The sequence below is a fragment of the Nelumbo lutea genome, chromosome 2, assembly GCF_056320005.1.
Source record: "Nelumbo lutea isolate HS-2025 chromosome 2, American lotus-T2T, whole genome shotgun sequence".
In the NCBI taxonomy this organism is placed as follows: Eukaryota; Viridiplantae; Streptophyta; class Magnoliopsida; order Proteales; family Nelumbonaceae; genus Nelumbo; species Nelumbo lutea.
Window position 1 is genome coordinate 102,680,481 of NC_142685.1, and position 144,179 is coordinate 102,824,659.

The 144,179-nt window shown below is 36.8% G+C and overlaps 3 protein-coding genes and 6 long non-coding RNA genes across 12 annotated transcripts; 6 read left to right on the top strand and 3 right to left on the bottom strand.

Annotated features, from left to right (window-relative positions):
- The first annotated feature begins 15,982 nt into the window (after positions 1-15,982).
- LOC148872399 (uncharacterized) lies at positions 15,983-17,009 on the top strand. Its single transcript, XR_016106542.1, has 2 exons — positions 15,983-16,563; positions 16,694-17,009. It is a non-coding gene; the product is annotated as an uncharacterized LOC148872399 (long non-coding RNA).
- A 36,846-nt stretch (positions 17,010-53,855) lies between these two features.
- LOC148872400 (uncharacterized) lies at positions 53,856-54,896 on the top strand. Its single transcript, XR_016107057.1, has 2 exons — positions 53,856-54,494; positions 54,594-54,896. It is a non-coding gene; the product is annotated as an uncharacterized LOC148872400 (long non-coding RNA).
- Positions 54,897-63,915: 9,019 nt separating this feature from the next.
- Positions 63,916-64,867, top strand: LOC148872401 (uncharacterized). Its single transcript, XR_016107058.1, has 2 exons — positions 63,916-64,037; positions 64,163-64,867. It is a non-coding gene; the product is annotated as an uncharacterized LOC148872401 (long non-coding RNA).
- Positions 64,868-70,012: 5,145 nt separating this feature from the next.
- On the top strand, positions 70,013-70,678 carry LOC148872402 (uncharacterized). The gene is made up of 2 exons (XR_016107059.1): positions 70,013-70,134; positions 70,218-70,678. It is a non-coding gene; the product is annotated as an uncharacterized LOC148872402 (long non-coding RNA).
- A 453-nt stretch (positions 70,679-71,131) lies between these two features.
- LOC148872403 (uncharacterized) lies at positions 71,132-73,908 on the top strand. Its single transcript, XR_016107060.1, has 2 exons — positions 71,132-71,669; positions 72,528-73,908. It is a non-coding gene; the product is annotated as an uncharacterized LOC148872403 (long non-coding RNA).
- A 4,390-nt stretch (positions 73,909-78,298) lies between these two features.
- Positions 78,299-101,797, bottom strand: LOC148872404 (cycloartenol-C-24-methyltransferase-like). 4 transcript variants are annotated; one of them, XM_088968848.1, is made up of 15 exons: positions 101,680-101,797; positions 88,452-89,083; positions 85,614-85,722; positions 85,081-85,147; positions 83,259-83,332; positions 83,048-83,132; positions 82,441-82,496; positions 80,393-80,447; positions 80,006-80,053; positions 79,770-79,853; positions 79,517-79,633; positions 79,341-79,424; positions 79,086-79,211; positions 78,804-78,901; positions 78,299-78,626 (listed from the first exon to the last, which is right to left on the bottom strand). In XM_088968848.1, the coding sequence occupies exons 3-15, from the start codon at positions 85,694-85,696 to the stop codon at positions 78,536-78,538; spliced, it is 1,068 nt and encodes a 355-aa protein (XP_088824974.1). In that variant the 5' UTR covers positions 85,697-85,722; positions 88,452-89,083; positions 101,680-101,797; the 3' UTR covers positions 78,299-78,535. The 4 variants fall into 4 exon arrangements, with proteins under 4 accessions (XP_088824974.1, XP_088824970.1, XP_088824973.1 ...); XM_088968844.1 differs by lacking the exons at positions 88,452-89,083; positions 101,680-101,797 and adding an exon at positions 85,965-86,241; XM_088968847.1 differs by lacking the exons at positions 88,452-89,083; positions 101,680-101,797 and adding an exon at positions 85,965-86,217 and having other exon boundaries at positions 85,614-85,801.
- Positions 90,594-91,776, top strand: LOC148872405 (uncharacterized). Its single transcript, XR_016107061.1, has 2 exons — positions 90,594-91,381; positions 91,489-91,776. It is a non-coding gene; the product is annotated as an uncharacterized LOC148872405 (long non-coding RNA).
- A 66-nt stretch (positions 101,798-101,863) lies between the features above and the next one.
- LOC148872406 (protein TEEBE-like) lies at positions 101,864-104,266 on the bottom strand. Its single transcript, XM_088968843.1, has 3 exons — positions 103,901-104,266; positions 102,771-103,268; positions 101,864-102,628 (listed from the first exon to the last, which is right to left on the bottom strand). Exons 1-3 carry the CDS (start codon positions 103,974-103,976, stop codon positions 102,105-102,107), a joined length of 1,098 nt encoding a protein of 365 aa, XP_088824969.1. The 5' UTR covers positions 103,977-104,266; the 3' UTR covers positions 101,864-102,104.
- Positions 104,267-128,051: 23,785 nt separating this feature from the next.
- Positions 128,052-132,274, bottom strand: LOC148872407 (protein TEEBE-like). The gene is made up of 3 exons (XM_088972554.1): positions 132,146-132,274; positions 130,920-131,417; positions 128,052-128,854 (listed from the first exon to the last, which is right to left on the bottom strand). The coding sequence occupies exons 1-3, from the start codon at positions 132,225-132,227 to the stop codon at positions 128,334-128,336; spliced, it is 1,101 nt and encodes a 366-aa protein (XP_088828680.1). The 5' UTR covers positions 132,228-132,274; the 3' UTR covers positions 128,052-128,333.
- Positions 132,275-144,179: the final 11,905 nt, after the last annotated feature.

The window sequence follows — 144,179 nt, forward strand, 5'->3', positions numbered from 1 at the left end:
CTTATTCTCTCTCCTAAAATATTTTATTTGGAGTAATTTTTCTCAATAAATTCTACAAATTAAATCTATATCCAACATTTTTAATAATTTAAAACCCATGTTCAAAACCAACACGAAAAATAATTAAGTAAACCACCCTTTTGTTTGAGCCGCAAGTAAATATTTCAACCATATCTGTATCAAATGAGTTAACCAATGTTCTCATAGTTAAATAATAAAAATATAAATATTACAAAAATTATAAAAAAATTGTAAACAAAATTAGGCACATTTCTAATATTATCTATTTATCACAATAAACAACAATAAACATGTTAAATAAGAGTATTTTTATTTGGTGGGTAATGAAATAGAAGATTTATAAAAATGACCCAAAACAAAACCATTTTCCTATTCAAGTGGTGGGTTAATGGTTCAACCTTTTAGGTCAAATGGATCAATCCATGGTATAATAAATAAATAATAAAAATTTTAAGAAAAGATAGAGATAAAGGTTTGGGTGCATGTCTAATATTATATATACATCATATTAACTAAAAACAAGTGTGATAGATAAGAGTTATTTTGATTAATGGTAGAAAAGAAGTAAAAAGTAAACTAGCATATAAAGAAAACTATTTTTGCATTCAATTGATTATCAATGGTTCATAAGGAGGAAAGTTTGGTGGGCTTAATTTGAGCTTGAATTGATCCAGCTTGTAATTTTAAACAAGTTAGCTTCGATTTTCGATACTTGACTTGGGCCTAGACCTGGGCTCAAAAGTTTAGGCTTTTTTTATTTTTTACGCCGGGCTCAAGTCTAACCTTTAGGTAGCCAAAGTAATGTCTAATTATGTACATACAAAAATAAATAAAATAAGTATACAACACATATTTGCTTACATGCATGTACATGTGATTATGCACATATTTTATGTCAAATTTTGCTAAGGGGTTAATTGAGAAAACCAAGTCCAAGATTAACCTAAGTGCATCAAATTTCAATGAAAGTTGGGCCATAGTTAGATAAATAAGGCTTGACTTTGGCTAGGGGTGCAAGTTGGGTTGGCCCAAGTTGATAGTTTACACTGTTTTGGGCTTGGGTTTCGGGTTGAGCCTATTGAAAATTTGACAAAATCCCAACCCTACTAGGAAAAGTTGCACCCCTAACTTTGGCTAAAGCCTTATGTCCAATGCATAGGGTTAGGTTTGGGTTAAGATTAAATTTAGCCCAACCTACTTGACTTAACCATAATGGTCCAATCCTTTGAGTAAAAGGATTAACTAATGTTGTCATAATTAAAGAATAAAAACTTAAAAGTAGATAAAAAGATAAAAAATAATAAAAATACATAAAATTTATAGAAATTTTGGGCGTATTTAGATATTATAAACTTATATCAAACAAAAACAAGTGTGATAAACAAGAATTATTTTTAGAATTAATAGTCCATTTGGTTTGCAATTGGAATTGAAATCCTTTGGAATAAGAATCGGAATGGTCTTATTCCCATAGTTTGTTTGGCTTTGATAGGAATGGGAATGGGAATTGGTATTAGTAGGAATGGGATTTCATTCCCAAGGGAGGGGGAGGGAATGGCCATTCCCTCAAATGGGGGAATGCCATTCCCTCAGGAATGAGAACGAGATTCTAATTCCACCCAACCAAACAATTGGAATTGCTTGGAATTGGAATAGCACATTTCAATTCTGATTCCAAACCCCTATTCCCGAAAACCAAACGAGGCCTAATTATGTAAATGGAATAAAAAATTTAAAGTTGTGCAAAAATGAGATTGCTTTTTTTTTTCAAGTCAAATAGGCCAGAATATGATGTCATAATTATATAATAAATTTTTTAAAATAAATTAAAATAAAATATAGAAAACACAAAAATTTGTCTATAAAATTTGTGTACATCTCTAACATTATATTTTTATCATATGAAAGAAAAATAAATATGATAAATAAGAAGTATCTTTATTAATAATGAAATGAAATATAAAATCTAAATCCACTAGCACACCATGCTTTGATTATTTATCATTTTTAAATAGTTCTAATAAGAATATTGAAATTATTAATGTTATTTAAAATTGCCACTTGCATATTTACTAGTAGAGTATTGAACAAGAAGGGAAGCTACATGAGTTGATGAAATTCTAGAGATGTGCATATGCCCAAAGGATTGGTTAAATGTAGAGGATAGACTTCATGATCAAGGAGGATATGATAGTTCAATTGATGGATCACCATATGATGCCAATCAAGGAGATGGAGGTGGAACTTGAAGAAAAGATTGAAGCCAATATGTTTTTTGAATATTCAATAATTATACAATATATTTAATTGTAAATTTTCATTTTTAATTTTATTTGAAAGTTATTTGTGATTTTCTTTTCTAATCCCATGGTAAAATTTTATTTTCAATTTTATAATACTATTTTATTCCAATTCCATTGTAGTTTTTTTAATTTTATTTTATTATTTTATATATGATCAATTGTACACATTAAATTCCAAATGAAATAATTTTTTTGTATTTTTATTTTCAAATTTTGTCTATATCGTGAAGCATTTTTTTTTATTTTTCATTAATTTTCTTTCATTTTTTACTTTGAAGAAAAAAACAGGCCCAATACTAGGCTGGCCTAGCACAAGTCCATGCCTAGCTCCCCTCTTGGCACGAAGCAAGCATAAACTGCTACAGTACTGACAGCCCATAAAAGTGGACCATCATTACAATTGTACCTTCTAAGTTTGAAAATGTGCTTTCTCAAGTGTAAGGATGCCAAGTAGGGGTGGATTCGAGCCTAGCCGAATACTTGGCTATTCAAGCTTAGCTCGTAGGAATAGTATCAGGCTCAAGTTCGATTTGAGCTAGAGACTTGAGTTCGAACTCGAGTATAAGACAATTTTTTTAAATAAAGTTATGTGTAAAATTATTTTCTAGACAAAAAATTAAGAATTATAAAAATTATTTACTATTATACATATATATATATATATATATATATATAATAAAAATGATTTATTTAATATTAGACTCATAAGACTCACAATCCGAGTTTCATTGGGCTCAAATTTCGCTCAATTAGCAAACGAGCCAATATATTGGGCTCAAATTCGGCTCAAAGCTTAGTTTAAACTGAGCTGAACTGGAAATATATACATATATATTATATAATAAAAATGATTTATTTAATACTAGACTCATAAGTCTCACGATACAAGTTTCATTGGGCTCAAATTTGGCTCAATTAGCAAATGAGCCAATATATTGGGTTCAAATTCGGCTCAAAGCTCAGTTTAAACCAAGCTGAACTGAAATATACATATATGTATATATATATAATAAAAATGATTTATTTAAATACTAGACTCATAAGTCTCACGATCCGAGTTTCATTAGACTCAAATTTGACTCAATTAGCAAACAAGCCAATATATTGGGCTCAAATTCGGCTCAAAGCTCAGTTTAAACTGGGCTGAACTGAATTTTTCACAAACTATTAAATGGGCTTCACTAATGCCTAGTGACCAACTGAACTACTAAATCAGTGGCCAAAATGGGCTTCACTAGGGAGTCTGTTTAAAAGCCAATATCTGTTTAAAAGCCCATTTAAACAAATAGGTCCACCCAAGTAGAGCTGTCAATGGGTCAAGTCTCTTTGAAGACAACAGGATGCATGGATCAAAGCCTAAACCTATTATTAATTAGGATAATCAGTCTGACCTAATTATGGTAATAAGAACTTCGAGCTTTATTTATTTTAGTATAAATTTATTAAAGAGGAAATTAAATAGTAAGTTGATATCTCTACACCCAGTTGCAACCTAAATTTTGTCTAATATACCATTTGGCCCTATTTTTAGTGGTGTAATTATTAAAGAAAATAAGGGTGTGTTTGGCAAATAAATGGTTTGACAAATAAGTATTTATTAGTGTTTGGGGGTCCTTTTCTAAGCGACTTACACTTATTTCTTCAACATCAAATCTGAAGATCCAAATTCTATCCTTGTCCCTGTCCATCACTCCATCTCTCTAAATTTCACTACTTGTGTGGATTTTTGCCTGGGTTGTGCACTACTACAGTCCCTGTAGCTGTTCAAGCAAAATGGAAAAGATGACAAAGTTCTATTGTATAATCGATGGAAATTTTGAAATATTATGAGGATAATTTTGTCATACAGAAAAAATACTTATTCAATAAGCACTTAAAATAAGCAGACTTAGGGCTATTTATTTTTTAAGCACTTATTTTGAAAATAAGTATTTATTTTAGGCATTTTTGCCAAACATGAATAAATACTTATTTTCCACTTATTGTGTGATCCCATCATTTATTTTAAGTACTTACTAGTGTCAGGCCCCTGCGAAGATATTTTACCATAACAAGTGAAAAAAAAGTAAATTTTTTCCTAGTTGTAAATTTTAAAGCTTACATCATATAAAAATTTTAAAGAAAATATAAAAAATAAATTGGTGCCAAAAATAATATCTATATAATATAATGTTATTGGAGAGTAAAACCATTTTAAAATACATATTACCTAATAGCTTTATGGATATATGGAGCTTCCATTCAAGTATTCCTACAAACAAATCAACTAAAAATAGTTTATCCAAAATAAAAAATAATAAAACAAAAATGTTATTATCCCTATTATAAACTATTTTGAGCTGGGGAAGATTTTCTTTGAAATGTTAATAAATCCCATTAAATCCCAACTCCCCCTTTCTCTCCTCCTCCCATTCCTCCCTACCCCTCGAATGGTATACACTTGGTAAAATGCCTTATTGCATATCGCATTACGTAATTTCACTTAAATGTATTTTTAAGACTTTATTAATTACTTTAAATTCATTGTAATTGTAAAATTATTGTTTTAAAATTTGATCAATTACTGTAACTTAAGTATTTAATTAGATTAATTAAATTAATAATTAACGAATTTTCCATATTTAATCAATTAAGTTAAATTAACTAATTAAATTACACTAAATTAATTTGTTTCATTTACCTAATTCAAATATCTAAACATTTTTTCAAAGTTATAGTTAGGTAAAATCTATAATACATTTTATGAAAATCGATGGAACATGGATTTTGCCTTGTAAGTATTACAATTAAAATCATATCACTTCTCCATCTCTCTCTCTCTCTTTCAATTTTTGAAATGTCAACTGGCCACACATTTACTCCATTTTATTCTTCCTTGATCAAAAAAGAAAAAAAAATCTAACCATCAGTTGAAATCATGAATTTTTTGTTTTATTTTATTTTATTCAAATATAAGCCAAAAGGAGGAAATTCTAAAAAAATTATTTATTTTTTAAAACAAAGGCATAGGCCTATGCCAAAATTAGGCCTGCAAATTTTTAGTATGAGCTTTGGCCCAATACTTTAAACTTAACCCCTAGTGACCCAAAAATTCCAAGAATGGGATAGGTTTTGTTTTTAGGCCTAGCCCAAGCCTGCAAATTTATAAGTCGTGCTTGGGCCTAATACTTTAGGCCCAGCTCAAGCCCAACCTAACAGATGGAATAGTTGAATTCTTGGAGAGAGAAAGAGAGTGAGAGGAGAGAGAATGGTTTGAAATATTAGTTTTTTTTTTTTTGTTTTATAGAATTCTATTGTGACATTAAAGAGAGGTAGATGCAAAGACTCGGTTTGGCCCAAAAATTTTAGGCTTGGTCCTAAGTTTTGTGTTGAAACTTGGTTGGGTCTAACCCTACATTAGGCCTACAAAGTTTTAGGCCAAGCTTTGGCCCAATACTTTAGCCCAGCCTGAGCTCACATTAAGCTTGCAAATTTCCAAATCAAGCTTGGGCCCAACCAACCCAAGCCTAAACTAACTCAAAAATTCAAGGCTTGGACCTAGGTTTTTTGTTCAAGCATAACCACAAGCTTGAGTGTGCATTAGGCCCACAAGATTACAAGTTGGGTCTGATTCCAATACTTCAATCCCATCTTGGAGCTTGCCTAGATGAAACATATTTAGAAGACTTAATTAATTAATTAATTATATTAAGTAATTGAAAAAATATATTAATAGAATTTTTATCTTCTAAAGAATATTGAAAGGTCATGTGATACTTTAATCCCAACTTGGGGTTTTCCTTGATGAAACATAATTAGAATATTTAATTAATTAAATTGATTATTGAAAAAAATATACTAAAAACATTTATTATCTTGTAAATAATATTAAAAGTTCATAGAGAGAGTAATTGAAGATAAGGTAAATTTATTAAACCATCCTTATGGTTTAGCTAATTGACTAACCCTACCCTTACTATTTACGTATTGTCTAGACTATCCTTAAGTTTTTTGACAATTGAACAAACCCTCCTTATCCGTTAATAGAAAGATGAAAAAGACTAATTTAGCCATTATTCTTCTAAAAATTTTCAACCCTCCGTTTAATGTTTTTCAACAACATCAACTCATTGTAGCTGCCGTCAGTCTCTACTGAAAGGAAACACTACAACATCACTACCTCCGTTCTCTACTGGGTCAACCTTAGATTGCTGTGAAAGTCTTCTTTCCACCACCACCAGAAGATTCTTCTAGAATGAACTTTAACACATTGAACCTCAGTCTTGGACAACGATCTGCACTGTCCAATGATTACATGATGAAGGTGCATTTCTTATCGATATAAGTTCCTACTTCTCTTGGTGACTTGATCCCTAGACCGATGCTTCTCTATTTGGTGACCGAAAATCCCCTATCATCTGAGGTGGAGATTAGGCCATGTTTAGTTCAATTCTCATTCTTTCTCATTCTTATCCAAGATGAAGCTTAAAATGGAAAAGGATGGGTAAAAATAGGCAGAATGAGAAAATATTGCTATGAAGCAAACACTTTTTTCCTAAAATGAATTCTTTTTAGACTAACAAGTGTCCTATCTTGCTTATTTTCATTCTTCAAAAAATAAGAAGTGTGCTATTCATAGCCGGCCTAGGTCTCCAATAGTCAATGTTTACCAATTGGCATAGATGTTTTGTAAACGTACTTTCGTAAAAGTGCTTTTATAAAAGTACTTTCATAAAAATTCTTTTATAAAAGTAATTTCATAATAGTGCTTTTATAAAAGTATTTTCATAAGTGTTTTTATAAAAGTACTTTCGTAAAAGTGCTTTTGTAAAAGTACTTTCATAAAAGTACTTTTGTAAAAGTGCTTTCATAAAAGTACTTTTGTAAAATTGTTTTTATAAAAGTACTTTCGTAAAAGTATTTTCATAAAAGCGCTTTCATATTAAAATACTTTCATAAAAGTTCTTTCATGTAAAAGTGCTTTCGCAAAAGTAAACATCTATGGCAACAATTTTATAGGTAGAGTTTTCTCAAAGAATGAAATGAGCAAGATGGGGCATGGTTATTTTTCATGGTGCATGCTAATCAATTTTTGTGCTATGGAGATGATTTTTCATTCTAAAAAGAATGTGGCTATTGGAAAGAATTTTGTAACCAAACACTCTAATACTATTCATTTTTGCACATTCTTGCCTAAAATGAGCAAGAATTAAGAGAATGAGGCCTAGAGCAGTGAACCAAACATGGCCTAAATTGCTGGAATCTAGCAATTCTACCATCAAGTAGGGGTGCTCATGGTTTGGTTAACCGAACCGTGGGGCATATTTTGTAACTGAACCGGTAGTACCGGTTTTTGGAAAATTGATAACCGAAATTGAACCGAACCATGGGGCATGTTTTGTAACTGAACCGGTAGTACCGGTTTTTGGAAAATTGATAACTGAAACTTAACCGAAACCTATAGGTTAACCGTCAGTTCGGTTCATCGGTTTTTCAGTTTTTTAATTTTTACAATATATTATAAAAATATAAAAAATATTATAAATATATATATATTATACACAAATATATAGAAATATATGTATACCAATCAGTTCGGTTAACTGCTGGTTTTCTATATTGGTTAACCGAAACCGAACCAACCGTTTTTTGGTTCAGTTTTAATCGGTTTTTTCGGTCGGTTTGATTTTTTGGTTTTGTTTTTGCTCACCCCTACCATTAAGTAGCCATCGTTAGTGGGAGTCAAAATTGGCTAGGTGTTAGTCCCCGGCGAGTTACTTAACTCGCCGAGTGGCCATCGTTGGACTCGGTGTGTCTCTCCCGTCGAGTCGCGGTCGTGCTGTCAGGTTGAGCTGTTCATTGAGCTAGGTCACACACACGTGTCCCCGGACTACGAAGTCGGACCAAATCACCCTTCATCATTTATTAATACCCAATGAAGGACAAATTATTCAACTTTTATTCCGTAGAGAATTGCCAAGCCAGTCAAGGCACTTTCTTGTAGTGCAGTTGGAGAAATAGATACAATATCATATAAAGTTGGAGACAACTTAATAGACAGCAGTAGAAAACGACTTCTTTGATGACCTTATTTGCTACATCCAGGTAGATAGCCTTATTTGTTAGATCCAGTTAATTGGATTTGACATGACTCAAAGTATTAAATTATTATTATCATCATCATCATTATTATTAGAAAAAATTATCAATTAGTACCTTGTAATTTTGCGCCTAGTGCCATTTTGGTCTCCAAACTTTAAAATGCGATAATTCGGTACTTGAACTTTCAAAGTGTGATAATCCAGTACTTGCCGTTAATTTATTGTTAACCAGCCGTTAAGTGGTATTTGAAAAATACACAAATGCCTTTTGAGTGTCATCTAATTTTCTTTATCAAACATCCAAACATTGACAAAAAATTAACACTCCCAAATTCTTGCATCTTCTATTCAAGAAAGTTGAGGTTACATTTGATTGGGCATTCTGATGACCCCAACTTTCTTGGATAGAAGAGGCAAGGATTTGGGATTGTTAATTTTTTTTGTCAATATTTGGATGGTTGATAAAGAAAATTAGATGACACTCAAAGGGCATTTGTGTATTTTTCAAATACCACTTAGCAGATGGTTAACAATAAGTTAACGGCAAGTACTGATGGATTGTCACACTTTGAAAGTTTGGGTACCGAATTGTCTCATTTTAAAGTTTGAGGACCAAAATGACACTAGACCTAAAGTACAAGATACTAATTGGGAATTTTCCTTTATTATTATTATTATTGTTGTTATTATTATAGTCTCATGTTTTTAAAATGAGAATGATAATATTATTATTTAACATTTAAAAATATCATTTTTTTTCAACAACCATAGAGAAATGCATGAAGGGGATGTCGAGTGACCAACTAAAAACTATTTGGACATTTTTATTCATTATTATATATCTTGCCAAAATTTGTTGAAGACAACTACATATCCAAGCCAATCCGGCCTAACCCACCCAAATCAATCATGTCTGTTGCAGTCATGACACCCTCTCACCATCGGCCCAAGGCAACCACATCCTCTCATATTAACTCTAGGAAAGTTAGTTTCCTAAGCAATCTAGAATCTAAGGTTTCTTCTTTATTTAAACAAGAGACACTGAGTCGGGCAAAGAATGCCAAAAGAAACATTTCACAAGTTACAAAACACAAAGAGAGAGGATCTTAGGGACCATTTGATATATGACAGCTGAAATTGATTGATAAATGTCTTAATGCCAAGAAAACAATTCAAAGGGCCCCTTAAAAAGGTGCTTTTTTATTGGCTTCAAAGGAACAGAAAAAAAGTACTTTATATTTACTGAAACCAAATAAAATTATTAACAGCCCTATAGATCATGGTAGCTAAGCTAGATACTTATCAAATGGTGTAGATCTTTAAAGAAATTTGTTACATCTTTTAGCCATCTAGGCTGTTGGAAGACTTAGGAAGTGAAAGATAGAAACAGCCCTTGAGCCTAAAGTAATGAACACTTTGGACTAGTCATTTGATTGGGGACTTCTACCAAAAAAAATCGCTTGGTTGGAGTGAGTTGCTTGTCCATTAAAATTTTCATGGAATGGATCTATTGCTCACCTGGTTTCTATATGAACTTCTCTTTGTGAGTGAAGGCAAATTTTCCTCTATTAATTCTATTATTTTACCTCTATTTGCAGCAATGACATTGGTTCAACCAGCTCATTCATCATCATCATCATCAATTATTATTATTATTATTATTATTATTATTATTATTATTATTATTATTATTATTATTATTATTACTGTTGTTGTTATTATTATTTTATTATTATTATTATTGTTGTTGTTGTTGTTGTTGTTGTTAGCAAAGTTTTTAAAATTGACTCGAACAACGAACCAGTAAGGAGTTCAGTTCTTGGGTTGAATGATCAGCCCGTTCTGACAAAAAAAAAATGATCAACCGCCTGGGTCAGCGGTTTGCTGACAAAATCAACGTTTTTTTGGCAAAAATCTGATTTTGGGGAAAAGCAGAACCAGTCACCTAACCAGTTCCTAGTTTTTCTGGTCTGACATTCCGATCCAGTCCGGTTTTGAAAACCATGATAATTAGTAATTAATGGTTGAGGTTTGTGTACAGTTAAGTAGGGGTGTTGGTCTAGACCACTAAACTACACCGAACCAAATCAAAATTGGCAATATGGTCTGGTCTGGCCTGGCCTTAAAAAATGTTTGGTTTCATTTTCTAGAGGTTAGAAATCAGACTATTAAACCAAATTAATAATAATATATCTATTAATGTATATAATATATATAATACATATGTAAACATAAGTATATATATATATATATATGTATATGTATGTAAATTTGTATTCAGTTAATATTTTATATATTGTTGTTGCTTGTTTCAATTTATAACTTATGATTTAATGCGCAAGGAACTGTTTATGTTTGAGAAAGTGGGAATATAATTTATATAATAGTAATAAATTACAGTTGTTAATATTTCAATTTGATATCTGAATTATATTTGTTATTATGTAAATATGTATGTTACTTGAGGTTTCTAAATAGGTTAAATCCGCAAAAATGGTCCAAACGGTGTTACAAACTGGACCAAATTATTCTATAATAAAATGGTTTGATTTGATATAAGAATTTCTCAAATCATAATTTACTGAATTGAATTTTTAGTTTGAGATCTCCAAACCAAACCAAACCAAATTGAACCGTAAATATCCTAAAAGTTCGGTTAAGAATTGGCAAGAAAATGAGAAGGACAATGAATAAAAGGGACAACGTGAATGAAGCTATTTTCTAAAGCCAAAGCATTCGCCGTGAAATTAGAATTGGATCCGCGTAAACCCAAATAGCTCAATGGGTCACTGCTTTACCCGTTTAATTAAATCGGACTCGGACATTCTAAAAAGTAAAAACAGTTCCCCACTTAACGCGTTTGGTACTTGATTAGATCAACTGATTATTAGAAGCTTACAACAATCCGTCTGGAGCATACTAAAAATGGGCTTCCTCAACCCCAACCATTTCTTCATTGCTTTATCTAGGTCTTAGGAAAACTTAGCAATGTTTGTATACATTATTTTCTGCTTTTTAGCTTTTGATTGTGGGAAATTAAAAGGGTAAATTAAAAATACCCCTGTAATATGGGATTAGTGGTAAAGGCACCCCTATGCTTTAATTTGCGACAAAGACCTTTCTAACTTTAGACATGAGACAAAAATCCTCTGTCACTTAATTTGAAAAATTTTCATTCGACTGTTTAAAAACTTTTAAATCCTCGAACTGTCCTTTTCTTATTTATTTGAATGGTGGGAAGACATCACCAACCAAATTACGATGGATTGGAACTACAACAATGAGTAATTGCCAGAAAAGAAAGAAAGAATGAAAAGAGAACACTGAATCTTGAACGAATTCTCGGCCAAGAAAGGATAAAGTTCTTCGTTTTGTTGCTAATAAAGATTAACATTTTCTGGCAAGAGAAGTGAGGGACTAGAAAAGAAATAAAAGAAAATAAAAGAAGACTAAATTATGGATTTATTCATTCAATGGAAATTGATGAGGGCAGATTTGACATTCCACTGACCTAGCGACACATGGCACGATAGGACTGCTACATGACACCTCAACGTTACACGAACAGTCATGGATTCCACTAAGTTAAGGAGGTGCACCTCAAAACCAGTCTGAGCACCTCATACACAACTAAGGCACCTCGGTAGGGCGGCTAACAACACCTCATCTAGGGCCGACCTATGATATCTTGCCATTATTGGTCCAATGGACCTCAGCGTGAGGAGCGGCCTCCTCGGGGACTTACCAACATGTGATACCTTGTCAGCACTGGTCGAAGTGACCTCGGTGTGAGGAGCAACCTCCCTCAAGGACTTGCCCACTTGACTAAGTCTAGGTGGCCCAACCTCCTTTGCATGCATCCTATCACTCCCGATTCTCTCGAAAGTTAGCTCCCACATCGACTGTTCCAGAGGAAACCGAATAAGGCACAAAGGCTGGTCTACGTGCGCCACTACCTCCGAGGACTTTGGACTAGTCAGACACATCTTCCTAGAGATCTCGAGCATGGTGCATGAAGCCCATGTCAAACAACGCCTATATAAGGGCCTCACCTCCAACCTCAAAAGGTACGAACGATTAAGCTCTCTAAGCCCTCTAGTAGCTCTCAACTCTCTCTAAACCTCCACATCTCTAAGTTAAGCATCTGAGCGCCCACACCAGGTATAGTACTCCAGACACTACACACCAAGCAAAGTAGCCAATTCGGCATCCGAGTTGGCCTCCAGCGGGGAGCTGCCAGATCGCATATCATCAATTGGTGCCGTCTGTGGGAACTGTTACACAAAAGCTAAGTTCTCACCCATTCTCTGAGCCTCCTAGTAATGGCATCCTCAAGCAACAACAATAACGCTCGGTTCGAATAAACCTCCTAGGAGGGGCAAAATCAACCCAGACATGTTCCAACAGTCTTGCCTAGAAAGAATCTCCTTGATGAGGCCACCCCAATAGGTCAAGCCCTACATGCTCTTTGTGAGAGTTGACAGCCAACAGATTGTGAGGCCACCCTCGCAAGTCGATCCCTTCATGGTTCCGGTGGGAGTTGATAGCCAACAGACTGTGAGTCCGCCCCACAGGTCGAGCCCTCTATGCAATATGTGGAAGTTGATGGCCAGCAGATTGTGGAGCCGCCCTCGTAGGTCAGGCTTGCCGAGGTGACGAGGTGTTTATGGCCAAGGTGATAAGAGCAAACTGGCTTGTTAAAATTCTGGCGACCTGACTGGGACTCGCTTTGGTGACCTGAATGAGCTGACTTGCGACACATGTAATCAATCTGGATGAGCCTCGTCAACATTGCTCGTGAGGTCACGTGCGTTGGAAAAAAAAACTACTAAGGGGAAGCCAAACCGCTTTTAGCTAAGGCCCCCTATGCCGACCTTGGGATACTTCGGCAGTTCGATAGCTCGACAATGTTTTGACAGCCGAAAATATGAGTAATCGCTTTGGTGGCCTGATCAAACCGGATTCTAAGGGCAGTCAAACCCACTTTCAGCATCGGCAACAAGTAGGTCAACCTATGCAGGTCAGCCCCCATCTATCTAGCTCGTTAGCATTTTGACTTTGCTGCTACTACACTTAATCTCAAAGGACATCAGTATCTCACCGCTGACCTAATAAAAAATAAAAAGAGGAAAGGAAGACTCTAGAGAGGATTTCATACAACCAACGAAATAGAGAGTAGGTCACCTCGGGCCTCATCTTCAAACAAGCTACACCCTTCGCCAAACTGGTCTTGGCTCGAGTGTGGGGGTTAATTGATGATGGTAGATTTGGCCCTCTGCTAACCTAGCAACACGTGGCATGACAAGAACCGCTGCATGACACCTCAGTGTCACATAAACAACTACACATCCCACTAAGTCAAGGAGGCGCATCTTGGAACCAGTCCAAGCACCTCATACACAATTCGGGCACCTTGGCAGGGCGGCTAGCAACCCCTCGTCCAAGGCCAACCTGTGATACCTCATCATTATCGGTCCAAAGGACCCTGATGTGAGGAGAAATCTCCTCGAGGACTTGCCAACTTGTGATACCTCGTCAGCACTAGTCCTCGGCGTGAGGAGCGACCTCCCTCGAGGACTTGTCTACTTGACTAAGTCCAGGTGGCAACCTACGAGACATGCTCGCCGACCTCCTCTACATGCATCCCGTCACTCCTATGTCTCTCAGAAGTCAACTCTTACATCAAATGTTCCGGAGGAAACTGAATAAGGCACAAAGCCTGGTCTACATGTGCCACAACCTTCGAGCATGGTGTGTGAAACCCACAACAAATAACGCCTGTATAAGGGCCTCACCTCCAACCTCAAAAGGTATGCACAGTTAAGCTCTCTAAGCCCTTTACTAGCTCTCAGCTCTCTCTAAACTTCTACATTGCTAACTTAAGCATCAGAGTGCCCACACCGAGTAAAGCACCCTGAACACTCTGACACCCTCTTTGTGTAGGTCGACTAGGCAAACTAGCCAGCTTAGCATCTGAGTTTACCTCCAGTGGGGAGCTGCCAGATCGCTCATCATCAAAAATCAATCGTCATTGTAGTCGATTCTGGTACTTTAATGCATGAACGTAGATCATATTAGAGTTCAAGAAAAAAGGCAATAAAAAGAAAATAAAGAAAGTTTGGATGGATATTTTGGTAATTTATTGCTTGACTTAATGGCTAGGGGATATTTGTCTCACGACTAAAGTTCAGGGGTGTTTATCACAAAGTATAGGGAGTTTTATCACTGACCCCATAGTAGAGGGGGGTGTTTGTAATTTACCCAAATAAAATAAAAGGAGAAAAAAAGTGTTTTTGAGCCTTTGGTAAGAGTTGTTTTCAAAAACCTAATAATGTAAAGCTCAAACATTTCTAAGTCCCAAAGCACAAAACCTAAGAGCCCATTTGATAGGGCTGAGCTGCACATTAGCTAAGCTGGTTAGTTCAGCTGATTTGAAACACTCTAGACAAACCGCTGGTTTGGGCTCTGTGGAGTTTTCAACAATTACAATTTATGGGTTTTCAACATGGAGCGTACTTTGCAAAGCAAGAAGCTGTTGTACTTTGACCATGTCAAACTGACAGTAAAATGAGAGAATGACTGATAACCCCAATGTCAGAATTTGTAAGTTTAAAATACATTTTAGGGTAGGTGTCATCTCGGAATTGGGTGTATAAGATGTATTTTTTTTGGATGTTTTGAATGTCTATAGCTGTGCAGTGAGAATCAGAAATCTGCATTGGATGTATCGTACTTCTCGGCATTAAAATTGAGACTTGTAATTTTGGGCTTTAAAAACACAAATCTTAAAATTGATCTAAACACAATTTTAATTAACTTCTAAATATTCTTTAATAGAATTTTCAACCAATTTATTATGATTATTATTATTATTATTATTATTGTTATTGTTGTTGTTACCTTGATATAAAGATAATCAAGTTTCCTCATTCATCTCTACTCCTTCCAAACATTATTGATAGCTACCAATGATTCAGTAAAAAAAGATTTACTTTTAAGAATTCACACCCGACAAATAATCATCACTTTTTATTGGATTGTTCAATAGCTAGATCAGGCACATGCCTTAGGATGTCAGTGGGTCGATCGGGTTAAGTGATCAGTTTGCATTTGCCTGACCCTATTGGGTTTGAATCCGTTTTGTGGCTTAATAATCACAAAAAAGCAAATAAATAAATAAATATAGTTTTATATGTTAAATTCATCAAAAATCGGTTCTGCCCAAATTACTTGATGCAATACACAGTTTTCTAACGGAAATGCTTGAAGAATTTGATACATGATAAGGATAATTTGGGAAAGAAAAAAAGAAGAAAGGAAATTACTGCTTAGTGAGAAGTCATTTTTGGAAATGTGTTTGGTTAGGCGCTAGCATGGCTTCTCATGGATGGAGGCAGAGCAAGGTGCACGTTAGTCTATGAGAATCTGGATGATGTTATAGGATATGCCGAGGAAACCATATATTTTGCCTCCCCCTAATATGGAAGTTTGTGGAAAAAGCCAATGAGAGCCAAATATCTAGTAATGTTAGGAATTACTTGTGACTTGTAAATGATATCTGAAAGAGCCCCACATCCGATAATGTGTTTATCAGTTTATGTATCCATCAGATTTAGATTTTACAATCTGCATCTAATTAATAATGTGGTCAGATTTAAATTAGATTATTTTACAGAATCTGATTCCATTACAACTCTGGAGGTAATAGAAACTTGTTTGGCATGTATAAAAAATCACCGGATTATGATGTTTTTCTTGTATCAATCAATGGCCTAAATTGGGATAGAGAAGAGAGGATGGGCTATAAATAAGCCATTCACTTCCATCTCCCACTTAAGCCATTGTTTTCATCTCTCTCCCCTTTTCCTTTTTGTCATTCTTACTCTTCTCCTTCATCACCTCTCTTACCTAGTTTCTTTAGTTTCTCTGTCTGGAGAAGAAAAAGAAGAAACAGAAATGGGGAAGTATTTAGAGATGTTAAATGCAGGTGTGAGGATTGTTACAAGATTTCATTCAAACTGCCCCCAAACAGCCCGTAAGTACTATCATCCTCCATCTAATGCTGATGGCAACAACAACAACCATCTCCTCTATCACTCTCATAATGCTACTGTTCAAACAAATCAACAGCCATTGTCTCCATCCAGATGATGACTAAGGTACCAAGGCTGTGAGATTTCATACTTGATTCCCATTTTATATATGTTTATGGACACCCATTTTGTGAAATTGTTTCAGGGAGTTTTATTTCATTGCTCTTATTAATACAAGGTTTTCTGCTCCATACAGGATTACTTTTGGGTCAGTTCAAATTATCAACATTTTGGCTTTAGGAAATAAGAGGAGAAAAAGGGACTCTGTATTCAGAAAATAAATGCATCTTCCACACGTTCCTAACTGAAAAGATTGTTTCTTCCAAGGAATTGACATCTGCAGTTATCATGGTGGTACATGGGATGACAGTTGGTGACCGAACCTAACAAGAGGAAATTGAATACAATGTGATGTTCTGTAGTGTTGTCTGTAGGAGTTTTGAATTGATGAAAGACTGTAGTGTTGTTTGTTGTATTCAATTGAAAAGATTTTGAATCTACTCTTCTTTGAAGCCTTGTACCTTATAAGCAATTGGCATCCTGCTGTCACCAGGGGATGATAGTTAGTGATGGAACATAACAAGATCATGTTATGGTTTTAATTGAAAACGATTGAAAATTGAATACCAAAGGGAGTGTTCGGTAGTTTTGTTTGTATGGGATGTGGCATGTTTGAATCCATTGGGCCCCATTTTGGTGTGGTTAGAATTGCATAATTTAAACCACACCACACTTTATAAGCTGTTCTTTTGAAGACTTGTAACTTATACGTACGGAATTGGCTCTTCTGCTGTCACGACGGTGTTACATGGGAAAATTGGTGACTGAACCTATCAATATCATGTTAGGTTTTGAATTGGAAACGACTGGAAATCGAATACTTGAGGCAATGTTTGGTTTTAGGGAAAAGGAAAGGGGTAGGGAAACCTTTACAAAACTGTAATGTTATTTTTGGTTTGAAGGAAAAGGTAGAGAAAGAACGAAAAGGGAAGGGAAACTTATAGAAGGTTTGTAAAGGTTTTCCTACCTTTTTCTTCTTTTCCTTACTTTTTTTCCTTCAAACCAAACACAACATAAAGGTTTCTCTATTTCTTCCTTCATTTCCCTACTTTTCCTTTAAATTAAACACAGCCTAATGGTCAGAAATAGTGGGATGAGAAGGGATGAGATGAGAAAGGAAGAATTTATTTTCTCATCTTTTGGTCATGTGTTTGTTTGCTGAGACCTACTATCTTGCAGAATACACTTCTAGCATTTGGTTGATGAGATGAATGGATGAAAAAATATTGTAGAACTGGAACAAATCCATGGGGCTAGGAACAAATTTGGAATAAATCCATGGGAAAAACTCTAGATGTGGAGCAAATACATGTCTCTGGCCAGATCTAGAGTGCCGAAGTTAAACAAGAGATCTGAAGACGAAGACAATAACCTGTCCTTACCTTTGCCGGAGAAACACATATCATTGATAAATGAAACCACCAGAAACTTTACCTTCGCCGGAGAAGAAGAAGACAATAACTTGTCCTTGTTGTCTGAGATTTGAAGACAATAACCACCGAAAACAAAGACATAACTTGTCCTTCTTGTCCTTGTTGTCTTCGCCAGAGAAGACATTTTGGTGTGCATTTAAACCATGCCACACTTTATATGGAATTGGCATCTTCTGTCACCATGGTGGTACACTAGTACATTACAGGGTAAATGAACCTAAGAGCATAATGTTATGTTTTGAAGTGAAAATGAGTAGAAATTGAATACTTAAAGGTCAGTTTGGAAGGAATAGAAATGCATACAATATAATACAAAATACAATGTTTTGTACTTTACACATTTGTATTTGTACTTATTCTAAGCTGAGTCTAAGGTTTTGTTTGTTTGTGATAAAAATGCTGAACCGGAATATTTATGTATTTGGTTCGTATTTACAAGCGTTTGTTTAATACGTAAAGAAATAATGATTATGAGAGCACAAACATATTTTCTACACTTCTGTACTAAGAATTTTGTGTTTGGATACAATTTTGTGTTTAACTTTTTGATCAAAGTTAAGACATTGGAGCATAAGATAGTTAGAGCATTTAATGATGGGCCTATACTTTGCACAAATTTCAAAAAAACAAGATGAATGCTAAAACGGGTTAAAATATAAACCGTATTTACAATTATGAATTGAAAAATAAGTAAATATATAATATAAACCGTATTTACATTTGCGTTGTATCCAAACGCAGCCTCAAAAAGTATTTAGTAATGTAATTTTACATGGAATCATGCACAATAGTTCAATTGGTCACTCAACAACCCTCTATTTGACATGGTGCAGGTTCAAATTCGTGGGCCCACACATTCAAGTCTATATGGGTATATGGGTAGGTAACTTATCAAATCAAAGACTGAACACACCAGTGTCCGGATGGGCCCACACATGCATCCTACAACTATAGCCCACTAGCCCAACTAATTAGGTCTTGTTTCATAGCCTTATTTTCCGATTTTTATTGGGGAAGCGTCAAAAGAAGTCTAAAATCTTTTGTCCATTTTCTTCTTTGTCTCGTGACATTTTGTTTTTTCTCTTTTTGAGGAAAGATGAGATTTCTGCAAGATACTTGCAAACCTTTGATGTTACCTTTGCCTAATGATGAAATACGACCAGGCAAAAAAATCAGTGTCTAAGTTGATTTTTGTTTGATATATTTTGTAGATCATAACCACAATTTGAGGGATTCCCTTTGTATTTTCTTTTTAATCCCAAGAAGCCAGATAAAGGGTGTTGTTTCCCTACTACAATGAAATAGTTCGCAGTAATAAGACAGAAAGCATATTTCCTTTTCGTGGCTGCTTCTGTTTTCAAATCAATTAAGCTTTCGTTTTAATGTGAATCCTTTTCATCCATTCTGCTCTGTGTTATATCCGTTGTTAAATTATGAAACTTCAAATCATTTTAACCGATACATTGCCCCTACTTCTTGAACATCCAACTTGTCAGAGATCAATTCTTCTCATTGACAGTGTAGATAGGTAATTAAGCATTTTAATTACCTAAGCCTTGTCACAACTATATGGGGTTCATCAATTTTACCCAACTTCTTTTCAATCTGCCCCAGGGTCTTTTAGCCCCTTTCAACTTGAAATTAATGAAAATTTTCGAACAGGTGTCGTTTGCAAACTATTTGAATATACTTTTTTGCATTTTACCACATTTTGAGTTGGGTTCTCCTGCACATCCCAATTTGCACATTTTTCTCTACATCTTATCATAATGTGTTAGATCAGCATCACAATTAAATTCTTATGACTAGTTAGATCAGCATCACAATTAAATTGTATTGTTTCCTTACTTTTAAATATTAAAATATTAAAAAATTAGAAAATCCTCTTCTTCTTCAAGGGGTTTAACGCCATTTCCTTTTAAGAAGCCAAATCTATGTAAAAATTTTCAGCCCATGTTCTCTGTTTTTGCTGTGAGAAAGCTTTTTTACAAAGAGGAATGGTTGAAAGCGTTAAAAATGGAATGGGCAGAAGGAAATGCTTAGAGTCTACTCAAGACACAGCAACATGATTTAGACAAGTTTGGAAGCTTATCTTCTCCATCGTTTTAGAGAACAGTAAGCATTTTGAAAGATAGCCTTGGCCAAACTGGCCAAAAGTGGAAGAAGAAAATGCTTGTAAAAAATAAAAAACAAAGAAACAGAAGTTCTCCCAACATCCGTTAATCAGTTTGCGCGTGTAAGAGTTTAATAGTATGAGACTGACTTGGCACATTATAATAGGATGTGCAGAAAAATGTGCAAATTGGAATGTGCAGGAAATCCGGACTCTTTCATTTCTATCCTTATCCTCAGTTTTATCACATCCGTTCTTAAGGATTCATATTTCTGTCACTTTTTTTTGACATGTTTTTTAATTATCTAACGCTCTGCTCCATACAATATAGTCTTACAACCATCTTATAAAGTTTTCCTTTTAGTTGAAATGGTATTGGCTTATCAAATAACACTCTGAGATGCACCCCTTCATTATCCCTATCCTGCTCTAACTCTTCACACAACATCTTCCTCAATCTCTCTTCTGTTATGAAATTATTCAACCAAGGTAACATAAGAGGTAACATTATAACCATAAATATTTTATTTTATCACAACTGATTTATTTTAAAATATTAATCTTTCCAATGCATTTTTCCATAAACCTAATTTTGCTTTCACTTAATCCTTTACTAATTTCATCAATTAACACCAAATGCCATGGGACATCCTCTTGAATATAGATGAAATTAGTGGTTCCAATATTATTCCATTTAATTTACAGGTCATTTTTGGAAACATCATATTATGCATAAGTGGCAAGGCCCCTAGAGTGTTCTAACTTCTAAGTGTGGTAATTTGTTATTTTCATTATGTCATATAATTATTTTTCTCTAGAAACAAGAAAATACATTTAAACAGTCAGACATGAAAAGGCAACTGTGCCAAACCACATTCATGCAGAGGTATGGTGTCAAGAAAAATGAGACAATTATTAAGAAGGCACATGAATGTTATAAGTGCCACATTGAGTAAGTTTCATATGACATAAGATTGGGAACTTGATAGTGCACTATCACCAACTGATGGTGGCTCAATTAATAAGATTTTCGCTCTCGATTGCAGATTCCTAACAGCAAAAGAAAACTAGCTACTAACAGCCAATATTATTTCTTTTATCAGACCTCATAGATTGTGAGTTCACATCTCCACCCCATCAGGAGCTGTCTCACAACGCCTCAGATCACATCTCCGTCGTGTATTGTGAACATCTCACTGGTACTACCCAACTAACATATCAGCCCAACTACCACTTAGTTGGCACACCCCGACCCCATTAATATAGTGATTTATTGTATTCCAACCAAAACATGCGCTAATGACCTAGTTTCTCAGACAGTCACTCGATCTAACTCGCACAACTAGAAGAAACTCTCCATGGTAAGGTTAGTAGACCTAATATGCACCTTGCTCTGTCCTCTGTTCTTTCCCCTGAATCCCTTGATAAAGAATAAGGTAAAATACAAAAACCTCCCCTGAAGTTTCTAACAATAATAAAAGCCTCTCCTTTAATTTCATTTTAATAAAAACCACCCCTAAATTTAAAAAAAAAATCAACGAAAAACTCCTTTCTGTCACTGATTAAACAGAAAACGTATAAAATTACAGAACTATCCCTAATTAATCGTCGGGGAATGGGGTTCTTTTGTCGATGATACACTTCTAAACCCAGAAAGAGAAAGAAGAACAAGAGCCAATAAATATCAACAACCATAGTCCATTAAACAAGGAAAAAACTAGGAAATTAAAGAAAATTGACGCAATCTTTGTCTTCAAAAGAGAAATTGTAATCAATAAGCCAAGAAGCAACACCAAGCCAATACAGATGGGGCCTTTCACATTACAGACTAGTGGTGCAATTAAAGAGAGAAAGAGAGAGGAGTCAGGAATGACCCAGTCGATACTCAATAGTGTGTTTATAAAAAGAGCACCTTCGTTACTTTCAGGAAGACAGACAAATGGTAAGGGGCATTTTTTCAACATATCATCTAAAATGCAGCGTTGGTCGGACTCTTCCTCTTTGGCTTTTCAAAACCTCCCAAAGCAAAGCCTATGAGAATAGAGAGCATATGATATATAGCAGGTAGTACTTGGGGATTTTTATCCTTGTATTGAAATGAAAGAGCTTCAGAGTTCAGACACACTGACTGCTTCCGTTTACCAAAACAAAATTCTACCAGCGGCCGACGGACGGAGGGAGATAGAGAGAGCGGGGGAGAGAGAAAGAGATGAGATGATCGAACTCATTCACATTTGCCATAACCATAGCCGCAGCGGTTCATTGACACGATCCTGTTTGCTTTATATTGAAACACCTAGCGATCTGTTTTTTCTTAATCATTTGCGTGTCTTTTTTAAATTTTACCAATTCTTCGTATTCCGAGCAATGGCGCCGCTGCAATTGTTTACTGGTGTTATTTTCTTTTGCTCTGAAAAAGAACGGAAGCCAAATGTGGAAGCGTTGTCACTCAAATGAGGGCAATTTTTGGGATTTTAAAAAATTTTAAATGATGTCGTGCAGATTAGTCAGGGGTAATTTCATAAGTTTATTACGTTTGTGGTCTGGGTAAATGATGGAAGGGAGGTTTTTGTTTAATTTTTTAAAAAATTTAGGCGAGGTTTTTATTAAAATGAAACCAAAGGGGAGGTTTTTATGATAACCAGAAAATTCAGGGGAGTTTTTTGTATTTTACTCTAAGGAATATTATGTAATACAAAAATAAAATGAAAAAAAAAATCTGTTTAAAAAAAATACCTTGATAAAGAATTGAGTTTCAAGAAATAAAATTATGATACAAAGGTTAATCAAACACAAAGAACTCCTGTGGCAAAAATGTGTTTAATATGTTATAGTATTAAAATAATATGGGCTAAAAATTTTGACATATATTAGTTATAAATGTATGCATAATATATTAAGAATATTCATACTTACAGAAAATATTTATATTTTTGTAATATTTTGTATTATAAAAATTTTACAATAAAACATTCCCTTATATTTTTACCCCATATTCTTAAAGCACATATTGTGTTTTTAATGAAAAAAAAAAACCCACATTTGCTATATGTCTTAGTAATTTGGCATCTGATAATTTTTTGTCAAAATTAATAGATACACTTTTTAACATGTATACGATATAATATGCCAATTTAGTAAGCTATGATCTAAACTAATATGCTTGAGCTAAAAAAAACTAATAATAAATGCACACCCAAGAAGAGAAAGGTGTTTTCTTTTTTAATTTATGGGTTCACATGATATAAAAAAAAGGGAGAATGATGGTTCAGCCCAGGGTCAGAATTCATAGGCACAAAGTACATTTGGGGTAGGTGCTAGCTTGGAATTGATGCCAAGGCATTGGTGCATAGGGTGGGGGGTAATTGACCTTTTGAAATCTTGTAGATCTGCAGTGGAAATCAGAATTCTGCAATGGGCTTGTCCATATTTCTCTGATAAAACAATCCTCTTTTTCATGGTGAATATTAATTAAGACCATACTTTCCATGTTTTGAAAATTCTTAAACTTTTAGGTCTCGTTTGCTTTTCGGTAAGTTACTTAACCAGTATCTGAGTAAGTGCATTTATCCATGTTCTTTTATTTTTTAGGTAAGTAAAGGCAATGACCGTTTTATTCATAAAAGTCTATTATTAAAATGGACATTTTTGTCCTATTCAAGTGTTGGCAACTTCCCCCAGGTGTGAAATTTATTTACCCACCTAGGAGATGGGTATACTCAAGAAAATAAATTTTCCCTGATGCCTACATAAATCTGAAAGAAAAACATAAATTTCTTGGTCAATAGGAACCAAAATCTCATTGACCAACTTTTCCTCCTCTCAAAATTCAAAAAAAGAACGCCCCCTTATGGTTACTAGAAGAATATCTGACCAATGCATTAATCGGTGTTAAAAAAGATGCCCACATTACATTCAGTTTCTTAGTTGAATTGGTTGTTGGTTGGCTTAAATACGCCTATATTTAATTTTTTTATTTAAAATTAAATATAACCACCAAAAGTTATATGAGGAGTTTGATGTTGACAACTACACATTAGAATATAGAATAGACATGGGGTGACATGGCTTTTAACATCAATTAGTCAAGATAACCATTCCCTCCGTTCTAGGAGCAAAAAAGTAAACTCAAGGGTAGGGCCCATTTGGGAGAGATGAAATTGTGGTTGAGTTGCTCTCATCAACCTGTTTAAACTTTAAAGAAGTCACTAGAAGAAGCTCCAATGGAAAGCCTTTTCTATGACTGAATGATCGCAGATTTGGGTTTGGATTTTCTACAAAACATTGCTTCTAGGCTTCCCAAGTGTGCCTACTTTGCAATAAATCCAAAGCAGCAATAGAAAGGCCCTAAAGACAAAGCAGTAGGCCTTTCAGTTAGCCACTTCAGTCCCATTATCAAAACAAAAACAAAGGTTAAGGTCAACCTAACTCAGCCCAAGTTGTTGAGCCCCCAACCTAAATCCAACCTGATGGCTTTAGGTTGACCCAAATTTAGGAATGATTTTTGCTGAAACAGATTTATTCCTTAAGGCTCAGTTTGAAAGTACTAGAGTTAAAATTATGTATTTTGTATGTATTTATATTGTATATATTTGTATTTGCACTCCTTAATGCAAAATGTAAGGTTTTGCATTCTATGCATTTGTATTTATACTTTGGAAGAAGTGAATACAGCACAGTCATACAAAAAAATATAATACAATACCTTGTATTTTGTATTTTTAAACATGTATTTGCATTATACATATTTATATTTATACTTTTTCCAAATTGAGCCTAAGAGTCATGATTAGTGTCTGCCAATCCCACTATTTTGGGTTGGGTTTGGATTCACGCGGTCCAAAAAAACTAAATAAAGAGTCTCCCAACCAAATTAAAATTAACTAGTCAAATCTCATGTGGATCATATGAAAGTCCAACTTCTGACTGCATACAATTCCATTTCCATCTAGAAGGGAGAAAATCCATGGGAACCGGAAAAGAGGTACCTTGAGGATCATTTTTTATATTTTAATGAGAAAACACAAAACTTACTAAAAGGAATGTGTCCTGCTTCTAAGAGAAAAGTCTCAAGTCAGGTATACCCTTATACGAAATTAATGAAGTTTTGGGTTAGTTTGTAGTAATACAAGTGAAATTTACCTATTAGAGGTCATATACCTACATATCCTTCCTTATTTTGGCCACATAAAAAGTAAATTTTATCAAAACACATTGGCCACAAAGAGGAATGATATTAAAAGATTAATGAGAAAATTATCAAAAGAAACATAAATGTATTAATAATTATCTATTAGAGCGAGCTTGATAGCCATTGTTGATTTTCTTCATAAAATCTTACTCAATAGAATGTTTGTCTATGAAGATATTCCATCGTCCTTAGTTCAAGCTCGGCTAAGTGGGTTTGAGCTTGGGATGGGCTTCTATGAGAAAACCTGAGCCTAGCCCAAAAAAATGTTGGGCCCAGTATTGGGCTGGCGTCCAAGCTAACGGGCCTAAATTCATGTCAAATCCTGACTTAGAATGGGCTGGGCCCGAACAACCCATCAAGCTACATACCCCTTAACAGGTCTAATCCTAGGTAATTGGAACTAGGTAACCCATGACCACCGCAATTTAACATCCAGCACCACTAGTGACTCTAAAAGTTGCAACATACCCAATAAAATAATGAGATAGATCCTATGACAAAATTGGTTTTCCCTGTTCGTTATACTTAGGAATCCTCTAGTATGTGTTAAAATCCTTTTCACCCCCAAAATGAAACTCAACATTCAAAAAGTTTTAGCTTTAACAATAGATAATTCAATTCTTTCACCAAGAACTTAATAGTCATTATTGATATTCCTAACAAAATCCTACTCAACATAATCTTTATGTATGAAGATTTTCCACTATCCCCAAAAAGTTTGACTAAGTGGGTTGGGGCTCGGGTCGGGTGATTATGAGAAAGCTCAAGCCCGACCTGAAAAAGATGGGCCTAGTATATTGGGCCCGCATTCAAGCTAGCAGGCCTAAATTCATGTCCAAGCCCAGCCTAGAATGGGCCAAACCGGGCCATCCTGTCGGGTTCCAAACCCAATATCTGGTTTAATCCCAGGTAATCGGAACTGGGTAACCCACGACCACAGCAATTTAACCCCCACTAGCACTAGTGTCTCAAGAAGTCGCAACATATTAGATAAAATCCTAAAGTAAAGGCTAGGACAAAATTGGTTTTTTGTATTCATTGTACTAAAAAATCCTCTGATATGTTTTAAAATCCTTTCCTACGCTAAAATGGAACTCAGCATCCGAAAAATTTATATTCAACAATGGATACATCGGTTGTTTCACTAGGACCTTGATAGCCATTGTTGATGTTCTTGACACAATCCTGTTCAATAGAATCTATATCTATGAATATGTTCCACCGTCACCAACCCAAGGTCAGATAAGTGGGCTCGGTTTCGAGTTGAGCGCTTATAAGAAAGTTCGAGCCCAACCTAAAACAAAAGTAAGGCCCGGTATATGGGGTTTGCATCTGAGCTAGCGGGCCTAAATTCATGTTCAATCCCGGCATAGAATAGGCCAGGCCATTCCGTTGGGCTATCCGACCCATTAACGGGTCTAGTCACAGGTAATTGGAACTAGGTAACCCATGACCACCGCAATTTTAACCCCACCAGCACTAGTGTCTCTAAAAGTTGAAACATACCCAATAAAATATTGAGTTAATGTTATGACAAAATTTCTTTTTGCTGTCTGCTATACTTTGAAATCCTCTAGAATGTTGTAAAATCCTTTCTACACCTAGAATCAAACTCAACATTCAAAAAATTTTATCTTCAACAATAGATAATTCAATTCTTTGACGAAAACCTTGATAGTCATTATTGATGTTATTGATAAAATCCTACTCAACAAAATGTTTATCTACGAAGATGCTCCACCATCCCTAAACCAAGCTCGGCTAAGTGGGTTCAGGCTTGGACTATGCAATTCTAAGAAATCCTGAGCCCAACCTGAAAAAGATGGAGTTGGTATATTGGGTCCATGTCCAAGCTAGCGGGCCTAAATTCATGTCCAAGCCTAACTTAGAACTGGCTGGACCGGGTTGGCCCTTCAGGCTCTTGATCCAATAACTGGTTTAATCCCAAGTAATCAAAATCGGGTAAAACCCACGACCACCATAATTTAACCCCCACCAGCACCAATGTCTCTAGAAGTCGCAATATACTAGATGAAATCTCGAAGTAAATGTTGGAACAAATTTGGTTTTCTCTATTCGTTTTACTCAGAAATCCTTTAATATGTTTTAAAATCCTTTCTATGCTAAAATGAAACTTAGCATATGAAAATTTATATTTAACAATGGATACATCAGTTCCTTCACTAGGATCTTAATAGCAATTGTTGATGTTCTTGACACAATCCTGCTCTATAGAATCTATATCTATGAAGATGTTCCATCACCACCAATCCCAGCTCAAATAAGTGCACTCGGTCTCAGGGCAAGCATTTATGAGAAAGCTAGAGACCGGCTTGAAAAAAGTGGGGCCCAGTATATTGTGCCTGCGTCTAAGATAATGGGCCTAAATTCATCTCCAATCCTGACTTAGCATGGACCAGGTCATCGGGCTACCTGACCCGTTAACGAGTCTAATCTAAGGTGATTGAAACTAGGCAACCTACGACCACTGCAATTTTACCCCCACCAGCACTAGCGACTCTATAGGTCACAACGTACCCAATAAAATAATGAGCTATATGCTGGGACAAAATTTGTTTTCCCTGTTCGTTGTACTCAGGAATCCTCCAATATGTCTTAAAATCCTTTCCACCCCTAGAATGAAACTCAAAATTTAAAAAGTTTTAGCATCAACAATAGATAATTCAATTATTTCACGCCAACCAAGATAGCCATTACTAATGTTCCTGATAAAATCCTACTCAACAAAATCTTTATCTATGAAGATGTTCCACCACCCCCAAACCAAGCTTGGTTAAGTGGGTTCGGGCTTGGGCTGGACGTTTATGGGGAAACCCGACCTTGACCTGAAAAAGATGGGCTCGATATATTAGGCCCATGTCTGAGCTAGCAGACCTAAATTCATGTCCAAGCCCAACTTAGAATGGGCCAGACCAGGCCAACCCATCGGGTTTCTGACCCAATAACCGATTTAATTCTAGGTAATCAGAATCGAGTAACCCACGACCATCGCAATTCAGCCCCCACCAACACCAACATCTCCAGAAGTCACAACATACCAAATAAAATCCTGAAGTAAATGTTGGGACAAAATTGCTTCTCTATTCATTCTACTTAGAAATCCTCTAATGTGTTTTAAAATCCTTTCCACCCTAAAATGAAACTCAACATTCAAAAAATTAATATTTAATAATGGATACATCAGTTCTTTCACTAGGACCTCGATAGCCATTGTTATTGTTTGTGACACAATACTACCCAATAGAATTTATATCTACGAAGATATTCCTCCATCACCAACCCAAGCTTGGCTAAGTGCGCTCAATCTTGAGCCGTGCATTTATGAAAAAGCCTAAGCCTTACCCAAAAATAAGAGGTGCACCAGCATTTGAGCTACTTGGCCTAAATTCATGTCCAATCATGACTTAGAATGCATCGGGCAAGGCGTGCCTATTGTGCTACCTAACCCATTGATGGGTCTAACATCAGGTGATTGGAATTGGGCAACCTATGACCCCTGCAATTTTACCCCTACCAACACTAGCAACTCTAGAAATCGTAGCATGCACAATAAAATACTAAAGTTGATGTTGGGACAAAATTGGTTTTCCCAGATCGTTATACATAGGAATCCTCCAATATGTGTTAAAATCCTTTCCACCTTGGTTTAATCCCATGTAATCAGAACTGGGTAACCCACGGCCACCGCAATTTAACCCCCACCAACACTAGTGTCTCAAGAAATTGCAACATACCGAATAAAAATCCTGAAGTAAAGGCTAGGGAAAAATTGGTTTTCTTTATACATTGTACTCAAAAGTCCTCTAATATATTTTAAAATCCTTTCCACCCTAAAATGAAACTCAACACCCAAAAAAGTTATATTCAACAATGGATACATCAGTTATTTCACTAGGACCTTGACAGTCATTGTTGATGTTCTTAACACAATCCTGTTCAATAGAATCTATATCGACGAATATGTTCCACTATCACCAACCCAAGCTCGGCTAAGTGGGCTCGGCCTCAGGCCGAGCATTTATAAGAAAACTCGAGCCCAGCCTGAAAAAAAAAGTAAGGCCTAGTATATTGGGCCTACGTTTGATCTAGCTGGCCTAAATACATGTCCAATCCTAGCGTATAATAGGTTGGGTTGTTCGGTCGAGCTACTCGACCCATTAATGGGTTTAATCGCAAGTAATTGGAACTGGGTAACCCACGACCACCACAATTTAACCCCCACCTACACTAGCGTCTCCGGAAGTTTCAACATTCCCAATAAAATACTGATGTAGATACTGGGACAAAATTGTTTTTCCCTGTTCATTGTACTCAGGAATCCTCCAGTATGTGTTAAAATCCTTTCTACACCAGAATGAAACTCAACATTCAAAAAGTTTTAGCTTCAACAATAGATAATTCAATTCTTACACGAGGACCTTGAAAGTTACTGTCTATGTTTGTGACAAAATCCTACACAACAGAATCTTTATCCATGAAGGCGTTCCACCTTCCCAACCCAAACTTAGCTAAGTTTGTTCGGGATTGGGCCAAAGCTGGGCTTGAAAAAAAGATGGGGCAAGTATATTGGGCCCACGTCTGAGCTAGCGTGCCTAAATTCATGTCCATGTCGGACTTAGAATGGGCCTAACTAAGCCGGGCGATCGGGCGCCTGACCAAATATTTGTTTTAATCCCAAGTAATCGGAATCGGGTAACCCACACCAGTAGTAGCATCTCCAGAAGTCGCAACTTACCTAATTAAATCTTGAAGTAAATGCTGGGTCAAAATGAGTTTTCTCTATTCATTATACTCAACAATCCTATCATATATTTTAAAATCCTTTCCACTCTAGAATGAAACTCAACATCTAAGAAATTTATATTCAACAATGGATAAATCAGTTCTATCACTAGGACCTTCACAACTATTGTTGATGTTGTTGACATAATCCTGGTCAACATAACCTATATCTATGAAGATGTTTTATCATCACCAACCCAATCTCGGCTAAGTGGGCTTGGTCTTGATACGGGCTTTTATGAGAAAGCCCAAGCCCGACTTAAAAAAAAAGATGAGCATGATATATTGGGCTTGTGTATGAGCTAGCGGTTTTAAATTCATATCCCAGCCCAACCTAGAATGGTCCAAATCGGGCCGGCCTATCAGGCTCCTATCCCAAAATATGGTTTAGTCCTAGGTAATTAGAACTGGGTAACCCATGACCAACGCAATTGTACCCCCACTAGCACTAGCGTCTCCAGATGTCACAACAGACCCAATAAATTCTGAAGTACATGCTAGGACAAAATTGGTTTTTTCTATTCATTGTACTCAAAAATCCTCTAATATGTTTTAAAATTCTTTCCACCCTATAATGAAACTCAACATCTGAAAATTTAGATTCATCAATGCATACAACTACTCTTTCACTATGACATTGATAGCAATTGTTGATTTTTTTGACAAAATCCTACTCAACAAAATCTATATCTAAGAAGATGTTCCACCATCACCAACCCAAGCTCGGCTTAGTGGGCTCGGGCTCGGACTAGGCTTTTACAAGAAATGTCAAGTCTACTCGAAATAAAAGGTGGGCTCAGTATATTAGGCCAACGTCTATGCTAGTGGGCCTAAATTCATGTCCAATCCCGACATGGAATGGACCGGACTAGGTCGACCCACTGTGCTCCTAACTTAAATAACTTGCTTAACCCTAGGTAATCGAAATCAATTAGCCCACAACTATCACAATTTAACCCCCACTAGCATTTGCATCTCTAGAAAGCACAACATACTCAATAATATAATGAGGTAGATGTTGAAGAACAATTAGTTTTCCCTGTTCGTTGTACTAAGGAATCCTCTAGTATTTGTTAAAATCCTTTCCACCCACAGAATGAAACTCAACATTCGAAAAGTTTTAGCTTCATCAATAGATGATTCAATTTTTACACGAGGACCTTGATAACCATTGTTGATGTTCTTGACAAAATCCTACTCAACAAAATCTTTATCTATGAAGATGTTCCACCATCAACAACCCAGGCTCAGCTAAGTGTGTTCGAACTCGAGGTAAGCTTGACCTGAAAAAAGACAGGCCTAGAATATTGGGCCTGTATTTGAACCAGCGGGCCTAAATTCATGTCCAAGCCGAACTTAGAACAGGCTTAGCTGGGCCAATCAGTCAAGCTCTTGACCTAAAAACTGGTTTAATCCCAAGTAATCAGAATCGGATAACCACAACCACTGCAATTGAACCCCCACCAACACTAGTGACTCTAAAATTTGCAACATACCCAATAAAATCTTGAAATAAACACTAGGACAAAATTGGTTTTCTCTATTCATCTCTAAAATTCGCAATTGAACCCCTGAATCGGACTGGAGTGTTACACTTGACCCCTGGACTCGATTATGGTATTGTACTAGGTGTCAGATTGAGCTGTCTTTGATATGCCAATCAGTGAGATATTTGACCGGGTCAAAACCTGCGTATGTTGGGAAAATCCGAGAATTCACCTGAGTGGGTGATCATAGTGATAAGATCAGTCCCTTTGTCAGACAAAGTGAATGATCGAGGAATGCACTCTCTCTTATGAAAACCTAAATTATCGTTAGTTGATTTCAAACTTGTTGAAATATATTTTGCAAAATATATTTATATAGAGATATACTTATATGTTATGGTTTAAAAAAATGTTTACGAAAGGTTTTAACTCCTGTGATCAATGTAAGTAGAGAGTGCAGTACTGTACCTTGCAGCCGAGGGAGAGGTCATCTCTTGTCGTAGGACTGTCAATTGGACTGGATTTCATCCAATCCAATCCATTCCAACATTGATCCATTTACAAATGGATTGGACCAAATCCAATCCAAATCATATACAAACCGGATCCATTCCAGTCCAATTGAGATGCAAATGGACCGGATTGGACCCAATCCAATCCAAATTAAATGTTTTCCTCAAAAAATGTTTTCCATACTTAAAAATCAACATAAAAGGATATGATTTCATTTCACACAAGCAGTTTACTGCGTCATCTAATCTGATTTGAAAGCCACTAACATCATCTGAAAGCCATTAAAAGTCAACATAAAAGGATATGGTTTCATTTCACACAAGCAGTTTACTGCATCATCTAATCTGATTTGAAAGCCACTAACATCATCTGAAAGCCATTAAAAGTCAACATAAAAGGATATGATTTCATTTCACACAAGCAGTTTACTGCATCATCTACCGGTTCAGTTGTGGGTCACTACCATTAACGTCTCAGTAAACCTTCTCATCTCTATGGCTCTATAGTAATCAATTATCAGGGATGATACCTGAATCTATTGGGAATTGTACTAAATTGGAAGAACTCTATCTTACTGAGAACCAGTTAGTTGGAGTTTTGCCTAAGAGCCTAAACAATCTTCAGTTCCTTGCTTACTTGGATGTTAGTTCGAACAGACTTGAGGGCAAGATAAAGTTGGGGGGTTCAGGTAGTTGCAGGAATTTGTAGGAGTTGGTATTGACTTACAATCAATTTGATGGAGAAATACCATCGGGCTTGGGCAATTGCAATGGCTTAAGATTCTTGGCAGCTCTGAGTAATAAATTAATAGGTCAGATCCCCTCTTCCTTTGGATTACTAACTAAATTGGAGCTACTTTGCCTCAATGATAACTCTTTGTCAGGGGTAATTCCACCAGAGAATGGGACCTGTAGTTCCTTGAAGGAATTACTCTTGTAGAAAAACCAACTCGAAGGCAAAATTCCAAGTGAGTTGGGATCTTTGGGTAAATTAGAGGAACTTGTGTTGTTTACAAATAGATTGACTGGAGAGATTCCAATAAGCATTTAGAAGATTCCAACCCTCAGATATCTCTATGTCTATTAGAACAATTTTTTTGGGGAATTACCTTTAGAGATTCCAACCCTCAATGTTAGTGATGATGAGGCAGAAAAGGGCCCTAATGCCGCAGTGGCCTTGAGGGCTTAGGTGAATGTTGAAGAAAGAGATGAGCAGACTTCAAGTTCAAGTGGGAGCAGTGAGAACAACAATGAGAGTGGGAGTGAGAGTGGGAGCAGTAGTAGTGACAGTGAAGCAGGTGATGAAGATTTAGTCAATTCTATCTAAAATATCAAAGTAAGGTGGGGTTAACTTTTATTTAAACACCCCAAATAATAGGTCTTAAGATACAACAAAAAAAAAATTGTGCTCTGCAATCGGTCAAAGGGAAAAATAGAAAAATCAAGTTAAATGTTCTTCCATGCTAGGGAGCATATTTGGATCATGCAGGAATATTTGTGCAGGGTGCTTTAGTGATTTTTACCCGCGTTTGTATGGTCTCCAAACTCGCATTAATATCTTTTCATATCTTTTATAACTCTGGCTTATAGAATTTGACATAGAGCAGTAGTCCATTGCAGCTAATTCCTCATATACCATCACATGGCTGATATCTACTTCCACAGGATCTCTAATGGGAGCAACCCTTCAGAGCTTTTTTCTATTCTATGTACTTGTCAACACATGAATTTACCTTAGAGATCAAGTGTAAGACATCGTATGCATAGACTTCACTTAAAATGAAAGAGTAAAATGCCCAAATTGAATAAACAAATTTAACATCTAAAAGAATAGGCATCAAAGGCCAGAATATAAACAGGAAAATCAATTATTTTAGGCAAAAAAAACTTAAAATCTAATCAGTGATGATATTTTTTTGTTAGGTATGTTAAAAAACAAATTTATTGTTCATGGTCCAATCAGTGAAGTGGGTTTTTCAGTTACATATCCAACTTAATTTATTGTCCTAAAAGAAATAGAAAACCTAACCCAAATGATCAAAACCTGGTAATCCCAAACAATAGTTAAATATATGTACAGGGTCAGATAACTATGAACACAGTTGGGCAAATGTTCAAAATATCACAATGTATCAGTGAACCCCTCTCAACATAACTGTCAGTACATACAGAAAGAAAAAAATAAATAAAATGCATTTCCCTTTGGAAACTTCCATTTTTCATATCATGAGTGTCTATACAATGAATCATGCATTTGGATTTCTAAAACAGAAAAAGAAAATAAAAGAAAAAATCTGAATAAATCTATCACTCTTTAAACTGAATCATGAGTAGCACTACCGACACGTTTAATGGTGTAGGCCTTGCCACCGCCCGTCCATCGTGGAAGATTAATGGCTTCATATAATCCTTTCTCGGCAAGGATGGGGCCTTCTCCTCCACCGGAACAAAGTATACTTCCTCCAAGTGGCAATGGCTCAAATGTAGGGGAGAGAGAGAGAGAGAGAGAGAGCACATGGCATCAGGCATGGTGAAATAACAAAATTAGGTGATCAAACGAAATATCGCCGTCCGCCGGTGAGACTGAGGATGGAGTGATGAAGGCGCAGAGGCATTGAACCCTAGCCTTCGAAAGCTTCCACACTTGATGCTTCAAAGTTCAAACGAAAATGAACATTGAACGGACCATTCGAACTAGTGGCTTTGTTCACTTTCGGTCCATTCTATGAATGGACTATTCATGTTTAGGCCAGTCTGCATCCATATCATTTTTAGGACCGTCCAGTCCGCCCATATCACTTCCGATTCGGACGGCGTCCAACCCGAAATCGGTCCATTGACACCCCTACTTGTCGAGTAGTGTATGATCATTAAAGGTTGATAGGTTAAGTGTAAGACCATTGAGGGTAATACCTGATGGGCTAATCTTGCATCTGTCCACAGTCTTTGGGCCTTTACAAGATGGCTCGACCCAATGACCATTTAGTGTAAATGTTGGGCCCATTAAGATTCCATGGTGATGGACTCAGGGGTTTACTGTGACTTACAGTGAATTCGGCCAAGCCTTGTAACAAAGGTTGGGTTGAACCCATGTGGCAAATGTGTAGATCAATTCTAGAGTCTCATGCCATTCAAAGAGAACCAAACTAACCAACATATAATGGGTTAAGTGAGCAATATGACTTAATGGGCCTAAGGTCCATTTTGAACTGGGCTTAAGTGATTTAATTAAAATGGGCCATTTTGGATTTATAATCTGATTGGGATTAGCAGTTGTTTAAGATATGTCTTATCAATTTGAGAGCCCAGATATAAATACAAGATTTAGATTGGGAAATTTCATTCCTAATCAGATTAGGAAGCTGATCCTAAAAGTATTATAAATAAGGGGGCAAATTCCATAGAAAGAACACATTCTTTTCTGCAGTCTTTTCTCTCTCTCAGCTCTTGGCACCATCCCAGTTTGATCTCCACCTCCTGAAGAACACATTCTTTTGTGCAGTCTTTTCTCTCCCTCAACTCTTGGCACCATCCCAGTTTGATCTCCACCTCCTGGAGTGATCAAGAACCGTTCTTGATATTGTTTCTTGGTAAAAAACAATATGAAGTCGTTCTCACACCACCCTATTCAATTCTTGTTGAAGAACCCTTCTTGTTGATCTTGCCTCAACATACGTTGTGTCATCTTCAGCGGAGGCGGATTTGGTATCCTCTTTGGGTGTGAAAACCTATGTTGGGAGTTCCTTTTGATTCTGTATCAGGTATATCCCTCTTCCTCTTTTGGTTTCAGATCTAGTCCAGTTTTGTTTCAAGAATGAACCTTGAAAATGCAGTTTTCTAAATTAAGGAATACGATTCCCGGATGGGAGAGAAAGAAAATTTTGAAAATTTGCCCAACCTCTGTACAAGGTTTGGCCATCCATATGATGGATCTCCCATCCCTTTAGTGGTATTAGAGCTAGGTTCACATTCTTGAACAAAATCAGACTTGACTCGAACCTACACAAATATGCAAAATCATTCTACCCTATTTGCGTAATTTATAGTTTCTCTAGGAATTGGTTCCCAACTTTTGGGTGAATGATCTGAAACTAAATCTTTCTTTATGTACAATATTCATAGAACTGTTCTATTTATATTTCTTGATTTTTTGGTTGTTCGTATGGTGGAGATTGAAATTTGTATTGGCGCCAAGAAATTGCACCCTTGCTATACTATTCTATTCAATCTTCGTTTGTAAATAATTTTTTTTAGACGGAATGTATAGGATTTATTCTTATGTAATTAATAGAATATTAGGTTTTTCTATTTTTTTATTAGAAGAACTACTGGAAGCACGTGGAGGAGAAGTTTTACAGAATCGAGTTTAGCCATCTGCATTATGCAGTTTTGGAACCTGCAATTTGCAAACTAATCTTTGTTTTGCAGGGTTGTAGCCTTACGAACAGCCCTCTGATTGTTGTTTGCTAATTCTTAATTGTCTTTTTTTTTCAGCCTTTTAACTTTCACATCATCTCCTTGAATTGATCTTGCAATAGACACCAAACCCTAGGCCCATTTTACACAGATTGGACCAAACTGGTTGGACCAAATCTGTAGTTCAATAGGGACTGTTCTCAGCCCTAAATTTTGATTATGGGCCAGGGGTTTGATAGCCCACTTCAAGATGCAATTCGGCCCTCCCTGTAAAACCACAGTTTAATTAAGTTAAATATGCATCAACCCTAATTTATCATGAATGCTATATGGGCCAAACTGCCTTTTGCAGTTCAACCCATATACCAAGATAACATTATATGATAATGTTATGGGCTTTAATGGGCTGACACTAATTTAACCTAAATAATTTAGGGTTTTACAAATGATTTAATTGATTGGATCAATTGTGTTATTATTTTATGCATGTGATGTATGATGTGTGATGTGCTATGTACATGGGCCATGAGCACTTGGCTCATGTTAATTCGATAGTGGCTCTTTCGCACACCATGGTTGAATGCACATCATTGTCATAGTGTCCTTAAGATCATTGGATGATCTTCTTTCTTGATGGGCCCCACATCAGCTTCCTCCGCAAGAGGAATCGTGTGGATCCCTAGCCGTTTAGGGCCATCTAAATCTGACTTTAAGTCAGTGGGAGCCACTTTGGTTTGACCTAAATAAGAACTAGGGCATAATCACTCGTTCCATCCAGCAAAATATAATTGCATGTGATAGGGAGATTCATATGATGAACTCTCTAAAGGCCTTCCATCATTAACATGAAGATGGGTCATTCAGTAATGAAGAGATGTACCATAAAATTGGGCTATCCATTTGTTGTTGGGTTTATTGGATTGTTTCATGAGATGATAGGGCCATCATAGACCGGTGTGGGAGGGGCCTATCCTAAAATGGAAGACTCTCTCATGGTACATTGGTGTTCACGAATATGATGGATAAGCACTTACTAGACAGAAATGTTTAACCTAAAATGGCAATGAACCTTGTCTGACAAAGGCCAAAGGGAAAGCTCATAAGATGAGTGGATATGATCCTTTACAGAAGGTGGTGAGTTATTTAGCTTAAACAATTGACTCCATGCACCGTATGTGATTTCCCACATTTCCAAAGACATACTTCGCAATCTCCGTCACTGAGATAGGAGGGAAATCTTAGAGACGAACAAATGGAATTTGAACATAGATTAAAATCCATATCTATGTAGTAAACATGAATCAATTTAGGTTTTGGACTAATAATCTGCCTTGCCTTTTATCAGAAATGGCAAATGGATAATTCGCCAAGTTGTTGGACGATAATAAGCTTAAGGGCCCAAACTATGCCGACTGGTTCCGTAACCTTATGTTGGTATTAACATCCGAGAAATTGGACAAGGTTGCTAAGAACCCTACTCTGGATCATCCCAGTGATAGGGTTTTTTGAGGCATGTAGGAAAGAGTATCAAGAATGGGAAGAGAATAATTCTCTTGCCAAGTTTTATATCATAGCCTCCCTCGACAATTCGATATAGACACAATTTGATTAGATCGAAGTGTCCAATGATACCCTGGATAGTCTAAGGACCATGTACAAAGAGCAGAATCGTTCTACTCGGCAAAAGGCCTTAAAGCTGTTTATGACCGCTAAAATGACCGAGAGTCAGATGGTTCATGACCATTGTCTTAAGATGATGGGTTACATTAATGAACTGGAGGCACTCAGGTCAGAGCTTGATCATGTCACCAAAGTTGATGCCATCTTAAACTCTTTGCCTCCCTCCTTCAATCAGTTTATTATGAATTATAACATGAATAATCTAAATGTTAGCCTTAAGGTGAAGGGAATAGAGATCCATCATATGGATGGCCGAACCCTACAGGTAGGTTGGGCGAAATTTCAAAAATTTTCTTTCCCCTCATCTGGGAATCACATTCATTGTTTTAGAAAATTTGCATTTTTAAGGATCAATCTTGAACCATAAACCAAATCAGATCTGAAACTAGAAGCAGGAGGGGGATGTACATGATACAAAGAAGCAGTATCTCCCAATGGAAGTGTTCACGCCCAAGGTAGGAACCAAAGACTACTCCCATTGAAGATGGCGCAATGTAAGATGGAGTAGAATCAACAATGTTCTTCCAAAAGAACCAAACCCTTCACAAGAATTCGTTGGAGGCAGTGAGCACACCTTCAGATCAGCCTTTCTCCAAAGACTGATATCAAGATCTAATCTTGATCACTCCTGCTAGAAACAGGAAATCGAACTGGCAGTAATGGGGGCGACAGGAAGGAGGTGGCAATGAGAAATCAGCTCAGTCTCATTAGGTGTTGTGTTCTCTTTCTGAATTTCGAGTGTGATTGATCTTCTATAGGTGCCGCCCCCTTCTCCATTTATAACCTTAAAGGGATCAGCTCCTAATCCCATTAGGAGATGCTGATCCAAATCATATTTGGATTTGAATTCCCTTTAGGAGATAAGGATAGATCCTTATCTTATCTACAGATTAGATCAGCCCTCTCCTAATCTGATTAGGAGGTTTTCAGATCTGAATCTGTATTCAGATTTGGACTCTCTGAGTGGATAGGGTCTTATCTGCTAATCTAATCCCAGATTCGCCCATTCTTTAACTGATCAAATCATCCCAGTTCGAAATAGGTTTTAGGCCCATTAATAGTATGTGCTCACTTAGCCTTCCAAATTACTGTCCAATTGGGCTTCTTTGTATGGCGTGAGACCCAAGCATTGATTTACACACCAGCCACAAGGGTTCGGCCCAGCCTTTTTTACAAAGCCTAGCCGAATTCACTAGAAATCCCAATGAACCCCCTAAGCCCATCACATGGACTCTATGGGCCCAACACTTACATTAAGAGGTCCCTGGGCCAAGCCACCTTGTAACACCTAGGGACTATGGGCAGATGCTAGATTAGCCCATCAAGTATTACCCTCAACGGTCTTACACTTAACCTCTCAGCCCATAATGATCATACACTACCCAACAAGAGAGTATCTCTCCCTCAGCTGCAAGGAACAATGTTGCACTCTCTGCTCACATGGATCCCGGGAATTAAAACCTTTGCAAACAATTTGAAACCATAACATTTATATACTTTTATATCTCATATAAAATATATTTTGCAAAACAAATCTCAACAATTGAAGTCTTGGTTTCAATCAGAGAGAGTGCATCCCCGATCAATACCTTTGTCCGACAAAGGGGCTGATCCTATCACTATGATCACCCACTCAGATGAATTCTCGAACTGTCCCAACATACCCAGGTTCTGACCCCCTCCAAGGATCTCACCGGTTGGCATATCAAAGACAACCCAATCCGACACATAGTGCAGTATCATAATCAAGTCTAGGGGTCAGGTGTAACTTTCTAGTTTTGCCCACTAGTCTCCAAGGTCCAGGGCAATACTAGAAATCTGGTTCAATTCAATACTTCAAGTGATCCTACACTGCATGTGCTTTGGGTCTCACCTTGGTAGCTGAGACAGGCCACCCCAACACTTGGCAGCACACCAGTGTCAGCCTTAGCAGGATAAATCTCCCCAGACTTATCCAACGGCTATGAACATTCTAAACTAACACAAGTCTCATTAGGTGTCCAATTTAAGGGTATTATACAGAAACACAACACAAGAACATGAATCAAATATGCATTTTATTCATTTATAATAAATGTCATAAGTACATCAAACTAATTGGAGCTAATGGCATACAACTATCTAACATAAGGAACTCAACAATATGTTGCAGAGGGAAGAAGAACTGATAAAAAAGGACAACCCGATAGCCATGCTTGTTGAAGGTGGCAATTCGAATAAGAAAAAGAGATGGGCAAAGAAAAAGCCTCAGAAAAAGGTTAGTAAGCCTAAAAGGCAAAAGAAGGGAAGACATCGGAGGATTGTCAATTTTGCAAATAGAGTGACCATTGGAAGAGAAATTGTCCTCAATACCTAGAGGCCAAGAAGTAAGGTAATTTCAAATCTTTTGTCATAGAGACCAATTTGTTGGTCACTTTTGCTTCCTAGTGTATTGATTCTAGGGCTTCAACTCATGCATGTAAAACATTGCAGGGGTTCAAGACAAGCAGAAGACTAAGTGATGGAGAAGTAACACTCTACTTGGAGACTTCTATAACAGTTGTAGCTATAGCCATAGGAACTATAGAATTAGTTTTCAGAGAATGAATCATTGTACTTAAAGATTGTATTTATGTACCTACTCTTAGAAGATATTTGATTTTACTTTCAAAATTGTGCATGGATGGTTATTCTATTTTGTTCAGTAATGTAATTACTATTAAATGGAATAACAAGTTCCTTGCATATAGAGAACTTGAGAATGGTCTCTATGTTTTTAATCCTTCTCTAGAAACAAACATAATCGAAACTACATCGTAAATGATCCCCAAGAAAAAAACTCTTGATATAGTTAATCCCACATGCCTGTGGCATTATCGACTTGGCCACATTAATATAGATCGTATCACAAGGTTGGTAAAGGATGATCCTTTGGATTTTCTAACTGTAGAAGATCTTTCAACCTATGAAACTTATCTTAGGGCAAGATGACGGAGAGACCATTTACGAGAAAACCTGGAAGATCTACAGGCACGCTTGACCTTTTACATACTAATGTATGTGGTCCCATGAATGTTAGGACAGGTAACCAACACGTTTATTTTATAGCATCCACCGATGATTTCTCACGGTATGGTTATGTGTACCTAATGAGACATAAGTCTGAATCCTTTGAAAAATTCAAAGAGTTCAGGCAAGAAGTCGAGAAACAGTTAGGAAGACAAATTAAAGCCCTTCGATCAGATCAATGAGGCAAATATCTCTCCGACGAATTCAGGGACTACTTAAAGGACAATGGGATTGTTTCACAGTTAGATCCTCCTGCTACACCGCAATTAAATGGTGTGTCAGAGAGGAGGACCAGACTCTATTGGATATGGTCCGATCACTTCTCGTACACTTAGAACTACCTACATTCTTTTGGGGATACACATTAGAGACTACGGTATACGTGTTGAATCGGGTTTTAACCAAATCCGTTCCTAAGACTCTATATGAGCTATGGACCGGTAAGAAATCAAGTGTAAGACACTCGAGGATTTGGGGTTGTTCGGCACATGTTAAAAGAAAAGTGTTGACAAATTCGAATCTAAGATCAGTTGTTGCCTATTTGTAGGCTACTCCAAAGACTCTATAGGATATTTTACTCTATGACCCAAAAGAGCAAAAATGTTTTACAGTTGAAATGCCCATTTCTTGGAAGAAAATTACATCATGAACAATTATCATCAGGAAGTTGTTCTTTATGAGGATAGTTTAGGGGTAGTAGAAGATGTCCCACATGCTCTAGATAATAACCAACCTATAAGGTCTACTCGGATATCCAGGCCTCCAGCTCATTGCAACTATGACCAAGAAAGTTACTTGGTGGAAGCCATGACCAGTGAGGAAGATCTTGTGACTTATATGGAAGCTATGTTGGACATAGATTTCTTGAAGTGGGTAAATGCCATGAAAGCTGATATGGACTCGATGGAGATCAACAAGGTCTGGACTCTTGTAGACCCGCCCCCTAGGGTGAAAGCAATTGGTTGCAAGTGGATTTACAAGAGGAAGAAAGGCCTAGATGGTAACGTTGAAACCTATAAAGCTCGACTTGTGGCAAAAGGGTACACTCAGAAAGAGGGAATTGACTATGGGATTTCTGTTAGCTATAATAGCATACCATGACTATGAGATTTGGAAAATGGATGTCAAAACCACGTTCCTGAATGAAGATCTTACTAATGATATTATATGCAACAACTGCAAGGTTTTAGAGCTATAGGTCAGGAACACATGGTATGTAAACTTAATCAATCCATATATGGACTTAAGCAAGCTTCTAGGAGATAGAACATCCGGTTTGACTCTATTATCAAACAGTCTGATTTTGAGTAGAATCCAAATGAACCTTGTGTTTACAAGAAGACAATGGGAGATAAGGTTAAGTTCATGCTTCTGTATGTAGATGGCATTCTACTAATTGGGAATGACGTAAGGATGTTAATTACAGTGAAAGTGTGACTTTCACAACAATTCTCCATGAAAGATCTTGGAGAAGCTTCCTATATCTTGGGTCTTCGACTCTAGAGAGATAGATCAAAGAGGATAATATGATTATCCCAGTCTACTTACATTGACAAGGTCGTCAAAAGATTCCAAGAAAGGAAATGTTCCTTTTAGGCACGGAGTCACTCTCTCCAAGGGCATGTCTCCCAAGACACCCGAGGAGATTGAGGGCATGAGAGAGACTCCCTATGCTTCAGCCGTAGGGAGCATCATGTATGCCATACTGTGCACTCGACCTAACATTACTCAGGCAGTGAGTGTGATAAGTAGGTTTCAATCTAACCTAGATCAAAAGTACTGGATAGTTGTGAAATATATACTAAAATACCTTCGAATGACAAAAGAGTTTTGTCTGGTATTCGATGGTAGTTCACTATTGATCCAGGGGTATACTAATGCTAATTTCCAGTCAAACTTAAATGATAGAAAGTCTACATCTGGTTACATCTTTACGGTGGGGTCCTGTGTAGTCAGCTGGAAGAGTAGCAAACAGGGGTCCACAACAGATTCCACAACCGATGGTGAGTACATTGCTGCAAGTGAAGCTGCTAAAGAAGTCGTTTGGATGAAGAAGTTCATTCAAGAATTAGGAGTAGTTTCATCTAGTTGATTTCAAACTTCTTGATTTTTGTTTTGCAAAAATATATTTATATAGAGATATACTTATATGTTATGATTTCACAAAATATTTACAAAAGGTTTTAAATCCTAGGATCTATGTGAGTAGAGAGTGCAACACTGTACCTTGCAGTCGAGGGAGAGGTCATTTTTTATCAAGCAATGTATAATCATTAAGGGCTAAGAGGTTAAGTGTAAGACTATTAAGTGTAACACCTGATGGGATAATCTTGCATCTGCCCACAGTCCTTGGGCCTTCACAAGATGACTTGACCCAATGACCATTTAGTGTAAATATTGGACCCATTTCATGGTAATGAACTCAGGGGTTTACTATGACCTACAGTGAATTCAGCCAAACCTTATAACAAAGGTTGGGCTAAACCCATGTGGTTGATGTCTAGATCAATGCTAGGGTCCTATGCTATACAAAGACAACCAAACTAGCTAGCATATAATGGGTTAAGTGAGCAATATGACTTAATGGGCCTAAAGCCCATTTCAAACTGGGCTTAAGTGATTTAATTAAAATGGGCCAATTTGGGTTTATAATTTGATTGGGATTAGCAATTGGATAAGATAGGTCTTATTAACTTGAGAGTCCAAATCTAAATACAAGATTTAGATTATGAAATCTTATTTCTAATCAGATTAGGAAGCCACTCCTGAAAGGATTATAAATAAGGGGATGAATTCCATAGAAAGAACACATTCTTTTTTGTAGTCTTTTCTCTCCCTCTACTCTTGGTGCCACCCTAATTTGGTCTCCACCTCCTGGAGTGATCAAGAACCATTCTTGATATTGTGTCTTGGTGAATAAACAATCTGAAGTCGTGCTCACACCACCCTACTCGATTCCTGTTGAAGAATCCTAGGTTCTTGCTAAAGAACCCTTCTTATTGATCATGCCTCAACATACGTTGTGTTATCTTAAGTGGAGGCAGATTTGGTATCCTCTTTGGGCGTGAACACTTACGTTGGGAGTTCCTTTTGATTCCGTATCAGGTATATCCCTATCCCTCTTTTGGTTTCAGATTTGGTCCTATTTTGTTTCAAGAACGAACCTTGAAAATGCAGTTTTCTAAATCAGGGAATATGATTCATGGATGGAAGAGAAAATTTTTTTTTGAAATTTCACCGAACCTCCCTACAAGGTTCGGCCATTCATATGATGGATCTCCCATCCTTCAAGGCCCAGTATATTAGGCCCGTGTTTTAGCTGACGAGCCTAAATTTATGTCCCTTCTCGACTTAAAATGGGTTTGGCCAAGCTAATTCATTGGGCTACCCAACCCATTAACAAGTCTAATCCAAGTAATTAAAACTAGGTAATCCATGACCATGGCAATTTTACCTGCACCAGCACTAGCATCTCAAAAAGATGGAACATGCCCAATAAAATACTAAGGTAAATGTTGGGACAAAATTGGTTTTCATTTTTTATTGTACACTGGAATCCTCCAAAATGTTTTAAATTCCTTTCCACACCCAGAATCAAACTCAGCATTCGAACAATTTTAGCTTCAATCATAGATTCTCTCAAGAGGACCTTGATAGCGTTTGTTGATGTTCTTGACACAATCCTACTCAATAAAATCTTTATCTATGAAGATGTTCCTCCATCCCCAACCCATGACCGGCCAAATGTGTCCGTGATCAGGCAAGGCTTTTATGAGAAAGCATGAGCCTGACCTAAAAAAAAGATGGCCCCCATATATTGGGGCCGTGTCCAAGCTAGTGGGCCTAATTTCATGTCAAAGCCTAACATAGAACGGGCCATCCTATCGGGCTCTTGACCCAAAAACTAGTTTAATCCTAGTTAATCAAAATCGGGTAAACCACAGCCAATGTAATTTAACCCCCACTAGCACTAGCGTCTCCTATAAGTCACAACATACCCAATAAAATCCTGAAGTAAATGCTGGGACAAAATTTGTTTCCCCTATTCGTTGTACTCAGGAATCCTCCTATATGTGTTAAAATCCTTTCCACACTAGAATGAAACTGAACATCCAAAAAGTTTTAGCAACAATAGATAATTCAATTCTTACATGAGGAATTTGATAGTCATTGTTTATGTTCTTGACAAAATCCTAATTGACAAAATCTTTATCTATGAAAATATTCCACCGTCCTCAATCCAAGCTCGACTAAGTGTGTTCGGCTTAAAAGAAAAAAGATAGGCCAGGTATATTGGGTCATCCGAGCTAGCATGCCTAAAAGCTTATCCATGCAGAATTTATAATGGGCCTGATAGGGCCAACCCATTGGGCTCTTGACCCAATATCTGGTCTAATCCCATGTAATTGGAATTGGATAACCACGACCAGTGCAATTAAACCCCCAGTAGCATTAGCGTCTCCAGAAGTCACAACATACGTAATAAAATCTTAAAGTAAATGCTAGGACAAAATTGGTTTTCTCTATTCATTGTACTCAACAATCTTATAATATGTTTTAAAATCCTTTCCACCCTAGAATGAAACTCAGTATTCAAAAAAATTATATTCAACAATGGATAAATCAATTTTGACACAATATTGCTCATCAAAATCTATATCTACAAAGATGTTTCACCATTACCAACCCAAGCTCGGCTAAGTGGGCTTAGTCTTGGGATGGGCGTTTATGAAAAAGCCCAAGCCCGATATATTGGGCCCGCATTCGAGCTAGTGGTCCCAAATTTATGTCCAAACCCGACCTAGAGCGGTGTGGACCAAGCCAACCCGTCGAGCTCCTAAAACAAATACTGGTTTAGTCCAAGGTAATCATAATCGAGAAACCCATGACCAATGCAATTTTACTCAGAAATCCTCCAATATGTTTTAAAATTCTTTCCACCCTACAATGAAACTCAACATCTGAAAAATTTTAGATTTATCAATGCAAACAATTATTCTTTCATTATGACTTTGATAGCCATTGTTTATGTTCTTAACAAAATCCTACTCAATAAAATCTATATCTAAGAAGATTTTCCACCATCACCAACCTATGCTTGGCTGAGTGGGCTCAGGCTTGGACTGGGCTTTTATGAGAAAGCCCAAATCTAGCTTGAAGAAAAGACAGGTCTGGTATATCGAGTATGAGTCTGTTCTAGCAAGCCTAAATTCATGTCCAATTGTGACATGGAATGGGGTCAGACCAAGCCAACCCATTGTGCTCTTTACCCAAATAACTTGTTTAATCCCAAGTAATCAGAATCGGGTAACCTACGACCATCACAATTTAACCCACACCAATACTAGAGTCCCTAAAAGTCACATCATACCTAATAAAATACTGAGGAAGATGCAGGACAAAATTGGTTTTCCTTATTCGTTGTACTCAGGAATCTTCTAGTATGTGTTAAAATCCTTTCCACCCACAGAATGAAACTCAACATTCGAAAAGTTTTGGCTTCAACAGTAGATAATTCAATTTTTACATGAGAACCTTGATATCCATTGTTGATGTTCTTGAAAAAATCCTATTCAACAGAATCTTTACCTACGAAGATGTTCCACGGTCCTCAATCCAAGCTCAATTAAGTGTGTTCAAGCTTGGGCCCAAGCTTGACCCAAAAAAAGATGGGCCCACAATATTGGGCTCGCGTCTGAGCTTACATGCCTAAATTCATGTCCATGCTAGACTTAAAATGGGCATGACTGGGCCAGCCCGTCGGGCTCCTGACCCAATAACTAGTTTAATCCCAAGTAAATGGTATCGGTTTATCCATAACCCCTGCAATTGAACCCCCACCAGTACTTGTGTCCTTAGAAGTCGCAACATAACTAATAAAATCTTGAAGTATGTAGGCCAAATTTGGTTTTCTCTATTCGTTGTACTCAGAAATCTTTTAAAATATTTTAAAATCCATTCCACCCTAGAATGAAATAGGAATCCAAAAAATTTATATTCATCAATGGATAAATCAATTCTTTCTCTAGGACCTTGATAGCTATTATGATGTTTTGACACAATCTTGCTAAACAAAATCTGTATCTATGAAGATATTTCACTTTCACCAACCCAAACTCATCTAAGTGGGCTCGGTCTCGGGACGGGCGTTTATGAGAAATCCCAATCCCAGTCTGGAAAAAAGTAGGGCCTAGTATATTTGGCCCAAGTTCAAGCTAGTGGACCTAAATTCATGTCTAATCCCAACATAGAATGGGTAAGGCCAGACTGGTTGGTTGGGCTATCTGACCCATTAACGGGTTTAATCCCAAGTAATCGAAAGTGGGTAACCCACAACCACTGTTGTTTTACACCCACCAGCACTAGTGTCTCTAGATGTTGCAACATACCCAATAAAATACTGAGGTAAACGCTGGGATAAAATTAGTTTTCATTTTTATTTTACTCTGAAATCCTTCAGTATGTTTTCAAATCCTTTCCACACCCAAAATCATACTTAGCATATGAAAAATTTTAGCTTCAACAATAGATAATTCAATTCTTTCACGAGGAACTTGACCTTGGTAGCTATTATTGATGTTCTTGACAAAATCCTACTCAACTGAATCTTTATTTACGAAGATGTTCCATCATTACCAACCCAAGATCGGCTAAGTGTGTTCGTGCTTAGGACGGGCTTTTATGACAAAGCTCAATCTCGACCAAAAAAATGAGCCCTATATATTGGACCCGCATATGAGCTAGCAGGCCTAAATTTCTGTCCAAGCCCAACTTAGAATGGTCTAGACCAAGTCAGCCCGTCAGGCTCCTAACCCAATAACTGGTTTAGTCCCAGGTAATCGGAACTGGGTAACACAAGACCAACATAATTTTACCCCCACTAGCACTAGCATCTCTAGATATCGCAATATACCCAATAAAATATTGAAGTAAATATTGGAACAAAATTGGTTTTCTTTATTCATTGTACTCAAGAATCCTCCAATATGTTTTAAAATCCTTTCCACCCTAGATTAAAACTCAACATCCAAAAAATTTTAGATTCAATAATGGATACATCAGTTCTTTCACTAGGACCTTGATAGCCATTGTTGATGTTCTTGACAAAATCCTATTCAATAGAATTTATATCTAAGAAGATGTTCCACTATCACCAACCCAAGCTTGGCTAAGTGGGCTCGGGCTCAGACCATGCTTTTATGAGAAAGCCCAAGCCTAGCCTAAAAAAAAATGGGCCTAGTATATTAGGCCTACGTTGAGCTAGCGGGCCTAAATTCATGTCCAAACTTGAATTAGAATGGGCTAGACCAGGCAAAACCATTGGGCTCCTGACCCAATAATTTGTTTAATCCCAGGTATTTAGAATCGGGTAATCCACGACAAATGCAATTTAACCCTCAGTAGCACTAGCATCTCTAGAAGTTGCAATATACTTAATAAAATCCTAAAGTACATGCTGGAACAATTTTTTTTTCTCTATTTCTTGTACTTAGAAATCCTCCAATATGTTTTAAAATTCTTTCCACCCTATAATGAATCTTAGCATCTGAAAAATTTTAGATTCAACAATGGATACAATAGTTCTTTCCTTCCACCCTAGAATGAAACTCAACATTTGAAAAATTTTAGATTCAACAATGGATACAATAGTTCTTTCACTAGGAACTTGATTACCAATGTTGATGTTTTTAATATAATCTTGTTCAATAGAATTTATATCTATGAAGATATTCCACCATCACCAACCCCTGCTCAACTAAGTGGGCTTGGTCTTGGGCCCAATATTTATGAGAAAGCTCGAGCCCAGCCCAAAAAAAAAGTAGGGCCAAGTATCTGATCTATTGGGGACCCATTAGCCGGTCTAATCCTAGGTAATCAAAACTAGGTAACCCACTATCACCACAATTTTACCCCTACTAGCACTAGTGTATCTAGAATTCACAACATACCCTATAAAATTCTGAGGTAAATATTGGGACAAAATTGGTTTTCAAAACCGGACCAGAAAAACCAGGAACTAGTTAGGTAATCGGTTTCATTTTTCACCAAAACCGAATTTTTTTTCCAAAAAAACGTTGATTTGGTCAAAAAATCACTGACCCGAGTGGTTGAACCTTTCGAACCGTTCAACGGTTTTGACTGTTTTTTAATTTCTTTTGTCAAAACAGGTCGGCCGTTCGACCTGGGAACCGGACCCCTAACCGGTTTGTTATCCGGATCGGTTTTAAAAACCTTAGTTTTTGCTGCCCGTTGTACTCTGTAATCCTCTAGTATGTTTTAAAATTATTTTCACTCAAAATAAAACTCAGCACTCAAAAAATCTCGGCTTCAACAATAAATAATTCAATTCTTTCACAAGGACCTTGATAGCCATTGCTAATGTTGTTGACAAAATCCTACGTAACAGAATCTATATCTATGAAAATGTTCTACCATCTCCAACCCAAGATCGACTAAGTGGGTTTGGGCTCGGGTCAAGATTTTATGAAAAAGCCTAAGCCTAACCCAAAAAAAGTTGGACCCAGTATATTGGGCCCACGTCTAAGCTAGCAAGCCTAAATTTATGTACAATCTCGACTTATTATGGACCGGGCCCGAAAGGCCGTCAGGCTATGCGACTCATTAGTAGGTCTATCCCAGGTAATCAGAACTGTGCAACCCATGACCACTGCAATTTATCCCCCAACAACACTAATGTCTCCAAAAGTCACAACATACCTAATAATATAATAAGGTAGATGCTGCGGCAAAATTGGTTTTCCCTGTTTGTTGTACTGAGGAAACCTCTAGTATTTGTTAAAATCCTTTCCACCCCATAAGCCTAAATTTATGTACAATCTCAACTTATTATGGACCGGGCCCGAAAGGCCGTTCTTCGTAGAGTCATTATTGACAAGTGACCCTACATTTACAGCCTTCCTAATTTGACAAGTCACAACAATAATACCTCAAAAAAATCCTAAATTCTGGGTTTTATGGGTTTAATCGTCTTATTTTAATATCATTTTTTGTTCAAAAGGATTGGATTATTTAATTGGTTATTTTCTTTTTTGGTGCCATTTTTCCCAATTTGAAGAATTTCTCATGCGTTGGACTCAGGCTAAGGTTCAGGTTCATTGAAAATTTAACAAATTTCCATTCACCCTAACCATATTGCAACCCTATTTTATAGTTCGAATAAAAAAAATTGCAAATGAAAAAGTGATTTTATGATTCACTTTTGCTTTAGGTTTTATGTTAATTATCTCTATTGTTAAAATGATACGATAAAAAAAAATAAAGTAGAGGCTCAAGCGAAAGTAGAGATGTCACTGGGTCCGATTTGGAATGGGTCTGCCTCAATCCAAACCCAACCTGAAACGTTCCCAACTAGTACTCTCCATCCAAATCAGCTAACTAAGAGAGTGTTTGGTATCGTGGTGTTGGACTCAAATTCACATTTCTGATGGGATTATCCAATTAATATACCAACTAGGGGTGGCAATGAGCTGAGCTTTTTATGAGCTGCTCGAGCTCGACTCGTGAAAAGCTCAGTTCAGCTCGGTTTCAGTCGAGCTCGAGCCCACTTCAGTGGCTCGATTAATAAATGAGCCGAGTTCGAGCCTACTAGAGCTCGGCTTGTGAGACTCGTGAGTCGGCTCGAATATAAATGATATATAATATATATATAATAAAATTATAGAAAATAATATATATAATAAAAATATTATAATTATTAATGATTATAATTCTTAATTTTTAAATATAAAATTTTTTTTTATATATAATTTTTATTTTATAAAATATATAATACATCTTTTTATAAAATATAAAATGAGCCGAGGCAAGTCGAGCTCCAACTTATGAACTTTTGACTCGAGCTGAGCTTGAGCTCAAGGTTTTGCCTTGAACTGAGCTCGAGCTCGAGCCTTATAGAATAGTCTCGAGCCAAGCTCAAGCCTGATACTATTCGGCTCGACTCGGCTCGAATCCACCCCTAGTACCAACTCGAGCCTTCCTAATTTGAGATTTTATATAGAAATAACAACTTAGGCGATGTTTGGAATCGTGGCCATTTTTCAAAAAAAAAAAAAAAAAACAATGCCACATCGGATTCACATAGGCATTTCAACAAACACCCATATATATGAATGTTTGGTTCAGGCGTTTATTGAAACATCGGGACCCCATCGATGCATGAAATGCCAAATAGCATACAGTTGATTGATGTGTATCCCCCAGCGGTTGACTGATGTGTATCCTATGTGGTGTTTGCCTGTCAGCACATACATGAAAAATGGTGATAAAAATCATCTTACTAAACAGCATAGTGTTGCTCTCTGCCTACGTGGTAGAAACGTATTTTTGTGAAAAACGGGTCTTGAAAGCATGGGCGTTTTTTCTTGAAAATCGGTCCCAAAAAGTGCCCACGCTTCCAAACACCATCTCAATGTTTAAACTCAAAAGGTCTTCAAACATTGCCTCAAGAAAAATTTGTATTGTACAATCCAATAGGCAATAGCAATACATAACCCTTGTACCAAACACCTCTTAAATAAATAAAAAGGGTATCAACCTACCCCACCCCATCCCATAAATGCATGTGTACTTAGAGGTGTAAATTGGGTTGTGTCGCCCACGGCCCGACCTGAATTTGGACCGGCCTGACCCAACACAACACGATGGCATGTGGGCCATGCCAGGCCCACCATGATGGTCTAGGCCATGATGGGCCTAAGGTTCCAAGTCCACGGGCCCATAGCCCATGTGCTAGCACGACCCAACCTACAACACGATATGCGGCACGTCCCACGGGCCCGTAGCGGGCCACGCTTAGCCCACCTGATAAACTAGTCATTGGGGACCCCCCCCCCATGACTAGCTTTTAGGGTATTTTGGGCAATTGAATTATGTTATTTACTCCCACTTCAAAAATTGCCCACTTATAACCATTTAGAAACTGCGCACTTATAACAGTTCAGAAACTGCCCATGAATTATAAATAGTTTTGTCTTAGAGATATTGCCACGTGTGAATGCATGTACACGTTTAGTAGTTCCTATAAATAGCCTCATCCTCCACCATTTTCAATTCCTATAATGATCAAAGTCAATAACAATAGGAGAAAGTGATGAAGTCAATATTTTTTGTATACTCAATAGTTGTATAACATTTTTTCAAATTATTGTAATTTTTTTAATTTGATTTAATTTATTTGATATTTTTTAATAGCATATTTTTTTATTTTCAATTTATAAGTATATTGTATTTTTTATATTTTATTAAATTATTCCATTTTTCAATTTTCATATTTCATTCATCTAACCATTGTATGCTTTGTATCATTCAAATTTAAATGAAATAAAATTCCTATTTTTCTTCAAATTTGTTATTCACTTTGAGTTTTTGTCTTTTTGGCTTCTTATTCAGTTAAGTATTTTTTTTATTTCTTTGTTAAATTTCTTATTTTTTCAAATAGCTCTCAAAGGAAAGTTAAAGTTTTAGTTTTACTTAACAAAGAAATTAAAAAAAAAAGTCAAAAAATAACAAAAAACCAGTCTGGTCCAGCATGGCCCATGCCCAAGGGCTGGCCTGTGGCCTAGCTCGGCATGGTCCAAGCCCACCGCATGGCCTACAATCTATCCGACCCAAGCCCGTGGCACGACATAACACAACATGGCATGGGTCCACATGGGCTTGGACCATAATCCCTGTCGAGGCAACCCCAAATTATCCCCAAAGAGAATGACACGGCCCAAGACTATGACGACCCAGGGGCTGGCATGGCATGACCCTCTATGTGTAATTGTATACTCAATCAAAACTAAAATATATAAATGGGTTCAACTATGATAGCTTTTCGGATATCATAGCTTTATCAAATTCCATGGATGGATTTTGATTAATCAAAACTCTTTTCATATCATAGCTTTTCCGCATCATAGAGTTTTGACCGATCAAACGTCACCCATAAATTTTGATAAATAACATATATCAAAATTCTGGTTTATTGGTAAACTGTTTTTCGGATATCATCAAGTCAAACTCATATAAAATATCTCAACGCTACAATGAATTTAACATGAATCTATCTAATCCCGAAATTCCAATAATCCGATTCTAACCTAATAACATTGAATCGGTGCGCTTTACCATTTAAATTGACCCACTGACATCCCTATTTAAAAGTTAACGTAACCGCAAACAAAGCTCTAACAAAGTCCAAGAAGCAAGGTTCATGAATCTCAAGTCTAACTTTCGGAAAAAAGTCTAACCACCACAAATAGCGTGAGTGGACCAAAGATGATATTTGGAAGGGCATTTTCGTATTTAACCGATAAGCTAAGGACCTTCTAGACAAAGTGAGAAACCTCACCTCCGCGGCGAATATTAAAAGCGCCACAGAATTGACGCTGTCATTAGTCATTACTCCTTAGTCCTTAGTCATCATCTTTACTTTTCAGCGCCAACATATCAGGAACGCGTCCCAAATCGACGACACCCATTCCCAAGTCATGTCCATTCAAATCCGTCGGATTCGAATCTGAGGACCCCCATACTTTAACTAAGTCAATATACTCCCCTCTTTGACCTGCCAATCAGCTTGCTGAAACAGGTTTGACAAAGCATCACATCATTTCCACAGGTAAAGAAGGTGGAAGGATATCGAGTCATGAACCAGTGGAGGAGGGGAGGCCGGCTGGGCTATATATAGAACCTCCCTGTCTCCTCTCCTCTGCAACCTTTTTCCCATCTCCCGATTCATGGGCTCTTACATCTGGGACGTTTTCTAGTTTCTTGATCTCTTCTGTTCTTAATTTGGGTTCTTCGTTCTTCTGCTCTCTTTACCTGGGTTTAATTAGTTCTGTGTTTGGAGAAGAAAGCAGAGGAAGGAAGAAAGAGAGAAAATAAGCAGTAGAAAGAGATGGGGAAGTACGTGGAGATATTGGATGCGTTCAGGATTGCAGCAAGGATTCACTCTCACTGCCCACAGACGGCTCGGATGTACTACCACCCTCCATCCAACTGCGACGACGGCGACAGCCACCACCAGCTCCCCGGTCACCCTCACAACGGTACCGCCGGTGGCAGCAGCGCAGTCTCTGATGTCTCCGCCCGGATGGGTAGTTGCAGTTCCATGGCTATCACCTTCGATACCACATACTTGATGGGTTGTTTCTGGGTTGAGCAATGAAGTCACCTCTTTGCTCCAGAAACATGTATCTTTGATTCATTTGCTGTTACCCTCCATGACTGGTTTATCATTTGTCCACAGTTCAGTTGTTAAATGCAATCCAGAGATTCTTCCTTCTAATCTTAATCTTCCAAAAGTCTCTCGCTATCTCTGTAACTTTTGGCTGTGTTTGGTTTCAGAAGGAAGAGGGAGGCCGGGAGGGAATCGAATTGCTTGGTTCCCACGTTTGATGGAAGGAGAATTGGAGAAGTAAAAGATAATTTTCTAGGGTTTCTGTGCCGACCAAGTATTCTCATCTGTCATCTGAAGTCCCAGCCGTCCACTACATCAATTTGAAAAAAAAGAATTAAAAATTAATTCCATTTTTATTTTGAATATATTATTTTATTTTTTGAAGCCAGAAATATATTAATTGTCTTAGTGTGAACGGAATCGCTGTAACCGAGAGACGTATATGGATTTGTTTTGTTGTTTTTTCTTTATTTGGTAAGCCGAAAGCGCGCGTCGTCAGTGCTTGTTTCACAGAATTGTTTGTTTTCTTTTGTTTTTCTTCAGTTCTTCCATGTGCTTGGTTGGGTCCACCGCTCACGGACTCACGGTCACGGGTGAGGCTGGAGCGGCCGAGGGGGAGCTCTTGGCCCAGTCAGACTGGTCCGACCAGTGTTACATACGAGAGTCTTACCCTCTTCCAGTCTTACAGGTGCATTTGAATCAAGCCGATATCAACTTTGACATGTCTTGACTCGGTTTGACTAAAAGTTTGGTTTGGATTATATTTTCTGTTTGAGTTTGGTTCAATTAAATATTTAATAAACTCGGATTTATTTCAAAAGCTCAAAAGTAAATTTGTTTGCATATTTTATATATATAATATTTTTTATAACATATAGTATATTCTTATATTATATAGAACATAGAGATATGTTTTTATATTCTATAATATATATACATACATATATGTGTCAATCGAGTTAAAGCTTGTGAGTTTTCGAGCCAAACTTTTTACCGATCAAACTCAAATTTGAATAATTAATTAGTTGAACTTACCCCAAGAATTAAATTCGATTCTAATTGATCTCCAACTAAACTTAATCGAACCGCTCGATTAGAGCTTGACTCAATTGCAGCCTTGATTGCGCTAAAGTCACATTTACATTTGGTTGTGGTTAGAAAGAAAATGTAGGAAAGCAAATATGTTCCTTTGTCTTTGTCTTGAAATGGTGTTCAATAGGAAAATAGGTAATGCAATTACGTTCCATTAGCTTTAGGGTAAGCTGGGGAGGAATAGGAAAATTGTTTTCCGGCCATCTATCCGAAAGAAGGGGATGCTAGACGAATATAATACAAATACATGTAAATCCGGGTAAGTGATTACCGAAAATAAATAGGGCTTTAGCCTCTGTTTGAAAATAATACAAATACAAATATGTATAATACAAATATATACAAAATAATATGAAATACAAGGTTTTGAACTTTATAAATTCGTATTTGTACTCATTCCAAACTGAGCCTAAGTGTGTTGGTAATTTGACAAATGGATGTCACGAGATTTGAATCAACAAGACAAACCTCATCACTCTAAGGAGTCATGGAAGATCAGAGAGATGCAATTTTACTGCAACTAGTTTTTTTTTTTTTTTTTTGGACAGTTTGTTTTCTTTAGTCAATACAGTCAAACAGAAAAAAAAAATTGCATATTTTTCTTCACCTACTATTCTTTCTCTCTCTCTCTCTAGAATGAAATGAAATTTCTAAGTCTGATCAAGTGGAGTTTGAGCCTTGCTTATAATATAAAGAAAATTTTGACTGAATATGATGAATCCCATAAAATCAGAGTCCAAAGTTATAAAATCAACATCATCTTTCAAAAAGAAATGATTGTCTAGATAAATAAGAGATCAATAGGATGTGATTCTACCTTTGATGAAATAAAAAATAATTTGTCTAAAAAAATCAGTTCAGAAGAGGCTTCAAGTTGCGTTATATCAAATAGTTTGCCAAAACACATATTGAGTGCTTATAACACGGAACTTTTATATTTAAGTTTATGACAAATGTACCATTTAATTACATGTGTATTCTTGGGTATTTATACACAGATTTTAGACTAAATACATATATGTAATGAATGGGACATCGATACATGCCGAATGAAAGTGCAAGAAAAGAGTGCAGGATAGAGCGTAGGAGATGAATTAGCTGAATTTAATAATTGTTTTACTGGTTCTAGAATCAATATAGTCATTTTGTTCCATACCATCTATACATGCAAGTGAAGTGAGAAATTGAGTGATTGTGGCTGATGGGTCACTTACACTTTAAGACAAAAACCTTGTTGTGTAGCGTAGTTGGTGCACTGGATGAATTGTCCGTAGTGGTGCGCAATTATTAAAGAAAAAGAACCGTTGATGATATGATGTTGTACTAGATGAACAGACCCATCCCATCCAATAAATTTAGTTATATATCTTATTGATTTTTCGAAGATTAAATCTAACATATAAATTATAAAAAAACAAAAATATCCTTAACTCTCATTAAATTTTCAAAACATACCATTTCTTAATTGTTTGGCAACATAAAATGAAATTGTCAACATTTGAAAAATGGAAATTAAGCCCCTCTTTGATTTTACTTCTAAAAAATACTTCTTTTAAGAGCTGGGACTACACATTAAGTGGTTATTAAGTGTTTTTATGTGTGGTAAAAAAGTAGAGAAAAAGTACCTTTTGTAAAAAGAAGCACTTCTTAAAAAAGTGACCTGAAAAACCTATAGCATGGAAATAGTTGCTACCAGAGCAGACTAGGCATTACCACTGGAGTTTGCAATCCCTTGGGAAGCTCTATTTTGCACATAACAACTCTTTTAAGAATTCGAGAAGGAATCGAGGAAACGAACAGTGGCACAACTCTGCAGATTAAGAAGAAATCTTCGAATAAGGATAATGGCTCAACAAGTGCATCTTTGTCATAGGATTAGGGATGAAAATGGATCGGATCAAATTCGAATCAGAGTATATTCAAATTCGATTTGATCCAAAGAACCGATCGGATCTGATAGGACTCGATTTGAATTTGAATCCTATCAATAAGTTGGATATTCATATTTGATCCGATCTGACTTGTTTTCTTTAAAACTTAATAAATTATTAAAAGAAAAAACAAAATATACTACTTTAGATAAAGTAAAAACAAAAAGACAAGTATTTTTTAATTATTTTCATCTTTTATATATACATGTTTTTTATAAAAAATAAATAATATAACAAAAATATATATATATATATATATATATATATATATATATATTATATTTATAAGTATATAACATATATTAGATTGGATCTTCTCGAATTGGATAAGGGGTGATCTGAATCTGATCTGATCCAAAGATCAAAACAGGGGTGATCCAAATTCGACCAAATAGAATTTGATCTCAGATCGGATCGGATCGATCATGATCTCATCAATTTGCACCCCTACATAGGATGATTTTATTCACGATAAGGGATCTTCTGGAGATACTTTTCCTCAAAAGGTTACAAAGTCCAACACTTCTTGAAGCATTGTACTTCGGGCTTGCACCATCACTTTTGGCTTGACAGTTGTGTTGGGTCAAGGCTTTTAAAATTGGACTAGATAGGGAACCATTCGAGGTCTAGTTCCCAGGTCAAATGGTTCGATCACCTAGTCCACTCGAAAAAAAATAAAAAATAAAAATAAAAAATAAAAAAGACCAAAAACTGTTGTCTAAGTTGATGGTTCAACCGCTCGGGTTACTAGTTTGCTGACCAAATCAATGGTTTTTAGCCAAAAGTATCTAACTATTTGAGCTTGATTCAACCAAAAAGTATGAGACTTAAGTTCGAGCTCGATCTCAATTCATGTTAGAACACTAAACTCAAATTTGGCTCCACTCAAGTTCATATGTTCAAGTTCACCTCAACGCGAGGTTGGTAGTATGCATGCCAAGCTTCATATAAAAATAAATAATATATATATATATATATATATATATGCACACACACACACATACTAGTAGGGACCCGTGCAATGCACGGGAAAATTTGAAAGATTTAATAATTTTATTTTTCATTTAATGTTGATTTATAAAAATAATTATTGTTAATTGAATATGAACAGATATTTTTTAATAAATTTAGTTTTATTAATAATTTGTAGTAATTTTAATAATTTTTATTATTTTAAATGAAATTTTGATTAATTTTAAATAAATAAAAATAATTATAAAAGCTGACATTTTTAATAATTCCACTAATAATTAATAGTTATATAGGAATGACAATGGGATGGGTTCAAGGCAGGGCACCCCATCTCTTTCCCTACCCCATAGTCAAGACACTCTACCCCATGCCCACCCCGTCATTAGTGTCACGTGGGTTCAGGGCAAGGTAACCACTCCTCAATGTCGGGCAAGTTCAATGGCAAGGCACCCCACTCCTCATCAAGGATGGAGAATCCTCAAATTTTCCTGCCCCGTCCCCAGTATTGGGTGTTTCAAGTAGATGTGTAAATTGGGTCGTGCTGGGTCAATACGACTCGATCCGCATGTGGCCTGCACAAAGTGCGAGTTGTGTTGTGCTAGTCCACGAGGTGTCCCGGGCCGTGCCCCTCTCATCTAGGATAATTTGGAGGGTCGGTTGTGGGTCGGGCTAGTCCATGGGCTGGGCCTGAGGCCAGGCCATGCCACACACCAAGCCAATCTCAAGCAAGGCACCCACTCCTTGTCCAAGGTTTTTAGAATTGGATCAGATAGGGAACCATTTGGGGTCGAACGGTCTAATTGTTCGGTCAAAACAGATTACTCGCTCTGACAAAAAAAGTAAAAAAATTAGAAAAACAAAAAAAGGCCAAAAACTATTGTCCGGGTTGATGGTTCGACTACCCAAGTCAACGGTTCACTAACCAAATAAACGGTTTTTTGAAAAAAAAAATGGCGGTTTTGAGGTGAAACGCTGTCCAGTTCCCAATTTTTCTAGTCTAACCATTTGTTTTGATCCATTTTTGAAAACATTGTCCCCGTCAACCCAATATTCAATTTGATAATAGAAATGATCAAAATGATATATTGAGTATCAACCACATGGTAAATTTCTAAAAGTACACTAAATTATCTTTAATATTAAAAAATATAATTTTATGAAAATTTTTGAAAATTTATTGTACTTGTGTGATTTTGAAAATTTATTTAAAATTTTATTGAATAATTTATTTTCTTTTCAAATGGTTTACTTATAGAATTATACTAATATATCTTATAATTTCTAATATAAACTAACCAATAATTTCCTTTTTCCAATATTATACTAATTTATCTTAATAATTTTTGTAATTATTTGTTCAAGTTATAGTTTTCCATTTCCCATAGTCATTTATCTTTAATAAATTTCAATAATTTGCAATGAAAATTATAAAATTTTTCAATGGCTTTCCAAAATCTATCAAATGTAATAAATTTTCCTAAAATTTCCAAAATATTCTAATAATTTCAATAATTATTTAATGCATTTTAAATAAACTTTCAAATACTTTATATCTTTTAATTTCAAAAATGTTATTTTACGAAAATGTAGTTTTATGAAAATTTTTGAAAAAAATTATTACATTTGTGTAACTATAGGGATTTATTGGAAACTTTTTTTAAATTGTTATTAAATATATTTTTTTATTTGGTAGTTTACTAACAAAATTACACTAATTTATCTTTTATTTTTCAATATAAATTAATTAATAATTTAATTTTTTATCATTATAATATTTTGTTCCCCCATTTGTATTTGGTTATTAATTATAATAATAACAATAACTAAAATTGTATACATTTTGATAATTGTTAAATATAATTCTTAATTTTATAGAAATTAGTTAAAGAGTTTTCAATTTCTATAAAATATTGTTAATGAGTTAACTAATAACAATATTTATTAATTTTTGGTAATTTACTAACCATATTTATTTACTTTTGGTAATAACACTATTTAATACTCATTGAATATGGGTAGGATTAAATATTAACCATATTTAACTATTTGAAATGAGTGAGAGTAGATATAGATTGGGGGGATGCATTTGAGTAATCGATTAGGGAGTGGGGCAACATGATACTTTCCTATTGATTTAAATGAGATATCTTAGGAGACAGATTATAGGAATAATTTTAGGTAGTTAGGTGACATGGCTTAATGGGAGTGGTGGGAAGGGGAGAGGAGAGAAAGTCAAAGATAATGCAGGGTGGGGATAATGGAGAAAGGAGTGTCATGGTGACAGGGACCCGTGCTTTGTTAAGTGAAAGTTAAAAAATAGAAATACATAAAAGTATATAATTGTTTTATATTTTAACTTTTTAATAAACAATCCAATCAAACTCAACCCGAGTTGGTCGGTTTTCTAGTATTTCAAATTGACTTTGGTTTAATAAATATATATTAATATTTTACATTTTAAATTTAATTTTTTAATATAGGAAAGTAGGAAAATTCCTATAATTGTTAGTCTAAAATATTTTATATCATATATTTAATTTTTGTTAATTATTTTTAAATAATATCATTGTAATTTATGAAATTTAAAGTTAATTTTTAAGTTTAAATATTTTGAACAAACAAACTAAACCAAAAATAAACCCAAATTGATACAACCTGAGTTGGTGGGTTTTCGCTAATGGTTAATCGATTTCGAGTGACAAACTACGGACTTGATCAGATCGATTTGGTTGGCAAAACAACCTGCAAACTGAACTGAACCAATCATTGAACGCTCCTAATTTCAACTAATTAAATTTATAGTCTAATCTCTAATAAATAACAATAGTTTAATCTCCAATAATTATTGAAAATTTATAGCAAATATACACAATCATTGAAAATAAGGTTATAATGAAAATATAATAGATATATAATAAAAATACAATAATTACAAAAATATAATAAATACTGAAAATAGACTAAATTAGTCAATAAATAGTGTAATCTTAAATAAAAGTTTAATATCTAATAAGTATTAATCTATAAATTATAAAAAAATGTATAATTACTAAAAAAATTTATAACAAAAATAAAATAAATATGATAAATTAATTTTCAAAAGTTAAACAATAGTTGTTTACTCTCCAATAATTATTAATAATTTTCTACTAAACAACAAAAATAAAAATACATTGATAAATAATTATTGAAATCATATTTATAAAATATAATAAATAATTACTAAAAATAAAATAAATATTCATTATAGTATATAAAAATATATATTGAATATACGCTATTATTGTAAAATTGTTACTAATAAATGTAATTTTGTTGATAATTATTTTCTATAATTATTAATTGATATAAGTTAAATTAGTTATTTACAATATTATTTCATTATTGAAATAATATTGTTATTTAAATTCTTAAAATAGTAATTACTTATTGAATTTAATAAACCATAAAATTATAATTGTATTATTATTACATAATTTGTTATTAATTTTTTAAAATATTAAATTATTATTAATATGAATATTATGAATTCTATTATAATTATTTTTCTACTTTCAAGATTTTTTTTAATTTATTACATAGTTTCATTATTTTAACTATTTAAAATTTTGTCATGATAAATATTTTGTTATTTAAATATTTAAATAATATGTAAAGAATTTAAAAAATTTCATTATTTGAATTTTATTTATTTTAATGTTATTACATAATATTAAATATTTTGTTATATTATTTAGCTATTTTAAACTTTTTTATTTAAGATTTTTAGTTATTCAAATATTTATATAATGTTTTATTTTTTAATGTTAATTTTTTTATTATTTGAATAACATTTAAATTGAATAATTCGTAATATTATAATTTATATTGTTACTACATAATTTCATGATGAACTTTGTAAAAATATTGAATTATTCAGAATATGAATATTATTAAATCTATTAAATTTTTTTGTGTTTTGAATAAATATTTTAAATTTAATATATAATTTTGTTATAATATTTAAATAGTTCTGAACTTTTTTAATTGAAACTTTCTTTAGATTAGACCTAGCAAAAAGTTGACCTAACCCGCGAACCCGACCCAACCCGACCCGAAAAAACAAGGTTAGGGTCTCATATTTAGCTACCCGAATGTGTAAATGACTCAACCCAACCCAACCCATAAAAAACTGGGTTGGGTTGGGTCATGGGTCAACCTGTTGACCCGATTGTCAAGTCTAATTGGGATTATTTATGCATTGTTAGAAGTTTCCACTCTTTAATTTTTTCTATTTAGTATTTACTTTTTATTGTTTACTCTTTAAATTGTTAAATGTTCAAGTGTTTTATTTTATATTAGGAATTTTAAGGTTAATTATTTTAATGTTGACATTTTTCTTTGTTTTTTTTTAATTTCAATTACTTTTTGGGATGACCCGAACTGACCCATGGGTCAACCCTAACCCAAACATTTAGGGTTAGGGTCTAGCATTTGACAACCCAACCCGAAATTCAACCCGACTAGAAATCAACCCGAAGTACCTTGACCCGAATCACCCAACTCAATTGCCAAGTATACTTTAGATAGATATAGATAAAAAGTGGGGGAGAGGATAAATAGGAATTAGAGATAGTTTAGGAGAGAATCTCTCTACTAAATTAGAGATAATTTAAGAGATAAATTGGATTTAGAGATAATTTAGGAGATAAATATGAATTAAAGACTATTTAGGAGGAAGTGGTGCCACTTGGGTAAATATTAGAAAAGCAAATCCCTCTTTCTTAATGGTTGTTAGAAATAATTAAGCACATGTAATTTCTTTATTGGTTTAATGGATAATTATGTAGAATTAAAAAATTAAAAAATAAAAAAAAAACAGAAAATTAGGAAGGGGGGTTTGAAGCAAGAAGAGATATGTTGACATAGATATATATATATATATATATTACACTATAAAAAATTAAAAATATTGTATATAATATAAACTTAATTAGGCTCATCATCAACTTTTCGAATTGAGCTTCATTTGGCCGGAGCATGACTCAATTAGCAAATCAACTTATATATTGGGTTCAAGCTCACAGCTAATTTTAGACGGAATTGAATCAAAATTTTCACGAGGCAAGTTCGAATAAATAGTGAAAAAGCTTGATTGGTATTTATCCCCACTTTTTACTTTTACCCATATCCTTTTTGCCCCTTCAAATGAAATTCTCCAGAAAATAAATGATGCGAAAAAAAAAAATTAAAAAGCAGATTGGCAAATGGATTCGTCCAATTAAAGATGGCCTACATAGGCGAGAGCCAAATTAAGATGAGAATTGAGAAACACCCAACTTGGGCAATGAGAAGGATAAAGAAAACGTCAAACCCATATTTTGGGCTTTGTTTTTTACGACTTCAGAAACTTAATTACCAACTTAGCCAAATATAGGGATTTGTGATAGTAAAATTGGACAAATCACCTATTTTATTCCATTATAAAACCATAACCATCTTCTCCTCCGTCTTTGGGCGATCAAGAGCAAAGAAAAAGCTCTTCGTCTGGGAGAAACCAAGGGAAGAGGGAGGTTTCTGGGAGGATCACCAAACAGTGATCCTCTCCAAATGCCGACCTCCATCCCTTGTTCAAAGGTACGTCCTACACTTCTTCATCTTACAAAACTCTTGCTTCAATTTCAATCTAATTAAACATTCACATTTCTTTTGATGAGTTTAACTAATCCAAATGGAACACCTGTGATGTGATCGCATAGCAGATACTGAAACAATAACAACAACAACAACAAAAGAAGCATCAAACGAAGGCATCTGATCCAAAACATCATCAACATGGGCATCACAAGGAGAAGCATTGTGGTTCTTGTGTTGGTGCTGGCCATGGCTGATTCCTTTGCAGAGGGCTTATTTTTGGGAAGAAAAACGGTATCAGTGGAAAGCGAATTGAAGGAGCCACTGAGTGTTCACTGCTGGTCCTCAGACGATGACCTGGGATTGCATGTGCTAGAAGAAGGGCAAAGAATTTCATGGAGATTCTTCGACTCCTTCTTCACCCGGACACGCTTCTTCTGCTTCATGACATACGGGGATGACAGGAAGATAGTCGGAAGCTACCCGATTTATGATTCGGAGGTGGACATTGCTCCTTTCCCTTGCCAAAGAGTATGCAGATGGATGGTCAATAAGTTTGGCTTGTATTCGTACGATGTGTCAACAGACAAATGGGCATTTATATACTCTTGGCCCCATGACAACAAGCCCAGACTCTTTCCAACTCCAAGTCTTCCCTTTGAAACCTATCCCTAACCCTAAATACTTACTACTCATAGTTGGGTTTTGATTGATGTCTTCCTAGCTAGATGGGTGGTCTCACTCTCAGGCTGAGTAGTAATATTCAATTTGAGGGATTTGTTATTGTTGTTGTTGTAATTTTGACTTTTCATTAATTCATTTTTATTTTTTAACTTTTGGTTCTCTCTCTGCTGCACTTTCACACACAATTAATCTTTTTTTTTTCATTTTTCTATTATTATTATCTATCTTTTACAAAAAAGAAAATTTTATTTGGTTGTTTGCTTCTTTCAAAATGATCCTTTTATTGATAGAGAAACCGCTATTATTAGATTATATTGAATCCTATTTCCAGCTCTTACTTGGTTTATGTTGGATTATTAAAGAGGATAAGATCCCTGATTAGTTAGGCACTTGTTTAATCAAAAAGGACTTGAATTTCTAACATGCAAATTAATTATGTTTCTCACTGTTGATATGTGAAAAAAAAAGAGAGAAGACAAATTAATTAGAATTCACCGGGCCCACTAAGAAGAATTGGCCCGTTAGCCCAAGGAAGTGTTATACTACATGGGCTTAAACCTCAAATTTTTAGTGCATTGCTTAAAAAAAAAATCCTAAGTTTAAATCTGTCATTCAATGGACAGATTTGCCAAATCTTAGATTGGTATATAGAGAATCCTGATTAAAAAGGAAATCACACGAGGACTTGATTGATCAGCCAAGTTTGGAAGTCAAGTTAGATCAAATAAATTAAGAGTTGCATGGACCCAACCCCTTTTGACAAGTAACACTTGGCTTTAAATAGGAGGACAAATCCAATCCATTTCCTAATTAATTTTTAAATATAATTATAAATTGATCACTAAACCATCAGTAGGCCCCATATTAATTATACAAGCTGGTTGAATTCAAATGCTTGGCCAAATCTGTTATAAATAGGAGGAAGTAGGCTGTTTACGGGTCGGGTTGGGTCGGTTTACTGTAGTTTTTTCAATCGGTTCGACTTGGTTGGGTTACTTGACATAGAAACCGAAACTGACCCAGTGTTAAGCAAAATCGACTTGGTCGGTTTGAGTCAGGTTGGGTCGGATTCGGTTCTAAGTTCATCCCTGTGATAAAACTTGCTAATTTTAAAAATAGTCATAAATTGAACAACATTTCGGCCATCTCTTATGATAAAATTTAAATGAAAAGTTAATCACAAAAGTTGTTCATTAATCACTATTCACTAATCCAAAGTTTTTTGCAACCATTCAAAAACCATGTGGCCTAATGGGCTTTGGAACTTCATGTTTGAACTAGGAACTAAGTCGGTTCAGTTCGGGTCAGTTCAGGTTTTCTTGTGTGAAAACTGAAACCGATCCGAATCATCGATTTAGGAATTTGCACAACCTGAAACCGACCCGTGCTGATGAAAACCTGGCCAACTCGGATCGGATCAGTCCGGATTGGTCAGTTTGGTCGGGTTGGGCCTTCTTATGAACAACCCTAGGAGAAAGAAGGGCAAAGCCACTTTGGTTCTTCCTCGGAACCCTTTCTATGGTTCTCACACTTCGGCTCTCTTCCTTCGAGCTCTCCCCCCTCAGGTGGCCCTCTTCATTAGCTCTTCAACCTTTTGTTTCTTTTTTATGCAGGAAGAAAGAACAAGAAGCTTTGAAGTTCCAATGACGTCGTGCCACATCAATTAAAATATTTGGAAAAAATTTCTGAATTGGTGCAGCCAACAAAGACTTCTACCAAGTTGCTACATCATAAAGAAAAAGAAAAACTTCTACAATCAAGGATATTCCTTTCAGCTGTTTATGTTCGAATCTTTGATTGATCGCGAGTGGAGTATTTTGTTCACACAAAGTTAGTGGTTGCTTGCTTCACTTGTTTTGGATTTTGCAAAAGATAAGAGAACAAGAGGGTTTTCAAAAAAAAAAAAGAAAGAGTTTGTATTCCACTTACATTTCTGTAAAAAAAAAATAAATTAAATTTCTTTGAATTTGTCTACACTTTATTTGTGCTCCAAATTTAGCACGAAATTTGTATTGACAAATTTCTGGCATACCTTGTGGGACATATCTTTCCACTTATATCTTAAGTCAACACATCAAGTTTGTTTTTGACAAACGTTTTGGATGCATGGCTGCAACGAAAATTGTTTCAAGTGTCGTTGGAAACAAGAAAAATGCCACATATAGCTCAAGCTCGTCTAGACCAAGTGCATTTTTAGCCTCCAATTATGAGAGGCCAACCACCAGCCTCATGACCAGGTCTGGAGATTCACAACTGGTTGTATCTCTCGCCTTCTATGGAACTCAAGAGGTCCCTTCAAAAGTCCGAAATGCCAAAAAGAGGTCTTCAAGGTTTGTCGATGGCAAAGAACGCTAATATGAAAGGGTAGCCCTAACGAAAGAGTTTGTCTCAACAACTCTACTTGAGCATCCAAGTGAACAAATACCCGTGTCAGACGCAGAATCTAGTACCAGATCAATGTCCAACTCTCATCCCAACTCCCCTAAGACTAGAGGGTCCGATTACATATAGACACACTCCTACACTTCGGTAGCATTCGTTATGATGGCGGGAGCTACTACAGTTGAAGAACAATTTGCTGAAATGGCTATGGCCATCGCTAAGTTAACAAAGACAATGGAAGAGAACGACCTTTAAATTGCTTCTTTGATAAATAAAATGGAACAAATGCAAACAACGACATCCAGCCAGGGACCTTCACACCCACCAAGGTTCACCCCGCAAGTAAACCCTCCCCGAGGGGAGTTTCAAGAATGTACTAACATACAGGATGCTCAACATGCTTCGGTCACTTTTCTCTTAGTACAACAACTCCAAAACATGATATCTGACACAATACATACTTAGTATGGGGGTGTTCCACAATCATCATTGGTATATACTAAGCCATACACCGAGTACATTGATCATATGCCTTTGTCGTTAGGGTACTAGCCCCCAAAGTTTTAACTATTTAACGGGAAAGGTAACCCCATGCAACATATTGCACACTTCGTGGAGACCTGTAATAATTCCGAAACCTATGGTGATTTGATGGTAAAGCAATTTGTACATGCAAGTTCTAGCAACCTCAATAACCCCTTTCAAGGTTACCGGGAGGAAAAAAAGTAAGAAATAAATAAAATCAAATATTTAGCAAGAGAAAGAAAATCGAAAACTCACTCTTAAGGAATTGGAAGTGAAGGTGTATCCATTCCCCGACTTAGATGTCCCAAAAATGTTGGATGCCTTTCTAATTGGAAAGCTTATAGAACTTTCTGATAGTAAACTCCCAAAAAAGGAAGGGAAAATTGATCATTCAAAGTATTGTCGTTATCATTGGGTAATTAGCCACCTAATTAAGAAATGTTTTATCCTCAAAGACAAGATAACGCAATTGGCCAAGTCATAAGTAATCGAACTAGATCCAAGTGAGGACATAGTAATCACCATCATGACAACAGTTACATTTGGATCCTTTGAACCTTAAACTCTCTAATACCCTCATTGTCTTGTCATCTATGAACTTACACCGAGGGCATCAATAAATCAAACACAAATCCCTAGCGACCCTTCTACTTATTGCCATACACTAGGAGCTGTACTAAATCGAACACAAGCACATGCCTTTAAGTCCCAAGGAAATTCCTTCACTTCGGTCCACTATGTCACTTTCAAAAGATTACTAGACCATCATTACACGTTAGGAGAGTCATGCGACAAACCAATCCACTCTACCTTGTTGTTAATACTGGATTTTTGCTCAATCCACTTGCATGAACCTCCAATTCACCCCAAACACCCGATCAGACCCTTCCAACCTCTCCAAAATACCCAAAAACCTAAAAAAACCCAAATTTCACCCTAAGAGCCCTCAGATCCACCGTTAAACCTACCTAATACATATCCGATGGCCTCGATCGACCCTCACTTACATCTCAACCATTAGATCAAACACAACCATCAGACCCAGGACATCCCAAAATACCTACCCATGAAATTTGAACTCAAGATTCCTTTGTTCACCCATCCGTTAAACAAAGATTTCATTTTGACCATTCTCGCACCCACAACCATATCCACTTGATCCGAACACATCTAAATCAATCAAACTATTCTAATCACTCGAGAATACCAAAAAAACCTCTACATATGAAATTCCAGACCAAAACACCTCCATTTACCCCCTTAATCATACCAAGATTCCATTTCAAGGTTTCAGATTGACTGGATTACAAATCTGCCCGATCTAGACCTAGTTGACTCAATTTGACTTTACCAATCATCTCAGACTACCCAAAAACCTTACCTTGAGAAATTTCACCCAAAACTGCCTTTATTTTCCCCTTTATCACACAAATTCCATTTCGAGCCCCCAGACTAACCAAATCGAACCCTTTCCAGATCTACCCAATCTGGGCCCAATCGGACCAATCTGACCCCTCCAATCAACCCAAAATATTCAAAAACCCCGCCCCATGAAATTTCATTCAAACCATCCACATTTATCCTTCCATCTAAAAGATTTCGTTTCGGCCAATTTCATTGATCCGCACGCATTAAAACCCTTCTCAACCATCAGACCCATCTCAACCCTCCAGTTTTCTGACCTGGAACCACCCATCATTGAACCAGGACCTCGGTCTAAGCCCCTGGACCGGTTTAACCCATTTTCCCAAAATTACAAAAATACCCCTCCCACCAAATTACCGAAATGCCCTTGACCAAAGTTAACTAAATCACCCCACAAAAATTACCAAAATACCCCTCCCACCAAAATTTCCCAAATTACCTCTTTGACTAAAATTACCCTAATACCCCTCCCCAAATCACCAAAATCTCCTTGACCAAAATTACCCAAATTACCCTCTTTAACTAAAATTACCAAAATACCCCTCCAAAATCACCAAAATCCCCTTTACCATAATTGCCGAAATTACCCCTTTAACCTTATTCCCAAAACACCCTTTGACTTAATACCCCTCCTACCAAACTTACCAAAATACCCCTCCTTTCAAATTCCCAAAATGCCCCCTCACACCAAATTACCAATTTATCCCCAAATTACCATAAATTACCCTCTGGACCCCAAATATTGAACCCTCCCCTTTGAACCCTGGCTTACCTAAACCCCGCTTTCTGTTTTTGACAATTGATAGAACCTTCCCTTGTCGAGTTCAAATCTGCGCCCTACAACCGGGCACCACCACAAACACCCCACACAATCGGAAGGCGCCAAGTGTCCTCTCGCACGATTTCCTCCCTCAGCCTGCGTGGAGCTAACGGAACGGCTGTTAGCTCCAAATTCCCGCTACTCTCGAGTCTCGACTCTCGACCTGGCCTCCAGTATCTAACTTTGACCCACCTCTGCACTCCTACATCCGAGCTAACGGCAATAATTCCGGTGACAAAGACCTTTCCGGCAGACACACCGTAGGTATTCCCCTGTTTTCCAGTAGTCTCTACTTCTCTCCTTCAACTTTACATTCATCAGTCGCTCTTTTTCTTCTTCTGCTCCAGGGAAGAACTTTTGTTTTCGATGGCCATGCCGGACGGGGCCAAGAAGCTAGAGACGTCGAACTATCTCCGGTATGTTGAATCTTTGGCAGTTCTACTATCCAGCATCGGGAAGATCTCGCATTCACATGCTGTAATCCTCGGGGAAGCACTTGCTTTGGAGGAGAATGATTTGGTGTTCCTTAGTGAGAGTTCTCTCGCGACTCTCGCCAGGCTCTGGTTCCATCGCCAATGTAGGTGAGCGTCAATTGATCTACGCAAGTTGGAGTATTGGATCACTAGAAATCAATATTTTGGTGCGTTACTTGAATAGGGGTCTTCTTCTTCTTCTTCTTCTTCTTCTTCTTCTTCTTCTCGCACAAAATAGGATTCATCTTATTTTAACAGTAGAAAAAGAACAAAATTTGAGGCATTCATTGAATATGGATATTCTTAATTTTGAATATGGGTGTTTTTACATAGAATTCACTTTTTCTATTTTTATTAGAAAATCCAAGTTTTGATGCAATAAAAAATAGGAGAGAATGAATAGGGAAAATCTGAACCTGTATAATGGTCGGGTGGTCGCCGGTGATCTCCCTTCCCTTCTGTATTTTGTATTGAAAAAAAGAAGATAAAAAATAACTCAGCAAAACATGTAAAGGATGTTAGAGAGGGATGCGATGAGAGAGACGGGGAGTACCTTTGGTGTATTTGTCGGAATGAACGTCTTTGCCGGAATTCTCGCCATTAGTAGCGGGAATTTGGAACTAACGGGACGAGTTAACGTCCGTCATATTAGCTCCACACGCGTTAATGGGGAAACGTGTGGAAGGACACTTGGCACCTTCTGATTGTGTGGGGCGTCCGGCTGTGGGGCGCAGATTTGAACTCCCCCTTGCCCTCCATTATAAATGGAGACACCATTCCCAAGGTACGAGGGGGAGTTTTTGAAGAGAATAGGAGAGGCTCTCGAGGTTTTCCTCTTTGAGGAGCTGCCGGGTTGGGAAGAGAGAGAAAGAGAGGTGCGAGAGAGAAAGGTTTCTTCAATAGTTAAGGAGAAAGAGGGTGGAGGGGAAGAACACCTCGAGGGTATGTGAAAACCCCCGAATTGAGAAGGTGAGACGGTGAAAGGGAGCTCGGGTGAAAGAAGAAAACAGAGTGAAAATGATAGAGAGAAAGGGAGAGCCGAGAGTACCAGAGAAAGAAAAAACGGTAGAGAGAGAGCTGAGAGAAACAAAGAAATGAAGGAGAGAGATTAGAGAGACGAGAGAGAGATTAGAGAGACAAAGGGAGGAGACACAAACTAACACATCAGCCATTCTTACCATCGCCGCTGGATTTCAGTGTCACCGCAAGTGCTCACGATCTGCTTCCTCTGTCACCTCCGAGCCGAATTTTCCCCAATTTCATCAAGTTATTCTAAACCTGTGCATTCGAATTTAGTAGCATCGATTTCTTCGAAGGTTACAAGAGGTGAGATTCGTACCTCATCTCCCTTGCAGTTTCATTCTTTTTTACTGCTTTTATTTTTGGGCTTTCTTAAAAGCCAGAGGTTGTCTGCATCTTCTTGCAATCGAAGGAAGAAATTCGAGGGCTCTCTCCTCCTTCCAGCTAATCGAACCGTAAGATAGCGGGGGTCCTGATAGAAAAGGGGTGGGAATGTATTCTCACCCCTTTGCTCAGGCCCCTGTACCTAAAAGGAGATTAAATGGGAAGGAAGAGATAACCGGTTACAGGAGCTCCCTTCCATTGCAGGTGGACGACAAATTCTTCTTCTGTCGCCTTCTTCTTATGTGATTTCAAGGAATGGAATATTTCTTATGTGATTTCAAGGAATGGAATATTTCTTATATGATTTCAAGGAATGGAATTAATATTTGCACCGATCAGAGAGAGAGAGGGGTGCCTAACCCCTTCCCTCTCTCTCTCGTTCAGCTTACCTACATATTCGGTGACAAGGCCTGGAGTCCTTTTTTTTTTTTTTTGTTTAATTGCATATTCTGGAGACCCATCACTCCCTATTTCGTGATTTTGGTGGGTGGCGACTCTAAACAATCAGCCAGTAAGTGAACTGCCGGTTTATTCCGACGTTCACAGAATGGCGACTCCACTGGGGAGTCCTTGAGTGCTGTGCAAAGGTTAATTCCATTTCCCTTTTTTTTTTCGAAGGAGGAGCTGTTTTGTTCGATCCTTGTTAGTTCAGTTACTCTATTTCTCTGTTTTTGAAGGAAAAACAAAGAAAATAAATATAGATTTGTCTGTTTTTTTCTCTGCCTTTAGTTTTAGATAATTGGATCTGTATGTTGTAATATCTGCATTGGTTTTTCCTAGAGATTGTCGTGCATTGGTTTTTCCTAGAGAGAGATTGCCGTTTAAATTTGGCACAAGAGGATTCTTGGAGTAATTGTGGTTACTGCACTTGCCTTGACTACAGTGAGGCACATTTACAGAACAGGTATGGCGTTAAGCTGGCTTTGCCAATCATATGTTGATCGAATTTGAAAATAACCTCTGGTATTACATTTGGTTCTTGAGAAGCTGGCCTATATTGTACACATCATTCAGGCATATCTTCTTATTTCTGCATATGATTTTGATGCCCTGTTGCTGAATTCTAATATAACCAAAAGGCAACTGTGGAAATTCTTTGGACTGGACAGTCTTTCCTTGGTTGCTCTTCAAGCTTGGATCATCGAATCGGTAGTCACCTGTATCGATTCTCAGCTCCAAGTCACCGTCGGTTAGTCTTCAATCTCCCACTTAGTCCCCTGTCTACATTGACATCACTTGTTGGCACACGGGCTGGATGACCTACTCTGTCTCAGATATATCTCCATACCAGCAATTGGTATTATAGTCCCAGAGGTTTGGGATTATGTTAGTGCTACACAGGTTTTTATTTTCTTCTCATCTGTCCGGGTATGGAGTTTCTCTTATAGCATTGTGGGTTGTTCCTCAAGACAGCAAACTATGCTGCTAGCCTTTGTTCCTTTTGGTAACAAGTGGTAATAGGCCATGTGCATGTTGAAAACATGGTTAGTGGTAAGCCTCCCTTGGTGACACGCCAGTAGTAGACTAGTAGTATATAATAAGCAAGTGTTCCTCCAGCTATAACAAATGGCTTAGCTATTTCAATCCTTTCCATCAATGGAATTAGGGGGCAGGCCTTAGTGGCCTTCTGATGCATCATGCAAGTGTCATTCAACTCTCTCGACCATCATCTCTCCTAGTGGACTGTGTTCCAGCTAGTTGAATTCTTACATTGACAGATGAAAGGCAACCCTGAAGTATGTCCCAGAAGTTGTAACCTTAAGCAACTAGCAAGAAATGGTGGAGAAACTTTAATCTGCACTAGTTTCAGCTTACTAGGCCACTTCTCTCGAGGTTTTGTCTTGACAGCCCAGTGCTAGTATATTGTGGTTACACGTATTTCCATCGAGTCTCTGGCACCATCTGTGGACCTATTGGACTGATCAGATCCTAGCCGAAGTAGTTGGTGTGAAACATATGCTTTTGGTTGCAGCTGATTTCTTTCATTTCACTACTTGTTCAAGTGTTGATTTGGATTGGATAATTGACTATTTGCTTTTGTTTTACAAGTAGAAATAGAAAATAATGGAGTCATTTCATGATCGATAGCGATACTTCTTAATATCATGTATAGACCAGGCATGTATATTGAATGATTATTTATATTCATTTTTATGTTTTTTAAGCTATGCCTTGTACTGATTGTTATAAATGAGTATCCGCATATTGTATATCATCATTGGAATTCTAGAGCCCACTATCCTATTTGGAGAGAGTCCGGTACACTTGGGCCATCCGGACTAGGCACCCAATGAGACCGGTGGAAAGCTCTCAGTCAGTCACCAACCTAAGAAGCCCGTATGAGTGGAGGTTTAAAGACTGGTGGCCGTTAACCATGATTTAGATATCACACCCCAACCCATGCGCATCAGTTGTGTGATACCTTTGTATTTTCAATCTTAGAGGGCCAATTAAGAAAAAATTTAAAAAATATAAAAAGTGTAAATCCGGAAAAGGAAAAAAAATATAAAAATCCAAAAATTAAAAATAAGAAAAGAGAAAAGCAAAAAAAAAAAAGAAAACTACAAAATTTGAAAAAAAAAAGAGAAAAACCAAAAAAAAAAAAAAATCCAATGTGCAAAAAAGGGGGAAAAATACAAAATAAAAAAAAAATCAAAAGAGGGAAAAATCCGGAATACAAAGAAAAGGAGAAAAAAACAAAATAGAAAATCAAATAAAGAAAGGGAAAATTCCAAAATCAATCAAAAAATTAAAGAAAAAAAAAGAGGTAAATGCAAAAATGGAAATACATAAAATAACAAATGGGAAAATACAAAAACAAAAAGAAAGAAAATTAAAAATGCAAAAAAAAAAACAAATAAAAAAAGAAAGGGAAAATTCTAAAATCAATAAGAAAAAAAATCCAAAATACAAAAAAAAAATGGGAATATGGAAAACAAAAAATGGGAAAATACAAAATTGAGAAAAATCCAAAATTCAAAATATAAAAAGGGAAAGAAAATCCAAAAAAAGAAAGAAACCAAACAAATTGAAAATCTGAAATAAAGAATGGAAGAAAATTCCAAAGGATTAGAACATTCAAAAACAAAATAGAAGGGGGGAAAAGGAAAGGAAAATCCAAAATAGTCCATAGAAAAGGAGAAAAGTCAAAAAAAGGGGGAAAGAAAGAAAAATCCAAACTAAAAAAAGGGGATCAAAGGGAGGAGAATTGAAAAATATAGAAACACTTGAATATGATAAGGAAATGCATATAAATCACATAAATACATTAACAATTCTAAACCAAAAGTGAATTATCTATAAATAAGATATAAACACATGAAAAATGCATACTTCAACAGGTTATATGAAGAGAAATAATAAACAATACCGAGACTCTAGAACATCCAAACATCATACAATAATTATCACTCTTTCAATTTTATTAATTTTTGGGAATATTTATTAATTTAGTGTTTTTATTTAAATGGTAGCTCTTTTTTTAAATAATAAATATGTTTCCATTTTTAATATATAATGCTTTTATTTTATATATGATTGTAAAATAAAACAAATAAATCATTTTAGGATAAAATAAATTATTTATAATTTTCAGTTTTTATTAAATTTTTTGGGGAAATTAAATCCTAAATTATTCATTTCAGTTTATAATTATAATTTTCTGTTTTCCATTAATTTTGTTGGGCAAATTTATTTAGTTAGTATTTTTATATAATTACTATTTTTTCAAACAATAACTATGTATTCATTTTTAACATATAATTATGTGTAAAATAAATTATATAAATCATCTAAGGTAGATTATATAATTGACTACTTTTGGATTGTTTTTCATATTTAATAAAAATTAAAAATAGTATTATGAAAACTGAAATAAATAATCTAAAATTTAATATTTTTCTTTGTCAAACTAGGCATGAATGTGCCTTCATATCGGTGTGTATCTAGTTGTGGTGTATCCCGTATCCATGACCATAGATACAGATACAATATGCCCCATATCGAGAGTATCGTATCGATACCTTAATCCTTGAAAACTGTATATTGACTACTTTTGGATTGTTTTTCGTCTTTAATAAATATTAAAAATAGTATTATATATTGAAATAAATAATATAAGATTTATTTCTTAAAAAAATTTTAATAAAAACTAAAAATTATAAAAGTAATATATTTCATATACTTAAATGATTTATATATTTGATTTTACACAATTATGTTAAAATTCTACTCTATTTGCAGTGTAAAATTCTATATTTCATCTACGAGTGTAAAATTCTAATTCAGGCCAACCCGAGTTCACCCCTATTTGCAAAAGCTGGGCATGTTCATGCTTTATCGAGGGTGGTACAGGGGAAGTGCTATGACCACGGTCGCAGCACCAGAAGTGAACTCCAACAAACCAAATGCTTATTAGTTTTGCGGTTTAATTAGGGTTTTAATGGGCTGAAATTTGCTCAATAAAATAAAAATCATGAACAAAAGCCAATATAGCATCTCTTTAAATTTCAAATAATTCGTGCACGTCAGATGAGATTAACCTACTTCAGCCATGTGGACAAATGATGTGACCAATTTAGACAGTGCAATAGAGGGTAGATTCTGTAGGCTGTAGAGAATGTCTTGCGTCTGAGTGTGAGCAGATGCATGACTAGAGCAAACGGCTCTGGGGCCCCATAATCTGCCACCCGTTGCATTTTTCAAAAACCGAAACGGATCATTAAATCAGTTTAAACTGAACCTTTAAACGGATCACATGTAAATGACATTTTCATTTGGTATATATTCATGTCAATAATGTGCAAACCAATAACGTTGTGATAGTTGCTTCTTTTGAGAAATCACCTCATTGACATTACTTCTACCAAACACGTTCTCTTGAAGAAACCAATGATTCCTTAAGCATTAAAACCAAGGTTTTAAAAATTGACGACTCGGAAATGGAATCATTTGAGTTATCAGTTTTTGGGTCAGCGGTTTGACCGTTCGGGTCAAATGGTTTGGGCAGTTTGTATTAGGGCAAGATAACAAATAGTATATGAGAAACAGAAAGGAGGAGTGGAGAAGAGTCTTTTGTAGGTTAAGAAAGAAGAGAAGGAAAGAAAAGAGAAAGGAAAAAAAAAGGAAAAGAAGAGAAAGAAATGGAAGGAAAAAAAGAGGGAAGGAGGGAAAAAGAGGAGAATGGATTCGATGTTCATTGGCAACGGCGACAATGAGATGGTGACGGCAGTAACAGCGCAGATGACAGATCTGAGATCTGAGATATGAGTTCTCAGATCTCAGATCTGAGATTGATTTTTTGTTTTTTCTCAGATAACTGCAACTTCTTCTTTCTCTGTCTCTGTGTTTCAGATTTGGAGTTTCTCCTTTGCAATTTCTCAAATCGCAAACCACTGTCCGGGTCAAATGAATCAATGATTTGACCACCTGGATCAGCTGTTTTTTGACAAAGTCAACAGTTTTTGACCCAAGAACGGGTCAGAGGTAAAACAGAACCGTTTGCTTGGATGGTTTTTGGGCCAAACAGTCCAACCGTCCATGTCTAGGTTAACGATGGCTCAAAAACATTGAGTAAAACCCTTCAAAACCACTGATTCTTGGGGAAATGAGTTAAATCTTGTGACTTTTAACCATCTGACCAAGGATTATTTGTAAAACTTTGTGCAAAACTCTTCTCCAGACTCCAGGGTTCTTTTAAATGAATTGGAAAATAAGAGGGTTGGAAGTAGGACCAATTTCATGGTGCCATGGTAGGTTCTAAGCTTCTAAATTCTAATGCTCTCAATATGGGGTAGGTGCCAATTATAGGGACCGAGAATCAGGCGATGACGAGATGGTGACGGTGGTAACAGCGTAGATGACAGATCTGAGATCTGAGATACGAGTTCTCGGATCTCAGATCTGAGATTGAATTTTCGTTTTTTTTCAGATCTAGATCTGAGAAAACTGCAATTTCTTCGTTCTCTCAGTCTCTGAATATCAGATCTGAGTTTGTGTTTCAGACTCGGAGTTTCTCCTGTGCAATTTCTCAAACCACAAACCACTGTCTGGGTCAAACGAATTAACGGTTTGACCACCCAGATCAGCTGTTTTCTGACAAAGTCAACAATTTTTGACCCAAGAGTGAGTCAGAGGTGAAACGGAACCGTTTGCTTGGATGGTTTTTGGGCCAAATGATCCGACCGTCTGCGTCCGGGTCAACGACGGTTCAAAAACATTGAGTAAAACCCTTCAAAGCCACTGATTCTTGGGGAAATGAGTTTAATCTTGTGACTTTTAACCATCTGACCAAGGATTATTTGTAAAACTTTGTGCAAAACTCTTCTCCAGACTCCAGGGTTCTTTTAAATGAATTGGAAGATAAGAGGGTTGAAAGTAGGACCAATTTCATGGTGCCATTGTAGGTTCTAAGCTTCTAAATTCTAATGCTCCAAATATGGGGTAGGTGCCAATTATAGGGGACCGAGAATCATATATGGGTCTGTTTCCCGGGCTGCACCTTTGAATTCGGTTTTATCACCCAACTAGCTTATGATATAGCCCTATATCTCTTTAGCAACTACAAAATAACATTACAAGTTTACAACTACAAGCATTAAGAGCAAAACTTGAAGGTAACACTGAATGCAAAACCCTAACTGAAATCTAAACTGGTCTGCTTTTAGCCTGAACCTAAGAAAATTTAAAGAGCAAAACTAACACAAAGTGATGAATTAGTTCTCCTGGTTTCACTTGCCGGTTCTTGGAAGGAAAGCGAGGCAACTGAAAATTTACAAACGTTACAAAGTTCAAGAAGTTTCTATAGCACTGCCAGATTCTTGACCGTTCTGGTGAGGTTTGCGAGCCAAGAAGAAGTACATTGGGGTAAAGATCTCCTTCCTGTATGGTATGAACCAGTTACTAGTACATGAGTATCTGGTATTATTAGCCCATTCAAAAGCAAAAAACTTCTTTTAGACAAACAATAAGAGCCACCAGTTTTCATTTTAAATGTTGTCTTCACTGAGAGAGAAAGAAGAGAAATGTAGACAAGTATGCAAAGTTAAAAAGTCTTACCTTCCACCATCCACTAGCGCATCTGCAGCTTTCTCCAAGAAAGCCTGAACTCTTTGACTTCCTTCTGGAGCGAGATGCATTAATTCTAAGAACTTGACCTACAAAAGCAATGATTCTGTCACTTATACATTGCTTCTAAGATAGTGAAAAAGGAACAAAAGAATAAAACAGAGGGAAAAGTTGCACTTGTGTATACCAAACTAGAAAAGCAGTAGCAATAGATTGTTCTTCAAATTCTGAGTTAAATATGCATGTGAATCAGAAAATAAAAAAGTACATTACCAGGTTTCTAGTGATGTAACGGCCCAGAGCAGTTAGACGAAAGCTACTTAGGGAGATATGTCTTGTATCCAAAGGCAAGTACCAAGGAAGAGGTGAGTCCACAGCAAGATCCTTGTCCCATATCACCTTTAGGTAACAAATCCAGATCATATCCAAGTCAGATCAATTTTGGTGTCCTTTCTTCTTTCTTTTTCATTCATTTTTCTTTTTTAACTTTAGATAAATAGTACAAATTGCAATGTCCAAGCTACTCGCCTCAAAGCCTGCAAGTTTCAGAGCCTCAAGGCACTGTGCCATTGACCTGATGTCTGGAAGCCCATCACCAAGTTCAACTTCAGCCTGCATCATTAGTCAAGGCAAGTTTATACAATCATAAAAGAAGGAAATGGGGTTAACAGATGACGGTTACTATGTATCTAGCAATGTATGACCTTGATTTTTCGGTGTACTTCATTCTTGGGATCATAAGAATCAGTCATGCACCACTCATATGCAGCAAAACATTGACCAGGCTTCAATACTCTGTAAATCTCTTTGTAGCATCCAAGCTTTTCCACCCAGAGAGGAAAGGTTAGACAATTTTGAAACAAAAGACATTTAAGAAGTGGACATGGATATTCCAGCTGAACGAAGACACTAATTACTGACAATGTGAATTCAATGAGTTATCTTAAGAGGACATACCGCATCTGGTGCATGGCAGGTAGCTTCTATTGCATATATTGCGTCAAAAGTATTGTCAGGAAATGGCATTTTCATGAAGTCAGCCTGAACAAAGTGGTCTAGACCATATATAGAACCAACTAGCAGGACAAAAGATAGACTAGGGAAAAAAAAAAGTATGTGGATGAAAAAAGGTTTCACTTTCACCAGAAGAAAATGACCACAAATGGTTCAGTGTGAAACAAAGAAATTCTGACCTTTACAAAGTTGCAGGTTTTATTCACTCCTTCTATGCGGTTCAATTCCTGAAGAGCAACCAAAACTCATTAATATAAATGCTACAAAGATTACAAATCAATTCGGTGGTCAGAGAAACAAATTTGGACTAGGAACCTCAAAACAGACCAAAACATAAAAATTAATCATGAAACAATAAAACTTTGGGATGACAAGCATGAGAAAGCAAGTTTGAGTCTGAAGGTGGCCACTTCGTTCAAAAAACCCCAAACAAGGCAAAGATTAGGTACACATCCAATCCAACCATCAAGACCCCAGATAGTTGGGACCAATGTCGGGTAATGCCCTTTTTTATAGCTGCATTGTAAGGGGAATCTTATATTGCACAGAAACAAGTTAATACATACTGTTCCTCTTGATATCTGGTAATCATTGTTGTTCAACCCTGTAATGGATGTTGAGCTGCAAGAGATAACAATACAAATTTGTGATTCTCTGAATATGGAAATAATCAAGTTAGATAATCAACTTAACTTTCAAATTTCTGAAAAGATTAAAGTCAAATAGGTAGTCACTACTGCAGTATTCTGTTATTACCACACCATCTTTTGGGAGAAAACGTACAACTTATTTCCATCAGAGAAAGTAAAATAAGAAAGAGAAGAAAAGGACAAGCTAGGGGAAGCTTTTCACCAGTCACATGTAGTGAAGTAATTTAGATGGATATTAAATGGGAAATCCAGTCCCTTCCAACACTGGGTGAGTTCAGGGAGGGGAGGAATAAGATTTAAGGAAAGCCAAATACTTGGCGTCTTTGCAAGGGCTTGGAACCAGACTTTTTTTTTTTTTTTGATAATTGGCTTGGAATCAGACATTCCCATGGATATGATAGAACAAGTAAGGATTTACCACAGCAAGATAGAGAAATGATTGTTAGACATGAATTTTTCAAGACTTCCTCCAACAAGCAGCTATAAGTTGTTTCCATTAGTTTGATGTAGGCCATTTGGCCAGGAGCCAAGGAATACGAACTGATCACACCCTACTACATAGTCTGGTCTATGACTGGTCCTAGTTGTGACGGCTTGTTTTTGCATCCAACTTGCGAAAGTATCAGATTCAAGTTGGATATACCTACACCCAAATTTTATCCACTAATATTTGGATTCAGATAAAATCTCACATGCCAGATTCAGATATTGTATACTGATAAAAATTAAACTAAAAGTGATCAGAACATTATTTTTTAATAAGGTACAGATATTATATATTATTAATAAATGAACTAGAATTAAAATGAGAGGAAGTAGACTAAGATAGTTTGGTAACATGCAGCACCCATAAGAAGTGATGTTTTTTTTTTTCAAGTTGAAGGGACTAGAAGGGCTAAGGGTAGACAAAAAGGGCATGGATAGTAGTATGAAATGACTAAAGCGCTAATTATTTAACAATGGATATTGCTTTAAACATAATGGAATGGAAAAATAAAGGATCCATGTAGCCAACACCATATAGTTGGTATAAGGATAGGATGATGTTGATGATTGAAAACATTTATATCATGAATAAAATAGCTTAAAAGTAATTTCTATGAGACTTGAAATTATGACTCTTCAGTAAACATACAACATCAAAACCAACTTTACTAATAGACACATTTATTTTATGTAGATATAAGCAGATACATTTAAATACCAGTGGTTCAGAATTCAGATCATATCAGATTGGATTAGGGTGGATGAATGGATCCATATTCAATCCAATTATGAATTAGTTGAATTAGGACCCCATTGATTGGATCAGATATAAATTCAAAACTTGGACAAATGGATACAATTTGCAGACACATCTGAGGTCAAATAATAACTGGTCAGTGATGGATTTATATGAAGGTTATTTATATAATTTTAAACCATATTATCAAAATTTTTATTAGAAAATATGACATACCCTGATGCTTTTCTCGTTAGCTATGATCAGGTGTTATGGGATCAGAATTGACGACCCAATCAACAAAGGGGTTGGTTCAGGACCTGTTACCCCCAGAAACTATGGTCAGTACCAGGTCTGTGGTTTTTCTGAGAGCCATTGTCAGGCTTAGGCCCTTGTTTGATGATTAAGTAGTTGTTAAAAGAAGTACTTGTTGCACAAGTACTTCTTAGAAGTTCTCAATGTCAAGAACTAATCATTGATCCAAAAAGAAAAAAGAAGAATTTTTGAATTAAAACCATGTGAGCGAGAGTAGTCAGTAGGGAATAAGTCATAGTGTGCCCAAACTAAATTGCCAACACAAAAAAGTTTCAAGAACAGGGATATAAATAAATTGATTAATATTTTTCTATTGGCTTTCTTTGGATGACCATTGCTAGAATTATATAACCAAATATTTGGAAGCAAAGGTTACAATTTTTCTAGTATAACAAGAATGCTCCACATGTATCATGAAATAGGTTACCTGAATCTAGCAATTTCTCTTAGCGGCCCACCAATGCCACATCCTACATCCAATACCTGCGGTAGCAAGAAAAGGTTCAACTTTCCTGATACAAACCATCTAAAACCATTGGGCAGTGCCACTTGGGTTGGTTCAACCAGAAAGACACTCACACCAACTCAGCCTTTAGGACAGGCTCAGCTTGCTTGTGTGTAAATATGTGTACATGTCAAGAACTTCAATGCTTCAATTAGGATTTAAAGTTCATCTTCTTAGGACCTCAGTTCACATCTTAATAACCACAATTTAAGCGTCCTTTCATTTACAATAGTGCATTGTAAGCACATCTAGCCTAACTTGATTCAACAATAGACAGTACTTTAGTAGAGGAGTAAGCATCTCAGTTGCACTCTGGTTTGGATCAGGTCAGTTTAGGGAGAGTTTGCATGGGAATTACACAATAGTTGGTGCAGTTGGTCAAATGTGCTTGTGTCTTCCACACTTAGGGATATGTTGGCCTAAACTAGACCAACCCACCCCAAGTAGCACCCCTAGAAAACATAAATCTTGTGAATCATGATAGTAGGATTTTCACGTCACCTCACAAGAATAGCCAAGTGAAACAAACCTTCTGTCCAGGTTTTAGACCCAGTTGTAATGCAAGAAAGTGCTCATGACGCTTGATGCTTTCTCTAAGAGACTCACCCTTCCATCTGTAGATACACAATTTATGGTCTTTGTTGGTACATCTTTAGTAACTGAAAATACAACCTAAAAAGCATGTTCAACTAACAGTAATTTGCAGAAAAAAGGACTGGAACCTCATAATGTGCACTAACCTGGGTGCAAAATGAAAAGATTCTCCCCAGCCAAATTCATAGAAGCTGGTTGAAAGATCGTAGTATTTGTTAACCTAAAAATCACAGGAAACAGAAATAGTGGATCAAATTACAGAAAATGCATCAAAGGTTTCTACTTAATCTTGGATAGGTACATCTAATATTTTTTAGTGATATATTTGGAAATATGGAGATCTAATATGAAGGTAAGTTTTTCAAATAATAATTTTGGATATTTAGAGATATAATACATCATATTTGGCTCAACTTCTTACTGGAAGGTTTCCTTATAAATTTCATCATGATATTACAATGTAATGGAATCTTCATTCCTCTGTTTAAGTACTACATAAGAAAGATTAAAGAAGCAGGAAAGAAATATTTAACCACAGTATCAAAGAAAAGGAAAATACCTAACAGGATCATTAAATGATGTTCCAATGAAGAAATATTTCTCATTACAAGAAAAATATCCTCCAATACCGGTGAATTTTTGCGCATAAAGACCAGTAGAAGAAATATCTCAGAGTTATTTTCAAATTCTTAACTCTTCTTCTAGCAACATCAAAATAAAAAAAATAAAAAAAAAAGAAAACAGCTCCTGCTAGCAGCAGGACACAAGGCTACAAAGTCAGTTCAGCTGCAAGAACATTGATTCTATGCAACTTTCATGAGCAAATTGAGCTCCATCCATTTGTGGGAGAATGGATATACTCAAGACCATTGGTTTGCAACTTTCATGAGCAAATTGAGCTCCATCCACTTGGTAAGAGAATGGATATACTCAAAACCATCGGTTTGCAATTTTCATGAATCATGAGTAAATTGAGCTCCATCCACTTTGTAAGAGCATTGAGATACTCAAGACCATTGGTTAGCAGAACAATCAGCGAAGCAGGCATCCAGACCCTTAACACACAATGAAGCACACAACCACTAAAGCATATGACTTCCCATGCTCAAGCCTACTACCTTAGCTCTCTAGATAATCCGGGAGAGATCATTCCCAGTCCCAAGAAACCCTAATCTCTTCTCTCTGCAACTCTACACTTCCCTTGCGGAGTCTATTAATACATTTCTTAGTCATTACACACACCCTTGGTTGTCAAATCCCCAAATCCGCAATTTCCACTTGCCAAGACACAAAATTCTTCTGTTGTGGTGTTTTTATCTCCAACTTCCATTACTCTACAGACCACTCCTACACCACTGCCTTATACACTTAAAGCAATATCTCAAAATAAATAAGGAAATTTGCGTACCATTACAAAATTATTGGTGATGGCATTCTCCAAATAATCTTAAGAAGTACTGGAAACATCATGCAAACCCAAACTCTCTTTCCAGAAGGGTCAGTTATGAATTTATAAATGCCCCAAGAATGATATAGTTATGTTCATCTTTCTCCATTGCATGAAAAGTAGAATGATTTTCAATAAGAGAAAAAGTATGAATATGAAATTTGGAAAACATTTACTTCCAGGTATCAATGATCAACAGAATATTAGTAAAAATAAAACTAGGCAACAGAATAATAAGAAAAGGGTAAAAGGAATGACAAAAAAGATAAGGTATTCAATCACCGTAAGAGGCAGAACAAATAAAAAAGGTGAAAATAAAAGAAAAAAATGAAATGGAAAAGATAACAAGTTATTTTTTTACCTCATAATATAAAATCTACAACATGAGACAGATCATATATTTATAATACATTTTATAAGTATTATACTCTACCAAAGAAAAAGAAGTTTTCGTAGCTAACAGGTGAATAATTCATGAATAGTCGCATCAAATGGCAGATCAGGAGAGAAAGCTCTCTTACCATGTCAGTGTAGTTTGCTTTTCTTGCTTCTTCATCCCCTCCATAACAGACGTGATACTTCTCATACCTAAATTTTTAAACAAATCAGAAAATCTACATCAGAGATAAGACAAAAACATCAAATAAATCATCAAGAACATCTACTGATGAACAACCAACTCAGGATTCAGAAACCAAAACAAGACCAGTGCAGAGTGCTAACTAAATAACGATCACACAGACATTATCCGAGTTATTCGTTATTTCCTTGAAGTAGTCTATGCTTTGAAATCCAACTGATACTGCAGAAAAGGCATACAATCTGAGGATCACATACAAAACGTAATTCAAGGAATGCAGATATCATGTCTGCTCTATAGGATTTGAAAGACCGAACTCTTCCCTGAGTTTCACTGGTTTTAACCCTTACGGTTAGATTTTTTTGATCAACTTTTGCAGTCAAGAGGGAAAAAAGAAAAACAGAGATCCAAGAACCAGCTAATAGCACGCATAAATGCGCTAAGAAAAAAAGAGCAAATGCAAGGAAAATATACTTGTCAACAGCTGAAAGAACGTCAGCTTTCTCAATCTTTCCTCCAACGCCAGATGCGAGATCAAGTGCTCCAGCTTTAGACATCTTCCGGTCCTCCAACGCACAAATATCTGAAAAAACACTCCAAAGTCCAAATGCATCAAAATATCACTCCTCTCCGGTTTCCCTCAGCTACCGAGCAAAGCAGAACTATCATCAGGATCAGAAAACTTGTGAATGAAAAGAAAAAAAAAAAACAGAAAAAGAAAAAAACGAACGATCAAAAGATGCTCCAACACATATCAAAGAGTCCAAACTAATGCCATCTGTTCTAAAAACAGTGGACGCCATTAACGAAGCATGGAGAACTTACATTGAGAATCTAGTCTTGAAAACCCTAGAAAAAGCTATGAAGAGGACAAGGTGAAGACCCTACAACGAGAAAAACGACCACCTTTTGAAATTGTATGCAGAAGAAATAGAAGGAAGAGATAACGCAGTGGCTTCATCTCATGATCTCATCTGCAACACTGCATGACACCTTGCCATAGGGGCAAATGGGTAATTGTAGTGCCCCTTGACAGCCTAATCTGTTTTTTTTTTCCAAAAAGCCACTCTGCCAAACTTTTTTCTTTTGTCTTCGGTGTCATGCACTTATGGTTCGGTTAATGGGATATTTTTTAAACCGAACCGGTATTCAGGTATTAGCGGTTTTGCAATTCCAAACATGGTTTTCGAACCGCCGTTGATTCGGACGGTCGGACCGTTCGGCCCGAAAACAATTCAGGCAATCAATTTCGTTTTACCCTAAATTCGGTCTCTGGCCAAAAACTGTTGAATCGGCCAATGACCCATTAATCTAGGTGGTCGAACCATTGACCCATTCAACAGTTCTGGCTGTTTTTTTTATTTTCTAAAATTTTTATTTCAGAATGAACCATCCATTAGAATCGGACGATCAAACCGTCAACCAAAAAACTAATGACTAAAACAGTTCTGATTTCGAATCATTTTTTAAAACATTGTTTCCAAACTGTACCATCGATTAATGAGTTGATCGATTTCGATTTTTTAATAGTTTTATTTTTTGATTCTTTTTAATTTTTATATTTATAAAAGATATTATTAAATGTATAAATATGTAAAATATATTATATTATGAATAACAAATAATATATAGTATAAAAAGTAATTTTATGGAAAACTATAAATTTCAAGAATTTAAGAAGGAACCACCAAAGGCAAATGGTAGTATGTGAGAAATTTATGTTATGAGAATGCATAATCCGTCCTTGTATTACTAAGCATGAACCATACAGTGACAATGAATGGTATTTCACGTCTTGCCGAACCAATCTGCTGGAGATGGTACCGGAAGTCTACAGAACCAACATGTAGACATACTTATAGAGCCAAACTATTAGGCATTATTCGACTCAAATCCCTTAATGTGTTTTTTGGCTATTTCAGTGGTTATCCCTCAAAGAGATTGTCAAATCAAGAAATCGACTCATGTATACTCCTGATAGGATACTTTATTATGCAACTATTAAAAGAGTTCAGTTCTCTTGTCCATAATAACATTATTCATATTTATCGTAATTATACATGGAGAACATTTCATTCTCTGCATAGTATTATGTAAGAAGAATTCCTTATCAAGACTCATTTTTTTATCGTATTCGCTGGATTAAATATACTTTGAAATGAAATTGGGAAGATCCTTGGGTTATGGGAAATGGGGTTGCTGGTCATTGGCTTCTTTGTCACCTGGTCATGGGGGCTAGAATTATATGTCAGATTCTGCTGGGTTACTAGATCAGTGAACACCCTTTTCCAATGTTCTATCTAGGGAAGGAAAGGAATGAGATCGGCTTCACATAGCCTTTTACGGTTGTGTATTGAGAATAGTTTTGTACTTTTTCTTTTTTACATGGAGATATTTCCATTGTATAAACGGTGTAAACACGATCCTGTGAAAAGGAATGAGAAGACGGTCATTATATTGGGATTCATACATGATACACCCCCTTTTAATGTCTTTTCTTCTATCTGATTTTTTGCTTTTAACTGTTTTTGTGGGGTTAAGTAGCAGTAGAGCTAGCACTTTTTATATTATTATCTGTGTGCTTTATATATCTTTGTCATTCAATTCCTGATTAATAAGATTCTGATCAAATATAGATAAAAGAATTTCTAGATGAAATATGGATCTTGAGCGTTGATAATTTTGTGAACATTGATGTTGGTTAAATTCTTTTTAATCTTCACTAAGATATAGTGCATGGCGTTCTTGTTTATATGTTGCACTCACTCTAGACACAACTGTCATTGCAAGAACATGTTATCTACACAACTCTCGGTGAAGTTCTTTAAAAGCTTCTTCAAAATTGTTCAGTAAAAGTAGCTCAGTACGTAAAAGCTTCAGCTTTTCCAAACGGACCCTAGATCCAATCTGGCAATTTAGCTAACCCTCACACTGGACATTGGTATTTTACCAATCACTTCTTGCCACATCATTTAAGTCTGTTGTGACAATGAAGTTGGAGTTTGGCAAGTCTTTTTAGTAGATTTTTCAACAGCCCAATAGATGAAAAGATGCACTAAGCTTTTGGGGTCTTGTAGTTAAAATCCAAGACTGTCTGGTAAGTCTGTAGTCTATTGGGTTGGAAAAACAGCCGAGAAGACTATTTTCAGTGGCAATGACACTATTATCAATGATGGAACGACCAGGGATAAATGCATTTTGGAGAGGAGTGATGAGTTTTGGCATGATCTTCTTTAGTCTTTAAGTGAGGATTTTTGTGAGAGTCTTGTAAAGCACAATATTGGTTAAACCAATGGGTCTGAAATCAGCTACCTCCTCGATCCACATTGCGCTCCGGTTCTTTTGGTAGAACAAGGAAGAAATGCCATCTAGGCCTGGTGCTTTCGTTGGGTTAATATCAAAAAGAGCCCTTTGAATCTCGTCACAAGAAGGAATATACAGCTGTGAGAAGTTCATTTTCCTCTGTTGTGGTAATATATCTTCTGGGGCAACGTCATGAGAAAGAGCATCTAGAATTGGGTTAGTTGTTGAAAATGAATTCGACAAGTAAGAGTTTATCTTACCTTCAATCACCCGTCCATCATTGGTCCATTGTCCGTCCTCTGTTTCCAGTAATTCTCTTCGCTCTTCACCAACTGGTCAAGCTCAAGCGCTCATAACGTACAACAACGATCAAATCAACTTTGATACGGGCATAAAGGCTCCACTTACTCACCTCTGGCTCCGATGTATTAGGCTCATGTGGCTTTCCATAGTATTCTGAAATAGCCATCGCTGCTGAATAAGTAAGATATTCCACCGGAAACCAAAATGTAGCAGTGGTAAGTCTATACAACGTTCCATCAGATTTAGATCATTGTTGAAACTCCACGGTGACTTTGACAAAATATTCTCCCTTTCATCTCGTCCCTTGCCACGAACCAATAGAGTGCCCTTTGAAAATTCTGAGATACACAACAGGGGAGAAAATAAATCCCACGAGTGATAGAGATAAGATTTCAGACTTGCCAATTTCACTATCTAATCAGGGTCATGTTAGGTTTTAATCTCTGTTAAGTGGGCTTACATATTCAGTGAAACGATTGCATTGATGGACTATCTTGTAAATGGGCTAAATCAAGTGATTCATTTATGCAAAGCCCATAGACTTCAACAAAAAGGTATGGGGCTTAATGAGTGGATACCACATTTTGACCCATATAGGCTTAATGGGATCCTATTAGGTCAAAATATAAAGGCTCCTAGGTTATGGTTCCCAATATGTTAAATTATCTAGTCGCCCTCCTTGTTCTACCCCATTAGAGTCAAAGAGTTGAGAAAAACCTAAGGAAGAAGGAAGATTTAACTGAGGAAAACCACACCAATCGACCAAGCATTGATTCAACACTCATTCCGCATGGGTTTTAACTACTGCGATGGATACAGGTATCTACGTTTAAACCTCCTTAATAACTGCAGCATGATATTCTTTGGAGTGCAACATGGCTTCTTGTTCTTCGTATATTGAAAATGGTATTGGTATGATTCTGCAAGATTTAGGATTGCTTGCTCCCCCTTTATTTTTCTTACAAGTGGTATCAGAGCCTTATATCATGTTGGGTTATTAGGATTACCGTTTTTTCTTTTATTTTTTTTTAAATTGATTTCTTTGTGGTTGCCTCTCATCGATGGATACAGTCGTTCGGCTATGTGTGCTTGCCGAACAACCATGAAGCAGGGCTGTGTCGACCAAAAATAAAAAACAACGCATTGTGATGATTCAATGCGGTTTCAATTGACCCCCCCCCCCCAAAAAAAAAGGGAAGAGGCAATCGGTATTGCGTCTCTGGAACCAAAAAAAAAGGAAGACGCATCAGTGTTGCCCCAAGAATTTGCATCAGTGATTCGATGCGTCTACAGGACCGACTCAAAAAAAATATATTTTTTGGGAATCGTGATTTGCATGCACGTAAGTAATTTGCATGTGTCTGTTTTTCTCTCCTTTTGCATTGAAGTAACCTTGAACTTTTTTGACTTTGTCATGCATGCGATGAATACAGTTTTGGATGAATACCTTTTTTTTTTTCTTTTCAAATTAAATTGATTGAAGCAACAAGTTACCAAAGTAGCATCTGCAGTGTAATATTAATTTGATTTGAAATATAAAGATTTTGTGTGTTCATTGTCCTTGCGGACATTGGTCGGTCCAAAGGAAGGTTGATGTTTGTCCGGGCAGTGAACACACATGCAATGATGAATATTGATATTGTAAAGCTATTATCCATGTGAATAGTAATCGGTCCAAAGAAAGGCTATTGTTTGACAAGATTTATTATCAATGTTTGATTGTTGCATTGAGAGTACCATTTACAATTGGTGTTTCTGTGCAAACACTAAATGTCAAGTTGTGCTGGGTATCTTGCCTTTGTAATTTATATTATTATTGATTATATGTTGTTTTTGTTCTCTGTTCAGTTTCAACAACTGCAAATAATGTTTCTGCTCAAATCAATGCCATTCCTATGATGAATGGTACAAACTTTAAAATCTGGAAAGAGAATGTGGAAATCGTTCTCGGCTGCATGGATTTAGACCTTGCGTTAAAAACGGAGCGACCCATCCCAGCTGAGGACAATTCCAATGAGGCCAAAGTTGAGAAATGGGATCGCTCTAATCGCATGAGTCTGATGATTATGACGTTCCATACCGGAAACGTTTCGGGGCTCTATTTCTGAGAGCAATAATGCTAAATAATCCCTTGTGGCGATACAACAGTATTTCGCCAAGAATGAGAAAGCGGAGACTAGCAACCTTTTAACTATTCTAATTTCTGAGGTACAAGGGAAAAGGAAACATAAGGGAGTACATACTGGAAATGTCGAATCTTGCGGGTAAACTAAAGGCACTAAAGTTAGAGATAAATGATGATTTGCTCGTGCATTTAGTTCTTATTTCTCTTCCTACACAATTCAGTTAATTTAAGGTGAGTTATAATACTCAAAAGGAGAAATGGACTCTTAATGAGCTCATTTCTCAATGTGTGCAAGAAGAAGAAAGAATCTAGAGAGAAAAGACGGAAAGTACTCACTTAGCATCAACCTCTCAGAATAATAAAAAGAAGAGGACTAAGGATACTACAAATGGAATATCCATGCAGAAAAAGGCGAATAAGCAAGGTGATGGATTTACTTGTTTTTTTTGCAAGAAAGGAGGACGCATGAAGAAAGAGTGTCCCAAATACGCTGCCTGACGCATAAAGAAGGGTATGTCTCTCACTTTAGTTTGTTCTGAGGCTAATTTAGCTTCTGTACGTATAGACACTTGGTGGATAGATTCTAGCGCTACTACTCACATAAGTGTGTCTATACAGAGTTGCATCTGGAGCCGACCGCCAACTGATGCTGAAAGATTCATCTATGTAGGCAATGGCAATAAAGTTCCTGTGGAAGCTGTAGGACATTTTATATTGATTTTAAAATCTGGTTGTTATTTGAATTTAGTTGAGACGTTTGTAGCTCCATCATTTAAACGAAACTTAATTTCTATTTCCTATTTAGACAAATCTAGTTACTTTTGTGGTTTTGGAAATAATAAAGTTAGTATTTCTCTAAATTTAAATGTTATTGGTACCAGTATTTTAATTGATCGTCTTTATATGTTAGAAACTATTGCTTCCCACAATGCAATCCTGCATGCAAGTACTAAAGGTGCAAAGCGTAAATTAACCGAGGATTCTACTTCCTTATGGCATAAGCGCTCAGGCCACATCTCTAAACAGAGAATTCAGAGGCTTGTGTCGGACGAAATTCTTGATTCCCTTGATTTAATGGACTTCCAAGTCTGTATTGAGTGTATTAAGGGAAAATTGACGAACACAAAGAAAATAGGTGCCAATAGATGTACGGAAGTCTTAGAACTGATACATATAGACATCTGTGGGCCATTCCCTATGCTTGCATGGAATGGCTAGCAGTACTTCATTACGTTCATAAACGACTATTCACGGTATGGATACCTATACTTAATAAGTGAGAAGTCTCAATCCCTAGACGTTTTCAAGTCTTATAAAGCTGAAGTTGAACTTCAACTTGGTAAGAAAATTAAAACTGTCAAATCTGACCGTGGCGGGGAATACTATGGCAGATATGACAGATCAGGAGAGCAACGTCCAGGACCCTTTGATAACTTCCTAAAGGAATGTGGTATCGTCCCACAGTACACCATGCCGGGTACACCTAGCATGAATGGTGTTGCTGAAAGACGAAACATGACACTTAAGGACATGGTAAGGAGCATGATTAGTCATTCTTCTTTACCTGAATCACTTTGGGGAGAAGCATTAAAAACTGCATTGTATATCCTTAACAGAGTACCCAGCAAAGTAGTAACTAAAACCCCATATGAGTTGCGGACTGGGAAAAAGCCCAGCATAAGGCACCTACACATTTGGGGATGTCCAGCTGAAGCGAGTTCTTATAGGCCCAACGAAAGGAAATTGGACTCTAGGACAGTTAACTGTTACTTTGTTGGATATGCGAAACATTCTCGAGGGTTCAAGTTCTATGATCCCACTACCCGCTCATTCTTTGAGACGGAAAATGCGAGATTTCTTGAAGATGTTGAGTTTGGAGGGGAAGAATTAAGGAATGTCTCTTTTGACGAAACAATTGTCTTGCAAGAAGAGAAATTCATTTCTCTTCCTGATATTATTATCGACAGTGATCAGATAGCAATTCCTGACACTGTTCATGAAGCGATTCCGATTCAAGACAACAATGAAGTTTCTTCCATAGAGCAAACTCAACAACTTCAAAAAGTGCCATTGAGGAGATCCAACAGGCAAAGGAGAAGTGTGATTCCAGGTGACTATATCGTGTTCCTCATAGAACAAGAAGATTCGGTAGGCTTAGCAGAAGATGATCCAATCACCCTTCGCGAAGCCCTTCAAAGTTCTAATTCTCAACATTGGATCAATGCCATGCAAGAAGAAATGAAATCCATGAAAGACAATGACGTTTGGGATCTTGTCGAGTTGCCTGAAGGCTCGAAACCCATTGATTGCAAATGGATATTTAAAACCAAAAGGGATTCAAAAGGCAATGTCGAAAGATATAAGGCTCGTCTAGTCGCCAAAGGTTTCACTCAAAGGGAAGGCATTGATTATAAAGAGACATTTTATCTGGTTTCTTCGAATGACTCCTTTAGGACAATAATGGCACTTGTAGCTCATTTTGATTTAGAGCTACATCAGATGGATGTAAAGACAGCATTTCCCAATGGAGACATTGATGAAATGATTTATATGGTTCAGCTAGAAAACTTTGAATCCAAAGATTCAAAGTCTATGGTCTGCAAATTAAAGAAATCCATCTATGGTCTCAAACAGGTTTCTCGTCGATGGTATCACAAATTTCATCAAGTGATTACCTCATATGGTTTTGAGGTAAATATGGTAGATGACTGTGTATACGACAAGTTCAGTGGGAGCAGGTTTATCTTCCTGGTACTATATGTCGATGACATACTGCTGGCGAGTAACGATATAGGCTTGCTGCACGAAACCAAGAAATTTCTCACTAAGAATTTTGAGATGAAAGATCTTGGAGACGCCTCTTTTGTGCTAGGCATACAAATACTACGAAATCGCTCTCGAGGCATTCTTGGATTGTCACAAAACTGCTATATCGAAAAGGTGCTAAACAGATTCAGCATGAAAAGTTGTTCGCCGGGTGATACGCCTGTGGCTAAATGAGACAAGTTCAGTCTCAGTCAGTGCCCCAAAACAGACCTTGAAATAAAGGAGATGCAAAAGGTTCCCTATGCCTCGGCTATAGGAAGTTTGATGTATGTTCAAGTTTGTACCCATCTCGATATAGCATTTATAGTGGGACTGTTGGGCAGATATTTGAGTAACCCAGGACTGGATCATTGAAAAGCAGCCAAACGGGTCATGCGGTATTTACAGAGAATAAAAGACTTCATGTTAATCTACATGAAATCAGACAGTTTGTAGATCATTGGATATTCTGATTCTGATTTTCCGAGATGCCAAGACAGCAAACGATCCACTTCAGGCTATGTTTTCATGTTAGATGGAGGAGTTATATCTTGGAAAAGTGCCAAACAGACGCTCATAGCCCCTTCAACTATGGCAACAGAGTTCATAGCTTGTTCTGAGGCATCCAATCATGGGATATGACTACGTAACTTTGTCACAGGGCTGCGAGTGGTTAATGGCATTAAAAGGCCATTAAAGTTATTATGTGACAATAAATCTGCAGTTCTGTATTCCAACAACAACAAAAGTTTTGTGAAGTCGAAACATATTGATATCAAGTTTCTATCTGTTAAGGAAAGAGTTTAGAGTGGTCAGATTTACATAGAGCATATAGGGACAAACTCCATGATAGCGGATCCGTTGACCAAGGGATTGCCACCTAAGGTCTTTCATGAGCACACTGCTCGTATGAGTATAGGCATGTTTTATGATACATTGATTTAGTGGGAGTTTTCTTTTCTTTTGCTCTTGGATGTACTATGGATTAAGGCATGTTTGTATGTCTACATTTACACATAATAAAGTTTATGACTCTTTCCATCATCTACATCTTTGAATATGTTTGTGATTTTTGATTGATCTCTCTAAAGAATAAAGTTGAACCAGTTGGAAATAGGCATGTTTCGAGATCACATTGCATGTAATTTCCATGCCACTCATCCATACTTGATCTATGTCATTGAATGCATTGATATGGTGAGCATGAAAGGCTTAGTCACGCATATATGTGGCGAAAGCCGTCATGGTCTCATATTAGTACAGGAAGTGGACCAGATTGAAACAAAGGAGAAGTCTAAAAAAAATAGCATAAGAAGTGTACACATAAGGAATTCTTTCAATATAATTGTTTCAGCTCTCATATGTAGCCCAAGAGGGAGATTGTTAGGTTTTAATCTCTATTAAATGGGCTTACATATTCAGTGAAACAATTGAATTGATGGGTTATCTTGTAAGTGGGCTAAATCAAGTGATTCATTTATGCAAAGCCCGTAGACTTCAACAAAAGGGTATGGGGCTTAATGAGTGGATACCACATTTTGGCCCATATAAGCTTAATGGGATCCTGTTAGGTCAAAATATAAAGGCTCTTAGGTTATGGTTCCCAATATGTTAAATCATCTAGTCGCCCTCCTTGTTCTACCCCATTAGAGTCAAAGAGTTGAAAAAACCTAAGGAAGAAGGAAGATTTAACTGAGGAAAACCACACCAATCGACCAAGCATTGATTCAACACTCATTCCGCATGGGTTTCAACTACTGCGATGGATACAAGTATCTACGTTTAAACCTCCTTGATAACTGCAGCATGATATTCTTTGGGGTGCAACATGGCTTCTTGTTCTTTGTATATTGAATGGTATTGGTATGATTCTACAAGGTTAAGGATTGCTTGCTCCCCCTTTATTTATTCTTACAGGTCATTATCCAAAATGAAAGAACAGGAGTGGGGAGAGAAGAGGGGGAAGGTAGAGAAGAGTCGAATCAGGGACAGAGATAGAGGATGTTCGCAAAAGCTAAAGAGACACCTTTGCTTTGCATGGGTCCCTTGCTTATGTTACTTTGGCTTCATTTGAAAATAGTCTAAAATGTCAGCAGTGTATTTACAATGAACCAAAAGGTGACCGATGCTTTTTTGAAAATAATAATGGGTGGAAGAGCGTAAAGTTTTACATTGATAAAATCGATGTAGTTTTTATATCGATTATTGATGTAAAACTTAATTTAGAGCTAATGAGGTTTTACATCGATTATCGACGTAAAACTACACTATCCAAACGCACACAAAACTAAACCGGAATGTAGTTTTACATCGATAATAATTACACCCTTTTTTTAAACGCATACAAAAACGAACCGGTGTAAATTTTACATCGGTTCTTGATTTACCTCACATCCAAATGCAGCCTTTGTAATTTATTAGTCGGGACATGTCCATCGCACGGGTTTTATTAAGAAAAATCAAGGAACCAACTTTATGATATTTCCAATTAAACGGTGCTTATCTAAGTCAAATTCAAGCATTTTTTTGGTTTATGTCTATTTTATTCGATCACAATTCAAGTTGCAATTTAGTGAGAGTGGTTAGTTTCCTATGCTTTACGTACAAATCTGTATATTTTTTTGTATCTTATTGCTAAACTTTTTATTAACTTTTAAAATTTATGGTTTGTAATTATTTTTGTATTATTTTTAGGTAAAAATATTTTTCGATTTGTAATTATTTCTGACTAAAATTGGTTAAGGGTAAATTTGGTATTTAAAAAAAATAATGCATTACATCAACATTTTCCACATGGGAATGGTAATGGAAGGAAAGTATGTTTACCTTTTTTTCAAAACAATGGAAGGTTTTTGTTAAGGTCAAAACATATGTAGGGAAAAGTTCATAGGATTGTTAGAAAATCCAAAGAGGTTTTTATAATTTTTCCTATTTTTGAATAGAATTTGAATTGATTTTAAATTAATTAAAATATTATTAATCTTTCTTTGTTATTAATCCTTATTAAATTTTATTAATTATATTAATTTTTATTTTTCAATGGAATTTAAGTTCATTAATAAAATTAATTATTATTATTAGATAAATTTGTATTAGTTTTATATTAATTTTAAATGGATGTTAGTTTTTAATTTATGTTATTAGTTTTTGTTAATTTATTTATTTTTTGTTATATTAATAAAATATTTTTATCAATAATAAAAACTATTAATTATTTTTTATCTTATTTAAATAATTTAATAGATTATTTTTACTATTGTTAATTAATTTTTATTATTTCACATGGAAAATAATTGGATTACTTTTATGATTTTTATTCAATGTTTTCAACTCACTGTTGACTCGAACAATTAAACCATTCAAACCATCACTCAACCCTATTTCTAATTTTGAGTTTCCTAAAACCTACTATTTTGTCAAAAACTATTGATTTGGTCAGAACCTATTCAACCTAGGCAGTTGAAACATTGACCCTTTTGATCTAGTCATTGGATCATGGGTTACAATATACAATGTGTTGGAAATTTCTAATGGACTTAACTTTGTGCGCTTAATTGTCTGAATCACATGATCTTTTTTTTTTTTGGTAACTTTTCACGATCTTTACAACCCCACTATACAAAAAAAAACTCATTTTGTGGTCTTAAATTTCAATTTTTGGCTCTTTTATTTATAAAAATTAAAAACTAAAATAAAAACTACAAATTGAAACTAAAATAATATACATGCTTGGGTTATGGTTGAGCTGACCACGGGTGCCATGTGTCACTTCTACAGCTGTCTTATCTCTCTGGCCATGTTAGCACCACGTAAAGCGCGACCAAGAAAGGAAAACCCTATACGGATAAGGATGACAGCTTCATCGAAGATTAGGACCTACCCCGAAGACCTTGACGGACAACCTCATCCCGACAACCCTGAAAGCCTCATCACATAGGATACGGATCATTGGCTATAAATAAGTAATCCTCGCTCAAGGTAAAGGACTTTTGACTCTTCATCCTTCATACTGTTACTCTGCCTATGATCAAACCAACACGTTTCTCTCAACTACTCGGCCTGACCACCCATTCTTCTTACTAACTTGAGCGTCGGAGTGTCTGCCTCTAGTCTAATCACTTTTTTGGTTTTAGATTTTGGTGCATGGTTTTGTCCTTCTACCTCAACTTCACCAGTTGATAAGATTATCTGACTACGATCTTGATTCGGGACACATCGAATCGGACAACATCAATACATATACACAAAATATAATTATATTATATAATATTATACATATACTGATAGATGATGTGTCATGGTTTGATTTGTCCAACCCGTGACCTAAATGCAAAGAGTATTCAACTTCCAAGTCGATTTTTAAATCATTGCTTTTATTTGTTGAGTGAAGTAAATAATATTTATTTTGAAATATAAGTTACTTAGTTAATTAACTTAAAAAATTAACTATCTTTTAAATTGAAGTAGATTATTTAGCTTAATAATATATCATTGAATATCTCTATTTCAATATAATTGGTTTTTAGTGATAATTATAATTTAATATAAATATACAATGTATACAAAATTATAATTAAATTGAAATACATATAAATAGATAAAGTTAATGAATTCTAAGAAATATAATGAGTTATTGAAGGTGAAACTTAATGGCATAATTAATGAAAAAAGATAATTAAAAGAGTTAATGAAAAAAGGAGAGGGAGTTAATAAAAAGAGATAAAAGTATTAAAGCTAATCAACCACTTGAGTTATTTTATTCAATTTTAAAATAAAAATAAATAAAAAAGTAAGTATTTGTCAAAAACAAGCAGAAAAAGATTAATGCTTCAAAAAAATAATCATAAAGCAGGAAACTAGAAACTTGGGTGGCATAAAAAAATGTACTAGCTCGTAGAGACGAAGAGTGGGGCACTCTGTGGATTTGACGTGTATGTCATACTTTTTCAACACTTGTGCTTTTCAGTCAGCCTATATATTCTTTTTTCCTTTTTTGTCTCCCAAGTCCTCTTTTCTCCTTTTCCTACTCTTCTCTTGGATCATCGATTGTGTTGGAAACTTATGTACGTTCTTATATTTGTTCTTTCAACAAGTCTGGACACTTTTTATTCAATAAGTTGTTTCATAATTTCCCTATTAAGGAAGATGTGCACCGACAAACTGTCTTCTTTGTTAGTAGAGGATCACCTAATCAATTCCACCCTGCATAAAAATCCAAGCTTTTCAGAGCTTTACAAAGAAGACATGGCACACACAAAGGATCTTTACAAAAATTTGGGGCATTTGATAAGTCTTCCTTGGGGTCTTTCAAGCTTTTTAGAGCTTGAAAGACCTAGTCTTGAGCTTTACCCAGCTAGCAACCAAAAGACAGAAAGTTGGAAAGAAAGGTCCCTTAAAAAGCTTGGAAAAGCTCAAAATTGTTTAAAACCCAAAAGCTTCATTTGAAGCTTATAATCATTTCAATACTAAATGAAAAATCAAACCCAACCAACTGGTATGCATATATTTCTATATATTATATGTATATTATATATATTTTATATTTTTTATATATTAGAAATTAATAAATATGCATTATATAAATATATATATATAACATATAGTACATTATTTATTATTTAAAATATAATATTTTATATATTTCTAGTTTTTATTTTTTATTTTTTCATAATATATACTATAAATATAAAAAGTAATTGAAAAATCGATAAACCAAACCAACGGTTAACCAAATCGATCAACTGGTTAACTGATCGGCTTCAATTTAATTTTGGTTAGGTTTCAAAAATAGGCCCATAATTCGGTTAATCATGAGCACCCCTAATGGGATCTTTGGAACTTGATAGGGATCATTCGAAGAATTCTCATTTTGGTGATTTCACTTTCAAGTTTCTCTCTAACCATAGGCCTCCTAGGCTCCTAAACGAATGAAAAGCCATCTACATACTAGGTATAGAGTTCTCCTTCATCTTCCTTCTTCCTTTTCATCAATTTTCTTCGTTCTTCTTCTTCTTTCTTTAGTCAGAATCTCTACTCATTTCTTCTTTCTTCTTCAGTTCTTTTTTTTGTTTCTTTTCATCTATTTATAGTAAATTAATCAATTTCTTTTTCTGTAGAGACGGCTTGATAATTTCTTTCATTCATTAGAGTTTTAGGGCATGGTAATTTCATTGAATGGTAGGGTATAGGGGTTTTGCTAGATTCAAGAGGCATTTTACAAGATAGATCTTCAAAGACCAACGATTGCTTGGTTGTAATATTTTTCAAAGATCTACTCAAAAGATAAAAAGACCAAAAGACCGTTTGGCAAAATACTCGTGGATCCCTTTTACATATATGTGAAATGTCATGTGTGCGACTCAATAACATATTCAAACATACAAATAGTACTTGTAAGTTCCACTTGTACATTTACTTTCACAAAATATTAAAGTGGGCCCTACTTATGTATTTGTCGACCCCCATAATACCCCAAGAGAGTGATGCATAGCCCAACTTAGCCCACAGGCCAACACGGCACAGCCTGCACTTTGCATGCAAGTTGTGCCTTCTCGACCCAGCACGACTCGATTTACACCTCTACTTATAGCAACACTTTTATTATAGACACTAGGGGTATTTTAATAAATTCAATATACAGGTTAGGGAGGGTCTAGTTTGGCATAATACCGTACCCTACTCATACCCGTCCTCATACCTGTACATGCTGTAAATTTCTAAAATCCACTCACCTTAAAATCCATTTTTTCAAAAAAATAAATAGATAAATAAAGGGTAGGGTGGAAATTGCAAATTTACATCTACACCCCTTAGAGCGTATCCCACGATACATCCCATCCGTGTATTGGGAATATCACCAATGCACGTTGAGATGTGCATATGAGGCATAATGTAAACTCGGTAATTGCCATCCCTAAGAGCAGAATTGGGACCTGCTCCTCACAAACTGAGCCTCACACTGACCTCACAAACACATCCCATCATGCGACTGGTACAAAGGTCGGTGTGAGGAGTGCTCTATTAATAACAGATCCACTCTCCTAAGAGCAATGTACTATAAGCATGGTTTTCAAAACCAGACCGGATCGGATGGTTAGACCAGAAAAACGAAACCAGTCAGGTGATCGATTCTGTTTTACCCCAGAACCGTTATTTTGCCAAAAACTGTTGACCTAGGCATTCGAACCATCCAACGGTTTGATCATTTTCTATTTTTTAATTTTTTTTATCAAAACGAGCCGTCTGTTTGGCTCAAACAATCGAGTTGTTTGACTTGGGAACCGAACCCCTAACAATTCGTTGTTCGGTTCGATTTTAAAAACCTTGACTATAAGGGAGTGCTTTGTTAGGAGCATATCCACTCTCTTGAGAGCAATGTTCTTTTTCCATGTTTCCACACATTTGTAGTAGGGATGCAAATGGATTGGATAGGATTCGAATCAAGGTATATCCAAATCCAATCCAACACGATTAATTGCAAATTCGATCCAATTCAAAGATCCGATCGGATCTAGAAGACATGGATCTGAATTCGAATCCAATTGGAAAGTTGGATACTTAGGTTTGATATGATATGATTTGTTTTCTTTAAAATTTAATAAATTATTAAAAGAAAAATATAATATACCAATTTAAATAGAGAAAAACAAAAAATACAAGTATTTTTTAATTATTTTCATCACATATACACATTTTTATAAATAAATAAATAATATCACAAATTTACAAAAATACAATATAAATAATTTATTCATAAATAAATAAATAACATATATATATGTATTATATATATTTATATAAATAAATATATAACATATATATCAGACCCGATATTCTCGGATCGGATAAGGGTGATCAGAATCCGATCCGATTTTTTATTGGATCCTATTATCCCACCCCATCCTATTATTCCACCCCTAATTTGTAGGGAGCAAACTTTCTTCCTAAACGGAGTTGGTAAAAAAATGTGCAAATAGCCCAAGGCCGCAAGCAACAAGCCCTTACCTTTTCCGCAACGGAGAACAGAACCCTTGCTGACTTGCTGCCACCAAAACTGATCAACTGAATCAGGCTTGTACCCTCAAGTCTGAACAAATTCGCATTCATTATTCAAGTTACTTTTCCACACTGCAAACAATAAAGAAACTAGACTCATCTCACTATCTCAGTGGATCAAGGCAAAGAAGAGTTTGGGATTAAAGAAGAGATTCCAAGTTATTTCCCAACATTTTCATTACATTTCATAGCATAGCTCTCACAATATCAGAACCCTCGCTAAATTTCATATACCCTTACAAGCCTCTCTTTAGTATCCAAAGTTCTGAAACCCCAAAAAAGTATTAAACGGCCAAATTTACAGAGGAATGATCAAATAACCCTTGCAGTAATAACCCTACTAGCCAGAATCACTGGTGTATGATTCAGTTCAGCTAATATATAACAGGGAAAACCCTGACCTGATCAAGTATAGGCCCACAAAGGGACCCATAGTCATCAACCCTTGTGTGGTAAAATGAACTGAAGAATGTAATCCTTGTCCTGGCTCCAACTGCCTTGAATTTGAAACTAACAGTCTTGAAGCCACCTTTCCCCTTGGATTCAAAGGGCACCTTCAAGGTCTCTGCTCCTGCAAAAGCTTCAACCGACATGGATCCATGGCATCCGTTTCTTGCATCCCCAACCGTGAATGTGAGATTGTATAGCTTGTTGGGGACTGTTCTTATGACTTGGGCGATGGCGCTTTCCTTCCCTGCAACAAGCTCTACTGCTGCAGATCCATATGGTACGTTGAAGTGAGCTGAGTCTATGAATTTCACAGCTTTCAGGGATTCGATGATCCACCCTGGAAGTGGGGATGTGGCATCCTCCTGTTTAGGTGGGAGCAGGACTCCATTGGTGGAGTTCTTCAGCAAATGAGGACCCTCTTCAAAACCGCCATTCCTGACCAAGTTATCTGCAGGAAACCATGAAAATGTTGATCAGAATAAGACGTACAGATAACAGGAAACAGTTCTGGAGCCCTTCTGGATTAAGTACCCATTGATGTAGATCAGAAGATCAAAACAAAACCAGACGACCATAGATTAGTACTTTACCTCTCGTGGGCATGGGAGGAAGCAGCTCTTTAATGGCGACTGCATCCAAGAGAGGCCCACAGGCAGGATCTTCCTGAATCCCTGGGTTGTGGAATATCACCTTGGCAAAGTTAGAGGTGGGTCTGAAGGCCCAAGCGTAAGTATCACCTCCATTGCTGCTGTAGAGTGTTTGGAGTGGGAGATCTCCCGACAGAGGAGGAACAGAGACCCTCAACACTTCATCTTGGGCACATGTCCTCGAAGAGCCGAATGTGAGGGAATAGAGAGAGCCTGGTTGAACTGGTATGGTTTGAGAGATTGAGGCCTCATTGCCCAGCCTTACGGCGTGGACGCCATGTACAACCGGGAAATACATGCCGCCTGGTTGCGGCCCGCCGGATATGTACTCGACCAGGCCATTGATTTCCCATTTGGGTAATGAGTACTTTCCCTGGATGACTGTTTTGTGGAGGGTGGATGGATTGGGTGGTTCTTCAAAGTTTCCATTTGGGAGAAGCCCTGAAAGGACAGTGAACAAGGATCAGCCAAAGAGAAGGAGAAAAGAGAGAAAAAGATTAACACCTCCTGTTAGAAATATGTTGAATCACAATATGAAAAGCAAATCCCTCAGAACTCAAAAGGTAAAATGGGAAGAAGATCTTCCATTGAACCATGGAAATCGCAGCAATCACAAAATGGAAAAAAAAAAAAAAAAAAAAAAAAAGGTAGAAAGGAAACTAAAAAAACTCAAAAAGTAGCTTGGAACATCAGAATTAGCATAAAATTGCAAGAAAAAAAAAAGCTACTCAAACTCAGGTAAAAAAAAAAAAAAGCACTGGAGAAGAGACTTTTGAAACTCAAAAGTAGCTTAAAAAAACAGAAAAATGCAAACAAAAAGAAATCTTAGATCCAAAAACAGATAAGAAAACAGAGAAAATGCCCATCAGAAGAACGAGAAAGAAACAGGAAAATGGCACACAAAAAACCAACTCAACACCAACCTCAAAAATGAAAAGGGAGAGAAGAAAGGGAAGATGAAGACACAGAACAGAAACCCAGCAATCCAACTAAATAGAATACGTTATAACATGAAACAGGAAAATGGCAAAGCCAAACCAGAAGCGGAGTATAGACTATAGAGTGGTACTTACCCTCTAAATAGGTAGCTGCAAAAGCAGGACCAGTGAGGAGCAAGGATGCAAGCAAAAGAGGGAGCAACACCGCCATATCCACACAGGAAAGCAAGGCAAGATAGGTCTCAGTCTCAGAATGGGTTTAAGATGGAAGAAACACAGAGCTTCAATGGTGCATTATATAAAGAGGGAAAAAGAAGAAATGGGCAAACGAAGCTGGGAAGAAAAAAGCATAGCATATGCAGAAGATCACGTTGATGACCTATAAACACGGTGCAGAGATTTGTCTGCTTGTCTCAGTATCTCGTACCCACCTTTCCCCCATGATTCATGGCAGCAGCACGCACAGTAATCAAATGGAATTAATTTCTGCAAGTGGGTCCCATCGTTGCACCCTATTCTGAAGATAAATCTCACCGGTTGGCGTGATTTGCTGGGTTGGATCTCTGTGATTGGATCCATTGTAGTTAATTAGTTCTTGTTCATTTTTCATTTTTCCTCGTTTAAACTGGGGTCGTGAATTAAATGAGGGTTTGGCAAAGCTGTGTCCTGTGTCAGATTCTGCTGCGGAATTAAATATTGTCAACATGGATTTACACGCTTCTAATAGTCTATTTATCAAGTGGTGAATATTGTCCGTAATCTGGACCGTAAAATCAGTTGGGTCCATCTGCGTGAGAGATTATCTCAAGGTGACTCGGCGTATCGGACGGTCAGAAATCCATCATATTGGTTCTCATCCTCCTTTTCTAATTTTCATGAGGCTTTTGTCGGAGGCCCTCCGACGACCGACGACCGACGGCGATTCAGCATCTCATCCTTAAAGGTGTCAAAAGGCGCACGTGTATGTGGTCCCACCTCATGACGTGTCCCACGTGCGGTGATATGTTTTTTTTCTTTTTTTTTTTTTGTTATAATGGTATTTCGTGCGGTCGGTGCGGTGATATGGATTTCTTGATTTTGTGATTTTGTATGGAAGCATTATGGGAGTCATGCACTCAAGGGATTCAAAGCTGACGTGGCGTCTGCCTGTGTGATTCAGTGATCGGTTCAATTCTTCCACCCGAATACAACTCGACCCGACTTCTTAAAATGCAGCTTCCGCACCCGACCAGATTTCACAAAAGCTGACGTGGTGTATTGGCAACACAGTCTTTCAAATTAAATTTTTTATGATACCGGACAGAAAAGATACGAGAAGAGCATTAATTGGCTATTAGGTTTTTGATATCATCCTGTCTTTATGGTATCATAGTTAAATTATTTTTTATAATACATATTATATGCATAATAATCATTGATTTCAATTTGAATTTGATTTATAGGTTCCAATTTCCAAGGTACAATTTCTTTAAAAATAACTGAAATAAATATGAAAAGAAATTGTAAGCTTTAAGAGGGTTAAAATCATATAAATTTACAATATACAAGGGTATTACAAGCTAAGCAAAAAACCCAAACCCACCTGGGTTGGAAAACCAAATTCCTAATCCAATCTTACACCCACGCAAACCTAATCTTGACTCAACCCTATAAGGTCCGGTCAAGCCAGGTTTTTCCTTTAACCTGATTCATATCCCACTTTATAGGTATTAATACGAAATATTTTCTTGATGTGCAAGGACATGCTGTAACGTCTATGTGAGGCAAACTCTACGAGGAGCAGATCCAGACTCAATTCATATGGCATTATCTCTTTAGACCATGGTTTTTAAAAACGAATCGAAAATAGAACCGGTTAGGGTATTGATTTCCAGTTAAGCGGTTCAACCGTTTGGGTTGAACGGTTCAATCCATGACGTTATAAAAATATTAAAAATAAAAAATATATTTATAAATAATAAAAATAACATAAAATTAAATAAAAAACAAAAAAATATAGAAAATAAAACTATCTAAATAAAAAATAATATAGTATAAAATACATAAAAAATATAAATATAAAATATAGAAAAAAAATTTAAAAATACAGAAAAAACACAAAAAAATACAGAAAAAATAGCTTGAAATAAACCCTTAAATCTATATGTAAAAATCCGTGCAAAAAAAAACCATGATTTTGGGTTGTGAGAGATGTTTAGCTGAAGATTCTTCATTCGTGAAATGAAAGACCCATGGTTTTTAAAACCAGAACGGAATGGAAAAACCGGTAACCAGTCAACCCCTTGGGTCCGATTATACTAGAAACCGGAAGTTTGAAAAAACTATGGAAAAGTCAAAAAAACCACTGACCCGGGCGATCGGACCGCTAAACCGTTCAAGTCGTGCAGCGGTTCGCAGGTTATCTTTTTTTATTTTCACAATTTTAATTAAAAACAAAAAACAAAAAATAAAATGACTTGAATCCCCAAATCAAAATCGAATGCTTAAGGCCCTTTAAGGTTAGAACCCATTTTCGTTATAACCCTTCCCTTCTCTTAACCCTCACACCCAACCAACCACCTACGATGGCTAGTACCTCTGGCGTCTAACGATGACACACACTAACCAACGACGAGTTTGTAGCACTTCTAGAGTTCCAGGCTCCCGTAGTAAGAGTTGTGGTAGGCAAGTTTGCAGTAGCGACCGATTTGTAGCAATAGTCGACTTACAGTGGCAGACGGTGAGTTTGCAGCAGACAAACATCTCTCACAAATCACAACACAAACTCACGAGTTTCAGCGAGTTTGTACTTTTTTTTCTTTTGGAAAAACACCAGGGTGAGTTCCGGTTTAAGTGCCTTGCTAAGAAAAAAGACGATGTGCAATAGTGAGTTTGTCTTCTTTCACTTGTCTTCTTTAGCTTGCTCCAATATGTCTCTTCAGGCTACTTGTCTTGCTGCTCAATCTTTGTTTTCAATAAATCAATTTCCTCCTCAAAGGGGTTTTTCATTTCACAAATGAAGAATCTTCAGCCAAAATCTCTCACAACCCAAAATCATGGTTTTTCTGCACCGACTTTTACATATAGATTTAAGGGTTTATTTCAAGCTATTTTTTCTGTATTTTTTGATTTTTTTTGTGTTTTTTCTGTATTTTTTAGAACTTTTCTGTATTTTATGTTTATTCTTTATATGTATTTTATTTATTTAGATAGTTTTATTTTTTGTATTTTTTCTATTTTCTATTTAATTTTTGTTATTTTTATTATTTATTAATATATTTTTATTTTTAATTTATTTATGAGGTCACGGGTCGAACCGTTCAATTAGACGGTTGAACTGCTTAACCAGAAATCGGTCCCCTGACCAGTTCTGTTTCCGATTCATTTTTAAAAACCATGGAAAGACCCCTTTGAGGAGGAAATTGATTATTTGAAAACAAAGATTGAGTAGCAAGACAAGTAGCCTGAAGAGATCAATCGGAGCAAGCTAAAGAAGACAAACTCACAATTCCTCATCGTCTTTTTTCTTAGCAAGGCACTTAAACCGGAATTCACCCAACTTGATTTGGTGTTTTTCCTAAAGAAAAAAAAAAAAAGAAGAGACAAACTCGCAAGTTTGGGTTGTGATTTGTGAGAGATGTTTGTCTGCTGCAAACTCGTCGTCTGTCGCAACTCTTACTACTGGAGCCTAGAACTCTGGAAGTGTTGCAAATTCGCTGTCGCCGGTAGCCATTATTCGAAGTTGGTTGGTGTGTGTCATCGTCGGACGCTGAAGGTACTGGTCGCCGCATGTGGTCGGTTGGGTGTGAGGGTTGAGAGAAGGGAAGGGTTAGAACGAAAATGGGTTCTAACCCTAAAGGGCCTTAAGCATTCGGTTTTGATTTGGGGATTCAAGTCATTTTATTTTTTGTTTTTCTTTAATTAAAACTGTGAAAATAAAAAAAGATAACCTGTGAACCGTTGCCCAAGTCGAACAGTTTAGCGGTCCAACCACCTGAGTCACCGGTTATTTTGACTTTTTAACATTTTTTCAAGTTTCTGGTTTCTAGTATAACCAGACCCGGGAGACTGACCGATTACCGGTTTTTCCGGTCCGGTTTTAAAATCATGCTTTATACTATAATATTACAAGAGTTGAGATTTATTACTAAAAAACTCTCTCAACAACATCTCAACAACCTATTACAGTCACACATCGCAACCTGCTACAAATAAAATTGCTCCCAACTGTGTCCTTACAGGCCACTGCAGCTGTACATCGAGAATATCTCCCTTATCATTCGGGGAAAGGGGTATTCCCAATATGCAGTTGCAGTGGCCAGTTGGGACATATTGAGAGTGTACTATTAGTAGCAGATCTGAACTCATATACGACAACTTGACGAGGGAGATACTTCCAATATACGGCTGCATTGGCTTGTTAGGACAGTATTGGGAACATTATATTAGTTGCAGACCCCGGCCTGTACTGCAACAATAAAAGTATAGCATTATGAAACTGTTTTATATTTAATTTACAGCAATGTCATTGAAATCTATCATTTGGGTTTGACCCATCTGAGTAACTCAGATTCATTCCTCAGGTCACAAAAACGGTGCTTACACTATCCTCACGGTCCCTTACAATCCAATCTCCCATCTGAGAGGGATTGAATTAAGATATGCGTTGTTGTCCACCAACGACTTTGGTGGACCAGCAGATTGATATTTGAGGGCATGTGGTATGAATTAATGAGATGACCATTATAGTGCAGTATTTGATATTGAAATTGATCAAACAGCTGGAGACAAGGCACCGTCCAATTAAGCAACCAGTCAACAACCCCAGTTAGCTTGTATTTCAAGAAAAAAAAGAAAAAGAAAATCTGAGGCATTTATGGGGAATGGAGATTGAGCTTCATAAGTGATCTGCCAATGGATAATGAATAATGACATTTAGTGTACATGGCACATGGGCAAAGAATGGAATCTCAGAACCATGTGGGCTTTTAGGCTATCTTTGGTTTAAAGGAAAAATTAGGGAAAGGAACGGAAAGACAGGGAAACTTATTTTAAGGCTTGTAAAGATTTTCTTACCTTTTCCTTCAAATCAAACATAGCCTTAAGATAAAGTTTCAATGTAAATTTAGGAATTATGGCCCACCAACTGATGGTGCAGTGGTGGAGGATGCAATTAAAAGCAATGAGAAAACTTCTGGTCAATAGATGAATTTTCTAAATCTGATGTTTTCGTAATCCTAAGGCTGTGGAAATGATGCAAATAAGTGTGACTGCAAATATGTAGAGTGTAAAACGGTTCATATAAATTACAAAATTTAGGTTAGGACTTTTAGCTGTAATAGATGCAAACATGAATTCCAATTAAGCATATGCTTTTTTTTTTATCAAAAAAAACCACTTGAATGCAAATTTACTTCTTTTTTATTGCATCTTATTATTAATGTAAATATACACTGATCTGTCCACTACAAGAAAAACCGCCAAAAGTGGCTGTCTAGAACCGGCATTCTTTAAGACCACCTCTACAGAGAGAAGTAAGGCGGCATTCTCCAAGGGACCGCCAACTACAAGAGAAAAATGAAAGTTGGGCGGCAGTCCTATACACTTGGCACGATGGTTTACATCTGAACTGGTACAAAACCTCATTATATTCTGGTCGACAAATTGACAAAACCCAACCCACAAAAACCTCTGCAAAATCTTCAAAGTTGCCGCTTCGTGGGATTTTTGTGATGAAAGCAAACAGAGTCCTCCTCCGAGAAGATGGGGAAGAAGAAGAGTCCTCCACTAAGCCTTTTGATCGGTGGGATTTTTCTGGGATCAAACGAGAAAAATAGAGAGCGGAATCTTCGAATGAGGCTTCCCTTCATCTTTATTCAAACTGACCTCTCTTGGTTATCTCATCTTGCTGCTCAATTATCATGGTAATGATATTGCGCGATCTAGCTGCTCTTTGCTGGAGGTGATCTGGCTTCCAGGCGGACGACGAACAAATGATCTGCAAGAGGATCAGAGAACCCAGGGTTGCTAGCCCGGCGAGGTCGCTTCGATGTTTAACTCAGTATACTGGTTGCGAGCTAAAAATGGCTTAAGAATGCAGAGAGCTAGAGAGCATATAAATAACGCGTACCTTGAACCACCAGGGGTGGAGCCTTTATATAATAAAGTCCTCGCGGGTTTTACAGATCGGTTTCGGGATCATCGTTATGATAGGATCCATTTCCGTGTAAGTTGGAAGATAATGTTGCCAACCAATAAGGTTCATCAATTCTGCCCTAATCGGGCGTGGAGATAATGCTAGCTGTTACACGGTGTGATCTCGTGAGACCCGGGATCCATTGGAGGGGTTTTTGGGATCACCACGTAGTGGCGTGTCGGTATCCCCGAACTAACGTCTTTAAGTCCCGAACTGGGTTGAATGCCAAAGTGCCTTGGCATCGAGGTGTTCTTATTGTGATCTGGTACCGAGTCGATCTCGTCTCGAGGTGAGCTTGTCCCGAGGTCATTTTAGCTCGGGGTGGTTGGGTACCCAAGCTCGATCTGCTACGGACTGGTTACGTTAAGTTGAGTTGTCATCTCTTGGTCAGGTCGTGTCCACGTGTCCCCTCTTTACTAGGTTGGGCCAAATCAACCTTCATCATTAATAGTTCTTCTTTTCTTCCTAAAAATTTCTTCAATTGACCAAGAGGGCTTTGTCTATTAAGATGAAAGGTATTATCTCATCAACTCTTATCTTCTCTGACTTGCATACTTGTCATTCTACGTGCCTAGGATTGTGAACTAATTAATTTTTTTCGTGGATGCCTTACGATAGATACTTTGTGTTTTTAGTTTTGTTCATATGGTTTTCTTGTTATTTTCCATCGTTTATTTGTCTGGTACTTCCATGTTAAACATTGACTTATCATGTATGCAGGTTGAGGAGAAAGGATTAACTATTGAAACAACAGAAAGAACACTTTTGTGAAGAAAAGGCATTCCCATTGGAAATATTGTCTGAACTGAAACAAGATGGCAGCGAGTTTCGAAACAATAGTGGATCTGTTCTAGCATTGAATGGGTTAGAGATTCTATTTAAAGTACTAGAAAAATCGAATAGTGTATAGAAAAAGTGGTTTTAGACTCAAGTTTGCAAGAGGTCTTCATTAGTACACTGGAGTTATTTTTGAAGTTGTGTTCAAAGGTGCTATGCAGGTGAATATTGACATTGTTGTTTGATTCACACCCTCCACGGTGGTACAAAAAGGGTTTTTGGAACATGGTTATGTCAAAGGTTCACTTCTGAACTTTTTTTTTTTTAATTTTTGAAATTTGATTTATTACATTGGAGTTATTTTTGAAATTTAATTTTTGAAATAGGGTGATTTGGCACGACCTAGTAAGAAGGGGACACGTAGACGTGATCTGCTCGAGGGGTGACAATTCAGCCAAACGAATCTAGCTCGCAATATTCGGAGCTCGGGTATTCAGTCACCTCAGCCCAAAAATTATCTCGGCGTAGAGATACCTCGACACCCAATCCAGTTTGGGACTAAAGAACCGAAGTACCAGTTCGGAGCTAAAGAGCCGAAACGTCATGTAATCGACTCCAAAGGCCTCCCCAACGGACCCCGAATTTCTCAGGATCACGACGAGACTCATCCTAGCTCCGCCTGAATCGGAGGTAAACCATAAACCTTATCAACACATTCCTCTCCTTCAAAAATGGAACAGATCTTATCCGCGCAGCCCAGAGATCCCAAATCTCTTTCATAAGGCCCACGACTACTCCATTATATAAGGACATGAAACCCCAAGGCAAAGGCATGCGTGATTATTTACTCACTAGCATTCAAGCACTCAAGTATTTAGCTCGCATCCACAGTATAGTACTGACTTAAGCATCGAAGTGACCTCACCGGGTTAGCCATCCCGGCTTCTCTGATCTACTATTTTGCAGTTTGGTCCAGATCACCGTGCAACTGGACTTCAGATCGTCTTCCAACTACGAGTATCTAGATCGCACACCATCAATTACAGTATAGTACTGACTTAAGCATCGGAGCGACCTCGCCGGGTTAACCACCCTGGGTTCTCGGATCTACTATTTTGCAGCTTGGTCCAGCTCGCCGCCCAACTGGAGTTCGGATCATCTTCCAGCTAGGAGTATCTAGATCGCGCACCATCAATTGGCACCATCTGTGGGAAACGATCAAAATGACATCCCAATTTTAGTTGCAGTTTTATTTTTCAATTTATCCCAATGGATTCTTCCAGCAACACTGGAAAAAGCATTGAGATGAACGTCACCGAGGGGCAAGATTAGTAATCAACCTTCCCCCAAGGTCCTACGGTATGCATTGGCCAGTTTACTATTCCTCTTACATCTTCAAGAGTCCCATCACTGTCTGTACCGCAGGGCACTACGCAAGTGAGCGTCCTACTTCCCCTAGTGGGCGCAACTTTCTCCGAGCCATCTGTGGTCCCTCCTAGAATCGAGCACTCCCAATTCCATGACCTCATTCAATGCGTCTGGACAATACAGATCCAAATACAGCAGGTCCAACAGTTCCAGTAGTATCAGCAGTACTATCTATACCAATAGTTCCCACCACTGCAGCCGAACTAGTACCCAATTCCACCCCGACACCCAGGGTTGCGTCAGGAATAGAACCCGAATCGGCATGGAACTAGCCAAAACATCACCCGATCCCCCCATCGGGGTGAGGGGACCTCGTAGGTGCCGGTTCCTCCTAGGGGTCAACACACCCCTGTAGTCTCACAAGGAAATTTTAGAAACAGTCCCGGGGATAGTCAGCTCAATAGGGCCAATCCAGCTCGACACTCCCAGTAGGAAAATAATGGTTCGTGAGGAGATAACAACCAGCCCGGAGTTCAAGGTGTGAACTCGAGGCAGGACCCCTCCGTCCCTCACGATAGTTGGTGCGAACCCCACAACCAAGAGAACCCGGCAAGAAGGAACCAGGATCCACCTCGCGATAATGTCCGTAGTGATGCCAAAATACCAGATCATACTGAAATCAACAGTACCAACGCCAAGCCGGTGAAGAAGCAACAACGGTGACGTCGCAAGACACGCCACTCCTCGGCTAGAAATAGTCCGCCAGCGAAGCCAAACCAGCAAGCAGAGCAAGCCAAAGAAAAGGAAGAAGTGAGCTCGGTGGCAATGAAGATTACGCCTCCATTACTTTGTCGGTCATGTCCTCTGTCTCCCGAGCTCCTAGCAACTCCGATGCCGAAAGATTTCAAGGTGCCCCCGTTAGACAAGTATGACGGGTTGTTTGATCCCAACGATCATGTGGATTCCTTCCAGCCTCAGATGCACCTATCTAGGGCTGACGAGTTCTGCATGTGTGTGGCCTTCTCCACTACGTTTAGGGGGGCAGTGCAAACTTGGTATTGGAACCTCGCGCCGGGCTCCATTAAAAGTTGGTCCCAATTTTTCGACCTGTTTACTACGCACTTCATTACCAGCAAGAAGTGCCCGAAGTCTCAAGAACGTGGTTCAGAGGGAAGGAGAATCAATCAGAAGCTATATAAAGCGCTTCAATGATACTTGCTTGTAGATATCGGACCTCGATCCAACAATGCGACTCACTGCGGCAAAGAAAGGAATCACCCATAAAGAGTTCAAGTTGTACGTGGTAGCTAACAAACCAAAAGATATCACCGAGTTCCTCAATTTGGCAGATCAGTTCATTGGTACCAAGGAGGAGATCAACCAAAAGATTGACAATCCACCACCAGAAAAGAGGAAGAGAAAGAATGAAGGGATGAGCAATGGTGGGCAGAAAAGAAAGAAAAGGAAGTCCCCAAAAAGGGGAAGAAGCAACTCAAGAAGTCAGTCCCCCTCGCGCACCCACAAGCCAGGTTGGCGCTCCAGGACCCCACCCGTGGAGAGAACGAGCTATACACCTTTGAATGCTAAGCGAGGAGAGATCTTAATGGCTATTAAGGATTCCTCCTTCGTCAAATGGCCTCCCAGGTTAAGGGGAGACCCGACAACAAGAAACCCAAATGTCTACTACTATTTCCACCGAGATCATGGACACAACACGGAGAATTGCAGGAATCTCCGCAACGAGATCAATGAACTTATCCACCATGGGTACCTGAAGAATTACATATTGTGAGAAGAGAGGGGGCAAGCAGACCGACAGGCAGATCGACAGGGAGACAAAAGGAGGAATGACCCCGAGGTCAATAGGAAGAATGAGCAACCACCGTGACAGTTTCCAAAGGAAAGACCAGTCCACGGGGTGATTAACATGATCACTGACGGGTCCATCATTTCCGGATGTACATCGGCAGCTGGGACGACCTCGGTCCGTGAATTGGAGAACGAAGGTGAAAACTTGCCAAAACAACCTCGGTTCGACGAACCGATCTACTTCACTAAGGATGATGCGCTCAAGATCCAATACCCGCACGATGATGCTTTAGTGGTGAAGCTAAGGATTAACGACTTCGAGGTGAAACGCATCTTGGTGGACTCAGGCAGCTCAGCAGGCATACTCTTCAAGGAGACCTTTGACAAATTATAGTTACAGTTACGCCTTTGATAGGGTTCAGCGGCGAGGAGGTTAGACCTCTTGGTCGAATCACAGTACCTATGGAAGCCAACACGTGGCCAAACATTGTGCAATTTGAGCATACGTTCTTGGTAGTCACGACTTCCTCCCCCTACAATGCAATAGTAGGTCTGCCTATCACACATGTTTTATGTGCGATAGTGTCCACTTACTACTTAGCAATGAAATTCCCAACTGATTACGGAGTGGGAGTCGTACGAGGTGACCAGCTCGAATCCTACAAGTGACACGTGGTTGCCTTAAAAGGATAAGCAAAATTGGCAGAGGACGTCGAGCTCGAGCAACCGGTGGAGTGTACCAACGAGTGAGCTGCCCTGAAAGAAGAAGTGAGCCACATACCAGTCTCTATCGTCAAACCAGCCAAAACTCTTCAGATCAGTGCCTCAATCAACGAACCACTCCGAACCCAGCTAGTAAGTTTCTTACTTAAAAAATTTTGATATTTTTGCTTGGTCTACGGTAGAGATGCCCAGGATTGATCCAAAAATTATAACTCACAAACTTAATATCAATAATTTAGTTAGGCCAGTAAGACAAAATAAATGCAACCTCGCCCGGAACGTTGGAGGGTAGTTGATGAAGAGGTTGGGAAGCTCCTCGCGAAAAACTTTATTAGGGAAGTCCATTACTTGAGCTGGGTGGCCAACCCAATTCTGGTGAAAAAGGCCAATGGCAAATGGCACATGTGCGTCGACTACACCGACTTGAATAGAGCCTACCCGAAAGACTGCTTCCTGCTGCCCAAGATCGACCGCCTAGTGGACGCGACCTCAGGGCATGAGTTGCTGAGCTTCCTGGATGCCTATTTTGGTTACAACCAGATTAGGATGGATCCCGCTGACGAAGACAAAACCGCTTTCATAACTGAGCTCGGGTTATATTGTTACAAGGTCATTCCCTTTGAATTGAAAAATGTTGGGGCAACATTCCAACGCTTTGTAAATAAATTTTTTGAGCCGCTAATCGACAATAAAGTAGAATGTTATGTTGATGACATGGTCGTGAAGACCCCGTTTTCAAATTCTTTGTTGAATGATTTAAAAGATGTTTTTCAAATTTTACGAAAATATAACATGAAATTAAATTCGAATAAATGCGTCGTCGGAGTCACTTCGGATGAATTCCTAGGCTATATAATCAATCGATGTGGCATCGAGGCCAACCCAAGCAAAATAAAAGTGATCCTAGATATGAGACCACCCCAGAAAATAAAAGAGTCCAAAGGCTAACTGGCCGGATAGCTGCCCTGATCCGCTTCATGTCTAAATCGGCAGATTGGTGCCTACCCTTTTTTAAAACTATAAAAAAGAGCAAGAACTTCAAATGGACTGAAGAGTGTCAGCTCACTTTTGACGAGCTGAAAAGGTACTTAAGTATCACCCAAGTTTTAACTCAACCCGAAGAAGGGGACGTGTTAAAACTATACCTCTCTACGAGCGATGAAGTGGTTATTTCGGTACTGATCAAAGAAGTAGATCGGGCTCAATGACCCATCTACTATGTTAGTAAAATTTTGTAAGATGCAGAAACTAGATATCCAGAGATTGAGAAACTAGCATACGCGCTGATCATAGCAGCCTGGAAACTTCGCTCGTACTTCCAGGCCCAAACTATCGTTGTTCTCACCAACAAACCCCTGAGGCAGATTTTGCTCAAGCCCGAGGTGTCTGGAAGATTAACGAAGTGGTCCATTGAGCTGAGCAAATACGATATCCGATATGAGCCACGACTAGCAATCAAAGCCCAGGTCTTGGTGGACTTTGTAATAGAGTGCACTTTCGGCGCAGTGACCCCCGAGTTGATCGAGCTCGCTCACACGACGAAAGCATCAACCAGTGCGGCGCCAGCCCCAATCAGAGTGGAACCGACCTGGGACGAAGAGCCATAGATCCTCCACGTTGACGGCTCGTCCAATCAGCAGGGAAGTGGTGTAGGACTGATATTGTACGAACCAAGTGAGGTGAAGCTGAAGTATGCTCTTTGGTTCATATTCGAGGCATCGAACAATGAGGCAGAATATGAAGCACTGATCGCCGGGCTAACCTTAGCAAGGGAAATGAAAGCAAAGCACCTCATCGTATGTAGCCACTCACAACTAGTGGTCAACCAAGTCACTGGTGAGTACGAAGCCCGTGACCCAATTATGGCAGCTTACTTGGCCAAAGTCAGATAGATCCTATGTAGCTTCACCTCCTGCTTTATCAAGAAAATTCCAAGGTCCGAGAACGCAGAGGCCGATGCCTTGTCACGCCTAGCTAGCACAAGCAGCAACACTATGCGAACTATGTACATAGAAGACTTACCTCGGCCCAACATTCTCGAGGGGCAGAAGAAGTCGCTCTCATGTCACAAGTGGAACCGAGCTGGATCGACCCACTCACAGATTATTTGCTCCACGGGACCCTACTTGCAGAACGCAATGCGGCTCAGAGGGTAGAGCGCCAGTCATCCAAGTACGTCCTCATAGATGGACAGTTGTACAGAAGATCCTTCACGCTCCCTTACCTGCGCCGCTTGCGACCCTCAGAAGTTGAGCATGTACTTCGTGACACCCATGAAGGCTTGTGCGGTGGACACTAAGGGGGCAGAGCCCTAGCACAGAAAGTGTTAAGGCAAGGCTATTATTGGCCCACAATGAAGGCAGATGCATTCGAGCTCGTCAAAAAGTGTGACAAATGTTAGAGGCATGCCAACATCCACCAGCAACCTGCTGCGGATTTGAAATACCTCACCAGCCTGTGGCCCTTTGCGCAGTGGGGAATTGACATCCTTGGTCCTTTCCCACCAGCAACAGGGCAGATGAGGTTCTTGGTTGCAACAGTAGATTATTTTACGAAGTGGGTGGAAGCTGAACCCCTGGTAACGATCATAGCCCGTAACATACAAAACTTTTCTAAAAAAGCATAGTATGCCGCTTTAGACTACCTCGGGTGTTGATATCCGAAATGGGAAGTAGTTCAAAGATGTTAAGTTTCAAAAATGGTGTGCCGAGATGGGAATTCAGCAAAACCTTACCTCGGTGGCACACCCCGAAGCGAATGGACAAGCAGAAGTAACTAACAGGGCAATACTTCTCGGACTCGAACGAAGGGATTGTGGGTAGATGAACTGCCTAGTGTCCTTTGGGCCTACCGAACTACTATCAAGACTGCGACGGGTGAGACCCCCAACAACCTCACGTATAGCACAGAGGTGGTGATCCCGGTAGAGGTCGAGGTGCCCACATTACGATTGGAGGCTTATGATGAGGAAACAAACGATGACGAGCTCCGTACCAACCTGGACCTGGTAGAGGAGGTGCTAGACCTGGCCTACATTCGGATCGCAGCCTACCAGCAGAGAGTAGCTCGGTGCTATAACACCCGGGTCAAAAAATGACAGTTCCGTGTCGGTGACCTGGTTCTTCGGAAAGTTATGGTACCTGAGCCTGGCGTAGGTAAGCTCAGACGGAATTGGGAAGGTCCGTACCGTGTAAAGTGGGTATTCGGGGAAGGCACATATGAGCTCGAGACATTGGAAGGGAAGCAAGTACCCCAAACATGGAATATCGATAACCTAATAAGGTACACTTATGAGCCCGTGACTCCAAGGCAAAATTTCTCTAAGTCTATGTGACCACCGAACTGGTCAAAAAAGACGATCGACTAGAGAGAGGACTGTGAGTCACTCATAGAAGCCTAAGGGCTATGGCGCCGAGCTGACAAAAGGCCTCGGCACTACAATAAGTCCTAGTCACCTCTCCGGCATAGGCAGACAAGTCCTAATTACCTCTTCGGCATAGATATACAAGTCCTAGTCGCCTCTTCGGCATAGGAAGATAAGTCCTAATCGCCTCCTCGGCATAGGCGCAACGATCCCCAATCGCCTCCTCGGCTTGGGCAAGTATGTAGCCCATGCATAGACAGGTCGGGTATATACCCTATAGTGTCTATCCACCTCAACGTACAACAAACACAAGGATTGTTCATACCTGGAGTCTAGCTCACTAGTCTGGTACTTCGAGATAACCAATTGCCTCTAAGTAGCCCATGCATAGATAGGTCAGGTGCATACTCTACAGTGTCTATCCACCTCGGCATACAACAACATAAGGTTAATCCCACCTGGAGTCCAACTCGTTGGTCTGGCACTTCGAGATAATCAACACTTAGAAAAAGTAAGGTTAATCCCACCTGGAGTCCAGCTCGTTAGTTTGGCACTTCAGGATAACCAACACTTAGAAAAATTTTGCACAATATTTTTTGAATCATTATATTTCATTAACATAAAGGTTCCGAGTACATGCTTACTATAACCGGGCTCAGAGGCCTGGGACATACACTATATCGGGGGGGGGGTCCAAGAAAAGAGGCATGTTTAAACATTAGATCTGCCAGAATTCCCTCCAGCAGGTAGGTCGGTCTCCATGTGGTCCTCCACGTCATCTCGACCTGCCTCCCCTAACGGTCTCGCCTCAAGAAGTTCGTCATCGCTTTCTCCCTCGGAGGAGTTAGGTTCCTCGTCAACCTCCTTCGCCATCTCAGAAGTAACAATGGACATGGAGATAGATCCGAAATCGAGCTCGGGGAACTTCTGCCGTATCAACCACTTGCAGAGCTTGAAGCCCGATTGGTACGAACCAGAGTCATACTCAACCTAGAGGTCATGAAACTTAGAGGACTCCTTGAACTCCTTGATGGCACGATCTCTTTCTTGAATCCTCGCCTCCTAAATGGCAATGTCGAAGATTTTGGTGTGCTCCTTGATCATCACCTCAAGGTTTTCATTCTCCCGAAGGAGAGCTTCCTTTCCCCCCTTGAGCTTCTTCTTCTCCTCCGTTAGCACTAGGATCAGCTCCTCCTGGCTCTGAACTCCATTCTTGGCTCTAACAACTTCATCCCGAGCTAAATCCAGCTCGTGGTAAAGCTTTCGAGCGTTCTCTTCGGCCTCCTGAGCTTGCTTCAAGTGGATCTCAGATTGGTAAACGAGTGAGTGGATGGAGGAGTTCACCTAAAAAATAGAAAGCAAGCATAAGTGTCATTGACAGAAGAATAAGAAAGTAAATGAAGGGGTAGGTTACTTACCACCATACAGTAGGAGGCTGCCCTCCCTCCGAGTTGACTTGTTGGCATGTCAACCCACTCCGCGACCTCTGTAGGAAACACGACATCTTTGCTCTCAAGGAGCCCAAGCCTTGGAGTCATTATGCTCTCCTTTGTTGAGGGGGGCTGAGGATCAGGCACCAAAGTACCTTCAAGCTCGCGAGGTGGGGTCCCCTCATCCTAATCCTCATCCAAGTCAACAACCGGAGGCTGGGGGCGAACCTCCTCCCCTGGGAGATCGGTAGAGGGTGGCTCTGGCGCTACGACCTCGGGATCGGCAGGAACCAAAGAGGTGGCCTCCTCTCGATGGGACCTCTTCGAGGCCTTTCTCTTCTTTCCCTTCTGAACACTCCTCAAAAGGTTAGTGGTGTCAACACCCGTCATAGCTTCTACAAGAGAGAAGAATAAAAGTTAGCTGCAAACTGAAGTAAGTGCGAAAAGGAAAAAGGAGAAGTAATGTGTGTGCCAAGGTGGAGGCCTACCAAGAGGACTCAGCCCAGCTCGTACAAGCTTCTCCTCGGCCAATTAATCTTCCATCTCAAGACCGATGTCCCTCCAAGAGTGAATGACCGCCCTAGTCTCTGCATCCATCCTCACCCAAGGGTCCTTAATGGCCACTCACCAGTGAGTCGGGAATGGCCATCCTTCAGGGTTCCGAACAAAGAAGTACCTCCTCTTCCAGGTCGATACCTTGTTCAAGTTACCCAACAAGACCTTGAACTCGGGGTGAGGTGAGATATAGTAGCTCTGTCGAGTGTCCCCGTGCAGGTTAGAAGAGTTCTTCTTAATGGAACAAGTCGAGCTAAAGATGTCTAAGGTAAGAGGTCGGTTATACTCATGGAAAAGTGAGATCGTACCAAACAATGGTACGGATAGAGTTCGGGTGTAGCTGATCAATAGTAACGTTAAAGAACTTAATGATTTCTATGAGGGAGGGGTGGAGCGGGAAGCGCAGCCTAGCTACGAGCTGCTCCTCAAAAACTGCGAGTTCGTAATGATTGTGAACCCCCAAGGGTATTGACCCAAAGGAATGCTAAAAACAAGAGTGTCGACGAGACGGTAATGAGCTATCAAGGACAACAACCTGTCCAAGGTCATCGTGGAAGGGCCGAAGTTGTCCGGATCCCGACCTCGAGTAGAAGACGAGACTTCCTATCTGGAGGTCGGCTGCTCTACCTGAGGTTCAGGTTCCTCAAGCCGAGATGGCCCGATGTCAGGTAAAGGCATTTCTCCTAAAAGGTTTAAAGAGGAGCTCTCTAGCGAAGAGTTGGCCTCACTGACGGGAGTTGAGGACCGCACCTCGGCACCCCCAGGCTCACTAGAGTCACTAAGTAACCTATCTATGCTAGCACTAGACATATTGAATTGGAAAAGGAAAAGGGAACAACTAGTGAAAGAAAACGAACTCACCAAAGAAGACGATAACGACCTCGACCACAAGGGAAAGAATGTGGAGCTGAAGGACTCCGACGCGATCTCAGGAGAGCTCAGTTACACGATTTATGGCGAGGGTAATGGGCCCTCTGGCCCCCTATTTATAGTCCACCACATCCGTCAATCAATGGTTGGGATCTGTGTGATTCGATGACTCCCATGAAAACCAGTTGCATGCTACCCGAGGACGAAATCGATTGAGCACGCCCTTTGGCGTCCACGAAATTTATAAACAATGTGACGTCCGCGTGTGACCGAGACGCGATCTAGGTCATTTCGTAGTTGAGCCAGATGATTGAACAGGTCCGACCAGTGGTTCGCACTCCAAGTCGCCTAGACTTCGCGCCGAATCCACCTGGACTCGTCATGAACTCCTAGTACCGGGTCAGGACCCCTGGCACGAGGAGTGAGGGGCAATTGATGAATGGTGATTTGGCACGACCTAGTAAGAAGGGGACACGTAGACCGATCTGCTCGACGGGTGACAACTCAGCCAAACGAACCTAGCTCGCAACATTTGGAGCTCGGATATTCAGCCACCTCGTTCCAAAAACCACCTCGACGTAGAGACACCTCGACACCCAATCCAGTTCAGGACTAAAGAACCGAAGTACCAGTTCAGAGTTAAAGAGCCGAAATGCCACGTAATCAACTCCAAAGGCCTCTCCAACGGACCCTGAATTTCTTGGGATCACAACGAGACTCATCCTAGCTCCACCTAAACCGGAGGTAAACGATAAACCTTATCAACACATTGCTCTCCTTCAAAAACAGAACAGATCTTATCCGCACAACTCAGAGATCCCGAAGCTCTTTCGTAAGGCCCACGACTACTCCATTATATAAGGACATGAAACCCCAAGGCAAAGGTACGCGTGATTATTTACTCACTAGCATTCAAGCATTCAAAGTATTCAGTTTGCATCCACATTATAGTATTGACTTAAGCATCGGAGCGACCTCGCCGGGTTAGCCACCCCGGGTTCTCTGATCTACTATTTTGCATCTTGGTCCAGCTCGCTGTGCAACTAGAGTTTAGATTGTTTTCCAGTTAGGAGTATCTAGATCGCGCACCATCACTTTGTATTTTGTTTCGCATTATAGATCACTAAGATGTTAGTTAGCAGAGTGTGACAATCAATGCTAAGTACGGGTTAAAAGTTTGTTCTCACTTAAAATATGTAAATGTTAAGATGAACCTCAGTGATGATATGTGTTCTATGTTTATTCATATCATAATTCCGTCACATAAGTCCAGCATTCAAATTTCAGTTTGAACAAAAACAAATTCATTTATTTTTTATTCCTTCATATTGGTAGTTTGAGTGTCAACTTGAATAAAATGAATTCAGGAAAAAAATGCTTCTAAGGGTTGTGGCAATGGGCTGTTGCATTTTATGGAAGTAGGTATCAGTCGCATCTAGATTCTAGACAAGCTTGTTACTTTTTTTGTTTTTTTGAAATTGTTTCTTACTTTATGTGATGATATCTATTTATATGAACGATTCTATACTTACAGAAGCTGTGGAGCTCTTTTCATAGATGGAAAGAAGTGGAATGGAACCTGATGCAGTTACTATTGCTAGTGCTCTTCCCGCATGTGGGGATCTCTATGCTCTAGGGCTAGGGACAAGGATTCATGATTATGTTGTTAGGAAGAGACCACTCCAAATCTTTTCCTAGAGAACACATTAGTTGACATGTATGCTAAATGTGGGTGTTTACAAGATGCAAGGGAAGTGATGTTGTGTCTTGGACTAGTATGATTTCAGCTTATGGCATGCATGGACAAGGCTGGGATGCGGTAGCTCTGTTCACAAAAATGCAATACTCTGGCCTTACCCTGGGTCACATTGCATTTGTGTCCGTTCTCTCAACTTGCAGCCACACTGGTCTACTGGATGAGGGATGGTATTACTTTAAAATTTGGTTAACAATTATTTATTTATCTATTTATTTTGGTTGATTGATAACAATGAAAACTCTATTCTATTAAAGATTAAATGTGGAGATAATAGTGGAACAGACCTCAAGAAGAAAGGAAAGAAATAAATAGCCCACCATATGCTGCCTTGGTCCAGCTTAAGCCTTTTGACTGTAAATGATCACAAAAGCAGTCAATGCCTAAGACTAACTCTGTCATTGACCGAACTGATTGTTGATAATTTGCATCATATGTATAATGTCTTATGTTATTACTATGTTATAGCTTTATGAATTGTTTTAGTTTTATATAATGCAGCAAGTACCTCCCCTGCAATGATCAGTATCATTAGATGAGCAATTTCCCATCAATGAGGTCTGGACTCATTTCCAGTAGTTCTTCTAAGTGGATTATTATAGAAGACTTTGCAGCTTTGGTGTCACCTGGGACCATGAAAGATAGGATTAGGCTTCTAGCTAGACTTAATTATTGTACCTGTAACCAAAACCAGGTTAGATTCATTTGCAATTGCTGATGTTTCTTGTCCAGATAGAATTCTAAGTGATTGAACTTCAATTACATTTGCTTTATGCTCTTTGGGCTTAGTTTGGAAGGAGTACAAATACAAATTTGTAGAGTACAAAACCTTATAATTTGTATTATTTTATATGTATTTGCATTGTACATATTTGTATTTGTATTCTTTCCAAACTGAGCCTTGAGATTTGTTTTCATGCTTGTATGTAATAAAAAAGGTAAAAGGAATCCAAATCCCCCTGAGCACTTGCTGTGTCAGCTAACTTCATTTTCTTGTGTTGTTTTTGGTTGTTTTGTTTACATGTTTTCCATGTATACAGTTATGGAGTTTTGCTATTGGAGTTTCTCATAGGCAGAGTTCCAGTTGACATGAAAAGGCTTCCCGGAGAAGATGTTCTGGTATCTTGGGTATGTTCTTAGCTGTTCGTATTACCTGCATTCGTAGTTAGGTTCTCTACTCAGTTTTCTTTCCTGTTTTAATTATACTATTTTAAACCAGGAATCTAGTAGCATTCTCATTTATTTGTAGTACAGAAGCTTTCCATTCAAACATGCCAAATGCTAGTGTAGTTTGCAGCCTAATTGGCCTTGATGCTAGACGTGTATCAAGTGTTAATTCTCGTGTGGGTCAAGCCAATTCTCGAATGCCTTGCTGCTTATATTTATTACTATATTATATATTATAATGTGCACTCCTTCATTGCTCGCCTAATTATTTATATTGCAATTTTAGGTATTACCAGTTTCAGATATTAACTCAACTCTTTGTCTGCTCTTTGAAGACTTCTAGGGACTTAATGATATGGGTTTTATCTCTTTATTGTAGGATTTATTATGGTTATCATCTCAATGATTTTGAAATATCTTCAAGTCTGTGAAGGCCAGACAATGGTGGATAGAGAAACAGAGGAAGTAATAGAGAAGAGAGAATTCAATTTTCTTATGTGACAGGTGAAGAAGTAGCAGAGAAAGTAATGCATGAGTGCTAAAAGAAAGCACAGAGAAGTAACTTAGCGCAAATAATATACTGTAGTAGTTGTATAAAAGCTTAGTAGAAAGATATTCTCTAAAGACATAAGATGTCTAACTTATTCAGAAAATTAAGGGAAGATAGAGATTACCTATGCAGTGGCTGGAAGAAGCTTTCCAGAAGAGTCCCTTACAGCAGCAGAGCCACCCATAGCAAATATGCATGGATGGCCTTTGACATGGAGAGTTTCATCTGTTTCTCCTTGAGTGCTACCACTAATAGGAAATTCTAGTGGCCTTTTGAAAACATAGAATAGTTACTAGATGGTTTCAAATGATTGTCCTGAACGACTGAACCTTGTTGCCTTTTGAAAACTATTTATCACATCTCTAATTTAAATTTAAATGAATGATCATGAGGATAAAATTAAAAAGGAATTACCTTTAATTTTCTTTCTTTTTTTTTTATTTTTTCCCTCTTGAAGTTCTTATTGACAGTACTATACAAACATCTTAGGTTTGCTCTATTTATTGACATATGTTGTGTCTAATTTACTAAGTGAATTAAACTTGCAGGTTATGCTCTTGCAAAGAATGACTTTCCGTTTTGAAAAGGTATTTGGTTACCTTAGGTTGGTTTGTTTTTCTTTCTATATTCAATGTTTTGGATCCTCTTAAACCCTATTTTCATTTATCAAAAATAAATCTTTGATTTCTACTTTCAAGTACCATATAGATTCATAGTCATAGATGGAAAATTGAAATTTTGGTTGGATGATCCCTAGGTTCATTGTTCAGCGTCTTCAAAACTTCATTTTTGGTAAGTAGTGATCACATATCTGACTGTAACGTAGAACTAATCGCCCCTCTTTTACCTATTTTTACATTCTCCTACTTTCATCTTAAAATATGTGGAAATAATCTGATGCTGAGAATTGGTATAAAGGCATTCTTATACAACACTCAAGAGGAAAATCTGCTTTGCCTTTTTGCTCCACAAAAAAAAGGAGCACAAGAAGCTGCACTCAGTCTCTCTCAGTAGTCATTACATCAACACAATACTTGTAAGTTGAAGTGCTGAACTCTATTCATATTTAGATTTTAATTCTTCTGAATTATAATGATCAAAGAGTACCATGAGTGACATCATGTTTAGACACTAAAAATTTTTTCCCTTGTTCAGCAACAAGGAGAAAGGCCTTTGTGTAGAATATGATAGGTCCTTGATACTACAGGTATGTCATATCTCACAATTTTCAGATTCAATTAAAATAGATTTCCTTCCTTGCATTAGGAATATAATGGAACTCCTTGCATATTCATTCATAAAATTTAGAAATAAGATAAAATTATTTGGTCCAATGTATTCATCTAAGTCTAACTTTTTATCTCTCTCCTCCATGACATTTCTCTTTGACTAAGCAACTCATAGCTATGGTTAATTCCTTTTTGTAATATACCCTGCATCTCATATATTTAGTTTTTACATATAGTCTATGCATTGCTATTTACAGCTATGGTCAAATTTGAATTAATGGAGGTGTTGAAGCAAGAATTCACTGAGAATAAGACTTCCAAAAAGATGAACTACTTTAGTTCCTGTAAATGGGGAGCAGTTAGAAACCACTGTGGAGAGGTGAGCTTAATCTAAGTAGAGCAAATGCTTGTCTCTTTGAATCTCAGAAAGTTGGAGGTGGATGGGGATTTTAATAGATGGTAATTGGGTGGATGAATGGAAGGGAATTTATAGGTGGCAATTGGGTGGATGAATTGAAGGGAAAGAAGTACCTTGGGTGTTTAAACTGCTATAAATGATTAATTCATTCCTTTAGTGATTTCATTAAGAATTATATTTGATATCTCATTTACTTTACATCATCTAACAATTTATATGTTATGATTTGCAGGTTAAACCATTATGTCAAGTGGATTTGCATTGGAAGAAGTGTTACATTATTCAAGAACGCTTTTTAAATGCCTTGTATTTTTGTATATGTCAATTGGATATTGTATTTAAGCAATTTGTTTTGGATATTGTAATAATTAATATTTAACTAAAAGTTATATTTTTATTTGCATTTTTTATTTAAATTGATTTTTATGTATTATCTGCCACGATATTTTTATTAAACAGGTACCCAAAAAACTGCTGAAATCAAATTCATGAAAATAATTAAAAAAAAAACAAAGGCGGTGGTCCAGACCACCACTGGAAAAGGAAGAAACCCGACCTAAGGTGGCGGTCTAAAGAGACCTAAGCCGGCAGTCCAGGCTGCCACCCAATAACAACGGAAGAAACATGTTAATTGACCTAAGGCGGCGGTCTAAGATCTAAGCCGGCGGTCTTGACTGCCGCCGACGGTTCTGATATACTGCCGCTTTAGGGACGATTGAACCGCATCAGACCAGCCTCCAAGGGCGGCAGTCTTTTATGTCTAAGCTGAAGGTCTTAACCTAAGCCGGCAGAGGTTTAGGGGGCGGATTAAAGACCGCCACGACCACCGGCTTAGACCCATATGATTCTAGTGGTCATTTGTCAATGCATAAATGTAATGTTGCTAAATACAGACAAAAAAGTGAACTAGAGTGCAAATTTACCCTAAACCGGGATTTACACTCTATTTGCATTATTTCCAAACACAGACTAATTTACGTCCAAGAGAATTCTGTCAAAGAGCCTTAAAACCTGAAAAATGCATCACCCTACAAAATATCTTGGATTACCCATTAAGCTTGTGAAATGGAAACCCAAAATGTTCACTTCCTTTATAGATATGGTTTCTTGCAAGACTAGTCCTTTGTATGAGAAATTTCTTTTCCAAGTTGGTAAGGAAGTCCTCATTAAATGTGATCACAACAATCTTCGCATACATAATGTCATGCTTCCTCCTTCCTACAAGAATGCGCTAAGAGATGACTGAAATAGTGAAATGCGAAGACAATTTTGGTGGGGTAGGAATGAAAATGAAAGGAACAAAGTAAATTGATTGGCGGGGGACTAGGTTTCTAGAAACAAGTTAAGTGGGGGCAATGGGTGTTTGAAGATCCAATCCATACTGGTTCTAACATTGCTTTATTGGCCAAGCTTGCTTGGAGGCTAGAAACCAACGAAACCGCCCTTTGTGGGTTCAAATAATCAAAGCCAAATATGTTAAGAATGGAAATTTCCTCATAAATAGCATTCCAACAAGGCGAAGTTGGGGTTGGAAGAGTATCCTACCTGGCAAAGATGTATTTTTGCATGGCACCCGTACGTTGGCTCATTAATAAAGGCAATGACACTTCTATTTGGGAGGATAAATGGATACCTTCTATTGATGGTCATGGAATCATGAGTGAGTTGATGTTTCTTCTATCAGCTGCTCCTTTGAAGAAACAATCCAATGACCTAGCTCTCAGTATGTATTTGGTTCTGTGGGCATTTATTAAATAAATGCTTGTACTTGATTTGATATTAAAACCAAGAAAAGTAGTTGATAAATCGTTTATTGAGACAACTAGGCGCCATTAGACACCACATCAGCAAAACAGTTAAACTCTTAACCATTATGAGAAGCATTAAAATGAAACTTCCTACAACGGTTAATACGCACATAAATCAAGACTACTTTTATCAATATCGATGAGTACAAATTGATATGATGAGATAAATGCTAGTGTGATAATGGCATGACACCCGTATATCAAAACGCCTCTCACAAAACTCCCACAAAACCACATAAGCTTAGTTGGCATCTTACATGGCATGTCTTTTGGCGCATGACATACTAACAAAGATAAATAGATGTACACTATGAAATTCACATAACCCTACATCCAAAACAAAGGTTCTATTTTTGGTTCTAGGCTTCTAGAGCCATTAGAAGCATAGAGCAATAGAGTGGTGTCACATTGAATATAAACATTTAATGTAAACGTTTTAGGTGGCGATACCAATAATAAACACAATACTGTTCATGCTCAACACCTAATCAGAATAAAAACCAATCAAATAAATTCCATGCATTTTGACATGAAATTCCATTGGAATGGTACCAACTACCAAACACCACCTACGAAACAGGGAAAACTCTAACATGATCCAAGACAGGGCCACAAAGGGTGCCATAGTCATGAAGCTTTGTATGATAAAATCCACTGTAAAATGTTATCCTTGTTCTGGGCTCAAGTGCTTTGAACTTCAGACTTGCAGTCTTGAACCTACTACTTGCATGAGACTGGAATGGAACTTTCAGGGTCTCGTTAGCTGCAAAAGCTTCGACCATCATCGATCCATGGCAGCCATTCTTGGCGTCCCCAACTGTGAATGTGAGCTCGTAGAGTTTGCCAGGGACTGTTCTTAGCACTTGGGCAATGGCGCTCTCTCTCCCTGCAACCAATTCAATTGCAGAAAATCCTGATGGGACAGAGAAATGCTTTGAGTCTATGTACTTTACTGCTTTGAGGGATTCTATGATCCAACCAGGGAGTGGGGATATGAGATCTTGTTGTTTGGGAGGGATGAGGACCCCGGTTGAGAAGTTCTTGAACAGGTGAGGCCCATATTCAAAATCACCATTCTTCACCAAGTTACCTGCCAAATAAAAAGAAAAGAAAAGAAGAAAAAGTGAATAATTAATTAGAACAAGCTTCTTCAGTTGGCCAACTTGACTAGTGACTAGGAAATGAGTATTATCTGGGTCATGGGCTTGCTTTAATATACGAAGGGGCAAATTCTTACTTAAAAATCAAAAAGTATTTTCCTGAAAAAGACAAGGTAGTTCCATTTTTATCTTTTCATGATTAGAGATCTTGTGTAGCCTTCTTATAAGGGGTCGTCCCACAACACCCCACAGCATATCCCTGCCCTGTATTGAGAACATCTTTCCATGATGATATCATCAGTTCTGGTATTATCATTTACAAGATGAAGGATATACTTTTCCTTATTGGGGTCATTTATAAAAAGTTTGCCTAAATAATAATGATAATAATAATTTAAAAATTGCATTCTCTCTCTACACTCTATTCATTTGTTTTGCATGTGCAAATTCTGGTGCCACTCAACTCGTAATAATATTAAAGACAGTGTTTCCTAATGGGATCAAGCTAGTAGGGAGCTTCCTTAAATAGTAAGTTTATTTCTATCATGTAATGAGATGATATGGCAGATCTGAACTCTCATTTTAATACTCTCATTTGTGTTGAGAGATGTTGATCGAATACTCTCATTTGCATCAAACCAAACCCTCACCTTATATTGGTGGTTTTCTCAAGACTTCAACAAATATTAGCTGTTTAAAGCTATGATTTTAATCTAACATTCACTCTCAAAAAATTGAGTCAATATTGGTCCAATTGTTAATTCTGTAAATAGATCAAATTGAATTTAAATAGGGGTGTATTTGAACTTAGATCTAATAAGAATATAGGATATGGGAATTAAATTCTAAAGGTAAAGCTAACAGATATGTGAATCATAGATCCAAATTAGATTAATTTATATGTTCAGACATTTGTCTCAGATTTGATCCAATTCTAGTATAAATTAATCTACAAAGTTAAATATGTACCAAAAAATTATATGCTATGAATAGGTGAAATGGGTTATTCTGAAATCCAAATCCCACTTAATCCTACAGCATTAGAAATTAAAATTATGCTAAGGGCCTAATAGTCAATATATTAGTTCCTAGTGGATCGAATCAAGCAATATTTTGAATTTGAATCAATTAACAAACGGATTACATTTTTAAATCCAATATGATCTTAGCCGATCATGGTTAAATGGATATCCAAATCCAACATAAGCAGATCATATTCTAATTTGAATTGGGTTGAATCCAATCTGTTTACAGCCATATAGAAAACCATAACCAATTTGGACCCTAAAAGGACCTATTATTGACACATTCACAAGTGTGTTGGGCCAAAAATAATTTGGACTCCATACTAAATTTTCATGTAAAAGAAATCCTGGATTTTAGAGAAGTTGAAAAACAACTTTGCTATAAATCAGGGTCCTTAAAATGCCAAATCACATAAATATTAATTAATTGCTATAATAGCTATTATCATATCATTTTCAATACTTAACAATAATTTTTTAAAATAATCTTTAATTATTTTTTAAATCATATTATATTATATGATGTCAAATAAAAAATATTAGAAAATCAACAACTGTTATACTGATTTCGGATTTCCCACTATTATGACAGATTTCTTTTTTTGTGTTTAATCTAGATCTTAAGTAGATGGATTTGGACCATAGAGCCCATGGTTTTATAAGTATCATGTAATAGCCAAGTTACTCCATATAATGTCTCTGATTCTGTGTCGCACAAGCTACTGTTGCACTTGCGCATGTTGGTCAACTATATTACTTTGAGAATGAAATCCTATTTTTGTTGATTTTAATTTACGTTGCCATTCCTATCTGAACTAAACAGACTATGGGATTAATTCTTCCAGATTTTAGGGAATGGCCATTCCCTCAAATGAAGGAATGACATTCCAGTGAAAATGAGAATGGAATTCCAATTCCACTCAATCAAACAGTTGAAATTAGAATCATCCCTCCCGATTCTGATTCTAAAACTCCTATTCCTGCAAAACTAAACGGGGCCTAAATTGAAAAGAATGGCTTAGAAATTTACCTCCAGTGGGCAGGGGAGAGATAATCTCCTTGATTGCAACTGCATCCAAGAGGGGCCCACATGCGGGGTCCTCATGGATCCCAGGGTTGTGAAATGTGATGTTGGCAACATTGGAGGTGGCCTTGAATGCCCAAGCATAAGTGTCACCTCCATTGCTACTGTAGAGTGTCTGCATGGGGAGGTCCCCTGAGAAAGGAGGGACTGAGACCCTTAACACCTCATCTTGAGCACAAGTTCGGGTGGTACCAAACGTGAGGGCGTAGAATGATCCTGGTTTAACGGCTATAGATTGAGAGATGGAGGCCTCGTTGCCAAGCCTTGCTGCATGGACCCCACGAGGGACGGCATAGAAGAAGCCACCTGGCTGGGGCCCACCTGATATGTACTCCACCAGGCCATCGATTTCCCATTTGGGGAGGGAGTACTTCCCTATGATGACTGTTTTCTTCAGATTGGATGGATTGGGCCCCTCTTCAAAGTTTCCATTTGGGAGAAGCTCTGTGCAGTAAAAGAGATGATGATGTCAGTGAACAAAACACACACTGAAATTTAGAAACAGTTCGGAAACGGTATGAATACAAATATGTACATTACAAATACATACATACAAAATAGTTTTGCACTCTACATATTTATATCTTTACAGTGCAAATACAGGTTTAGATATAGAAAATACAAGGCTTTACACTGTACATGTTTGTATTAGAAACAGTTCATAATTAGAGCACCAGAAGTTGTGAAGAAACAACACAAATGGCCAACTCATGAAGGCAGACTGCATTGTAGTACCAAAAAAACCAACAGATGAAACAAAAAAGATCCACCCTCATGTACACTAGCAACCAAATCACTGATTCAGAAAACCAGAAAACATGAATATATCTAAAACAAAATAGACAGCAAAACACAGACCCACAGACAGACAAACTCATCAGCAACTTACTGGATAAGAGCACCAGAAGTTGTGAAAAAAAAAAAAAAAAACAAAAAACAAAACAAAAGCCAACTCATGAAAGCAGACTGCACTGCAGCACCCAAAAATCCAGTAGATGAAACAAAACAGGCCACACCCATCATGCACACAAGTACCCAAATCACTAATTCAGACAAATCCAACCAATGGCATACTGTATACAAAAGCAGAAAACATCTATATATCTAAAATAAAATAGATAGCAATCCATGAAACAAGAAACAAAATAAAAGAGTGGGTGGTCATTAGTTACCATCTAGATATGCAACAGCAAAAACTGAGCTGCTGACGAGGGAGAGCAGGACAAAGCAAGCAGAAAAGAGTAACACAGCCATTCTTCTGCAGAGAGAGAGAAGAGAGAGAGAGAGAGAGAGAGAGAGAGACTAAGATGCCACAGGAGGGATTTTGAATGGATATTTATAATAAATGCTGGGGAGTGGAGGAGAAATGGAGTTATTGAAAAATGGAAAACTCGTTAAAGAGACTGAAGTGGCCGAGAGATGTGTCTCTTTGTCTTCAGATCAGGAATATATATATATATATATATATATATTTGTTGGAGGCCCACCACCATCCACCGCCACTACCACCACCACCACCTTCTTCGGTAAAACTGGTTCAGTGAAACCTCATTGGTTGCCGTGTATATACTGAGCCAGGATCTACTTGAGCACATGCTTTATCTCTGTGCGCATTATCATCACACTGTTGCAACAAATCAGACCTCTCAGACTTTGGATTGATCAATTAAGTTACACTTACACATGCATCATCTAATGGACCAATGAAGATCACAATCAAGGTCCGAGTCTCTTTAATAAGACCAAGGTGGACCAAAAATTTTGAGGGTCCGGATTAACTGATGGAAAGGTGGAGTCACCAATGGGATGAGATGAGAAGATGCAAGGTTTAAACAATTCAAAAAGAAGACTCAAGAGGGTAACTAAGTAATGTGGTATGCTTTCACCAGTTGCGGTTTAGGATATGAGAAGGACAATGCAATTACGTCTGGGTACACCTGAGCTGAGGCTGAGGCTGAGGATCACTTCAATTTGATCATTCTCAGGACTTTGTTCAACTCTTTCTCCAATTAATTAAGTGCTTCCACCACCCCTTTTTTGTTTATTTATCTTAGGAATAATATTGGCTTCATTTGAATATTTCGAGAAAGCAAATAATTTAAAACTCACCATTTCGAGACACATTAATTGCTTTCACATCACAGTTATTTCTTTTCCCTTCGCTCTTAGACATGGTGATAGGTATCGGGTATCGTATTGGATAAATCGTATGAATATATTTTGGAAACATATTGATACGAATGAAAGATATATAAATGCTTGGATATGCTAGTAAAATGTATAAAAATCACATAAATGCATTAATAATACTAAACCAAAAGCTGAATCATCTATAAATAAGATATAAAGACATGAGAAATGCATGCTTTAATAAGTTATATGAATAGAAATATTACAATAAACAATACCCAGACTTTATAACATTCAAACATTGTACAATAATTATCATTCTTTCAAATTTATAATTATAATTTTTAATTTTTATTAATTTTTGAGAATATTTATTAATTTAGTATTTTATTTAAATAACGACTATAATTTTCAACTATTTTACACATAATTGTAAAATAAAACAAATAATTTAAGATAGATAAATTAAATATATTTAATTTTCAGTTTTTATTAAATCTTTTGGGAAAATTAAATCTTAAATTATTTGTTTCAGTTTTTATAATTATAATTTTCTGTTTTCCATTAATTTTGTTGGGAAATTTTATGTATTTAATATTTTTATATAATAACTATTTTTTTCAAATAATAACTATGCTTTCATTGTTAACATATAATTATGTGTAAAATAAAATATATACATCATTTAAGGTAGATGAAATATATTATTTTTATAATTTTTAGTTTTTATTTTTTATTTTTGAAAAAATTAAATCTTAAAATATTTATTTCATTTTTCATAATACTATTTTTAACTTGTATTAAAGATGAAAAACAATCCAAAAGTACTCAATGTACAATTTTGTCAAACTAAACATAGATACACCTCCATATCGGTGTGTATTGGACCGTATCCACCGATATGGTGCGATACAACCCAATATGGAGGCATATCATACCGATAAGCATGACTCATGAGATACGTATTCAGTCGTAGCGTATCCTATATCCATGATCATGGATACCAATATGATACACCCCGTATTTGGAGTATCATATCGATACCTCAATGCTTGCTAGGGATGACGGTTTCTTCCTAGAGTAACATTAGCTGAACGTAGGGGTGAGCAAAAAAATCAAAAAATCGAACCAAACTGAAAAATCGTTCGAAACCAAACTGAAAATCCAATTATCAGAACCGGTCAGTTCAATTGCGGTTTAGTATTTTAAAAAACCAAAGGTACCAGTTTGGTTTCGGTTAACCAATATATAAAATGAGTGGTTAATTGAACCAAAATAGTACACATATTTCTATATATTTTATATATTTATGTATATTATATATATTATAAATTAATAAATAAGCATTATATATAAATATTATTTATAATATATAATATATTATTTACTATTTAAAATATAATATTTTATACATATTTCTATTTTTTATTATACTAGTAAGTATGTTTGCACGTGGCAATTCTAGATGATCATAATGATAGTAATAATGTATCAAAAAAATTATATTAATATGTATTTTTTATTTTTGTTTTTATATTTTTTTATTTTTATTATTAATAGGATGCAAATTGCAAAATCCAAATTTGATTATACAAAACACCTCATCCAAATATCATCGATTCGAGTTGTGAAGCTTCAAGTATCATTGATAGGCCTACCTACTTGGCTAGATTTTGCTTTCTGTAATGTTTTATCTTTTTGGTGTATATTTTTTTGTTCATTTATCAAAGAAATGTAAGATTTAAATAGCGATAATTGAACGAGGTGAATGATGTTGATCGATTTGAGGTGTGTCGAGCCAAATACATAGAAAATAGTCCTATCAACTGAACAAGGTCGAGGTGGAAGGGAAAGGTTGTACATTGTAGTCTACAAGCACAGAGAGAATCAAAGGCCTGAGGAATTTATTCCCAGGTAGGCACTTCGATGATCAAGTCAGTAATGAAGAGAGAGAGAGAGAGAGAAGAGAGAGAGAGAGAGAGGTTGGGCCGAGTAGGTAGAGAGCTGGTTCAAGCCGAGGAGAGTAATGTGTGCTAGATCCTAGAGAACTTACCTTGAGGAGAAGATACCTTTATATAGACCGAACACCTGTGTTGTAGTCGGATGAGGTCCACAGGGGTTTTGGAATGAGGTTGCCCACCCAGGTTCTTGGGAGGTCCCGCTCTCCCAAATGGGCTACGTCTCCTTGTTTGTGCGGGAATTTGCTTCCTCGTGAGGCCTCTCTGTAACGTAGTTTGTGGTGACATGTGTTGACATGGTCTGAAGTCACTGGCCAAAAGGCAGAGCACATGACAGCTTCGGCCAACTAAGGTGTCACTTGAACAGTGAAAAAGTAGTAATATGGGTGTCAATGGACCGGTTTTGGACTAGACCCCATCCAATCCAAAATCAATTTGGACGGATTTGATGGAACAACAAGACATATTAGATTGGACCAATCTGGTCCAGAATATTTATTAGATTGGATTGGACTTGGTTCGTCCGTAATAAATTTATATTGGATTGGGTTGGATTAAGCCAATATCTGGTCAATTGATATAAGATAGGAATATAGGTGTCAATGGACCAAGTTTGGATTGATACCAATCTAAATTAAAAGAATTTGAACAAATTGGATGGTCCAAACATTGATTTGGAACGGATTGGACTTGGTCCATTTATCATGGGCTCACGTTGGACCAGATCGGATTTGACAAAATCCGATCCAATTAACACTTGTAAGTAGTAGTTCAATTTACAATTTAAACCTCACAATTAAATATGGAATAAATTCAAAATTGAGTAATTTAGTTAAAAGAATGTTCCATAATCTTATTCATATTTTTAATAGTAGTGTAAATATCAAATTATAGATGTGTTCAATTTTTCTATAATTCTTTTCGTATTTCTGTGTAAAAATAATCCCGATATGTCACACTTACTTCTTGTTTAATACGATAATTTTATGATATTATACATGTGCCCGAGTGTTCTTTTGCAAAAATTTATGTATTTTTTCATTTTGTATTTTTATATTTTAATTAATTAATTAATTAATTTATGACATTAAACGCTAACAAATTTGACCCAAAAATTGAACTACTTATCTTTGCCAGATAGTAAAATAATTTCATTTTTGCTTAATTCTAAATTATGTATTTAATTTTCATTATCAATAAAAATAATGTTTGTTTATTACACTTTTTTTTTAATTTTATTAATAAAAATATCATAAATGTGTCTAATTTTTTTCTACATTTTGTAAATTTTTAATCACCACTTTTATAAAGAATTATTTTGTTATTGAGTTAGTTTTGAAATATACAAGTTTATATTGTTAAAAATACTGGCATATATCTAATTAGTATCACTTATTAGTAAAAATAATTTAATATAAGATTTAATAAGAAAAAATGGGAGTTAACTAAACCGTGAACACCCCTAACGCAATAGCTGCTCAGATGGTTGTGGAACCAATATAACACTCTAAACCAGTAACTAAATACATGAGACAACCATTCAACCTCTCATTATGGGTCTCATGTATCTTGTCATTGGTGTGGGGCATTATCATTGATTCCGTAGCCTATTACATGGCTAAAATGTTTAGCTAATCCAAATTCTTCGACTCAAGCCCACATTTGAATTGGACTCGGCTACATCCACATCTGATCCAATTATCAAATCTTTAGATTGGATGAATTTAATCCACAACCATTTTATTGTGCTCAAAATGAAAATAAATTAAAAGTATTAATTATTTTTTAACATATACATACATATAATTAATTATAAACTTTATAATATTTTACTACACATAATACATATAATAATAGGAGTTTAATTGAAACGACTAATTCAGCATCCAATGAATTTACTAATGCATACAAGTTCTAACATCAAATCCACTATAAGTGGGTAAATAACTTTCCCACCTAGGGGGGAAGTTGTCAACACTTGAATGGGACAAAAATGCCCTTTTTAATTATGGATTTTTATGGCTAAAATAGTCATTTAAGTGCCTTATTTACATGAGAAATAAAAGAATATGGGTAAATGCACTTACCCGGATAAGTTTTTTAAGTATTTCCTAGGAAAAACTTATCTAGATAATTGCATTTGCCCAAATAAGTAACTTACCAAAAATCAAGTGGGTCCTTAAAGGGAAAATGCTAAAACAAATGAGATAAAAATGTATATTAAACAAGCTTTAAAAATAAAAATAAAAAAGTATAATGGTAAAAATGATAACGAGGAAAACTTACCTTGATATATAGAAAAGAATACAATTTATATGCACAATTCCATTCACCTGGATAAAAAAGGCGAGACCAGATCTGCTCCTCACACCTGATGCCTCACAGGTGCCTCACACACACATCCTATGATACATTGGGAACATCTCCCATACTTATTTGTTATTATTCATGCCAGATGTTTCCAATGCACAGTGGATTCAACTTGCAGACTCCAATATAAGGCTTGATGATCATCATCTAAGCCATATGATTATTCTTTATTAATTGAGTTTAATTATCTTAAAAACATCACCACGATGCATGCATGTTAAATATGACGTGAGCTCTAAGATTCTTGAATATAGATGGAGCGGGTTTGTGATAAAGGAGTCAATTTATTTCTATTTTAATTATTTCTTACCTTGAATTTTGAGACTAATCTCTGTTTGCAGCACGGCAAACAGAGATCACATGAAACTAATTATTCTGAAGTGTCCAACACGTGCCTTGTTCCACGGCTCAATGTCTTATATTTAATATCATAAAACAAGACTAATCTTTTCTAGTTTACAACACAATCAAATGCATGGTTTATAAATAGTTTGGGTAAAATATCAAAACCTTTCCTGAAGTTTCTGACAATTATAAAAACCTCTCTTTTAATTTTATTTTAATAACCTCCCTCAGTTTTTAAAGAATTGAACAAAAACCTCCCTTCTACCACTAAGTGACAAATTTACAGCCCTGGTAGTGGCCAGAGGATGACGATGTTGAGGGGGGAAGAAGATACGAGAGGTATGTTGACAAGGTGAGACGGAATTGAATCAGTGTGTAAGAAAGAATCAGTCAAGAGTTAGTATTATTGTCATCGGATTGAGATTTGGACATGATAATACATTGTTTTAGTACTCAGTCAAGGGTAATCCTGGCATTTTCAAATATTTTAAATAAAGCCTTAATGACAAATCAGGGGTAATTTTGTAACTTTATGTCATTACCGTCTGTGTTAGTGACAAATGGGAGATTTTTGTCTAATTCTTTAAAAACGTAAGGGAAGTTTTTGCTAACATAAAATTAAAGAAAAGATTTTTATGATTGTCAGAAACTTCAGGGGGAGGTTTTTATATTTTATCTTAATAGTTTTAGGCCCTCCTTCACCTACTCTACAGTGCAGGCAAACAACACAAAATCCTGGGCAGCATCACCACGGACTTCGAATCCAATAGCTCGATCGAATTCGACTCTTGTTGCCTCGGTGGGACCTTTCACTGTTTGAAATTTTGCCTTATCAAAAAATAAAGAACACAAAATGAATCCTTAAATAAAAGAAAATCATATATATTTGCTCTCAAAATTGTTTTCATTCTCATTGTTCAATGTACGGCCATATATATTTTTGCCTCCAATACGACTATCAATACTGGTCCAATCCAATCCGGTCCAATATGAGTCTTATTATAGATCTACTTCAATCTGATGAATACTTTGGACCAGTCAAATTTAATGTCTTAACTATCCAATCTGCCCAAATTAGTTTTAATTTAGATTGGTAGGAACCCAAACCTGATCCATTGACACCTGTATGGACTGGATATTGGTTAAATTCAACCTAATCCAATATAAGTTTATTATGAATGGACCAGGTCCAATCCAATCCAATAAATATTTTGGACCATTAAATTTGGACTGACTAAATTTAATGTCTTGTTAATTTGATCAAGTTGTCCAAAATTAATTTTGATTTAAACGGATCTAACCCAGAACCGGTCCATTAACACCCATACTTACAATCAATATATGACAATTTCCAAAGTATCAAGAAACAGATAGCTCAAAGCTGTAGGCATTTGTAACATTATTAAAAATTAATACCACCAAAGCCAGAGGAAGCTTAAATTTTTAATAGGAATTTCTCAATAAATTATCTAGGCAAATGCTATCTCAAGAATCAAATAACTAATTAAATGTGTTGACCACTTGCGATACCATTCACAAAGATATTAACACAAGATATGATGGATTTAATGGCACAACTTGGACATAGATAACCTGTTGTAACAAAAGAAAAAAAAGGGTAGTCTCCTACATTAATCAAACCAGCTTGTGTAGTTCATTAGTTCTATTGACTAATAAACATATTTTGTACTTGAATACTCAGAAATGTTTTAAAAACTGACACGGAAATGAAACCGTTGTGACCACTAGTTTTTGGGTCAATTATTCGACTGTCCGGATCAAACGGTTCAGGTGGTTTAGATTATTAAGGTAACTTTTAGACTGTTATTAGTATGAGAAAAGAGAGACTATGTAGTTGTTGGCTGAGAAAGAAAGAAGAAAAGAATGACAGAAAGAAAAGAAAGAAAGGATGGAAGAAAGGAGAAAGAGCAAAAAAACGAAAGGAATGAGAGAAAGAAAGAAATGAAGGGAGGAAGGAGGGAAGAAGGAAGAGGAGGAGGAGGATCTGACTTCACCCACTGGGGATGCTGATGGCAACAAAAGTTGTAGGTTTCAGATATGAGATCTGAGATCTGATTTCTCTCAGATCGCAGATCTTCTTCTTCTTCTTCTCTCTCTCTCTCTCTCTCTCTCTCTCTCTCTAGATCTCTAGATCTCTCTCTGTTGTCTCTATTGTGTGATCGGTCTTGTCTCAGTCTCAGTCCCCCTCTAATCTCCTACTAACCATTGTTCAGGTAGAACAGGTTGACAGTTCAACCACCCGGGTCAGTAGTACTCTGACCAACTCAATGTTTTTTTGGCCCAAGAATGGATTAAGGATGAAATGGAACCAGTTTCCTGCACATTTTCAGGCCAAACAGTCCAACCGCCCAAACCAATGACGGTTTGAAAACACTAATACTTATTATATAAACATAGCCATCTCAACAGATTGGTGCAACATTGAAAATTTATCATGCTGTTTTATGTGAAATTCTAGTGAGAAATAATGAATCAAATGTGGAAGTGTTCATAAAGGTGCTCAAGCATGTAAAGGAACCACTAAAGGTTTGCAAATGCGGACCACATTTTGTATTATATTCTAGTCGAAAAATTATGAACATTATCTTTGATATAGAACCTAAGTCTGAGGGAACCAACAATCACGTTTTTGCGCTTGACTGGACTACCCGCCTATTAGGTTCCAAAAGGCCCATGTAAAATGAGCTCAACACTTTAGGCACTGGTTACTTGTCCATTTACCAAGATCAGTGATAAGTTCCATAGGCCCCACAAGGATTTCTTATGTTTAATGAGAATTCCTCGAAAAAAAAAAAAATTATAAATTTGCTTCTTTAAAATGTTACTAGTGGGATCGATACATGCATGAATTTTGTTAAGCGAAAGCTAAATAATAGAAAGGGAAAATTCTTGATCAGTACCCTATATTTTGGCTCAACTGGCAATTTGGTCCCCGAACTTGTAAATGTGACAATTCAATACCCAAACTCTCAAAATATGACAATCCAGTACTTGTCGTTAACAAATCCGTTAATCAGCCATTAAGTGACATTTGAAAAGTTAAAAATGCCCTAAGAATGCCATCTGATTCTCTTTATCAATCCCCTAAACATTGACAATAAAATGAATAGTCCCAAATTTTGGATTCTTTTAAACAGTCACCAACTTTTCTGAATAAAAGAGACTAGGATTTGTGACTATTTAGTTTTTTGTCAATATTTGGATGGTTGGTAAAGAGAATTAAATGGCATTTGAAGGGCAATATTTACTTTTCAAATGTCACTTAACAGCTGATTAACGGACTGCTAAACGACAAGTACTAGATTGTCACATTTTAAAAGTTCGGATAATGGATTGTCACATTTTAAAGTTTAGAGAACAAATTGTCATTCGAGCCAAAGTACATGGTACTGATCGGGAATTTTCCCTAATACAAATACATAAGAGTAGATAATTGTTTTATATTTTAACTTTTTAAATAATTAATAATTATTTATATTTTATATACTACTTTCAATATTTTTTTTTGTAATACAAAAATAACAATAATTAATTTCAGCTACTTTTACATAATTCCATTATGAATTTTGTAAATATAAAATTATTATTAATTCGAATATTAAGAAATCTGTTATAATTATTTTTCTACTTATATATTTTTTTAATTTATTACATAATTGTGTTATTTTAACTATTTAAAATTTTGTTATGATAAATATTTCATTATTTAAAATATTTAGTTATTTAAATATTTAATAACATGTAAGGTATTTATTTGTGTTGTTATTTAAATATTATTTATTTTGAAATGATTGAATATTATTAAATAATTTGTCATATAATTATTTAACTATTTTAATATTTTGTTATTTAACATTTTTAGTTATTGAAATATTTAAATAATATTTTACTTTTTTTATTCTAAATTTTATTAGTTGAATAACATTTAAATATTTTGTTATTTAAATTTTTAAAATGTTATTTAGTTATTAAATTGAATAATAATGTTAAAGATTTCTTAATATTTAAATATCTTGTTATTTAGTTATTAGTTGAATAACTTTTAAATGTTTTGTTATTTAAATTTTAAAATTTATAATTTTACAGATAACTCAATTTAATAACTAAATAACATTTTAAAATTTAAATAACAAAATATTTAAATAATATTTTGTCCATTATTAAAAGGGGCATTTCTGTTCCATTCAAGTGTTGGCAAAAAATTATTTATCCACCTAGGAAATGGGTATCATACCTAGGAAAATAAACTTTTCTAAATCCCTATATAAATCTGAAAAAAGAACATGGGATTCTTAGTCAATGGGAACCAAAATCCCATTGACCAAATTTCCCCCCTCTCAAAATCCGGAAAAAGATTGCCCCCTAAATACTTTCCATTAACTCTCCACAACCCCCCGTGTAGCATTTTCTTCTGATCATTACCGGCAGTGGAGCAGAAGAGTAAATATCCATTCCCAATCCCTTGAACCTCGGAATACTGAACAAACCAAGCGTGAGAGGCCTCAATACATGGCTCCCTTGTTTCAACCCGGTCTGTCAATAGGTTTTTTTGTTTCATCTAAACTATTTAGGAGGGAAGAAGCTCCCATCTTAGTCGAATTCTTCAGGCTATCTATTGAAAATAGTTGGGTAATTCAAATATTGGACCAAGTTTACTTATAAAATTTCCAGAACTGAAGAAATTACATATCTTTTTCATTCTAGATCGAGGTTTAACAATGATTTGGAAAGCCAAGGGGGGGCCATCGTTTCACATAAGGGTGTTCATGGTTTGGTTCAATGCGGTTTAGAGAAAATCTCAGATCAAACTGATAAATTATAGTTTGAGAAATTTTTAAATCGAACCAAATTGTTTTGGTATGGAAACAAACCAAATCAAACTGTTTTATTATGGTTTGGTGCGATTTGTAATACAGTTTGGGGATTTTGGATCATTCTATGATTTTTTTGGGCTTAACCCAATTAGAAAGCCCAAATAACTCTCCTAAAAATTAAAACTTAAAAATTTTATTTATTATAAAATAAAGAGTTCATTATATATTTATAATTTTACGCATTTCATTTAAATATATTATATATAACATTTATATATCATATATTTTTATTATATATATATATATATATATAATTTTGGTTTACGATTTGACACGGTTTATAAAATTCAATAAACCAAACCGAAGCCGTAAACTACAATTTAGAAAAATTTCAAACCGAACCATACTGCTTGTAAGTATAAACCAAACCAAACCACAAATTCGATTGGATTCGATTCAGTTTTACGGTTTAAAGTTTGAACCGTATAATGAATACTCCTAGTTTCACATGATTCTTTACCACACCAATGGAAGGTTCATCAATTTCTACAAATTCCTTCATCGTGGACGAACCCCACACGTTGATAAGACAGAGAATTGCCTTCAGAGTTCACCTTATTCAAAACAGGCTCCTCTTTCACTCTCTCGATGGGCATTATGCAACATTTTTTTAAACTCTGCCCAGCACCACCTTTCTCTGTAAAAGAAACTTCGTAACTAAGATGGGCCTCTATACACGTTTAGCTGGTTATGCGTACCTTTTGATTGGAAGACTTTATCTTCCATCGACTCCTTGGAGTATTTTGAGCTCAAGCATGGTTTTTAAAATCGAATTCGTTAGGGGTCTGCTTCTCGGGTCAAACAGTTTAATCGTTCGAATTGAATGATTGAACAGTTCGAATGGTTTTTACTAACCAAATCATCTGTTTTTGAGAAATAACGGTTCTAAGGTAAAACGGAACCAGCCACCTGATCAGTTCCTGATTTTTTCTGGTCCAACCATCTGGTCTGATCCGGTTTTGAAAACCATGAGCTCAAGAATGCCCCCTCACGACATACTATTTAGTCTATGTTTCTGTTGGGGAGAGAGAGGGAACTTCAAACGACGTATAGTAGATGGTAGAACTTAGAGCTTTTTGTTTTTTCTTTTTCTTGTTTCCCTTAATGTCCATTGCTGGGTCGTTACAGAGAACTCTAGTTAAGCAACTTTCCCTCACTAAGAAGAAGTCACCACTAAGCAAAAGCCACAAACCACCAATAGATTCCAAGCAACAGAACAAGTTGGTACTTGAACTAGAAAAGTGCTTTGGTCTTTTACAAAGGGAAGCCTCCAAAGGGTGAAAAGACCGATTGGATCATGAAGGAATATGGGTCGTCCTTGACGAGGGTCTTCGTGCTAAGTGAGAAAGAGATGACATGAGAATATGGTTTCTTGCCGCTAATTATTTTTATTACTTTTAATTCTAGTATTATGCTAATTTAAGTTTTGTAGCATTATTTTTAGGGTTTTTAGCAGATTAGGGCAACTTTTTATTCTGAATATCAATAAAAGATAATATTTTTATAAA

What these genes read in the sequence shown, in the direction of transcription:
- LOC148872406 (XM_088968843.1), bottom strand. Translation starts at nt 103,976, where the DNA reads ATGGCGGTGTTGCTCCCTCTTTTGCTTGCATCCTTGCTCCTCACTGGT. An exon ending in TGCAGCTACCTATTTAGAGG is followed by an intron (nt 103,269 to 103,900) that starts GTAAGTACCACT and finishes CTGTCCTTTCAG; the next exon opens with GGCTTCTCCCAAATGGAAAC. An exon ending in TCCTCCCATGCCCACGAGAG is followed by an intron (nt 102,629 to 102,770) that starts GTAAAGTACTAA and finishes GGTTTCCTGCAG; the next exon opens with ATAACTTGGTCAGGAATGGC.
- LOC148872407 (XM_088972554.1), bottom strand. Translation starts at nt 132,227, where the DNA reads ATGGCTGTGTTACTCTTTTCTGCTTGCTTTGTCCTGCTCTCCCTCGTC. An exon ending in TGCTGTTGCATATCTAGATG is followed by an intron (nt 131,418 to 132,145) that starts GTAACTAATGAC and finishes TTTACTGCACAG; the next exon opens with AGCTTCTCCCAAATGGAAAC. An exon ending in CTCTCCCCTGCCCACTGGAG is followed by an intron (nt 128,855 to 130,919) that starts GTAAATTTCTAA and finishes TTTATTTGGCAG; the next exon opens with GTAACTTGGTGAAGAATGGT.
- LOC148872404 (XM_088968848.1), bottom strand. Translation starts at nt 85,696, where the DNA reads ATGTCTAAAGCTGGAGCACTTGATCTCGCATCTGGCGTTGGAGGAAAG. An exon ending in TCTTTTCATTTTGCACCCAG is followed by an intron (nt 83,133 to 83,258) that starts GTTAGTGCACAT and finishes GTGTATCTACAG; the next exon opens with ATGGAAGGGTGAGTCTCTTA. An exon ending in TGAAACTTGCAGGCTTTGAG is followed by an intron (nt 79,212 to 79,340) that starts GCGAGTAGCTTG and finishes TGTTACCTAAAG; the next exon opens with GTGATATGGGACAAGGATCT.